Source organism: Schistocerca cancellata, chromosome 2 (assembly GCF_023864275.1).
Source record: "Schistocerca cancellata isolate TAMUIC-IGC-003103 chromosome 2, iqSchCanc2.1, whole genome shotgun sequence".
Taxonomy (NCBI): domain Eukaryota; kingdom Metazoa; phylum Arthropoda; class Insecta; order Orthoptera; family Acrididae; genus Schistocerca; species Schistocerca cancellata.
In genome coordinates, this window is record NC_064627.1 from 426,382,157 (window position 1) to 426,526,335 (window position 144,179).

The 144,179-nt window shown below is 39.2% G+C and overlaps 1 protein-coding gene across 3 annotated transcripts; it reads right to left on the minus strand.

Moving 5' to 3' along the window:
- Positions 1-17,982: 17,982 nt before the first annotated feature.
- LOC126161890 (vitamin K-dependent gamma-carboxylase) lies at positions 17,983-98,826 on the minus strand. 3 transcript variants are annotated; one of them, XM_049918030.1, is made up of 10 exons: positions 98,294-98,826; positions 98,063-98,218; positions 71,210-71,375; positions 63,374-63,559; positions 63,135-63,298; positions 44,447-44,590; positions 44,042-44,175; positions 28,693-28,824; positions 28,234-28,606; positions 17,983-21,445 (listed from the first exon to the last, which is right to left on the minus strand). In XM_049918030.1, the coding sequence occupies exons 1-10, from the start codon at positions 98,517-98,519 to the stop codon at positions 21,039-21,041; spliced, it is 2,088 nt and encodes a 695-aa protein (XP_049773987.1). In that variant the 5' UTR covers positions 98,520-98,826; the 3' UTR covers positions 17,983-21,038. The 3 variants fall into 3 exon arrangements, with proteins under 3 accessions (XP_049773987.1, XP_049773988.1, XP_049773989.1); XM_049918031.1 differs by lacking the exon at positions 98,294-98,826 and adding an exon at positions 90,386-90,449 and having other exon boundaries at positions 98,063-98,180; XM_049918032.1 differs by lacking the exon at positions 98,294-98,826 and adding an exon at positions 81,185-81,335 and having other exon boundaries at positions 98,063-98,127.
- Between the last annotated feature and the right edge of the window lie 45,353 nt (positions 98,827-144,179).

Genomic DNA, 144,179 nt, shown 5'->3' on the forward strand with positions numbered 1-144,179 from the left:
TAATGGTCACAGGGGACTGATTTGTGGCTACCAAGCTTCTTCACTACACAAACATTTCTGAAGAACTTCAACTCACCTTTCATTTGAGTTTTGTTCATCACTTAGGGTCCATACGTCAGGGAAATTGTTACGAACTGAATGTAGTTCCTCTGCTCTAAATCTGCATAACAGCAATTAGGCACCCTTGTAAACATTTGCTGACACTGACATTAGCAACTTACTTCCACTCTGGGTAGCTTCAAAATATCAAAAATTTGTTAGTTTAAATGTAACTCGGTACTTTAAATATCACTTTTGATAGGTATTAAGTTCTCCATGAATCTATATGCAGACCTCAAAATGTGCAGTGTGCTTGCATTGCTATAGAGCATCCACTGCAAAGTATTCACACAGTTAATCACATATATTTACAATATGATATTAAGCAATGACCATAAAACTCCTTACACCATAGTTACTAACTGTGGCTTGATGAAAAAAATAGAAGTTCCAGACGAAAAATTGTATGAAGACTCACTTATAAAAAGAAAAGAAACAAGTGTAAAGCAGTGTAGTGAGGTATTCTGATTGGATCACAAATTATACAATTAATTTTGAGCCATACTCATATCTTGCATTATAATGTAATACATTACTCATCACATAAAAATGGGCCATCTGCCTCCATTGTTATTGAGCATGAAATACAAATCAGAGAAATTTTTTGTGGAGCATCACTCAACAAGAATACAACAGTAAATACTCTCAAAAGAAACAAGCGCTGATGCATTCATCACAGGGTGAGGGAGAGCAGTTCTACCATGGCAGCCACTAGCCCGCAAATGGGTCCAGGAGAAGTCAGATGTACACAGCATTCAAGATAGTTTTCCAAGAAATCTGTCCCAAATATGTTATTGGATGGAACTGTTATTATCAGTGTGTCAGAATGTGCTATATTACACTCTGGACTTCAGCATTTGGACAAAAGTCATTATAAAATTTTCGGCTATGAGCCATTCGATCATGAGACATTACATTCAGATTATACAGTTTACTGCTAGACCATGGGTGTAATTGTTGCACAGGCACTCTAACAGAAGACAAAACTTACTCCAGTAACTGCTGCAGCCTACAGCATTGCCATATTGTGCAGATATCCCTACAACACGGCCACGTTATTTGCTCCATGTCACAGTCAGTGTGGACTCAAACTGTGCAGTGGTGGCAGCTGGCCAGGTTTTATATCAAAGTGTGTACATTCATAGGTGAAGAGGTAATAATATCACCTTTCTATTCCTTATCCACAATTTTCGATATCATTTTAAAGCTGCTGATATTCTGTTCATATAACTGTTTATTTTAAAGTATATGTACAGGTGCAAGATACATTCAGAATTACTATGCATTTTTTAAATTGTGGCAATGATCATAAAATTGCATGTAAAAATTATTTTAATTGTGTGTCCTAAATACTCCTTTTTTAATTTGCAGAGCAGAAATGTGACTACACTTTTCTTCAGTAAAACAAACTAGTTCCAAATAACATTTGATAGGAAAGAAATATTTCTGATAACTTATTTGACTTTGGCCACTGTTAACTTTACTTTCTCCTTGAAATATCTGTCCATTCAGTGACCATAGCTTAAAAAGTGAATATGTGAATGAATTATGAGATTATCTTATGGTTGGTAGCTGAGCATCTGCATTTGCTTTTTACCGCTTCACATCATTCACAGACACCGCTTATTTCACCAAAATTATCATATCAAGTGTGTTTTGAGAACACTGTCAAGGAGAGGGAAAAGATTTATGTTTGTAGAAAGCCTTTATTTTATTTTATTTTATTTTAATATGAGAAGTCTCCTTAAAAAGAAGCTATGAAAGAAGAGAATAATTTCTGGATTCCTAGTGTGGAATTCTTCTTACCATAAAAATTGTATAAATTGATTCCACTTAAAGTGTTCTTAGTTGCTAGTGACCTACAACAAGACTTTGCACCTTCACTTGCTTTCTTGTTCATTCTTATTAGAAGCTTATCATTCATATTTTGAATTATACTGTCAAGAATGTTTCTATTGATCACATGAAAATTTCGCTCTGCGAACTGAGAGCAATCTTTATCAGCACCGATTTAGGCACGTAAATGATTAGCATTGGCTGTATTATGTGAAAATAGTGCTTAATGCTTTTGGTATATCTAGAACAATGAGTAATATAAATTCTCTTGTTGGTTCCATGTAAATCTTCAATCTCTTCTCTCTCTCTCCCTCTCTCTCTCTCTCTCTCTCTCTCTCTCTCTCTCTCTCTCTCTCCAGAGTGTATGCTCTCCAGGACAACAGGAAAAAATAAGAAATAATTTCACCTGGGAGAAAACCAGGAAAAACCCAAGAATTTTTCTGAAATTCCAGGAATTTTTCATTGTTTTAGTTTACAGTTAAATTTTTGTAATTCTGACTAATAAGAACTGATACTCTAACAATTCTACTTTAGCCCACTACTACAGAATAATGCTGCAGCAATAAAACATAAACAAAAGAAAAACACCAAATTGAAACTTAAACTGCAAAGAAAATGCAGCATTTAAAAAAAAGCACACACAAGTATTTGCTGACAACAAAGTGCGTCAAAGGTTTTAGCACAAAAACTATGCAATACTTCATAATAACCAACTACTTCCGATGAGCAGATGACGTCACAACTGTTTACAGTAATTTCATTTGATCCATTACCAGTGGACCCACGCACATGCAGAATTACATATGAGCAGTGCCTTCTCCCACTTCAGGCTACTTGAAATGTGGCATTAGCTCTGCAAGCAGTAGCAACAAGCAGCCAGATGTTAGCGGGTAAACTTTTTCTAACACACCCACACAGCAAGATTCACACATTCACAGAGTGGTCTGAGTTGTAGTTGCGGCTAGTCTTCATATGATGTGTGTTTACATTTCATGATTTTGGTGTTTTCTCTTTGTTTACAGCTCTCATGTCGAATTAAAATAAAAGGGATTTCTGTGGCTGGGAGCTATCAGGTGAATTACAGTACATTCACATAATTATGACGACTAAAATATATTATTAGTTTCAGTTCTCTGATTTGATTTTATTTCCATGTTACTGGCAATCAGGAATTAATCTGTGAACATAGAATACATTCTCAACTGCCAAGGCCGCTAAAATCATTTAAGGCCACTAAAACAATTTATTCATATAGATAACCAGTTTCAGCAATTCTCTGTTGTCATCTTTGGATCTATGTTTACATCATAAGTGGTGCTGTACAATGCACATTGATGAGCCAAAGCACTATGACCACTGCCCACTGCGAGACTCAATGCCTCCTGGTGGTGTTGTGTGCACGTGACACAGTATGAAAAGAATGTAAGCGGAAGGCAAATGAATGGGTAGTAATTATAGTGAAGATATCTCAAAATCCAATGATATAAGCAGTTTTGATAAAGGGCACATTTTTGTGGTATGGCAGCTAGGAACAAGAATCTCTGAAGTGGCAAAGCTGGTTGCTTGTTGGCATACTGCTGTTGTGAGCACCTAGGGAAAGTGGTTGAAGGATGCTGGAATAACAAGTAGGCCACATGAACTTGGATGACCATGTCCCACCACAAAACATCTACATCTACATATATATTCTGCAAGCCACCATATTGTGCATGATGGAGGTTTCCGTGTACAATTACTTATCATTTCCTTTCCTGTTCAACTTGCAAATAGAGTGAGGGTAAAACAACTACCTTCATGCCTCCATACAAGCCCTAATCTCTTGTATCTTATGTTCGTGGTCCTTACGTGCAATATTTTTGGTGGCATTAGAATCGTTCTGCAGTCAGCTTCAAATGCCAGCTCTCTAAAGTTTCTCAATAGTGTTCCTCCAAAAGAACATTGCCTTCCCTCCAGGGATTCCCATTTGAGTTCCTGAAGCGTCTCCGTGAGAAATTACATGTTGTTTGAACCTGCCAGTAACAAATATAGCAGCCTGTCTCTGAATTGCTTCACTGTCTTCCTTAAATCTGACATGGTACGGATGCCAAGCACTCAAGCAGTACTCAAGAACAGGCTGTACCAGCATCCCATATGCGATCTCCTTTACAGGTGAACCACTCTTTCCTAATTCCCAATAAACTGCAGTTGACCATTCAACTTCCCAACCACAGTTCTCACATTTAGGAATAGCTGCCATGCATCACACCAAGTGGAAATTTTGTCTAAGTTGTCTTATTTCTTCCTACAGTCACTCAACTTCGACACCTTACCACACACCAAGGCATCGTCAGCAAACAACCGCAGATCACTACCCACCCTCTCCGCCAAAATGCAGAGGTCAGAGGATCCCCTGCTGTATAATCCAGATTAGGCAGTGATCTGTGGCAGATCTGAGGACAGAGTACAATGCTGGTGCAGGCACAGGCATTTCGGAGTGCACCGTTCAAAGGCCATTGTGGAGCATGGAGTTCCACATCACATGATCCCTACATGTTCCTATGTTGACCCAATGACATCATCAATTATAATTGCAGTGGGCACAAAATCAACCAGTTTTGACTGTGGATCAATAATAACATGTTGCCCGTTGAATGAATCGCATTTCTTGTTACACCAGGTTGATGGTTGGGTCCTTACACGATGTCATTCAGGTGAATGGCTGAATAAAACATGCATTGCATCACAGATGCAGGCTGGTGAGGGCAGAATTATGCTCTGGGGTACACTGAGTTGGGATCTGTGATGATAATCAAAGGCACCATGACAGCAGTAAACTACATGAACATTACTGCAGGCTACCTGCATCGCTTCATGCTTAAAATCTCCCCCTATAGCGATGACATCTACCAACAGGATACCTGTCCATGTTGTGATATCAGAAATATGCGACAGTGGTTTGAGGGGTATTATGGCGAACTCACATTGTTGGCTTGGCCAGCAAATGTGCCTGCTCTGTACCCATTGGAACATATATCGGGCACCAGCTGCATGCCAGTAAATCACCTTCCGGTAATTAGCAGGAATTGGTTGACTAGTGCATAAACATCTGGTGCCACGCACTTCTGGAATCCTGTCAAGGACTTGTGGAATCCATGGCATCCAGAATCTTTGTTGTACAGTGTTTGAAAAGTGGGACAACGCACTACTAAACAGATGGTCATAATGTTTTGGCTCATTGGTGTATGTCCATGTTGGTACGGTGGGCTACATTAGAAGTCAGCATGTCAATTTTAAAATATAGACATACATTGTAAGGCACCACTTACTATACTGATGGAGAAGATTATATAATTATGTCAACATAGAACCAAAGATGACAACAGAGAATTCCCAAAACCGATCATCTATATGAATAAATGATTTTAGAAGTATTGGCAGTTGAGAATTTATTTTGTGTTCATAATACTGCAGATTGCCCCCATGTTGATGATGTCAAAAGTGTACAAGCATTAATCATCTTGCAGGACAATGAAGTTATTTTTATTTGGTTTGCTTAAGAAGATTGACTTCCATTAATCTTTTCTGCAAAGGCAACCAATTTATTTGAAACAAAGTGTTTCATTCCACACTGCTGGTTAGTTTAAACTCTTCACTGAATTTCAAGTGCATGTTTTCACCTTCTGGCCCATATGGCATAATGACATAATAAAGATCCAAACATGAGATAATACAGGACTGGTACTCCAAGAAAAGCTGGTATCCCAAAAACCACACTGATACGCTTAACACTGGGTAGGTGCCTATATCAGTGTGAATCTGGGCATACGAATGTGCACTTTAAGCTGATTTGTGTATTTTAGTATGGTTTATGAAATTCCGAAGCTTGTGGAGTATTCTGATGTCATGTTTCTTTTATGACATAATGTACGATCTGTTAATTCTATATACAGGGCTATTACAAATGATTGAAGCGATTTCATAAATTCACTGTAGCTCCATTCATTGACATATGGTCACGACACACTACAGATACGTAGAAAAACTCATAAAGTTTTGTTCGGCTGAAGCCGCACTTCAGGTTTCTGCCGTCAGAGCGCTCGAGAGCGCAGTGAGACAAAATGGCGACAGGAGCCGAGAAAGCGTATGTCGTGCTTGAAATGCACTCACATCAGTCAGTCATAACAGTGCAACGACACTTCAGGACGAAGTTCAACAAAGATCCACCAACTGCTAACTCCATTCGGCGATGGTATGCGCAGTTTAAAGCTTCTGGATGCCTCTGTAAGGGGAAATCAACGGGTCGGCCAGCAGTGAGTGAAGAAACGGTTGAACGCGTGCGGGCAAGTTTCACGCGTAGCCCGCGGAAAATTGGCTCATGCCACAACTGGAGACCGACAGCGCCGACTTCATCTTTCAACAGGATGGTGCTCCACCGCACTTCCATCATGATGTTCGGCATTTCTTAAACAGGAGATTGGAAAACCGATGGATCGGTCGTGGTGGAGATCATGATCAGCAATTCATGTCATGGCCTCCACACTCTCCCGACTTAACCCCATGCGATTTCTTTCTGTGGGGTTATGTGAAAGATTCAGTGTTTAAACCTCCTCTACCAAGAAACGTGCCAGAACTGCGAGCTCGCATCAACGATGCTTTCGAACTCATTGATGGGGACATGCTGCGCCGAGTGTGGGAGGAACTTGATTATCGGCTTGATGTCTGCCGAATCACTAAAGGGACACATATCGAAAATTTGTGAATGCCTAAAAAAACTTTTTGAGTTTTTGTACTTGTGTGCAAAGCATTTTGAAAATATCTCAAATAATAAAGTTATTGTAGAGCTGTGATATCACTTCAATCATTTGTAATAACCCTGTACTTACCAATATAAGTAAATGTTCACTTGAAGATGACTAAGCAGGCAAATTTGCTAAGTAGTATTCAATAACATGTTTTGTTTCAAATATATTGACGGCTTTAACATAATTTCACAAATGTGACCTCTGTTGAAACAAAATGTTTTTTGATCACAATACATGTTTCAACACTTGTCTGGCACCTTCTCTAGGCTTGATGTTATTTCAGTTTCTGTTGTTTATGTCTTAAATTTACAGAACGCCATTCTTCAGTAAATTATAGACTGGCAGTACACTGTGTTTTATCACCATAACTCCCCAAAGACTTTACATTTACTCCTGGAGTAGAACATAAACTGCCAGTTACACAGTTTCTTGGCTTCACAGATAACCTTGTTAATTTTTTATACCATTTGGAAATGTCATGAAGAAGTTATTGTCCTTAGTTCTGACATATACCAACATTTTTTTTTTTTTTTTTTTTTTTTGCAAGAAATTTGTATTCCATCTTACTAGTTTTTGCAGTGCTGTGTGGATATAAACTTGATTGGAAATGCTAGATAATAGTACTGCAGAGTACAAATTAAAAAAAATATGTTAAGGCCATCATGTAACAAAATATTTGGGTACTTTGAGTTGTAGAGTCTAGTTTTGTATTCTTTGTTTGGATAGGATATCATAAACAATTGCCCTAAGTACAAAAACTCCTTATGTCCTCTACAAACAATGTTCTACAGTGCTGCACATGGTCACGTGATGCCTACTAAGCATGAAATTCCAAACAGAAGTGCGAGGAAAGGCATATGAGCAGACCAAGCACCAAACATGAGCTTCCTATGTCATCGTAGCTGCACATGAGCAAAACTGCCTGTTTTCTGGTGTTCTCTGGCAATTGTTCATGTCAACCTATTTCTAATAGGTCATGGGAAAACAATGTGAATGGTGGTTTAAGAAGCATTACTTTCAAAATAAATTTCCTTTTACACAAGATGAATTATATTATGTGTGAGAATGTGAGATGAATTTCTTAAATCACAGAGCATTTGACTCTCATACAAAACAAACACTTTGAAGACTACTTACTTAGAAAAATTTCGGGCCCAGAAGACTAGCCATTTATGTCGTTATTTAAAATTTTACTGGTACATTTGTGTTTCCTACATCTTAAAGGGTAACACATGTAAAAAAAGGACTGATATTATATGTCAAAGATTAGCTCTGCTTGTTAGTGTACTATATATCTATTAGTTTTCCTATTTGTGTGTTTGCACTACTTAACAGTGATTTTGCTGTGGCCTGAGTATATCACTTGTCCAATGTTCTGAAGATCTGTTGTTAGTGGCTGGCAAGATCACGTGACGTGCTATGACAGACTAACAAAAGTGCATCACTAGCTAGATTTCACTGCTTCAGAAACTAATGTGCTATATTTGGAGGAATTCGTATATATACTTTCATAATAAGAACATACACAATGTACATGTCTTAACAACGAAAATAATCAATTTTTGACAATATAATGTAATTGGATAGAAAAAAATCTACTCACTAAGCGGTAGCAGAAGAACACACGTATAAAAAAAGGTTTCATGTATACAAGCTTTTGAAGCCAGTGGCTTCTTCCCCTGGCGGAAAGTTTGAAGGGGAAGGAAGAGGGGTGAAGGAAGAGGACAGGAGAGGTTTAGGAAAAGGGGTAGAGTTCAGAAAAGTCACCCAGAATGTCAGGCCAGGGGACACTTACTGGACGAGATGAGAACTACGTAAAACCTTCTTTATGTATGTGTGTTCTCCTGCCGCCACTTGGTGAGTAGATTTTTTATCTATCCAATTACATTACAGAGTAAATGTTGCTGAGAATCAAAAATATTTCCAATACACGTCGTTTTTTTGCTGTGTTTTGTTTCCTAAAGTGCCGGGAAGTTCTACACATTTGCATAGAACCTTTACCATTCAAAGGAGTTGTAAGTTTTATAGCTCAAAAGGAAAGTACAGTGTTACTTAACATGCAAAAGTGTATTTTCACCCTGGAAAAAGTGTAGTTTTCCTCTTCACATATACAATCCCCCTCCCTTTCTCTCTCTCTCTCTCTCTCTCTCTCTCTCTCTCTCTCTCTCTCTCTCTCTCTCTCTCTAAAAAAAAAAGTTGCACAAAGCTTCTAGTAGTTCAGTAGTTTCATTTATTTTCTCTGCAAGAATTTTGTTTGCATGACTCAGTGTCTCAATGAAGTACCAGACTACATATCGAAAGGCTCAGTGTTCAATACCCAGTAGATCCCAGTTATTCTTCCTGTCACTTATCGCTTCTTTCACCTCTGGCAATTATTAGTGAAAAAATGCAAATTATGCCCTAGTTTGAAATCAGTGCTAATCTGTAGGTCCTCCTATAGCTGATTGGGTAAGTAACTTCAAAGATTGGAGGAAGGGAAAACCACATCATTCAATAGAACCATTCCTTGTAAGGCAATATGGAGTTCAACTCATTCTCATACACACAAATAATTGGGATGAAAGGAATGGAAAGGAAATGGGAAGGAAATAATGACTTATAGCCGCACAGGGCATTTTGGCAATGCAATGGTGAGAGTTGAAAATTTGTGCCAGATCAGGATTCTTGTCAGGCCCAAACTCCCACTTTCCCACTCACCACACGACAACCACCCCTGCCCATTAATCCCCTACTCGCAGATTTCTGATTCTCATAGGAGTTTGGCATTGGTTGTGCATTCACACTGAAAATTTTTCATCATACAGCGGTTGTGTCCATAGAGTTATAGACATGAGTGATGTCTGTTCTGTCGCGGTCCTGGTCTTGCACAAATTTTCAGCTCTCACTGTTGCAGTGCCTTGTGTGATTGGAATTCATTATTTCTTTCCTATCTCTTTCCCATCCTGTTTCCTTTCACCCCACTTGTTCATGCATATGTCCCAGTTGTTTCATTATGAAAGGTGTTTGCTCTCTCAGCCATGTTCGACAGAACAGACACCACTCACATCTCTAATCTCACATAACCTTAGCTCAGCATCATCTTCATTTATCACTACTTCTATGTTACAAAAACAGACACTGGCATGGACAATATGAATTTCGAAGATTATGGGGTGGTTGTTGTGGTCTTTAGTCCAAGTACTGTTTTGATGCAGCCCTCCATGCTACTCTGTCCTGAGCAACCCTCCTCGTCTTTGATAACTACTGCAACCTACATTCTTTTGAACTTAATTACCACAGTCATCTCTTGGTCTCCCAGGCAATTTTTACCTCCCACACTTGCCTCCAGTACTAAATTGGTGATCCTTTGAGGTCTCAGAACATGTTCTATCAGCTAATACCTACTTTTAGTCACGTTGTGCACCAAATCTCCTTTCTCTCCAGTTCTTTCCAGTAACTTTTCATCAGTTACATGATCCAACAATCTAATTTTCAGAACTGTTCTGTAGTACCACATTGCAAAAGCTTTTATTCTTTTCTTGTCATAATTGCTTATTGTTTACGTTCACATCCATAGAAGGCTACACTCCATATGAATAGCTTCAGAAAACACTTCCTAATTTATATTAGATGATAACAAATTCCTTTTAGTCAGACACACTTTTCTTGCTCTAGCCAGGCTGCATTTTACATCTTCTCTACTTCAGCCATTATTTGTTATTTTGCTGCCCAAACAGCCAATTTCTAGTGCCTCTCTTCCTAATCTAATTTCCTAAGCACTTGTAGTGATTCGAGAATTTCCACATAAATTCTGGAACCACTCGACCTTCTGCCGCCTCGAACACGTGATGTTTTAAAGATAAGTGTGAGAGAGAGAGAGAGCCTATTTACTGTGGAACACAAGTCTGTGTGTGCAGGATGGACGTTTATTGTGGGAAGACAAGAGTTGCGTCAGATGAGTGATGCCGACAAGTGTTTGCTGCTCACGCCGTAGAACCTGTATGGAGGATGCAAGGAGTAACTACATACTATTCCTTGGTGGTCGAATAACTGTAATTGTTATAGACCATTGAAACACGATGTGTCTAGAGACTCTTACTTAATCTTGGTCTTAGACTTGCTAGAAGCAAGACCTGTTTTTGAATTTCTAAGTGATTCTAAAACCAAACTCATTTGTAAATGTTAATTAAGAGTGTTTCTAAAGCTCAAAGTATGAGTGAAATACAACAAGATGGAGACATTTATGTCTAAGAAGAGAATTTTATGGTGTATAAATACATCGTGAATTACCTACTTATTTAACAAGGACGGCAATCTGACTTCACAAATTCTGTTGCCCAAACCGTTACGTTAGAACGTGGTGACCGACATGATCAGGACTCGAAGAAAGAGGAATTTTCAAACGAAATCAAGATAAAAAGATATTATGAGTTGCCATAGCAACCAATGGTAACAAGACAGGGAAATTGTTTCGCAGAGTTGGATTCTGCATAAACAGTAAAACGGGGTGACAATTAATAAATACCATACAAGAAAAGACGCAAGGAAAATCTCAACAGTTTAAACTAAGAAGAGTTACGATGAGATCTATTCGACAATGGAGATCCAGTGTGGAGATTAAGCAGCCCTCACATGGACCCTGTAACCAGCAATTGACACCAGTGATGCCAGCTGCTGCTCACCGGTGCTGACTACAAATCCGTTCACCGACTCCGAAGCTGAAACCAACCTTTGACGCTGCCAGTGCCCGTGCTGTTCACCAGTGCTGATTCCACACCTGCTCACTGATGCAGCCTAAAACTCTACGCTGGGTGAGTGAAAGGCAATAATTTGAGTGTGAGGTTAAGGACACTGTTCAATAATAGACTGTTAGTATAGTTATTATACTCAGAGATGAATTTTTTAATGATAACTCGATCCAAAAGTAAGGGGAATATGGATAATACTCCAAAAACTGGGGAAATATCAGAACCAGCCATATGACCATGACAGTGGGTAGGGAAATGCCAAACTGGTCTGAAGTAGTGAATTTAATCAAAGCTCAAAACGTCCAAATCACTACTTTAAGTAAAAATTTAGAAGCTCAGTGTTTACAATTAAATTCTAGATTAGATGCACAAAGAAAGAATTTACTGCTCAAAATACTTCTTTAAGAAAGGAACTAAATACAACTCTAAATGCTCAAAGTCTTAAATTAGATGCAGTGAATACTCAAGTAAATAATAAAATAGACGACCAGGGGGCTTCTTGAAGTAAGGAACTAAATGAGACTCTAAGAAATGAAATAAGTGTGGTATTTTCTAGTTTAAATAATCAAAATAAAGTCCTAAAAGAGCAAGCTACAAATATAAGTTTACTAAGGAATAAATTTGACACTTAAACCATAAAGTATAAAATTTGAAAGTAGATTTAGAGAAAGAATTAATGAGTTCTCTGAACATTCATGTAGACTAACTGTTCACGGACTTTAGTCAGACACAGAGTAACTGATTCCAGGATTTGACCAAGAAGTTAGAATTTGATATTGAAGACAAATTTAATAATTCAGAATCTGAATTTAGTGAAAAATTAGGATCTTGGATAAACAGGATAAATAAATACCTATGGTCCAATCACAAATTGCATGCATCGGCAATCAAGTAGATGACATGGAACAAAATGTTAAAAGAGAAACTAGCCACTTCAGACATAGTAAATATAAGTAATCTGGAGGAACAGGTACAGGAAATAATCAATCGAAAAGTTGCCGTGAGGATAATCTCTGGAAATGTTTCGACTGTTGCTTTTTCCAAACTTAATGATGATAGCACTGTTATAGATGACTTATGCGAAGAATTCAAACTTGTCCATGATAGAGTAGAAAATAGAATAATGTTCAACTAATGTTGTGTTACCGAGTAAAGTGGTAATTGTTTTGTTGAGGGGAGGCTTTCACGCAAAATTTAACAAGAAGTATTGGTCCGTAAGTAATCGAGTGAGGTTAATGTCAGATCCATGGGATCCTGGCAGAGCCATATCTGTTGTCCCAAGGACAGGGTTAACGTTCTGTGTTAATGGGCAGAGTGACAACTGTCGGATCCCTAGTTGTTTTCAATATGTTCTCTGTACTATTTTTCCTACACCGAATTCCCTTCAAATCTTAAAAACTATTCTGTAATCTATTCTTGAATTCTTAAACTATCCTATAATGTTAGTACCTAAATATGACTAAAGGGTAATAGACTTAAGAGAATCATGGATAAACAGTGATCTCTAAACATGAAATGCAATGAATAGTATATAGTATTAGTGAAAAACATAATATGATGGTACTATTCAAACAGAATGATATATAGGCATAAACTGAACATAATCTTTTATGTGTGTATAAAACTATAGCATAAGCTTGATGACTAAACAACTATTGTATTGTAGTGTATAATTTTCTATTTAGTATAGAACATTTTATACTTTTTATGAAAAGTGATGTAGATGGGAGGGTTTGTATTTGTTTTGGATGGGGTGGGTATTATATATTGAAGCATGATTTACACTAACAAATAAATCATGGCTAACACAGAACACACGCCACACCTTTCAAAACCCTCGTAAACAAGTGTGACTGAATCTTCACCATTTGCCATTCCATAGGGGTTGCTAAGATTTTCTTCGAGGACTTCAAAGGCGAAGATGAGAATGTCCGTTCTGTAGGAGACATTTAACACCATGCCTCCTCCGGCTTCTCACTCAAGTATCGGCAAAGTAGGAATCCTGGGGAAGGGGGGTGGGAAGGGTTTCCTGTCTTTGGGGCTATCTTCTTTCACTTCTTCAATCTTAGCAACCATTTCTACTTTTCCCTTTCTTACTTCTCTTTTGAGTACCTACCTATCTTTCCCTCTTTCCATATTCAACTACTTCTATCGCAGAAGTCCTTCTCATTTTCCATGGTTTCCAATAACCTACAACTGCTTTTATATTAGTACGCTGAAGAATCAAACTACACAAACACACTTATGCAAACACACAAAAAATACGATTACACAAACAACGATCTTACACATCAAAAGAGGAGAACCATCAAGAGTTTTAGGGGGAAAGGAATGTGTACATTGGGAAAGGATGCACACATTATCATTTACAGTGACAGTTCTACATTGCACACACATGTGTGTGTGCCTATAATCATTTCATATCATCATTTATGTGCATAAGTATAGAAGAACTATGCTAATTTTACATCGAGTATACCTAAGAAGGAAGTGTGAGTAATTAAGAAGAGCATAAGCCAGAGACGAAGGGTTTGTGATAATTGTATAATTGTTAAGAGGAGTCAGTCTGACAAATATTCTGATGAATTTGAATTGTAGGATGATAGTGGGACTCTTATAGCTTGAGTACAATATACTGAACAGAGTATATAGTCATGATTAAAAGTTGAAAAGTAGAGGAGGACTCTAGGGTACTAAATGAAGTATTAAAAAGCAAGTGCAACCAGAGGATATTTAATTATAGTGTACATAAAGATGTATACTCGCGTAATGAACCTAGAGGTCTACTCATAAAGGATAAGGAGGGCGCACCCAGCATTTATTGGATATAAAGGGCAGATAGGCAGACCTGACAAAGGCTGACTTATACTGTGTGGACAGGGGCACCAAGAAGTGGATTGACCTGTACCATAGGAGAATAGGAATTTAAAGAGGCATACCTACCGAAACGGAAGGAGGAAGGGGACTCATAGGGTCAACCCACATGTAACGTATAGATGCTGATCCGAGGGGAAAAGGACAGTATCGTGAAAGAACTCACACATTTTCTAGGAATTTTTTTGATAAATTTGAATTCTATACTTCACTAGCATTATTATGTTTTCTGGGTGTCAATAGGAACACTTTTATTTTGCCCAGAGTTACTCCAGACTACAGACTACTATAAGTAATAAGGCCATTATGTACTAAAGAGGTAGTACAGAGAATCAGAATAAAGGAAGAAATATTCAAGGGTCCATGACACCTGGAATTTATAATTGGAAAAAGAGAAAACAAAAATTTGGGTCTCCTCAATTTTTGGATATTGAAAGAGCTAACTCCAACATGGATTGAAAGGTTCACATTTTATAATTGTAATAGAATGGAAAAAAGTAATGACGAAGCAATAAGAACAAGAGTATTTATGATTATTTATAGAAAAAGATGTATTGTTAAAAATGAAGTGTTATCCTATGTGATATTAATGTACATGCTAATTATGTATAAAATATTGCATGTTTGATCTAAGGAGGGGGATATGTAGTGGTTCGAGAATTTCCACGTAAATTCTGGAACCACTTGACCTTCTGCCACCTCGAACATGCAGTGTTTTAAAGATAAGTGTGAGACAGAGAGAGAGAGCCTATTTACTGCGCAACACATGTCGGTGTGTGCAGGATGGACGTTTATCATGGGAAGACAGAGCTGCGTCAGACGAGCAACACCGGCAAGTGTCTGCCACTTGCACCATATAACCTGTATGGAGGATGCAAGGAGTAACTATGTATCATTCCTTGGTGGTCAAATAACTATAATTGTTATAGACAATCGAAACATGATGTGCCTAGAGACTCTTACTTAATCTTGGTGTTAGACTTGCTAGAAGCAAGACCTGTTTTTGAATTTCTGGTGGTTATTAAACCTGCACATTGTAATTATAATTCATAGTACCTGATAGTTATCAGCGTAATTGACTTGCAAGAGTTAGTATGCTTATATGAAAATTGTGAAAATGAAAATATATCTGAGCTTGAAAATATGCCTGGGCTGAACTGAAAGTATGAGAGTACCGAGTTATTTCAAGTGAGAGAGATAGTAATTTTTTGATTCCTGTAACCTGCATTATTTCTTCGGGGAAGAAGTTATGGAGATAGATGCAGCTGCATATCCAGAGAAGAGGATTGGCTAAACGTTTCAGGTAAGTCAACTGCAGTAAGAGAAGTGTGAGGTTCGCAATCCAGCTTTGCACTGCTTCTCTTGTCGCCAAAACTGTTAGACCCTGGCTGATTTAAATTGACTACATTCCATTGTCTTTGTTTTATTTTTGTTGATGTTCATCTTATAATCTCTTCTCAAAACATTCATTCTATTCAATCACTATTGCAAGTCCTTTGCTGTCTCTTGACGTAATTACAATATTGTTGACAAAATTCAAAGTTTTTATTTCTTCTCCCTGAACTTTAATTCTCTTTCCAAATTTCTCCTTGGTTATTTTGGTTAGGACGGTGAATTCACTATGCTGTTCATAGTAGCTTATCTGCACTCCTGTTTTCTTACTTATTATCAAACATATTCCTGCATTATTCCTATTTGAATTTGTTCTCATAACTCTGTAGTCGACTGATCAGATGTCCTCTTATCCCTGCCATTGCTCTTCACTAATTCTCACTATATCTAATGTCAGCCTATACACTTTCCCTTCTAAGTTCTCTAGCCTACTGACCTGTAGGGAATCATGGCTGTAGTTTCCCCTGCTTTCAGCTGCACAATAAGGCCATGTTGGCTAATGTCACAAGGCCAGATCAGTCAATCATCCATATTGCTAGCCCTGCAACTACTGAAATGGATGCTGACCCTCTTCAGGAAACACACATCATCTCCACAAATAACCCTCTGTTGTGGTAGCACTTGTAGTACCATTACCTGTATTGTTGAGGCATGCAAACCACCCCACCTCTGCAAAGTCTAGGATTCATGGAGGGTTTGAAGATCACATTCTACAAAATCCTTTAGGTACAATTACATATGTCATTCCTCCCTATCCTGACAAATATAAATAAATGGACAATGTATAGCCATAACCTGGCTCAGCATGTCAAAATTATTATATATGAAATAAGTTTTATATTTCTTTAAGACTGTGCAAAGAAGTGAAACCTATTCTTTGACATATCTATTCTTGAACTACATTGTCTCACATTGCATTAATCATTCTTAGATCGGGAAGGAGCATGTTACCCCAATCCCCTGTTCCACATCGTTGTCATCATGTATGAATGCAATAATTCACTTTCACTGGTGTACCTGACTCATTCCCATCCTGTGTATCTGTTGCCTGCTGCCTCCCTTCAAGGTGTCAGCCACCATTCCTGAACACTCCATCCCACTTTACACTTCCTTTCTCCTTCTCTTACTCCACCTAGCACAACCCCTCACACCAGGCAAACTGCAAAGGTAAGAGTACTGTACTGCTGACAACAAAGTATTTTGCACAGATCTCTTCAAGGACATTGAAAATCTTGTATTCTCACTTGTACCCAAATTTAAACTTTAATATTTCTAATTAAAAATAAAAAGCAGATTTAGATGTAGTGTGGCAAACAAAACCCTAATGTAACACACAAATATTATACCAAAACATTGCTTTTCTTATCACATCAGATAAAGAAATAAATGTTGTTAAGAAGTGATCATGACAGTCAGTGGAGGCAGACGATTAAAGAATAAAGAAATATTTTGTGTATTGTATAATCACAAAAATCAGCACCAAACTTACAAATTGATTTATATTAAAAAAGTGTATATTCTGCAGTAATGCCGTAACTCTGAAGACACAACAGTACAGTACATTCCAGAGTTAAAATTTTCAGAAAAATATAGTAATAAAAATAATATTTTTGTGTAAATAGTTAAAAAGATTTACAAATATAAATACCATTATTAGAAATAATTTACAAAAAATGTATTTATAAAAATAACAATGAAACATATGAACCAATATGCTAATAACACAGCTGGAACATAATTACAATGTTTAAACAATGCAGCTCACTGTCAAAGTAATAATTACCTAATACAAAATAGTAGTTATAAAAGTAAAAGTAAAATACATACACAGTATGACTTTATAAGCATCATTTGGCACATAACTAGGAAGTTTTCATTAAATTATATGAACTCTTCATTACATGGATCTGTACTGACGAGAGCCTCATGAATGTGGGACACATCACTTCATTTTAATCTAGGGCTTTACATACAGAGCTGAGCTGTCATAGATAACAGTCATTACCACCAAAGGAATGAAATGAAAATTTGACAGATGACAGATTCCATGATATGGGCATTTGTCCATAATAAAACCACATGCAGCTATGAAAGTAAAAATTGCTACACATGTATGTGACAATATGATTCCATATCCTTAAAATGAAACTTAGATTAAGCAAAGTAATATTTACCATGGTGACACATAGCAACAGCACGAGGTCACAGTGTAGTACATATTACACAATTTCAGATGCACATTAAAATTTCTATTGATTGGTTTTGGATGGTAATTTAACTGTGTATTACATACCATATTAACTTGAATCAAGTTACCATGATTTTTAATATTGGGGTACTCACATTTAACTGTGAATACAATATGTTAGCCGCATGACAGTGTGTATCAACTTTGTTTCTTTTAACTGAAAAAAGATATAAATGTATGCATAGTTAAATAGCTTTCAAAATAAAATTTAAAAAAATCCTGACTTCTTTACAAACATCAATGTTTGGATGACTCTGAGATCTAAAATAAATTATATTCACACTGTGTAACAGAGGGTTAATGCACAGTTTTTGAATAATGTAAGTCAAAAATATCTTTTGAGCGCAACAACGTGGAAATTTCATTAACCATGCTTACATTTTAAATTCAGAACATGCAAATTGATAGCATATCTTAGAAATATATAAAATAAAAACAATGAAATGCTTATGTGTTCATTTCTGAGGAAACAGCAACCAGAACAGGGCTGCCAGACACACAAAAGGGAAAAAAACAGGATGGTATTTTGAAAAGGATCGACTACTACTCAACATACAGCAGAGATGCCGATTTGTACAGGCGCACAAAAAAAAGACAGTCAAACAAATAAGCTTTTGGCCAAAAAGGCTCTCATCAGAATTAGACAACACACAACACCCACACACACTCACTCACACACATGCACGACCACAGTCTCTGGCTGCCAAGGCCAGATTGCGAGTGGCAGCATGTTATGGGGGAAGCAATCTGGGTGGTGGGGGCAAGGAGGAGGCTGGGGCGGGGAGGGGGAGGAATAGTAGAGTAGGGGTGAGAGACAGTAAAATGCTGCTTGTGAGAGCCCACAGGGATGAGGTGGAGAGAAAAAAAAAACTTCATAACTCAAAGTCTTCCAACATGATACAAATGTGGACTCTGAAAAATAGCAGTACATACATTTGAAGATGTGCCTCTTTTCATCTGCATGCCTAAGATTTAATACAAAGGCAATAGTAAATCCATAAAATTATACTTTGTGTCATGATGTGATATTAAATTAAGCACATTTGAAATTTGGTTTGAAAGCCTATCTTATATGCCATACTTCACATTTATTGTGAGACCTATCTTACACATTTTTTGTCCTCAGACTCATATTCAAAATTCTTCTTGAATGCCAATCAGCACTCCCATGTTGTGCGGTATTGTCAACCACTTTCTGAACAATAACAGCAAAACACTAAATGATTTACACAAAGTGCTATTAGAGTATGCCAGCCTTCTGTTACCAGAATTAAAGGAATATCCATAAGTGAAAACACCTGACATGTTCCTTGCTTGTCATTAATTGCACATTTTTAAAGTTTCCCTTTGTACTGTTTGCAATTCAAATATAAAATATGACAATCAGCTGGAAGATGAGCTTTAGTTTCAACATTCTTTGCTTTGTATTAAACTACAAACAAAAGATAAACAATTGAATTTTCAAAGTGATGTTAGCACCAAACAGTCCCGAACTGTAACAACACAGTATTTTTCATGTAACACATGGACAGAGATTAGGTTTCTTGTTGAAATTCTGATGCTAAGAAGTTTTTGTGTGCCTTTCATCAGTAGCCACACTTATTCTGCAAGTGTAGTTTGTCAGGAATTCCTCACAGTTTGGATTCCAAGTTACAGTGTATAAATGACTAGGTTAGCATACTTCTGTAGAAAACATCTAGACTTTGGTCATAGTACTATTAGGCCAAGCATATTTGGTGGCTAGGCCACTGTCAAGGTACTCTGTCCAGTTACAAATATTCTTTGTTTCAATAAATCATCACCAACATGCAGTTTTCAGTCACCCTTTACATGTATTTTTACACACATACACATGCATGTGGTAATTTCAGAGTGAAATTTATATACAGGGTGTAATGGTTATAGGTGCAGATATTGTATATGTGGTACTTTAATATGTACTCACATCATTGTATTGGTTGTTTTTCCCCTGCATCAAACAGTCTTCCCAAAAACACATCACAAATTTGGTGACCTGATGTTTTCTACACAATTGTAACTGCATCACTAAATGGACTACTCCTGTCCATATTGACTAACTATTTTGCATCCACACATCCGCACCTGATCTTCTGCCAAGGGGAAAATAAGCATAATGGCTTGCTCTTGCCACAGGTACTTGGAATTTCTACCCAATTTTTAGGTTTTACAAACCTAAAAAATCAAATGACTTATAGTAGCTATAAATATTGGTCTACAAGGGACATAAAAAATGATGTAATGTTCAAAACACCATATCAATCACCAATAGAAATATCTGCTCTTATACCCATTACACCTTGTGTGTGATATATATATGCTGACTAAAACTGTATGTTAGATGGGGATTCAGACCTGGAACCTTGTCTTTCATGGGCAACACACTTTATGACTGAGCTATCTAGGCATGGCACACAACCTGCCCAGCTGAGCTGTACCTTACAATACTGAATTAACACAGATATTTTCTTGCTATTTTTACAGTATGATGGATAAGAATTACATTTCTTAATTTTTGTTACACCCTTCCATTACAGATCTTACCATTTTCATCAGATGACACTGAAATGATAAATCAAATATGTAATTTATATGTCACTATCTCCCACTTATTTTCTCACATATGCCTACAATACTAACTAGACAACATTTACCACATCCTTGTTTATGAGCTCAGATTGAAAATAAACTATGATGACCAGAAACAAACTGAAAACACCATAAAAGATAAACAGGTGTGAAATTATATTAATATAGAACCAAAAATTGGGGAAGGAAAAATAGCAAACACAGAGCATACTTTTTTCTGATGCGAAAACTAGAGAATTCTGCAGAGTATGAGACGTACACTACAGTTATTGACTAACATGGAATCTCCGATAATTTCTATGGGTAAAGGATTTTTCTTTTTCTTACTTATATCTGAAGTTATCATTATTTCTAATTAGTACCTGAATCATAATTTTCTGGCACTTTTCTAGTTTCCTGTAAATAAGTCAATTCCAAAATAATGTAGTCACATATTAGGAAAAACTGAAAGATGTATCTTGTCCACAATAAATTTTATGCTACTTTAACACGTCTAGGCATTGGAACAGAGAACAGTAAACTCAGAATAGCATTAAAAATCATACCTAAGGCTGTCAAAAAAGTTTTTATCTGGGATTTTAAGTCTGAAAAGAAATCATTATTTGGGTTTGGCATCTCTACATTTTCTGATTGGTCAGCTTCTTCAAGCAATTGTTTTGTGTAATTCGTATAAGTGTACATGTAGCAAGCAGGTGTAGAAGATACCACAAGCACCTTATGGAAAACACCAACTGGAATCCGAATTGCTTCCCCCCGAGTTAGGAAGTGGCTTGTTGAGATGTTTTTCCGTTCCGTGGTGACATTCACAAAGACTTCTCCCTCTAATATTGTAAGTGTCACATTTGATAAATCCTTTGCTATAAAATTTTCAAGGTAAAGACCTGTAAAAATAAAACAGTCTGCTGTGTACTTACACCATAAAAGCATGCTTCATGAACATAAGTTCAAGACAAATGACAAAAACACTAGAACACTTTCTATAGCATAACTGAACATTTCATTACGTAACAGAACCAAAAGGTCCCCATAACTCAGGTATATAAGATGAAAAAATCATCACCATTGGGAATTAGTATTTCTTGGTTAGTAATGCTCACAGAGAAGTGACACAAATGGTAGGGAATATTATACAGTTGCCATCAGCCACATAACTGGTGTCACAGTTGTTTGCACATCATTTGGCTTTACAGCATCATATTCTGGACAATATGCATTCATCAAATTAAATTAAAATCCAAACATAATGAAAGTGGCATGCAACAAATGTCAATCTGGCATGATGGTAATACTTGCTTGGATATCCAAACAATCAGCATTTCAGCACAACCACTTAAGAGTAGGTGGGAGTAACATCTTCCATATTCTGTACAAAAGGAAAGTTTATGCAGCATTTTCTCATTTATAAATCACATTTGAATGTTGGCTGTTTGTGAGAAGATAAAGATATACCTTGAGTAGCAAGGAGAAACATCTACTAGCACATATGTGATTGTAACAGCAGCAGGACTGTGGCCTAATGAGATTGTAGTTTATTGTTCTCTGACTGCTTGCATCTGTCAGGATACCATTATAGGGACAGTGCAGCAATGTATGGATCATCTCAGACTGTCAGCATGGGCACCATTGTCACGGCTTCCACTGATGTGGCAGCAGAAAGAAGTGTGCCAACAGTAGTGTTCCCAGTGGCCACACCAGACAGAGGGTTGGCTCTGTGACATCTTTTCAGACAAATCCCAGTTCTGCATACATCATCATGATAGGTGTGTGTGTGTGTGTGTGTGTGTGTGTGTGTGTGTGTGTGTGTGTGTGTGTGTGTGTGTGTCGGCTCTGGACAAAAATGCACATTGCCACATTTGTCATCAGGACCAGCACCTGGTTCGATGGTTTGGGGTGCCAAGGGTACACAACATGAATATCTCCAGTTTGCCTTTCCATTAATTCGGAATGCAGGATTAATATTTCTGATGTATAAAGACCAGTGGCTATCTTTGAGGTCTTTCAACAAGATAATGCAAGAACACAAGATCCCTGCACTCTCCTGACCTACTATGATACAGAGGGTGTTGACTACTCTAACCAGATGACCACCATAAACATCTGAGGGAAAACATTCAACCATTTGCACACCACTATGATTTATAAATTCTCGTATCAAGCTGAAGCAGCATGGAATGACATAATCATATATCAACCCAAGCTCATTTTGATTCATTGCTCAGGTGTGTTAGAGCCATCATTGCTGCTTAAGTGGCATCTCTGTGTACTAGATTTAGCATCCTATATAATCCTAAATCACCTACAAATTTAACAATGTACTCTTCCTTCTATACTGTTTATGCACCCAAAATAAAATTACGTTATTTGCTATACTCTTATTAACTTTACTCGGTACTGTAATTTCAATGGCCATCGCTGTTATTGTGTGTGTTGTTGCAGAAACAGCCATCAGAAGTCTTGTACATATTGATACTAGCTTAGGAAACATATAATAATAATAATAATAATAATAATAATAATATGTTCTACTTGTACAATGCTGCTCTATAAACATTGTAGATGATATCAAATTTGTTCATAAAAATGTGAATTAGATGTATGACAATATTATAAAAGGATAGATTGCTACTCACTATATAGTGGACATACTTGTAACAGATACAGATGCAAGGACTGCCCCATACATCCTCCCACCACCAGCTACTCCAGTTCAGTCACAAGCATCACCTATCCCATGAAAGGCAGAGCTCCCTGTAAAAGCAGTCATGTGATCTACAAGCTAAGTTGCAACCACTATGCTGCATTCTACAGGGCATGACAACCAACAAGCTGTCTGTCCACATGAATTGTCACCTGACAACCTGTGGTCAAGAAACAGCTGGACTACCAAGTTGCTGAGTAAGATGCCCAATACAACATTCTTCACTTCAATGACTGCTTCACAGCCTGTGGCATCTGGATCTTTCCTACCAACACCAGCTTTTCGGAATTGTACAGGTGGGAACTATCCCTCCAATATATCCTACATTCCTGTAACCCCCTGGCCTCAACCTTTGTTAGTCACTGTCCTTCATCCCCTTCCCAGTTCCCATTCCAGCACTACACATCCTCCTATTCCACCTACACACCCATTGTCTTTTCACTTCTCTCCTTTTCTGCTCCCCCTCCCCCATCCCCCCCTCTGCTCTCCATCTAACCCCCCTACTGCATGTAGCTGACCTACCCTATCCCCACATCGTCCTCGTATGCTCCCACAAGCAGCACTCCCCGCCCCAGCCTACTCCTTAACACCACCATGCAGACTACTTCCCTCATCATGCATAGTAGCTCACAAACTCGCCTCAGCAGCTACAGACTGGTCATGTGTGTGTGAGTTGTGTTTGCACGAATGTGTGAGCACATTGTCTACTGCATAAGATATTTTGGCCAAAAGCTTGAGACAATGGTCGTGTTTGTGTGAGCTGTGTTTGCTTGAATATGTGTGTGAGTTGTCTACTGTAGAAGAAGAACTTTTGGCCAAAAGCTTACTTGTTTAGCAGTCTTTCTGTTGCGCCTGTCTGCGACTCAATACCTCCACCATATGGTGAGTAGCAATCCATCCTTATCGTAATATCATCAGTATTTCGTCCTGGATTTCATGTTATTTGAATTAGATGTACGGAGGACAAGAAAATCTCCAAGGACGCAACTAAATATCCACAAAAACAATGGGAAAATGATGGGGTTTTCATTCACACTTGCACTGAAATTTCATCTCACAAGAGAAGTATCACAGATAACACTGAATAATATTGATTTTAAAATATAGAGGTATTTGTTTTATCCCCCCTCCCCCACCTTCCCTTTCTACCAAGGTCATTTGTCTTTAAACTCTGCATTCATGTGCAACCATATTTACCAAAAGAGAAGTTATTGTGTTGTCAATGTTCTCTCCTTCTGAAAGTATTCATATGTTGAGTGTCAACGGACCAATTAGAACACAGCAGGATGGAACAGCCCATGTGAAAATCTTAATAATGTGATCATTGAGGCTTTGACATTAGAGTACTGCAGCAGAAATGATGTCCACTTTGTCAGCTGTGGATACAGTTCTGTTTCACTGTGTTTTAACCCTTTCAGACCCTCTGGCTACAGTTGTGTACATTAACATTTACTGTGTCTTACCTGCAAAAGAATTATTTTTCCCAACTGAAACCTGAGTATCAGCAAGTCACTGTAGCAATGCACAGCAGCTCATGACAACCAGAATACACAGATGTGGTTGCTTCACTATATTCCAAGGTGTAATTGAATATTGTTATTTTGCATGGTAAATACTCAATGATCATTTTACTGTTTATTACAATACAGAATATTTTGTAATTAGTTATTTTAGTCCTTCAAATGAAGCCAAGTGAACAAAGTATGTTTTGAAAATGGGTACATATTTTTGCATAAATCTTGCATCTAAAATCATTGTAAATCACCTAAGAGCATTATCACGTAAGGAAAAATGTTCCTTCCTCCAGAAAAAATTCAGGTCTAAAGGGTTAATCATTTCAATGAAACTCTATGTTTGTTCTTTTATGACAAGATAGAGATGAATGTATGACAACAATGGAATTGTTTTGGGAAATGTGAATCTGATAGTCATAACTGCCTACTATATGGTATTGTTTTGTAAGTGGCTTGTGCTTGTGTGTCTTTATATTCTTTAACATGATATTGTTTTGCTTATCTTTCAACAAATCTCATCTATTGCTAGCATTTCATTACCAATTCCCCTCTGACCTATATTTTGTTGTCTCCATTCATTCAGGTTCCTACACAACATTCCTAATCAAAACCTGATTCATGTCGTTCCTTCAGTTCTTTCATTTCTTTTAGCAGGTGAAGGAAATCTTTTTCTGAAAGCTAGTGTTTGTCATTTTTTGTTTGTGAGCCTGTATCTGATTTGTTAAGCAGAATTTTTTTAAATGTTTAATTTGATTGTATAACAGTTGGAAATTCTGGTCAGAATACAAATACATTCCAATTATTAATAATACCATCCCCATGCAGCTTTACTGTATGGTTAAATGATGATGGCATCCTCTTGGGTAATGTATTCCGGAGGTAAAATAGTCCCCCATTCGGATCTCTGGGCAGGGACTACTCAAGAGGACGTCGTTATCAGGAGAAAGAAAACTGGCGTTCTGCGGATCGGAGCGTGGAATGTCAGATCCCTTAATCGGGCAGGTAGGTTAGAAAGCTTAAAAAGGGAAATGGATACGTTAAAGTTAGATATAGTGGGAATTAGTGAAGTTCGGTGGCAGGAGGAACAAGACTTATGGTCAGGTGAATACAGGGTTATAAATACAAAATCAAATAGGGGTAATGCAGGAGTAGCTTTAATAATGAATAGGAAAATAGGAGTGCGGGTAAGCTACTACAAACAGCATAGTGAACGCATTATTGTGGCCAAGATAGACACGAAGCCCACACCTACTACAATAGTACAAGTTTATATGCCAACTAGCTCTGCAGATGATGAAGAAATTGATGAAATGTATGATGAGATAAAAGAAATTTTTCTGGTAGTGAAGGGAGACGAAAATTTAATAGTCATGGGTGACTGGAATTCTAGAGTAGGAAAAGGGAGAGAAGGAAACATAGTAGATGAATATGGATTGGGGGAAAGAAATGAAAGAGGAAGCCATCTGGTAGAATTTTCCACACAGCATAACTTAATCACAGCTAACACTTGGTTCAAGAATCATAAAAGAAGGTTGTACACATGGAAGAATCCTGGAAATACTAGAAGGTATCAGATAGATTATATAATGGTAAGACAGAGATTTAGGAACCAGGTATTAAATTGTAAGACATTTCCAGGGGCAGATGTGGACTCTGACCACAATCTATTGGTTATGAGCTGTAGATTAAAACTGAAGAAACTGCAAAAAGGTGGGAATTTAAGGAGATGGGATCTGGACAAACTGATTAAACCAGAGGTTGTACAGAGTTTCAGGGAGAGCATAAGGGAACAATTGTCACAAATGGGGGAAAGAAATATAGTAGAAGAAGAATGGGTAGCTCTGAGGGATGAAGTAGTGAAGGCAGCAGAGGATCAAGTTGGTAAAAAGATGAGGGTTAGTAGAAATCCTTGCATAACAGAAGAAATATTGAATTTAATTGATGAAAGGAGAAAATATAAAAATACAGTAAATGAAGCAGGCAAAAAGGAATACAGATGTATCAAAAATGAGATCGACAGGAAGTGCAAAATGGCTAAGCAGGGATGGCTGGAGGACAAATGTAAGGATGTAAAGGCTTATCTCACTAGGGGTAAGATAGATACTGCCTACAGGAAAATTAAAGAAACCTTTGGAGAAAAGAGAACCACTTGTATGAATATCAAGAGCTCAGATGGAAACCCAGTTCTAAGCAAAGAGGGAAAGCAGAAAGGTGGAAGGAGTATATAGAGGGTCTATACAAGGGCGATGTACTTGAGGACAATATTCTGGAAATGGAAGAGAATGTAGATGAAGACGAAATGGGAGATACGATACTGCGTGAAGAGTTTGACAGAGCACTGAAAGACCTGAGCCAAAACAAGGACTCGGGAGTAGACAGCATTCCATTAGAACTACTGACGGCCTTGGGAGAGCCAGTCCTCTACCATCTCTACCATCTGGTGAGCAAGATGTATGAGACAGGCGAAATACCCTCAGACTTCAAGAAGAATATAATAATTCCAATCCCAAAGAAAGCAGGTGTTGACAGATGTGAAAATTACCGAACAATCAGTTTAATAAGCCACAGCTGCAAAATACTAACGCGAATTCTTTACAGACGAATGGAAAAACTAGTAGAAGCCAACCTTGGGGAAGATGGATTCCGTAGAAATATTGGAACACGTGAGGCAATACTGACCTTACGACTTACCTTAGAAGAAAGATTAAGGAAAGGCAAATCTACATTTCTAGCATTTGTAGACTTAGCGAAAGCTTTTGACAATGTTGACTGGAATACTCTCTTTCAAATTCTAAAGGTGGCAGGGGTAAAATACAGCGAGCAAAAGGCTATTTACAATTTGTACAGAAACCAGATGGCAGTTATAAGAGTCGAGGGACATGAAAGGGAAGCAGCGGTTCGGAAGGGAGTGAGACAGGGTTGTAGCCTCTCCCCGATGTTATTCAATCTGTATATTGAGCAAGCAGTAAAAAACATGGACGATAAATAGTTTAGACAAGAAGAGAATAGAAGCTTTCGAAATGTGGTGCTGCAGAAGAATGCTGAAGATTAGATGGGTAGATCACATAACTAATGAGGAGGTATTGAATAGAATTGGGGAGAAGAGGAGTTTGTGGCACAACTTGACAAGAAGAAGGGACCGCTTGGTAGGACATGTGCTAAGGCATCAAGGGATCACAAATTTAGCATTGGAGGGCAGTGTGGAGGGTAAAAATCATAGAGGGAGACCAAGAGATGAATACACTAAGCAGATTCAGAAGGACGTAGGTTGCAGTAAGTACTGGGAGATGAAGAAGCTTGCGCAGGATAGAGTAGCATGGAGAGCTGCATCAAACCAGTCTCAGGACTGAAGACCACAACAACAACAACACCATCCCCATTACAAAAGTGGCACACAGTTATTTCCCTCAAACAGTATGATCTTTCTTAAATTCAATTCAACTAAATTTTTCTTTACCTGGGAAATCTGCAACAAACAATGCATCACTATAATCAGACCATGAATACACTTCTTTTTCCATTTCCATTATTCTTTGCCTCCATGAGCTGAATTCAGTTAGGAGAGGCATTAACCATGATGGTTTCTCAAATGGAGACCATTCCACTCTCAGTATGTCTACGTTGGGATCAAACATGCGTTGCTGGAAGCGGCCATTTAGAGAGCACCACACATCCACATATATTGATATGTTGTCTCCTGTTATATACTTGTCAATCTCAGTGCCTGGAACATGACTGTTTTTGTAGCTCAGAATATTCCGTTTAAGACAGTGAGCATACTGTACCACCATATCAGCATGTTTAGCCCAGCGGTCGGTCTGAACCCAAGCCTGCAACAATTTGATATTCAATGCAACAAAGAATAAAGCATAACTCCAGTGTTATTACGATAAAGAACAAAGCTTATGAACTGTACCTCAGGGTCTAAGAAATGCTCTTTTCCTGATGTATTGTCCACTATTCTGAGAGCTATCATGATAGTGTCCCATGAATGAACCATCATGTCCCATGAATAACCATACAGTCCATTTGTCCAGTTATTGTACCCCTAAAAACAGTAAGGTGCTTGGTCTTCACAAAAGAACTAATCTTAAAGCACAGTATTTGTACGAGGGTTGCCCAGTAAATAATGCCCCATATTTTTTTTCTCCGAAATAAAAAATATTAGAAATGTGACACTTTAGGTGCGAGTTATTTGAAGTTTCCCGCGTGTGTACGCAAAGTTTCAATTTCCTCCGACAGAGAGCGGTGGTGTAGGAATGTTCTAAAATGGCGTCTGCAGGTGACATCCGTCATAAACAACGTGCAGTGATTGAATTTCTCGTAGCAGAGGAAGAAACCGTGGGCAATATTCATAAACGCTTGTGCAAAGTCTACGGAACATCTGCAGTCGATAGGAGTACTGTTGGTCGCTGGGCACAGAGGGTGAAAGCATCAGAGGGCGGTGCTGCGGAGCTCCGAGATTTGCTGCGGTCGGGAAGGCCTCCCACGGCTGTCACGCCTGACATGTTGCAGCGGGCTGATGTTCTCATTCGACGGGATCGACGCATTACGACTCGACAATTGGCACTGGAGTTGTCAGTAAGCAAAGGAAGTGTGGATGTGATTACCAATCAGCTTGGATACTCAAAAGTGTGTGCAAGATGGGTTCCTCGGTGTCTTACTGTCGATCACAAATCCCAAAGAAAAGACATTTCTTTCGATTTGTTGCGACGCTTTCACGTTGACGGGGAGGCCTTTTTGTCACGGATTGTGACAGGTGATGAAACTTGGGTGCATCATTTTGAGCCCGAAACAAAAAGACAATCGATGGAATGGCGTCATGCTTATTCTCCACAGAAGAAAAAATTCAAAACAGTTCCTTCAGCCGGAAAAGTCATGATGACTGTGTTTTGGGATTGCGAGGGCGTAATTCTCATTGATGTGATGCCAAAAGGCAGTAACATGAATTCAGAGGCTTATGTCAAAACATTAGACAAACTTAAGCAGCGCTTCCGGCGCCTTGGGCGTCATGTTAACCCACAGGATGTTTTGATTCAGCATGATAACGCTCGTCCTCACACAAGTTTGAGGACTTGTGAACACATCGCGAAACTGGGTTGGATAGTGTTACCCCATCCACCCTACAGCCCCGATTTGGCTCCTTCAGACTTTCACTTGTTTGGGCCAATGAAGAATTTCATTCGTGGAAGACGTTTTGTCGATGACGAAGAAGTGATTCACGAAGTGACAACCTGGCTCCGTAGGCAGAGTACAGATTTTTACCGGCAGGGAATACACGCTCTTGTGTCTCGCTGGAAAAAGGCCGTCGAACTTGAAGGAGATTATGTGGAAAAATAAAGCAAGTAGACAAAACATCAGTCTTTCACATATGTAAATTTGATTGTTGTGGAATAAATACTTCTGGAGAAAAAAATATGGGGCATTATTTACTGGGCAACCCTCGTAATAAGAGATATGTTGGCAGACTGACAATTCTCAACAATATTTTCACTAAAAATACTAAAATCTGAGGAATAATAAAATCTGAGGAAATGCCAGAAAATAAAGCAGCAGTAGAGTTGAATGTCAAGTAATCTTACGTAATTACATCATGTCAGCCATAGACTGTTAGTTTTATCTATTAAGTAGTATCATTATTATAATAGAGGGAAACATTCCATGTGGAAAAAATATATCTAAAAAGAAAGATGATGAGACTTACCAAACAAAAGCGCTGGCAGGTCGATAGACACACAAACAAACACAAACATACACACAAAATTCAAGCTTTCGCAACAAACGGTTGCTTCGTCAGGAAAGAGGGAAGGAGAGGGAAAGACGAAAGGATGTGGGTTTTAAGGGAGAGGGTAAGGAGTCATTCCAATCCGTGTGTGCGAGTGTATACCTGTCCTTTTTTCCCCCTAAAGTAAGTCTTTCCGCTCCCGGGATTGGAATGACTCCTTACCCTCTCCCTTAAAACCCACATCCTTTCATCTTTCCCTCTCCTTCCCTCTTTCCTGATGAAGCAACCGTTTGTTGCGAAAGCTTGAATTTTGTGTGTATGTTTGTGTTTGTTTGTGTGTCTATCGACCTGCCAGCGCTTTTGTTTGGTAGTATCATTAATGATGCATACTAAAACGTTTATAGAAAAATTTAATTCCAGCTATGTACAAAAATTGTATATAGCATTGAAAGTAAGAAAATGACTTCCCGCAGTCTTAAATCATTTACTGCTAAAGCAAGGGTTACTACATCTTGGATTCATTGCAGCATGGGTTCAGTTGAGCAATCCTAAAAGTTATTTCATTGTGAAATCTTATTTGCTTCCCAAAAAAAAGGCATAAATGAACTAAAGTAGAAGGGGAGTCTTCTTTAGTTTTTCCAGTAGAATATTGTCATCCTATATCTTTTCAAGAGTTGAATCACACCCTTGGCAATATCTTTTACTGTTCAATTACATCTTCTAGGGAACAATGAGTATTAATAACTGAATATGGTATTTTTCAAGCCAATAAGTCATTAACTGACACATCAGTCCTGACAGGATCTTCATGAACCCACTATTATTTCTGTACATGTAAGAAAACCATAACAATAATAATAAAAAATAGTAGTTACCTTCAAATGCAAAATTCCAGTACTACTGATAGAAACATTTAAGTAGAGAAAATCTATATCTTGCTTTTGGAACTGTCAGTTCTTTCATCAGGGAGGAAAGAGGAATAGGTGTGAGAAGTTTGAAAAGGAGGGTAGTTCAGTCAGACACCAGAATGACAGGGACCCCATCTGACCTACCAAGTTGCTTTTCTTTTGTGAATGTTTGCTTTTGCTCATTTCCCCTGAAGCTGTCAAAACGTTTTCTTTATTAATGACTCATAGATTTAATGTCAGTGTACTGTGTATAATGAATAAAATATTTCTGAATTAAATATGAAAATCAGAAATAAATTGTTAAAAAAAAGTAAAAAATAACTTCAACCTACATGAATACTGTCATATTTTCTCATTAGATAAGAGAAAGAAATCTGGGAAGAGAAAATGTGTCAACAGACAATAGATTACACAGTGGAAAGAATTTTCTGCAATGTTATTGTGTGAAGGACATGAGCACAAATTAATCTGAACAGAGATAAAGGAATTAACTGACTCTCCTATACCCCACACTTCAGTCATATCAGAGTCTCTCTATCCTGAAGTTCCAAAGAATTCCTATCGCCCTTTGCATTTTCTGCTACCTTTTCTTTCCATCCTTCATGAGCTTATAACAATTAATGCTGACTCTGGTTTCCATGCATGATGCCAAGTGTTTCACAAGCAGATTATGAGGCCTTGGTGGCCAAGGTATGTCTACTGATACAGCAGATTGGTGAACTGCTATCTCAATGCAATCTGAGCAGTGACAGAAGCTGGAATCAATAGTGCTGGTGCTTGTGCAGCAGGTTCATCAATGACCTCTTCCACAACTGAACCTGGGCAGCACGGTATCTGCTGCTGTCACGAGAAATTCAGGGAGCAAGTGTGCACATGCACAACCCTTTGTATTTACCCAAAAGGCAGCAGGACGTTGGCGCCTCCTCTGATTGCCGATAAGAGTTCCATGCCTGTTTGTTAGCGATTGGCGGTCCAGCTGGAAAAATTTAATAGACACTGGATCTTATTTGTCTATTTACCCATGCGCTATGTTGCACAGGAAGTGGCCACTCACGTTATTCTGTCTGACCACTGTAAGCAATTCAGTCATAACAATGTACAGCACTCTGTGCTTGGAACAAGACCTGGTTTTATGATGAGCCTTTGCACAGGATTTTACCATTACGGATGCCGCTGAACCTATCATCAGGGAAGACTTCCTTACCCATTATAATTACTGCTGGACATGAAGTACTCATGCCTAGTTGACAACAACACAGGCTCAACAGCATCTGGTTTTCGGTGGAATGCATCCATCCATACTGCCAAAGTAATGCAGGTGGTTAGGATGGCGAATATGTGGAGCTGCTGAATGCATTTCTGGCTCACCACGTGACACCCGAGTGCCTAAGAAGGTAGGGCATGACACTGTACACTAACACAGCCGATCAACGGTCCCCCACATCCTGTAGATCATGACGTTTGGCTCCAGATCGTCTTAAAACTGCGAAAGCAGAGTTAGACAGTATGATTTGTGAAGGTGTAATGTGGCCTTCCAACAGCCCCTGGTCCTCATCATTACATTTGGTCCTGAAAAACTGTGGTGCATGGTGGCCTTGTGGTGACTACAGAGCCCTGAATGCCAGAACTATGCTGGACAGATACCCAGTGTCATTGTTACATGACTATAACTATGCGCTGAGTGGTGCAGTTATTTTTTGCATCCTGGACTGTGCAAAAGCATATATACATATCCCTGTAGCTGAACGAGACATTTCCAAGACACTGATCATCACTCCTTTAGGTCTGTTTATGACTTTGGGCTCAGGAACACGGCAACGCTTCACTGACTCAGTACTACAGGACCCAACTTCTGCTTTCGCTTACCTGGACGAAATTTTAGTTTCTTTGTCATTGGCAGAGCAACATTGGTAGCATTTAATGGAATTGTTTAAGTGGTTGGAACACTACAGCATCATCCTGAACACCGTCAAATGTGTCTTCGGGAGCCCCAAGTGGATTTCCTACGGTATAGGATAACAGCAGTAGGATTGCTACCACTGCCAGAGAAGGTGGAAGCCATCTTACAGATTTCACCCCAATTATGGCCAAGGAGTTGCATCAACTCCTTAGTATGTTAAATTTTTATTGTTGTCACTTGCCACACTCTACTGAGTTACAGGAACCATTAATTGCAGTACTCTCCAGCCCCAAGAACAAGGATAACTCACCTATAATGTGGACTGATAGCATTTGTGTGGCGTTTGAAGCAACCAGAAAGAGCATCACAGATGCCGCACTACTGGCACACTCTGAGCCCACAGCACCTTTGGCACAATTGGTTGACGCTAGCCAGAGGGTGATCAGTGCAACATCGCAACAATGATGTAGTGACACACGGCAACCACTCACGTTTTTCTTGCGCAAACTCTCGCCCTCAGAAAAGCTGTGGAGTGCCTATGACAGAGAAATTCTGGCCATTTATGAGTCCATTAAATTCCTCAGCCCTCACCTGGAAACTAGAAGCTTTATTACGTACACCGATCACATGTTGCTAACTTATGGCTTTTGCCAAAACCATACAAACTGTTCACCTTGGCAACACGTCTCACAATTCAGCACAGACATCTGGCACATTTTCAACATTGATAACATGGTGGCCAGTTGTTCGTCTTGGGTCAGAAGAATTTCTAGCACAATCAGTTATGCCACACTTGCCGTTGCTCAACAATCAGGTCAAGAACAACAAGGACTTTTATCAGCAGAAATATTAGCATTAGATCCGCAATTTATCCATTCCAGGGAGTGATGTCAAGATGTACTGTGACATGACCATGTCAAAACCATGGCCATTCCTATCAATTTCCTTCAGAAGGGATGTCTTCAATATGCTACAGAACTTGTGCCAATCTGGTATTTGATTGACAAAATGTCTAGCGACAAATCTCTACTTGCGGCTGGGTATGCAGAATGACCTCCATGAATGGGGGAGGTGTTGCCTTAAATGCCAATGTAGCAAGACACCGCCACATGCCAGTAACCAATAGGGAACTTTCTGGTCACAACAGCCCTTTTCAGTCATGTCCACATCGACATCACTGATCCGTTGCCATTGTCCGACAGCCAACATACTTAAAATGATAGATCTTTACACCCACTGGCCAGTAGCTGCACCAGTGGACACTGTGGCTTTTGCATTCATGTTGTATTGAGTGTCACACTTTGGCCACCCATTATATGTCACGACAGACAGAGGATAACAATTTGAATACAACCAGTTCAGACAACTCAAAAGTTTTGTGGCCCAACTCACCATAAAACGACGAGAAGTCTTGTGGCCCAATTCACCACAAAATGATGAGCTACCACCCAGCCAGTAACAGGATGGTTAAGAGATGGCATCGCTCACCTAAGGCAGCACTAATGTGCCACAACACTGAGTGGACCAAGGTCCTTCTCATGTTACTACTTAACCTCAGAAACACTTTCAAACCAGATCGAGATGCTTCTGTGGCAGAACTGAGTACAGTGACATGTTGAAGTTTCCAGGATAATTCATGGAAACAAACGCTCTGCCACAACCAAGGGATGATCAGCCAGAATCCCTACACCAACTGCAAGAGCATGTGGCCCAAATCCACAGACACCAGCCTCACAGACATGATACAGCAACCACCTGTGTGCATCAAGACTTGAAAACCTATTCACATGTCATGTTACACGCAGAAGGCATCAAACCGTCATTGCAGCCACCATACTTAGGATCTCACCATGCAGTTGCAAGGGGAGACAAAACAAATTACATTTCAATTAGTGGAAAGGCGACCACCGTTTCTGTAGGCGATGGTAAACCGGCTTTCAACCTCCACAAAGCAACAATACCAAAGTTTCCAGGACTATGGCCTCACCCAACAGCTGCCTCATCACTACCTTCACAGCTGCCAGTGCAGATTACAACAGCAGTGGACCTACCAACACATACTTCAAGATCTGGTTCCTGTGTCTACTTTCCAGCCCGCTATTCAGAATAATGCTCCACTTCCACCATGGAGGCTGATGTGGCAACATTGCGCTGTTACACAGTGTTGTATCACGTGTGTCATGTGCGTGTGTTTAGAAACAATAGCGCCATCAAACATTTCGTGCCACCCACCAGAGGCAATGTGTTTTGTGTGTGTGTGTGTGTGTGTGTGTGTGTGTGTGTGTGTGTGTGTTTATGTTTAGTTATTCTTTGATTATGCTTTCTATTCTTTTTGTATCCTCCATGCTGGAATGAGATTGTGCATAGTTAACTCTGATGTTTTATTCCCTGCACGTTATGTTATTTTCAATTGCAAGCTCAGAACTCCTGTGGCTGTAATCAATAAAGTTAACATTAACATTGTTCGAGGGAGATTTCATGTGGTGTGGTTTAGTCGTATTAAGTTCACTCAGGTTCCAATGGTTGATTGACTGTCTACCTAGCTTGTACCAACATCACCCGTGACATTATAGTTTACGTGGTAATGCTCCGATATAAATGGCAGCCGTTTCCCCACCTGCCACATCAACAAATTATACCTCAAAGCATGTATTTTTGAGAGTACATTTATTTTACATTCACTCCCTCCTTTAGATATATTTACATTTATTTAAATGTCAGAGGCACTGTTTCTTTACTTACAATTTTTTACAATAGTTGTCTTAAAAACTTCCACTGCAAAATCCTGCAACACCGTTAGTAAAGAAACAATGCTGTTCACACTTAAATGAATATAAATATCTGAAGATGGGATTCTCAGACATCTTGAAATGTGATAATGGACAAATAAATGCCTATAAAAGCATCTGGATGCAGCTAAATCATTATAAAATGCTTTCAGTTTCAACAGTTGCACTATTGCAATATGTCCATAGTGAATAAGAATTATGCACTTTTATGTATTAGTCCTAAAATACTTTTGATAATTGATCACATAGGCATGAGATGTTTCTGTGACACTATAAAAATTAAGAAACCATTTTTGTTCATTCAAAAAAGTTTAAAAGTCTTAATCACTTGAACTTAGCCTAGATCAGCTGAGTTATACAAAAAGCCAAATGGGAAAAATGCGAACAACAGAAATGATGAATATCCAAAAATGTGTCCTGGGCAGAACACAAAGTGAACATCTCTCTCTCTCTCTCTCTATCTATCTATCTATCTATCTATCTCTTTCCCATGAGTTTCTTCCATGTGCTGGGTTGAAACCAGTTGATGGCTGTGGTGGTTTGTAGGTGGATTCAGCATGGAATTCTGTCATTGATGAGGTGAATTTTCATCACAGTGCATAGACTTCCAGTGAAAGTGCAAGCATTCAAGCTACACATGTTCATGAACAACTGGGGACACCACAAAGGCTCTAGCAGAGTTTATGATAGTGGAGGTCAGTGTATTGTTGCCAGTATACACCTGAAGATGGCCAAGAAGACTCTGTACCAAAATATTGTGGCAGCAAGTTACTGACATGTGGCAGTTCGCCCAAAATTTTATGGAACAGTTATTAATATGTATATACATGCCATTTGCTATACGTTTGATATGAGTGGTACCATTCAAATGGGTCTATAGTCATTTGGGAGTTTTTTTATCACCTTTTTTCATACATAGGAAACACAACTGTGAGCTTAAGACAATTTCGAAAATTTCCTTTATCTAGTATTCTGTTTGACAATGAGAGGAGTGGTATTTTGATTTCCTTTGCTATACACTTTATGATGGAAAAATGGTATTCTGTTTTGGGATATTTTTGGTTTGTTTATCCATTTGTAAGTGTTATTTAAAGTGCTTAGGGTCTAAGTAAATTCTTAACTTCCTACCTGTCTTGCAAGAGTGAGTAGGGCTTTTGTATCTAAGGTAGAATCACAGAGTGGGGTGGTGCTGCTGGCACTATTTACAAAACAGTTAATAGGGATACTGTTTTCTTTATTGAAATTATTAATTTCCCTTTTAATAACATTCTAAGCTGCTTTACATTTATGTTTAAAATTTAAAATACACTTATCCATTGCACTGCACTACACAATTATGATTTGGGATCTGTAGAGTTTCTCATATTTATATACTTTTCCTTGTCCCTGTCACTTCCCTGAGATTTATCTTTCAGAATGTTTAGTACAAGGAAGGTTTGAAAAGTTCTTGGAATCACCATGAGAGGTGAGCACTACCACAATGAGTTGTTCACATCATACTCATTGGGCTGTTGCCACATCAGTGCTCTTGGAAGAGAGCTGTAGTGGTGATGTGGCTCTGTTGTTGTTCCCATGTAGTGATTTGCAAAGATGGAAAAAATCGAGATTTGAGCAGTGATTAAGTATTTCATAAAGAAAGGTATGAAAGCAAAGGACATTCATCATGCCGATTTCCAGAATACATTGGGGGACTCTATTCCTTCATATTCATTTGCCAAGTGGACAAATGAATTTAAATTTGATCGGAAGAGCTTAGATGATGACTTGTGCAGTGGTCGGCCAAGATGTGTCACTACTCCAGAAATAATTGCAAAAGTGCACAAAATGGTCAGTAAAAATCAAATCCCTGACATCACTGTGGCCAGAAAAAGATCCTGCAAGAACAGGACCAACGATAACTGAAAAGAATTCTTCAACGTGACAGAAGGGCAACCCTTCCGCAAATGGCTACAGATTTCGATGCTGAGCTATCAATAAGTGTCAGCATGCGAACCATTCAATGAAACATTATCGATATGGGCTTTTGATCCTGAAGGTCCACTTGTGTACCCTTGATGACTGCACAACACAAAGCTTTATGCCTCGCCTGGGCCTGTCAACATCTACAATGGACTGTTGATTACTGGAAACATGTTGCCTGGTCAGACGAGTCTCATTTCAAATTGTATCAAGTGGATGGACGTGTATAGGTATGGAGACAGCCTCATGAATCCATGGATCCTTCATGTGAGCAGGGGACTGTTCAAGCTGGTGGAGGCTCTGTAAAGGTATGGGGCCTGTGCTGTTGGAGTGATATGGGACCCCTGATAAGTCTAGATACGACTCTGACAGGAGCCATGTACATAAGCATCCTGTCTGATCACCTGCATCCATTCATGTTCATTGTGCATTCCGACAGGCTTGGGCAATTCCAGCAGGACAATGCGGCCTCCACATGTCCAGAATTGCCACAGAGTGGCTCCACGAACACTCTTATGAGTTTAAACACTTCCGCTGACCACCAAACTTCCCAGAATTGAACATTATTGAGCATATCCTAGATGCCTTGCAACATGCTGTTCTGAAGAGATCGCCACCCAATCGTACTCTTATGGATTTATGGACAGCCCTGCAGGATTCCTAGTGTCAATTCCCTCCAATATTACTTCAGACATTAGTCAAATCCATGTCATGCTGTGTTGCGGCACTTAAGTGTGTTCATGGGGGCCCTGCATGATATTAGACCGGTGTACCAGTTTCTTTGCACAGTTTTAATCTGCCAGGAAGTTTCATATCAGTGCACACTCCGCTGCAGAGTGAAAATCTCATTATCAAAACAAAAATAACTGGGGGACAGATAGATACCACCTAAAGGAAAATTAAAGAGATGATGGAGAATTGAAAAGCAGCTGTATGAATATCAAGAGCTCATCTGGGAAGCCAGCGCTAGGCAAAGAAGGGAAAGCTGAAAAGTGGAAGGAGTATATAGAAGGGCTATACAAGCAAAATGTACTTGAAGGCAATATTATAGAAAGAGAAGGGGATGTAGATGAAGGTGAGATAGCAGAAATGATACTACATGAAGAATTTCACAGTGCACTGAAAGACCTAAGTTGAGACAAGGCCCCTGGAGTAGATGATATTCCCTCAGAACCACTGATATCCTTGGGAGAGCCAGCTATAGCAAAACTATTCCACTGGTATCCAAGATGTATGAGACAGGTGAAATGCCCTTCAACTTCAAGAAGAATGTAATAATTCCAGTTCCAAAGAAAGCAGGAGCTGGCAGGTGTGAACAATATGGAACTATTAGTTTAATAAATCATGGTTGCAAAATACTAACATGAATAATTTAGAAAACAATGGAAAACCATTACCGTATTTACTCGAATCTAAGCCGCACTCGAATCTAAGCCGCACCTGAAAAATGAGACTCAAAATCAAGGAAAAAAAATTTTTCCCAAATCTAAGCCGCACCTGATATATGAGACTCGAAATTCAAGGGAAGAGAAAAGTTTTAGGCCACACCTCCAAATCGAAACAATGTTGATCCATTGTAATATGAGACACAATTTAGGTCGAATGAATGACGATACAGCTACAGTAGTTTGGTTCGAGTCGTAAGCTTAGCAGTTAAGCTATGCCAGGTAGCCATTGCTATGCGTCAGGCACTCCCTCCGTATTTATATGGGTACCCTTCCTTTTTCACGTGCTTCATCTGGTTTGAATTGATTGCTTATTTTTCTTTGATATGATAAGTGCCGTTCTCTTTGTTATAGGTGTTTACGTCACTCTAAGCTAAAAATGTATTACTATACTGTCATGCATTGTTTGTTGCATTCTGTGTTTGCTGCCTGTCGCCGCTCGCGGCATGGCTTGCTTTTGTGCATGCTACCGCCGCTTAAAAAAAAAAAAATTAGATAAAAAGAGAGAGAGAGAGAGAGAGAGAGAGATCGTCTCATTAGCGAAACAATGGCAAGAGACTGCTATTTGTTGTTACTTCCACTGCTGCTTTCTTTGATAACGATCAACAAGAACCAAATAATAGAATGCGGATGATAGAACATGTTCTGAACGAGAGTTTAGCGAAAAATTTTCTCCGTTTGAAAATCTTTGAAGATGCCTCTTTAGTACATTACATTCTGCACAGAAATTAGAGTCATCTTAGATTTAAAATTCTAGTCAATTGCCGTGCTTCATTTCTGACTGTATCACTATTAGGCACAAGAATAATACGAATATAAACATGACATGATATGTATATTCTTCCGCGTTTGCTGTTGTCTCACTCTAGTTTCGTAGTTTACTAGGCAGACAGGTTTTTAATGAGATAGCAGAAAACACAAAAGAATACATGGCAAAATGTTTATATTCATATTATTCTTATCGTGAAGAGAATATTGCATGTGATTCACAATTCATAAAAGTTCCTATTAGCAACCATCTCTTCTCACAGGTAAGAAAAAATTCAGAACATAGAGTTGGCCATATTGGCAAACATCCCAAACAGTCTTGCCAGTCGGATTTTTGTAGTACACTGAAATGCTGCTAAATTCAAAGATGAACAATACTTAATTTGTATTTACTTCGTTGGATGATGTATGAAAATGCAGTGGTCGAAACTCGGGGCGGAGAAAAAAAGCTCGTCTTCCACCTTTTTTTTTTTTTTTTAATTTATTTACTGACGCAGATGTTTTGGCGCCAGTATTTATCTTTGTGCCTGCAAAGCATGCCTGTGTAGCACTACATATATTCGACGGCATAAGTTAGTTGTGGCGGCACCTACCAACATTTTTCAGAACTTCCGCTTACTTGGCACTCGATTCTAAGCCACAGGCGGTTTTTTGGATTACAAAAACCAGAAAAAAAGTGCGGCTTAGATTCGAGTAAATACGGTACAAGCTGACCTCAGGGAAGAGCAGTTTGGATTCCAGAGAAATGTAGGAACATCCAAGGTAATATTGACCATATAAGTTATCTTAGATGATCTGTTATGGAAAGGTAAATCGACATTTACAGCTTTTGCAGACTTGGAGAAAGCTTCTGACTGTCAAATGGAATACATTCTTTGAAATTCTGAAGGTAGCATGGGTAAAATATAGGGAGCAAAAGGTTGTATACAACTTGTACAGAAAAAAGTGAGTAGTTATAAGAGTCAATGGGCATGAAAGGGAAGCACTGGTAGAGAAGGGATGCAGGAGAAGAAATAAAAACTCTGAGGACTGCTGATGACATTGTAATTCTGTCAGCGACAGCAAAGGACTTGGAAGAACAGTTGAACAGAATGGACAGTGTCTTGAAAGGAAGATAAAAGGTGAAGAACAACAAAAGCAAAACAATAGTGATGAAATTCAGTCCAATTAAATCAGGCAATGCTGACAGAATTACTTTAGGAAATGGGACACTGAAAGCAGTAGATGAGTTTTGCTATTTAGGCAGTAAAATAAGTGATGGTGGCTGAAGTAGAGAGGATATAAAATGTAGACTGACAATGGAAAGAAAACTGTTTCTAAAGAAAAGAAATTTGTTAATGTTCAATATAGATTTAAGTGATATGAAATCTTTTCTGAAGGTATTTGTCTGGAGTGTAGCTTTAAATGGAAGTAAAAAACACGGACAATAAACAGTTCAGACATGAAGAGAATAGAAACTGCTGTAATGTGGTGCTGCAGAAGAATGCTGAAGATTAGGTGGGTAGATCATGTAGCCAATGAGGAGGTAGTGAACATCATTGGGAAGAAAAGGAATTTTTGGCATAGCTTGACTAAAGAAGGAATCAGTTGATAGGACTCATTCTGAGACATCAAGGTATCAGCAATTTAGTACTTGAGGGAAGTGTGTGTGTGTGTGTGTGTGTGTGTGTGTGTATGTGTGTGTGTGTGTGTGGGTGGGTGGGTGGGTGGGTGGGTGGGTGTGGATGTGCATGTGTGTCACTAGCTTCGCACAGAATTCTATATATGGCTTGTTTTTTCTGTGGTATACGGAGCTGAATTTTCCATTTTAAGCCATAGTCCTGCATGATCTGATACTACTACAGTCCAATCCACAAATGATGGCGGTTCACACATGTTAAGGCACAGATAAGGATTGTATTGTTGAAAATTCCAAGTGACAGATGCAGTATGTGCATTCGCATGCTTTCCGCATGAAGAAAGCATATATCCTGCAAATTATGTCTCTCACTTGCTTCTGGAATGTATCACTTACCACTAACATCAGCCATGACAGCTCACAACAAATGGAATAAAAATTCAGCAATCAGCTCACTATGATAACGTTTAATGCTTGCATTAGCTATGGCATTCACAGCAGAGCGCTCTGAATATTACTGATCACTCACTGGCTGTCGGAGTATGCATGAAGTAGGTGCGCAAAACTAGCCTAAACTCAACCACCATTGTTCGTGACTCCAACTATAATTCTGTAGCATCACATTCAAGAGTGTCTCTGTGTACATCACTAATTATGTTATCACAACACGCATTTAGTCTAGGGGCTTTTTATTCAGACAGTAGTAGTTCACTGGCTTCAGGGAATTAACCATGTGACTCACATTTTTCCTTTGCCATTTTTGTATGTGTTAATGTCATCTACAATTATAATTTTATGCTGTTTATGTTTGGACAACTGCAGTATTAAATAATTAATTTTTTTCTATAAATACTATCTCATCAGTTAGGAGTTCAATAATGTGAGACAATAATGAATTTTTGTTTGTGCATTACACCAGCTGCTTCAAATATAGCTTCGAGACGTATTCTACTAAGGTCTATGACTGAGTAATGTAAATCAAGATTGCTTTTAATATAGACTGAGAGCATGTGAAATGCTTGTAGTAGCTGGTAACTAGAAGGTACCCAAAAGAAGAATACTAATTTGTTTCACACTGTTCTCTTAGTCCTGAAATAATTACATATGCAGATGATGTTTGATGTTTGCAAACATAAAGTTTATTATGACTTAGAGAACTACTGCAGCAGTGTTATGAATGAAATAGTGGGGTATTTTATTGAAGGCCCTCTTAGTTTATGCACCAACAAAATGTCAGTCATGGAATTTGACAGGAAGAGGCAATATGACACTATGGTAGAAGTTTAATTACACAACAAAATAGTAACAAAAGGAACTGACTAGGTACAATGACCCAAGGTAAGTTACCTTACCCAGTACCCAGTCAGTTCCTTTTCTTACTATTTTGTTGCATTACCTTGGATCATTGTACCCAATCAGTTCCCTTAATTACCATTTTGTTGCATAAGTAAAATCCTACCCCAGAGTCATTTTGCCTCTTCCTGTCACATTCAATGATTGACACTTTGTTGGTGCATAAACTAAGAGGGCTTTCATTAAAATACAAGGTACTGATGTTGCACAGCATCTGTGGCACCAGAAGTAAATGAACTTTAATCTACAGCAACATAATACAATAACCAGAAAGAAATACCATAATAACAGGACAGGACTGTGTGGATGCAGCAATCAAAGTAGGAAATTTATTGCCTTGTGCAGTTGTAATCCTTTCAGTCCCAAAGCTGAAAGTTTACCTTAGAAAGCTACTTACCAGTAACCATTTTGTTCTTTGGAAAAGTACCATTATTTGACACAGAATAAAACACTCGTGTAAGTAAAAATATGCTCTGGTGAATCTAAGTAAGATGCCTCTTTTTTGTTTGTACTATGTCCCACAGAATATTAAGTAATTACTATGTCATACTATTGGAATATATTGCACCTCTATAGAATAAATGAACAGGGAGATAATATTTATGTACACTGAAAATCAATCATAAGCTCATGATGCAATTAGAAAAATGAATTTGTAATTTTGATATGCAGCTTTTGAAAACACGCAAAATCATTTGATGTCAAACAACTTATTATTATTTTCATTATTATTATTATTATTATTATTATTATTATTAGTGTAATATGAACCATTGTATTCTGAAATTCACTTCAGTCACCTTTGTTATAAAATGAGAATAGGGTAAGAAAACCTGCAGGCCAGTGTATGAAATGAGCAATGTAGCAACAAAACTGTGTTTCCAAGTAAGTGAAAGTGTTTGTGCTGGGACAGCTGACTGCTGATGAGACTTAACTGAAAAAAGAAGAAAAACATACTTTAATAAATACCAATGACTACACAGTTTTAGGATGCATTTTCCTGTATACAGTGTAAGACTATAATAAAATTCAGAGTTTGTGTGCTCAATAGTATTCACAAATATTCATTCAAAATGTACTTTGAGTCTGTCCTCAATCTAGGTTTCCTTATGAATATATTAAAAATAAACTAATGTTATTGGCTTCAAAAGTATTAAATTATTTTTATTTCATTAGGAATTTCACAAGTTAAAATCAAAACTTACAATTCTTTAGCTTCTTCTCCTCCAATTTAGTCTTTGATAATGAGCGGCTCCACAGTAACTTTTTGATGTTCAAATTACAAGTTTTTGGCCAATCAGGATAGCAAAATATTGGCATAGTTGCCAAGCATACATATGGAAACATTCCTGGGAAAGGAAAATATATTGGATGGAAGTATTGTGATAAAAAAGGTACACTAAAGTCACATAGCATTAAAAGTCCAGTCATATACACATGCCAAATCCTACTTTGATACTGGATCAAAGATTTTGTAGTTAATGACTTAACAATTTCATGAAGCTAGAGCAATACTGGAGCCAAAAAGCAGTGCCTCAATGTGACATAACAATACATAGTATAGAGGATGTTGTTTACCCTTTTAGTAAATAAGAGATACTAGGAAAATTTTTCATCATTCTAATTTTTTTTAAACTTCATGAAATAATTTCCATTGCATTCAGCTCATTTCAGAATCTTTCAAAACAGTCACCAAAAGAATTTCCCTGACAGCTGAGCATATTCAACATCTGAAACCTGTCAGTACTTTTCATTTTGCAAAAATCCTTAAAACTTAATAATCACTTGTGGAAACAAGATAAAATCACGTAGCAGAAGATTAGAGCAGTAGAATTTTTCACTAACATGATGAAGTAGTGTGATATGAAAGAGCACTGAAACTCATAACAATAACTGGCAGAAGTCGACCTGAGTGGAATGCAGGATCACAAATGTCATTGCAGCTGAGGAAACTTGCAACACAATGGAGGAATTACAGGAGCGAATTAAATTTAGCTTACGACTCAACAACATAATACCAGAGCGTGATTAAATGTACAGAGCACTGAAACAAAATGTTTATTTAGATTTCTCATAGAGTAACCATTTTTAACTAGATTTTGCCTCAGTTTTTCCAAATTATTCCAAGCAAATGCTGCGATAGCACCTGTAAATGGGTTGTGACTGACATCTTCCCTGTTCTCTTTCCTGTTACTAACAGACATAAAATGAAGTAAATTCTAAAACTATATGTGTATGATCATCATCATCAGTGTTTTTGCTGTTGTTTTCATTTTATTTCATTTAAGAAGTTTTACACATCCCATGTAATTATCAATGGCCCCAAACTACTTACATAGTGCCAATGAATAAATTAAATAAATCCATATCCAAAAGTTTGTATTTATGTTCTCTTTATGTATGTAATCTGTTGCAATCTACCAGGTGCTGTGTAATACAGAGGAACACATTTGTGACATGTGGCTGAAAAATGGCATTCCCAATTGTATCTATTCAAACCCCACACACAGTGAGCAACTATTGAAATTAATAGATAGGTCTAAGAATAACTAGTATTTATTGTGCACAGTTATGGTCCTCAACAGTCCTTGTTTCCTTATAATGTTCAGACGAGGACTGCCCTGTCAAAATACAGTTCCAAAAACATATGAAGAAAAGTATATACCTTTGGGCTGTGAAAATTCCCTTGTGCAATATTTAACATTCACAATACACAAAATTTAGGCAGGGATCTCTCACTACATGGTGTAGCCATAAGGTTTGAATTAGCACCAGGAAAAGTCCCAACACTGCCTTGTTTACATATCCTTGAGACTATGACATTCTTAAAAAAACCACATAGTCCCAAATGAATGCAGACTAAAGAAAAACAGTAAAATTCACAAACACTGCAACGTGCATAAATTGCGGTGGCTCGCATGCCACAAATGCGCACAGCTGCAGCTGCAGCTGCGGCTATCTGAAGACATAGAAGCAGCGGAAAGGGGCCACCACACATGAAGAAGAAGAAAAGGTGGACACCCCGCCCTCCTACTCTAGTAGGGGAAGCGGGCTGCGCCACAAAGACGATGTGGACGCTTTCCGCCAAGCACTGCAGGAAGCCAACGAGGACGCAATCACCGCACTCAAATCCACCATGGCGGAGGAGAGTGCGGCCCTGAGAGCGGAACTAGACGAGACGTGTCGGGAGATGACACAACTAAGGGTTGCCCTGTACCTCGTGTCTCGCACGACATTGAATGTGCCGCCGACCCCCACCAGTACGGGGTAGACGCGGCAACACAAACGACCTCCTCTCTGGCTGACGCGGCAACGCAGGTTGCTAGCGAGGTGGTCATGGAGTTGGGGACAACCGCCGACAACAAGGAGACGGCCCCCTCGGAAGCAGCCGTCACTCCTGTCTCTGCGGAAATGCAGACGACAGAGGAGACGCCCATGAAAACCGAGAGAGAAGAAGAAGATGAGCCGTTCGAGTGCCTCCCCCTCCCCAACAAGAACTGTGTGAGGAAGTTGCTCACCAAGATCACAGATTCCCTGCGCGACAGCAGCTACTCCCATAATGGCAATCCCTATTCTGTCACGATAACCAACATCCCTCCCCTACCCCATAAACCATATCCGTTCCACTGGGGGTGTGAACCCTTAAACCAGAAGATCAATGGGAGGGAACTCGTCTGGTGTGCAGATCTGGAGCTGATAAACGGGCAGCATCCGATCTTCACCGGCGAGGACTGGCGGTACATGATGGACCAAGCTGTCCTGTACATCCGGCAACAGACACCGCCAGGGTGGACATCTCCCGCCTGAAGAAGATCGAGTGCATGCAGCCCGGAAGTAACAAGAAGAAGAAGCAGAATAAGAAGCCGCTGGAGGCATCTGGCAGATTATTCTTTCTTTTACAGAAACCATAGGCCAATTCAAAACCTGAGGAAAAACATCCCTAACAGTGAGGAGTTGAGGAGGAATAGCTTACAAGGGGAGGCCACCAATTGTGAAATTCATATTCGATTCATACTGCGCATAATAAAAGCTCTTGGCTAGAGGTGTAATGTGGCAAAGCACCAAGATGCACTTCTCAGCCGTTGTCGAGAAAATGGACAGTTAAAAGAAACCGTTGCGATGAAATACTCTCTACGCTTAATAATTTTGCACAGCGTCGTGGAGCAGCGGTAAGCGCTCGGGTTCGTAATGCGATGGTTGCCGGATCGAATCTCGCGCCATGCAACCTTTTTTTAAGTATTTGTTTTTTGTAATTCAAATATATATATATATATATATATATATATATATATATATATATATATATATATATATAAAATTCCCGGCAATCAGTTGCAACAATTATGCATATAATAAGTTGTTGAAAGTCATTTGTCGCGGAAAAACTGGCGACTTCGAACATCATTACGTTTTCCGCAAACAGAGTTGTATTTCACAAATGTTATTAATTGGCTTCATAATGTTTACCACGTATAGTTAACGGAAGACGTAGAAACGATATTCCGAAACGAATACGTGTAGTGTAAGTCAAACGTTCGAATTAGACTAGAGACCCCACCAACACAAATTTGCTGTGGCAGGTATGAAATATAAACTCCGTTACTCGCTCGTTACACTTGAAGGACAGACGTTGAATGGGCTGAAACGAGCCGCCGCATAACAGCGTAGTTGCCTGCTAACTTCGAAAGAAGGTAGATGCGGTCCCTAGCGCAACTTATAACATCGTCGAAAATCAGTGCGTACGTGAGAGCTTTGGTACACCCTGTTAAACAAACGGAAAAATGGAGGCGGTACAATTGGAGGACGATGCGGGACCTTCGCATTAAAGTGATGTGATCGAAGAGGATTCTATACACAGTGAAGTGGCGAAACAACAATTGACAGATGCTAGGTGTATCGTTTATCAGATGTGCTCGATGTCGTGCTGTTTTCTGCTTTCCATGTTCCTATGATAACTATCACTGTGGTTCGTGCGATACTCCAGCTACTTCTGGTCACTAACTGTTAATTATGTGCGAGTGTATACGAACTTTTCAATAAATTGTATCCACTTGAATATTATTTGTGATATTGTGTTTTATTTCAAGTATTATTTTTCCACAACAAACGACTTTCAACAACTTATTATATGCATAATTGTTGCAACTGATTGCCGGGAATTTTTTATATATATATATATATATATATATATATATATATATATATATATATATATATATATATATATATATATATATATATATATATAATAGAGGGAAACATTCCACGTGGGAAAAATATATTTAAAAAGAAAGATGATGAGACTTACCCAACAAAAGCGCTGGCAGGTCGATAGACACACAAATAAACACAAACATACACACAAAACTCTAGCTTTCGCAACCAACGGTTGCCTCGTCAGGAAAGAGGGAAGGAGAAGGACAGACAAAAGGATATGGGTTTTAAGGGAGAGGGTAAGGAGTCATTCCAATCCCGGGAGCGGAAAGACTTACCCTAGGGGGAAAAAAGGACAGGTATACACTCGCACACACACACATATCCATCCATACATACAAGACACAAGCAGACAATGTCTGCTTGTGTCTTGTATGTATGGATGGATATGTGTGTGTGTGCGAGTGTATACCTGTCCTTTTTTCCCCCTAGGGTAAGTCTTTCCGCTCCCGGGATTGGAATGACTCCTTACCCTCTCCCTTAAAACCCATATCCTTTTGTCTGTCCTTCTCCTTCCCTCTTTCCTGACGAGGCAACCGTTGGTTGCGAAAGCTAGAGTTTTGTGTGTATGTTTGTGTTTATTTGTGTGTCTATCGACCTGCCAGCGCTTTTGTTGGGTAAGTCTCATCATCTTTCTTTTTAAATATATATATATATGTGTGTGTGTGTGTGTGTGTGACTCTCTCTCTCTCTCTCTCTCTCTCTCTCTCTCTCTCTCTCTCTCTCTCTATATATATATATATATATATATATATATATATATATATATTTGAATTATAAAAAACAAATAATAAAAAAAAAAGTTGCATGTCGCGAGATTCGATCCGGCAACCTTTGAATTACGAACCCGAGCGCTTACTGCTGCGCCATGATGCTGGAGAGTATTTTTAATCGTAGAGAGTATTTAACGGTAATGGCTTCTGTTAACTGTCGATTTTCTCGACAATGGCTGAGAAGTGCATCTTCGTGCTTTGCCACATTACACCTCTGGCCATGAGTTTTTATTATGTGCAGTATGAATCGAACCTGAATTTCACAATTGGCGGCCTCCCCTTGTTAGTCAAGCTTAAATTCCTACACCTCGGGTCAAGGCAGCCCCATCAATATAGCGAAAGTGACAGAGTAAAGCCATGAACTGTTACATGCTGCATCACGGTTTTTGGTCTATAAAAGATGAGCTAGGATAGTAATTGTGCTGGTTATGATCAAAGGCAACATATAAGCAACTCAGAGAAACAAATCTTATACAAATCTGTTGCAATGTACTGTAGGCCATCATCTACCCAATGTAAATATAAACATTGATCACTTTGAGCATATAAATAAATAAAGCTACATAATTAATTTTTGTTTGTTTGAAGGCACTTGTCTGTTATCCTGGTTTCCACTGAAATTCCCATGCCACAGTATAACAGCATGTGTCTGGAGGTGCCAAAACAAACTGGCACAGCTCATTGATAAAGTGGAATATCTCACAGAAATTTCTTTCTTTGTATCAGTCATTTGATCACACCAGCAATGAAAATATATATTGAGGGATTGGACAATACAATACACAACAATACAAGATTAAGAATAAATTTACAATATGAGATAATAATCAGTCATGGAACCTCACGATGAACAGTGTCAGTGGCGTGGAATATTGCATGCCAGAAATGTAATGGCAGAAGCATGCCATCACTCACTACAGAGACAGGGTGCTGTTACATCTCTGGCATGCCATATTCCTTGCCACTGACACTACTCATCACGAGGTTTCACGTTACCTGCTCCACAGCAATGGCTGGCATCTCTACACTTATCTTTACTTCAACAGTGCAGTTTGAACTTTCACCCAATGTCCGTAAATGGTAGTTTGGTGTTCTTACAACTAACTTTATTGGTTGTTCATGCACATTTGTAATTAACTTTTGTAGATATCAAGTAATCCTACTATGGCCAACTTATATTAATGTAATATTTCATGCCAACAATGTAGGAAAAGATAGGTTGCTACTTACTGTAAAGACTACATGCTAAATTGCAGACAAGCACAACATCCAGCTGCAGCCTTTGAAAGAAAATGGGAAAAACAGAAACACACAAAATTCATTCACACAAGCCCGCACACCTCACACACACATGACTGTCAACTCCAGAAGCTCTGGCCAGAATGCCTGAGCTGCCAGAATTGGCAGTTATGTGTGTGTGTGAATGAATTGTGTGTGTTTCTGTTTTCCTCTTCTTCTTATGAAACCTGCAGCCAAATGCTTTAAGTGTAAGTGTCTATTAATTGTGGCTGTCCTGCAACTTAAAATGTAATCCTTATGGCAAGCAGCACTCTATCTTTTCCTACATTGTTGATATTCCTAACTGCAGTTTCCATTGTTTAATGTTTCATATTGTATTTTATTCATATCTACACTCCTGGAAATTGAAATAAGAACACCGTGAATTCATTGTCCCAGGAAGGGGAAACTTTATTGACACATTCCTGGGGTCAGATACATCACATGATCACACTGACAGAACCACAGGCACATAGACACAGGCAACAGAGCATGCACAATGTCGGCACTAGTACAATGTATATCCACCTTTCGCAGCAATGCAGGCTGCTATTCTCCCATGGAGACGTTCGTAGAGATGCTGGATGTAGTCCTGTGGAACGGCTTGCCATGCCATTTCCACCTGGCGCCTCAGTTGGACCAGCGTTCGTGCTGGACGTGCAGACCACGTGAGACGACGCTTCATCCAGTCCCAAACATGCTCAATGGGGGACAGATCCGGAGATCTTGCTGGCCAGGGTAGTTGACTTACACCTTCTAGAGCACGTTGGGTGGCACGGGATACATGCGGACGTGCATTGTCCTGTTGGAACAGCAAGTTCCCTTGCCGGTCTAGGAATGGTAGAACGATGGGTTCGATGACGGTTTGGATGTACCGTGCACTATTCAGTGTCCCCTCGACGATCACCAGTGGTGTACGGCCAGTGTAGGAGATCGCTCCCCACACCATGATGCCGGGTGTTGGCCCTGTGTGCCTCGGTCGTATGCAGTCCTGATTGTGGCGCTCACCTGCACGGCGCCAAACACGCATACGACCATCATTGGCACCAAGGCAGAAGCGACTCTCATCGCTGAAGACGACACGTCTCCATTCGTCCCTCCATTCACGCCTGTCGCGACACCACTGGAGGCGGGCTGCACGATGTTGGGGCGTGAGCGGAAGACGGCCTAACGGTGTGCGGGACCGTAGCCCAGCTTCATGGAGACGGTTGCGAATGGTCCTCGCCGATACCCCAGGAGCAACAGTGTCCCTAATTTGCTGGGAAGTGGCGGTGCGGTCCCCTACGGCACTGCGTAGGATCCTACGGTCTTGGCGTGCATCCGTGCGTCGCTGCGGTCCGGTCCCAGGTCGACAGGCACGTGCACCTTCCGCGGACCACTGGCGACAACATCGATGTACTGTGGAGACCTCACGCCCCACGTGTTGAGCAATTCGGCGGTACGTCCACCCGGCCTCCCGCATGCCCACTATACGCCCTCGCTCAAAGTCCGTCAACTGCACATACGGTTCACGTCCACGCTGTCGCGGCATGCTACCAGTGTTAAAGACTGCGATGGAGCTCCGTATGCCACGGCAAACTGGCTGACACTGACGGTGGCGGTGCACAAATGCTGCGCAGCTAGCGCCATTCGACGGCCAACACCGCGGTTCCTGGTGTGTCCGCTGTGCCGTGCGTGTGATCATTGCTTGTATAGCCCTCTCGCAGTGTCCGGAGCAAGTATGGTGGGTCTGACACACCGGTGTCAATGTGTTCTTTTTTCCATTTCCAGGAGTGTAGATTGATATTTACAGTCATCACATACATTATCATCATATGTCAAGCCCTATTGGCTCGTGATGAGGTTGTGCAGCAGGAGAGGGGCAGAGCTTTCCCTTTATAGCATTTTGACACTATTTAGCAGTTGTAAGAGATTTCTTCTGACACTTTTTAGTGCTTCGCTCATCATATCTGCTAACTGCCTAATGGTATAAACACCTTTCTACTTTATTATGATCATGTATCCATATTTTATTTACACAATAAAATGGATCGTATAATTTTGGTACCTGCTATCCTGTAAGGAGAACTTTATATATTCTTTTCTTTTTTCATTCACGCCAGAGACGTGGTCTGATGCTGGTATAGATATGACAAACTGGTTGCCACTGACAAACAATTTTTAATTTTTAGTAAAAATTTGCGATCAAGACTGATTATTATTTCAAATTATCTAATCAAATTGTTACTTTCCAGTAACATTTTCAAATTTGCAATACTCAGCAATAAACATCAGTGCTGTGGACTTCTTGTCAGTACCACAATACACATTTTAAATATATGAATAGTTTTCAATGGAATACAGTTAGAGTTGAAATTTGATATCCAATACAATACAATACAATGGAAAGTACTACCTCTTGTTGTTGTTGTGGTCTTCAGTCCAAAGACTGGTTTGATACAGCTCTCCATGCTACTCTATCCCAGTGAAGCCTCTTCATCTCTGAATAACTACTGCAACCTATACATCCTTCTGAATCTCCTTATTGCATTCAACTCTTAGTGTCCCTCTACGATTTTTACCTCCCACACTTCTCTCCAATACAAAATTGGTTATCCTTTGATGTCTCAGAATGTGTCCTACCAATTAATCCCTCCTTTGCTTCAAGTTGTGTCACAGATTTCTTGTTTCCGCAATTCTATTCAGTACCCCCTCATTAGTTATACAATCAACCCATCTAATCTTCATCATTTTGAAAGTTTCTATTCTATTTTTGTCTAAACTGTATATCACCTATGTTTCACTTCCATACAAGGGCAATACTCCATACAAATACATCTAGAAATGACTTCCTAACACTTAAATGTATATTTGCTGTTAACAAATTTCTCTTCTTCAGAGATGCTTTTCTTGTCCTGGCCAGTCTGCATTTTATATCATCCCCACTTTGGCCATCATCAGTTATTTTGCTGCCCAAACAGCAAAACTCACCTACTACTTTTAGTGTCTCCTTTCCTAATTTATTTCATTTGGCATCCTCTGATTTAATTTGCCATTAGCCTTGTCTTGCTGTTGTTTATATTCATCTGATACCCTCCTTTCAAGACACTATCCATTCCGTTCAATTGCTCTTCCAAGTCCTTTGCTCTCTCTGACAGAATTAAGCAAACCTCAAAGTTTTTATTTCTTCTCTGTGAATTTCAATTCCTACTCTCAATTTTTCTTTGGTTTCTTTTACTAGTTGTTCAATGTACAGACTGAATAATACTGGGGATGGGCTACAACCTTGCCTCACTCTCTTCTCAACCATTGCTTCCGTACCATCTCCCTCAATTCTTATAACCGCTGTCTGGCTTCGTTCCTTGTATTTTACCCCTGCTACCTTCAGAATGTCAAAGAGAATATTCCAGTCAATATTTTCAAAAGCTTTATCTAAGTCTACAAAAGCTATAAGAGTAAGTTTATCTTTCCTTAACAAATCTTATAAGTCTTAGAGTCAGTATTGCCTTACGTGTTCCTATATTTCTCCAGAATCCAAACTGATCTTCCCCAAGGCCGACTTCTACCAGTTTTTCTATTCTTCTGTAAAGAATTTGTGGTGTCACCGCCAGACACCACACTTGCTAGGTGGTAGCCTTTAAATCGGCCGCGGTCCGCTAGTATACGTCGCACCCGCGTGTCGCCACTGTCAGTGATTGCAGACCGAGCGCCGCCACACGGCAGGTCTAGAGAGACATCCTAGCGCTCGCCCCAGTTGTACAGCCGACTTTGCTAGCGAAGCTACACTGACAAATTACGCTCTCATTTGCCGAGACGATTGTTAGCATAGCCTCCAGCTACATCATTTGCTACGACCTAGCAAGGCGCCATATCCTTTGCTATTTATATTCTGAAGCATGTACAGTGAAGAGAGATGTTCACCAATTGTGGATTAAAGTTAAGTATTCTACCAGTTACCTCCTGTTGTGCTAGTCTTATTTCTCTGACCTGTTCCAGACCTCACGCCAGCCTGCGTGAGCTTAAAACGCGTGCCTTTCAGCTTCCTCCAAACTCCGTGAATTGGCTCCTGCCAATTCACAACAGAATTCAAGTTAGTATTTTGCAACCTTGACTTAGTAAGCTGATAGTTTAAAATTTCAGCAACTGCTTTCTATGGAATTGGAATTACTATCTTCTTCTTGAAGTCCTGTCACAAATCTCGCACATCAGATGGAAGAGTTTTGTCATGCTGGCTCTCCCAAAGCTATCAGTACTTCTAATGGAATATTGTCTATCCCTGGGGCCTTGTTTCAACTTAGATCTTTCAGAGCTCTGTTAAATTCTTCTCATAGTATCGTACCTTCCATCTTCTCTTCATCAACATCCACTTCCATTTCTATAATGTTGCCTTCAAGTTCATCTCCCTTGTATAGACCTTCTATATAACTCCTTCCACCTTTCAGCTTTACCTTCTTTGCTTAGGACTGGTTTTCCATCTGAGCCCTTGGTATTCATACAGCTGCATCACTTTTCCCCAAAGACCTCTTTAATTTTCCTGTAGGCAGTATCTACCTTACCCCTAGTCAAATTCACTTTTAAATCTTTACATCAGTCCTCTAGCCATTCCTCCATAGCCATTTTGCAGGTCCTGTTTTTTTGAATGTTTGTATTCCCTTTTGCATGCTTCATTTGCTGCATTTTTAAATTTTCTCCATTCATTGATTAATTTAATATGTATTGTGTTATACAAAGATTTCTACTAGGCCTTGTCTTATTACCATTTGATCCTCTGCTGCCTTCACTGTTTCATCTCTCAAAGCTACCCATTCATCTTCTACTGTATTCCCCTGTTCTAGTCAACCATTCCCTAATGCTCTCTATGAAACTCTCAACAACCTCTGATTCTTTCAAATTATCAAGATTCATCTCCTTAATTTCCTACCTTTTTCCAATTTTTTTAGTTTTAATCTACAGTTCATGGTTAGAGTCCACATCTGCCTGTGGTAATGTCTTAGAATTTAAAATCTGGTTCCTAAATCTCTGTCTAGCCATTATATAACCAATCGAAAACGTTCCAGTGTCTCCCGGTATCTTCCATGCATACAACCTTCTTGTATGATTCTAAGCCAAGGGATCTAACATTCCACACTCCAATATGCAGAATGCCAGTTTTGTTTCTCCTGATGAGCATATCCTCCTGAGTAGTCCCCACCTGGAGATCCAAATCGGGGACTATTTTACTCCTGGAATATTTTATTGAAGAGGATGCCATCATCATTTAACCATGAAGCAGAGCTGCATGCCCTTCGGAAATATAGTTTCATGTTGCTTTCAGCTGTTTGCAGTACCAGCAGAGCAAGGCCAGTTTAGTTGATGTTACAAGTCCAGGTCAGTCAATTATCCACAATGTTGCACCTGCAACTAGTGAAAAGACTGCTGCCCCTCTTCAGGAACCACATGTTTGCTTGGGCTCTTAAGAGATTCCCTCAGTTGTGGTTGCACCTACAGTACGATTATCTGTATTGCTGAGACACGCAAGCCACCCCACCAATGGTTATGTCTGTGGTTCATTGGGGGGTGGAATTACCTCTTAAGAAATAAGAATCAAAAAATAATAATCAAGCTAATGTTTTACCTCTTAATAAATAAAAATATTTATCAAGCTAAGGTACAGAAGCTGTATACTCTTTAATATAATACAATCAGTGGTGCAGCTGATACTCCATAATTGCCACCTGAAGTTATTTTCTATCATCAGTGTTTTTAGTATGTGTGGATAACTTACTAAACAGCTTCATTCCCAAGTGTATACTTCCTTTCTGGTATGGACTTAAGTTTGCGTGTACTAAAGTAGTATTGAGTTTGCATGTACTAAATGCAGGCTCTTTTGTATTCTTACATTATGAGGGTCATTTCAACAGTCTTGCACACTGCACACGCATGATGGTAGCATGAATAAGTTGAAATTCATGTCAGTTGTTAGTGAGACTTTAGGCATGATGATTGTGTTTGCTGGTTTACATGGCTTTGTTGTCAGTAATTTAGTTTTAAAATGGAAGCTGGAACTGAGTCAGCTTGGATTACACATAATGACTAGCATTCCTATATTAAAATTGAAGAATGTAACGGAAACTGATAAAGCTTTGAGATAGGTGTGTGGGAATGATGTAGTGGCTAGTAACACATTTTCACAGTGGTCTGCTTGTTTCTGTGAAGGTCGGGAAAGCACTGAAGGCAACCCAAGAAATGGAGGGCCATCAACCGCAACAGACTACAGCTCTCAGGTTATTGTTAATGACATTTTGAGACAGGATTGACAAAAAATGTGAAGAAATTGTATATGGTGCCAGAACGTTTGTCACTTCACATTACAGAATCATAACTGAAAAATTGAAGATGGGAAAATCTGCTGCCAGATGGGCTCCATGTGAGCTGAGTGAAGGGCAGAAAGCAAGTCACAAAAGAATTGTAGAAGGATTGCTTCAGCCTTATTGAATGAAAGGACAACAGTTTCTTAAAAGTACTGCTGCACTTGATGAAATCTGGGTATAAGATTCTGAGCAAGACCTGAAGTCTCCATTGCCACAATGGGAAAGTTCCGACTCTCTTCACACCCAAAAAAATTCCTCTGCCAACAGTCAAAGATGAAACTGATGATGATCTTGTTGTTCAACATGAGTGGAGTCATAGCTACAAATAGAGTGACCCAAGGAATGTCTATAATAGGCAGATGGTACAAGCTGTTTCTGCAAAATGTTTTGTGCCTGAAAATTTGTCAAAGAAGGCCTAACATGCTCGCAGATGATGTCTTCCTTTTGCATGATAATGCAAACTGCACATTGCCCTACTAGTGAGAGAAACATTTGACAAAAGGGGATGGCAAATACTTCCTCACTCACCACACAGTCCTGATATGAGACCCCAGACATTGATTTGTTTCCCAAATTGAAGGAGCAACTCCACAGATAACGTTTTGACACAACTGACGATGCTACCAGTTAGGTGGCATGAGTAATCATACAGTTCAACAACAAAGGCACGGTATCTGGAATACAGATGTTGCCAAAATGTTGAGAAGCTGTCATAAGCAAGAACGGAGATTATATTGAAAGTCTGTAAAGATATTTTGTAAAATAAAGTATTTTCTCCAATCCAATCTTACAGTGTGCAGAACTTTTGAAATGACCCCCATATGTTTGTAGATTCAGACTTTTTCCCATCACCACCTTAAATACCTCTCTTAAGAAATTTCAATGTTTCAGCTACACTGGAGCAAGGGGTAATGGTAGTATTTTTAGTTATCTAAAATAGGCATATGAGATTCTCAACTTTTTTGCCAGTTATTGTTCTTAGAGCTCTCTATCACTTCTTGAAAGTGTTTCACGATTTTGATGAGTTTCCTCAGAAACTGATTTGCTATGTAAAGTGTTTTGGCAGCAGAGGAAGTCTACTACTGTACAATACTCTACTCTTTATAAATGGGCAGCACAATTTTGTTTCAGCCCCTCTAGCAGCATGCAACAGTATTGTGGTGCAGGGATTTCAATTTTTACCAGGACTGCAGACATGTACCTGCAAAAAATCGTATTTCTTCATTTTTTAGGTGATAAACAAACATTTATGACTCACTCTCATATATCTAATAGTACTTTATAGCATCACTGCTGAAGTGAGACTAATAGGAGAAGAGAATTTATTGCCAAGTCTGCACATCACAGTCTGTACTAATGAGACCACTATAATAAAAATATCTTTGGCTTGAATCTCATAATGACACATCTTTTACAATGCTCCAATATTGTGCCAACACTTGGGAGAAATCTGCACAGTCCACTACAGCCACTGGGTGAAGTGCATCTCATTCCATCCATCCATTCCATCCATCCATTCCATCCAACTTTTTGATTCTGTAAGTGCAGAACAGGGAATCAGTGATCATAAGGCCGTTGCAGCATCCCTGAATATGGACGTTAATAGGAATATAAAAAAAAGGGAGGAAGGTTTATCTGTTTAGGAAGAGTAATAGAAGGCAGATTTCAGACTACCTAACAGATCAAAACGAAAATTTCTGTTCCGACACTGACAATGTTGAGAGTTTATGAAAAAAGTTCAAGGCAATCGTAAAATGCGTTTTAGACAGGTACGTGCCGAGTAAAACTGTGAGGGACAGGAAAAACCCACCGTGGTTCAATAACAAAGTTAGGAAACTACTGCGAAAGCAAAGAGAGCTTCACTGCAAGTTTAAACGCAGCCAAAACCTCTCAAACAAACAGAAGCTAAACGATGTCAAAGTTAGCGTAAGGAGGGCTATGCGTGAAGCGTTCAGTGAATTCTAAAGTAAAATTCTATGTACTGACTTGACAGAAAATCCTAGGAAGTTCTGGTCTTCAGTTAAATCAGTAAGTGGCTCGAAACAGCATATCCAGACACTCCGGGATGATGATGGCATTGAAACAGAGGATGACACGCTTAAAGCTGAAATACTAAACACCTTTTTCCAAAGCTGTTTCACAGAGGAAGACCGCACTGCAGTTCCTTCTCTAAATCCTCGCACAAACGAAAAAATGGCTGACATTGAAATAAGTGTCCAAGGAATAGAAAAGCAACTGGAATCACTCAACAGAAGAAAGTCCACTGGACCTGACGGGATATCAATTTGATTCTACACAGAGTGCGGGAAAGAACTTGCCCCCCTTCTAACAGCCATGTATCACAAGTCTCTAGAGGAGCAGAAGGTTCCAAATGATTGGAAAAGAGCACAGTTAGTCCCAGTCTTCAAGAAGGGTCGTCGAGCAGATGCGCAAAACTATAGACCTATATCTCTGACATCAATCTGTGTAGAATTTTGGAACATGTTTTTTGCTCGAGTATCATGTCGTTTTTGGAAACCCAGAATCTACTCTGTAGGAATCAACATGGGTTCCAGAAACAGCAATCGTGTGAGACCCAACTTGCTTTATTTGTTCACGAGACCCAGAAAATATTAGATACAGGCTCCCAGGTAGATGCTATTTTCCTTGACTTCCGGAAGGCGTTTGATACAGTTCCGCACTGTCACCTGATAAACAAAGTAAGAGCCTACAGAATATCAGACCAGCTGTGTGGCTGGATTGAAGAATTTTTAGCGAACAGAACACAGCATGTTGTTATCAATGGAGAGACGTCTACAGACGTTAAAGTAACCTCTGGCATGCCACAGGGGAGTGTTATGGGACCATTACTTTTCACAATATATATAAATGACCTAGTAGATAGTGTCGGAAGTTCCATGCGGCTTTTCGCGGATGATGCTGTAGTATACAGAGAAGTTGCAGCATTAGAAAATTATAGCGAAATGCAGGAAGATCTGCAGTGGATAGGCACTTGGTGCAGGGAGTGGCAACTGACCCTTAACATAGACAAATGTAATGTATTGCGAATACATAGAAAGTCTGTAAAATATCTGGGAGTATGCGTGCGGAACGATTTGAAGTGGAATGATCATATAAAATTAATTGTTGGTAAGGCGGATTGAGATTCATTGGGAGAGTCATTAGAAAATGTAGTCCATCAACAAAGGAGGTGGCTTGCAAAACACTCGTTCGACCTATACTTGAGTATTGCTCATCAGTGTGGGATCCGTACCAGATCGGGTTGACGGAAGAAATAGAGAAGATCCAAACAAGAGCGGCGCGTTTTGTCATAGGGTTATTTGGTAAGCGTGATAGCGTTACGGAGATGTTTAGCAAACTCAAGTAGCAGACTCTGCAAGAGAGGCACTCTGCATCGCGGTGTAGCTTGCTCGCCAGGTTTCGAGAGGGTGCGTTTCTGGATGAGGTATCGAATATATTGCTTCCCCCTACTTATACCTCCCGAGGAGATCACGAATGTAAAATTAGAGAGATTCGAGCGTGCACGGAGGCTTTCAGACAGTCGTCCTTCCCACGAACCATACGCGACTGGAACAGAAAAGGGAGGTAATGACAGTGGCACGTAAAGTGCCCTCCGCCACACACTGTTGGGTGGCTTGCAGAGTATAAATGTAGATGTATAAAATTTTGTGGCCCAGTGCAGTTCTTTCCAATATGTGCCTTCCAAACATGAATAATTGTAGTGCTATGACAGTCTAAATAGATTAGAACTTCAAGACATACAAAATAGCATTCAGCCATTTTAAACTCCTTAATTTAAACATACAATGTCGTCTGAATAGAGGAACAGTATATTGATTTCTCAGAGAATATGTATATAATGTAGTTCCTTTTGAAGAGTCATTTTTATCTGCCTTTCTTGAGGGTATTCAGCATTTTGATTTAGTACTAAGTGGAGCCAATCCAAACAAAGACTGCTCATCAGATTCATTGTCAATTTAAACTATCTGAAGTGTAATTTTACACCCCTGTTTGCTAGTATGCCCTAAAGAGGTTGGTTGATTCAGAGGAAGGAACCAAACAGTGAAGTTATCAGTCCCATTGGATTAGGAAGGGAAGTCGGCTGTGCCCTCTGAAAGGAACCATCCCAGGATTTACCTGAAGCGATTTTAGGGAAATCACGGAAAACCAAAATCAGGATGGCCAGACATGGGTTAGAGCCATCATCCTCCCAAATGTGAGTCCAGTGTTTTAACCACAGCTCCACCTCACTCAGTAAATTAAACAGGAAACACTTCCTAATGTTCTGCAAAATTAAATTCAGTTGTCACACGAAAATGCCTAAGAAGCCGAAAGTCAGTTCATGACAAAATAAATATAATTTTGCAGAACATTAGGAAGTGTTTTCTATTTAATATTGTTATGTTCTGCCAAGCACTGACAGAAAATTCAGTTAATAGTATGATTATCAGTTCAACAACATTTAATGCTAGGGAGAGCATAATGTGAAGAACAACCCATATTATGCAAACAATTTATATGAACATGCTTTTTAAGAATCTATTACACATAAGTTAATCAGGTAAAACTAGAAATAACTATATTTTCTATTGTTATTTACAATGATGAGCCAAAACATTATAACCATCTGGTTAATAGCATATTGGTCTGTCTTTGGAACACAGTACACTTGTGATTCTATGTGACCTGGATTTGACATCACCTTGGTAAGTTTCTGGAGGTATGTGAGAACATGCACAGCTCACATTAATTTCCAGAAATTATGGGCAGATGGTCTGTGAGAGTGGAGCTAGGACTTGACAGTGTCACCACTGGGTTCACATGAAGTTGCTGGCCAAGACATCAGCATTAGTTTATTATCGTGCTCCTCAAACCATTATAGAAATGATTTTGGCCTTATGTAGCTGTAAGTTTTCATTCCCATCAAGAAGACATCAAGCATGAAGGAAAGCAAGTGGTGATGCCATCAATAACTACCACAAGACCCATGGAACACCAGTTGAATGTCCCCTTATAGCATGATACTGCCCCACTGACCTGCCTTTGTGGAGTGGTGCATGTTTCAATCATTCTTTCACCTAGTTAACTAAAGGCCTGCTGTTACAAGAAACATTTCTGCTGATCAGTGGTCCAATCTCAAAGATGTGATGCCCATTGCAATCTTAACCGATGATGTCATCAGGTCAGCATGGGAACATATAGGAGTTGTCTGCTGAGGAGCCCCATGTTTAACAAAGTGTGCTGAGCAGTAACTCTGATGACTGAATGACAGCTTCTGTAAAGTTTGGAAGGTAGGAGACGAGATACTGGCAGAAGTGAAGCTGTGAGGACCGGACGCGAGTCGTGCTACGGTAGCTCAGATGGTAGAGCACTTGCCCGCGAAAGGCAAAGGTCCCGAGTTCGAGTCTCGGTCGGGCACACAGTTTTAATCTGCCAGGAAGTTTCATATCAGCGCACACTCCGCTGCAGAGTGAAAATCTCATTCTGTAAACATGCCCCAGGCTGTGGCTAAGCCATGTCTCCGCAGTATCCTTTCTTTCAGGAGTGCTAGTTCTGCAAGGTTCGCAGGAGAGCTTCTGTAAAGTTTGGAAGGTAGGAGACGAGGTACTGGCAGAAGTAAAGCTGTGAGTACCGGGCGTGAGTCGTGCTTCGGTAGCTCAGTTGGTAGAGCACTTGCCCGCGAAAGGCAAAGGTCCCGAGTTCGAGTCTCGGTCGGGCACACAGTTTTAATCTGCCAGGAAGTTTCATATCAGCGCACACTCCGCTGCAGAGTGAAAATCTCATTCTGGGAACTCTGATATTCTTGTGCCTGTCCCGGTATTTCACTTTGTTGTCAGATCTGTCACAGTTCACCACCTGTCACTTCCACAGTCGAAGATGAGGTGTGGGGTCTAACACCTTCTCTTCAACTCATAGTTTCACCTTCCTTTAAGCACCTTCCAACAGTAGCATGCAAACAGCCAATCAGTTTCACCATTTTTGAAGGCTTGATCTCAAGCACTGGACCATAACAATCTGGCCTTTGTCAAAGTCACACACATTAGTGGATTTCTCAATCTGGAAGCCCATATAATCACTAGAATGATTGCCCACTCCTATCTGCTCTGCTTGTGTACTTCCCTTACATCGCCTACAATGCCAACAGGCAGCATTCAGTCTAGAGATGGGCAATGCGTTTAACGTTTTGGCTCATCAATGTATACAAAGGACAATAAAATTTTAGATAAAATGAAATTTATTTTTTACTACATTAATTCCATAATTCCTCAAACATTATTAATATTAACTGCAATATTTACCAATACTAAAGATTGTTGAATTCATAAGGTGGAATGTTGTGCAGAAGAATATAGCATAAGGCCTTGTTTTGTCAAAGAAGAGCCAAAACCCTATTGTTAGATCAAGGAGAAAGCCACTGACATGTACTATCCAATAATCCACTTGCTCTGGTGTTAGTAACAGCCTGTAACCAATACACAGTATTAGCAAATAATGTACAGTTTCTGGCTTGATCTACCATACATAAAATTTTACTCACTTGAAAGGATCAAATACCCAATGGTTGTTCAGGTTAGTCATAGAATAACCTTCAATCCAGTCCTGGTCCATTTTCTTCAGTCCAGCAATAAAGTAGACAATAAATAACTGTACTCTGAGAATGGCATAGTTCCACAATGGGACTGGTGAATCATACTTCACTTTACAAAAAACTGCATCTAATGACCTGGAAGTGTATGCAAACATAAACAACTGACATTGTTAGTAGTTCACACGAAGCAGCAAGTGCAGAACAGTAGAGAAAATGACATTACATTACACAGGATTAGGCAGTTGGTTGAGATGCCAAAACCAAAACTGTCAATTGTAAAGTCTGAAACATAGTTACTTGTTTTTTTTCTCTCCATTTTACTAACACTACTATTGAGATCCCATATCAGAAAAATTGTTTTGTCAAACTATGGTTTATAACCTCTCACAAAACTGGTCGCCATAGCATTCTGACTAAACTGATCAAGACTTTTGTGAAGTCAAGAGGAATTCCATTATAACTATGCTTATAGTTTAAACAAATCTCTGGGTTAACAGCATAATTTTTCCTATGTATAAAATTTTATTACAAATAGTTATAAAAGCTACTCATCATATGACACTTCTATTGGCAAAAATACATATATTTCAGGCTTTTGTGCTTTGTGCTGAAAAATTTGGTTTTGAGTCTGGTGCTAGATTTGACTGTCCAACTGCACTTGGCTGTCAGCATGCAATTCCTCATCCCAATTCAAAACAAAAGTGCATCTAACAAAATCTAGTCCTACAAATAGATTTAATAGAAATGTACTTTAAAGGAGAGGCTCTAGCAACACTGTAACGGTGTGCAGCACAGCCAAGAACAGGTAGCATGAACTCTGCTCTGTGCCAGAGCTGTCCCATTAGCTCAGTGAGAAAAGGTAGCTGTGAGGAATGATATGCAGACTTGCCGATGTTCGATTCATGTTCATACCAAACATATATTCCCCACTCACTCTTCAATTAAAACCTCAATTTGTATTCAATTTACATCTCCACAGTGTGGTATCTTGTGTATTTCTTCCTGTAATTATTAAATTTATTTAAACATTAAGAAGTAACATAAACTTCTTACAGACATAAATGACCACTTTGTTTTGTCCATGACACAAGTAATGCTAATACAAAATACTAGTGGATAAAGTATCATCATATAGCCAATAAGGTACAAAAAACTCGATAGGTAGGCTACACTAGATTGCATATTCTGCTACCCACAACAACTCCATTCTGTACCATTTGATGACCAGGCTTGTCTTCACAGAGCAACGTTCGCTTTAGAGAAGATGTTCAAGATGACCACCTTGCATTTGCAAGCACTTTTCCACCCACTGGATCATACTTTGCTGGACCCTGTGTAACACACCTCCATCCATCATTGCCGAAGTGGTATGCATGTGGATATCCATGGGTAGAGTGCTATGAACCTGTTCCGTAAAATGCCCCTACAAACAACAATCTAGTGGATTAAGGTCTGGTGAATGTGGAGGCCAGAACATTTGATTTCCGTGACTAATCTGTTTCCCTGGAAACACTTCATTTAAATAGTTACGCACATTCAATCCAAAGTGTGGTGGTGCACCATCATCATGCTGAAACCATAACTGTCACTGTACACCAAGTGAAACATTTTCTAATCCATCAGGCAAAGTACTGCAAGTAAATGTATGATACAGGTGCACATTCAATTTGTCTGGAAATAGGTAAAAGTCCAGAAGGACTCCTCCCACATTTGCCGGAAAGCCATTTACATGGGTGACATGCGGGTTGTGTTCCTACCAATAATGGCTGTTGTGGAAGTTGAAGCTAGATCTGAAAGTCCATATCACTTTATTTATACAATGTTCTTTGTCTTCCATTGGTGCAAAAGCCATTTGGAAAACTGTTCATGTCAAATGTGGTCTCCTAGTCACTGGTGTTGAGTTAATGTGTAATGCTCTGGGGTCAGTTCTTCATAGTGCAACACTTCAAGAACCAATCTTTGAGAGATCTGGAAATTCCTTTGAATATCACAAATACTTTTGCAACATGGCTGGTGAATGGTTTCGAGAATCACATCCTCTGTATTTGAGGTACATCTAGTCCTTGGATGATCTCTGTCCATTACTCGTCGATGAAGATTACCCATTTCCCAAGGCGTAACTCCAGGCTATGAAAAACATTTTTATTGGGATGGTACATTCGAGGGTACCATGCAGCATACTACTGCAGCAGCAGCACCTTGGTTATTAAATGCACCCAGCACCAAACACATATCAACATATTCATCACTTGAGTACTACATCGGGAAGCCACCCTACATGAACTTGGCAGGACTAGTTATGTTTGTGCACTGCACAGTTAGTAGATACATTCATGCATGGATCCCACTGCCATGTGAGAGACTACTGTCATGTGACAAAGTGACATCCTGCTTAAACACAGTGAGAACTAAGGAACAGATGTCTAAATGTGAAAAAGAAACCTGATGAGGATTTGAGCCATAGCTCCATGGTGAATGTGGCTTTGATGTCCCAGCAGTCTACTCAGTGAGCTACACTGGCTGGCATGGTGGTGCGGCATGATACGCATTCCTCCGTACATTCCGATGCATTGCATGATGTGTCAGTGTTGCTAGCTCCCTACTTTCATACACGTGTTTTTAAAATGCACCACAATCTGATTTTGCTAGGTAAACTTTTGTCTTGAATCTGGATGAGGGATCACATGCTGACTTCCAAGCGTGGCATTTTTTCTTTAACCTGAAGACAGAATAGAACATTTATTGGCATTTCAGTACTTCCATACAAATAGCTACGTCAAAGTTTACAATAAAGGCAGGAAGCAGTTATATACAATAATCACTTAGAAGCACAATCACAGTAAGTACAATGTTTCTATAACCTTCACAGGGAGATTTTTTGTCGATGAAATCTTCTCTAGCTTCCACCCAGGTAGGTGCGTCGAAAATCCGCGATGTTTCAATGAGTGTCATTCTCATCATCTTCTGGCGAAGTGTTAATGGACCGCAGCCATCTTCTATATATAGCTGGTCAGTGGCGCACGGCAGCCATCCCTCCCCATGCCTCCTACCGTCGCTGGACCGGTGGTGGGAGGGAAGCCGCGTGGGGGCGGGCGACGCCAGCCGCCTACCGCATTAGTCTAGCTTAGAATCGCGGAGAGCTCAGCATGGTCGCGCGATTCTCAGCTAGACTAATGTGGCAGGCGGCCAGCCCCGCACGGCTTCCCCTCCTGCCCCCCACCATCAGCCCAGTGCCAGTAGGAGGGGTGGGGAGGGACGGCCACCGTGCGCTGCTGACCAGCTATATATGGAGGACAGCCGCGGTCCATCGACACTTCGCCAGAAGATGATGAGAATGACACTCATCGAAACGTCGCGGATTTTCGACGCAGCTACCCAGATGGAAGCCCTAGAAGATTTCATCAGCAGTATACACCGGGAAAGCCTACATTCAGTTTTTTGTCATTTATGGATAATACATTTCACAGCTCTCAATTCCTAAGAATTTGATAATTGAGTAGATTTCATTGTGTACAACTCTAAGAAAGCAGTGTGTCAGCATTAAGGAGGTCATCGTTTGAACTACACTCCTGGAAATGGAAAAAAGAACACATTGACACCGGTGTGTCAGACCCACCATACTTGCTCCGGACACTGCGAGAGGGCTGATCACACGCACGGCACAGCGGACACACCAGGAACCGCGGTGTTGGCCGTCGAATGGCGCTAGCTGCGCAGCATTTGTGCACCGCCGCCGTCAGTGTCAGCCAGTTTGCCGTGGCATACGGAGCTCCATCGCAGTCTTTAACACTGGTAGCATGCCGCGACAGCGTGGACGTGAACCGTATGTGCAGTTGACGGACTTTGAGCGAGGGCGTATAGTGGGCATGCGGGAGGCCGGGTGGACGTACCGCCGAATTGCTCAACACGTGGGGCGTGAGGTCTCCACAGTACATCGATGTTGTCGCCAGTGGTCGGCGGAAGGTGCACGTGCCCGTCGACCTGGGACCGGACCGCAGCAACGCACGGATGCACGCCAAGACTGTAGGATCCTACGCAGTGCCGTAGGGGACCGCACCGCCACTTCCCAGCAAATTAGGGACACTGTTGCTACTGGGGTATCGGCGAGGACCATTCGCAACCGTCTCCATGAAGCTGGGCTACGGTCCCGCACACCGTTAGGCCGTCTTCCGCTCACGCCCCAACATCGTGCAGCCCGCCTCCAGTGGTGTCGCGACAAGCGTGAATGGAGGGACGAATGGAGACGTGTCGTCTTCAGCGATGAGAGCCGCTTCTGCCTTGGTGCCAATGATGGTCGTATGCGTGTTTGGCGCCGTGCAGGTGAGCGCCACAATCAGGACTGCATACGACCGAGGCACACAGGGCCAACACCCGGCATCATGGTGTGGGGAGCGATCTCCTACACTGGCCGCACACCACTGGTGATCGTCGAGGGGACACTGAATAGTGCACGGTACATCCAAACCGTCATCAAACCCATCGTTCTACCATTCCTAGACCGGCAAGGGAACTTGCTGTTCCAACAGGACAATGCACGTCCGCATGTATCCCGTGCCACCCAACGTGCTCTAGAAGGTGTAAGTCAACTACCCTGGCCAGCAAGATCTCCGGATCTGTCCCCCATTGAGCATGTCTGGGACTGGATGAAGCGTCGTCTCACGCGGTCTGCACGTCCAGCACGAACGCTGGTCCAACTGAGGCGCCAGGTGGAAATGGCATGGCAAGCCGTTCCACAGGACTACATCCAGCATCTCTACGATCGTCTCCATGGGAGAATAGCAGCCTGCATTGCTGCGAAAGGTGGATATACACTGTACTAGTGCCGACATTGTGCATGCTCTGTTGCCTGTGTCTATGTGCCTGTGGTTCTGTCAGTGTGATCATGTGATGTATCTGACCCCAGGAATGTGTCAATAAAGTTTCCCCTTCCTGGGACAATGAATTCACGGTGTTCTTATTTCAATTTCCAGGAGTGTATGTGTCTGGCAGTCTAAGCATATGTCAAAGTGCGCAGCTGTAATATGACTGCTCATGCAAAGTACAGTTATAAATATGAATCATGTGATCAGGCAATAGCAGTTACTACATGTAGCTATTTTCCTCCTGAGGATGTAGAAGAGCTTACATGAAGGAATATTGTGGGGTAAACATCATATGCACAGACTGAGAGAACAATTTCATTTGATGTTAGATTGTCGCATTGTCAACTTTTAATTAAGACATCAGTATCTTCACAAATATCTGATTTATATTGAAGATTTTTTTATTGACAGAACTCAGTACATTATACAGTATAAGATAGGGCATACAAGATGCTAGTGTGACCAATTTTAGGGTATTACTACAATGTTTTGGATCCTTGACAAGGAAGCATGACAGAAGACACCAAAGAGATTTAGTGCTGGGCAGCCAGGATTGTATAGTTCATGCACAATACTTCAGCACGTCACCACTGGAGTCAAAATAAAATAGCACAGGTCACTGATAAAGTACAGTATTGGTGCAATACTAATTTTTCGGCATTTGAAGATCCCTCACTTAATAATCATTTCTGAAACATGAGTTAGCTGATGTCAGTCTTCAAGCACCTGCCATTCAGCTTTTTCAGAATTTCTATGACACTCTACTCTGTGTTGAACAAACCATTTGTGCTGCCCTTCTTTCTATACTGCCAATACTCATCTTAGACCAATTTGGTACAGGTTCTATGCTGTGTCTTCCCTATCAAGAAATCCTTATGACAACTGATATGCCGTATAATTGCTCTTCTGTCAATAAGCACTGGTGTGAAACTGAGTCAAATGATTTTCAGATGTCAAGAAGTATTGCATCAACCTGATTTCCTTGTTCCTTGGCTTTGGGGATTTCATGCCAGTAAAGCATGAGGTTTGTTTCGGATAACTGTTTTTTTTTCAAAATCCAAACTGGTTGGCACGAAGGTCTTCTGTTTGTAATACATCATTATGTTTGAGCTCAGAATTTGATCTAAGAGTCTACAAATAATGGGGGTCAGTGACACTGGATGGTAGCTATCTGGATCACTTCTGCTGCCTTAGTTGTAAGTGGGTGTGAATTGTGCTTTTTTCTAACCACTAAGCACAGTTTTTTGTTTGAGAAATATACGGCACATTATGGTTATGAGAGGGGCCAACTCAGCTTCAAATTCTCTACAGAATCCGATAGGGATTCAATTAGGCCCTGGGGCCTTGTTCAGTTTTAGAGACTTCAGCTGTTCCTTGAGCCCAATGACACTTAATAGCTACATCACTAAATTTTTCAGTAGTGTGAGGATTAGGCTGCAGTAGTATTTCTGGATCTTTCTTTACAAAAGGAACAGCTGAAACAAGAGTTTAGCATTTCTGCTTCTCATTTGCTAGCATCAATCTCAGTTCCTGTGTCATGCATGGGTGTCTGTACATTAACTGTGTCACTATCAGCCTTAATGTACAATCAGAATTTCTTTCGGTTTTTTGAGAGGTTGTCAAAAACATTACTCCACAGTAGTCACCGAAGGCTTCACGTATAGCTGTTTCACAGTAAAATGTTTCTCATTTAGAATTCCTCTAAATATAGCCCTCTGCTTTCTTTTACAAAGAGTGTCTGGGGAAAGTTTCTTTAGAGACTGTGTATCATGGGAGGTCTCCCCATTATAACATGTTCTATGAGGTATACATCTATTCAATGCTTGGTCAGCTATTCTTTTAAAATTCATCCACAATTCCTTTAAAGTCCCTAGGCAGAGTTGAATGTACCTGCCTGAAACACAACACTGCTTCATCTTTATCTAGTTCACTGAACATGTAAATCTTTTTATTTCTCTGACCTTTGTAATTTGATAATGATTGTTGCTACAAATGCACCATGCTTGCTGGTACCATTTTTGTTTTGGATATCATGAATGAGATCAGATCTATTTCTAGTCATTTGATGTAATATATTTGTCATGAATTTTATCTTAATTATCTCTATTTTAAGTAGCTTTCAAAAGAAATCTTTCAGCATTGTTTCTCTTGGTGTCTTATCATGAACACCACTCAAAAACTATCAATAGTTAGATGATTTAAATCTGCTCCAATGGTGACTGTATAATTGGGGAATAATGCGTACTTCTCTCAGTTTTTGGTTATGTCTGAGAGTGAGTCCGGTGGTTGATAGCAGGACTCAGTTCTGAGTTTATGCCCAACATTGATACCAAGTCCAGGTCAAATTAATGTGTAAGCACAATAAATTTAATGTCAATACAAGACTAAAAAAATGAAAAAAGTTGCAAATTGAAACACATACATTCTACAATTTGTTACTCTACGTGAAAAGACAATATAGAAGTTTTTATGGCAAGATGCCTTGAAAAAATGAAATATTTACTTGAATATCATTACCTGAAGATTTCACCATACTCAGAAGCTAAATATGTTCTGTTATTGTTCAACTGCTATTTGACTGGCAGTACACAACTTTTTATTCTGCCACTTAAGTTCAACAATACTATAATTCTGCCTCTATAATAACAACAATGAATTTAAATATAAAATTTAATAGGTTTTTTTTCCATGTTTCTGACATTTTACCAGAAACTGTATATGTTGAGCAAATTTTGAGACAAAGCTTCAGATGACTTACATGCACTGTAATATGATAGCCAAACTCATATTTCCAGTTTTGAAAACTATTTTTGTTAAAAAAAAATAATTACATACAGTTATAACGAACCTTGGCAAATAATTAAACATGTATGCACAATATATTTTTGTAATACAATGAACATGGAAATAAACTTTTCCTTACCAATAATGGTTTGCATTTGACCCTAAGAGTAATAAAGCAATGAGCCCATACAGGTATGTGTGGTTGTTCCAAGTTGCTTTGTCCAACAGAAATATGTAAAAGTATGGAAGAATAAATGCAACACAACTCTTCTTAAAATGAAATCCAAGCATAATTCCAAAGGCTCCTGAAAAAGTAAATTTGTGTTTTGCATTAGCATGAGTAAAAATGGGTTGAGAAAACAGGATATTTCTGTGGTGATATAGATGCATAAAAGTAATACAATACACTAAGGACTCTGTCTTGAAATACTACACACATTCATTATAAAAGTAGCTGCCAACAGCCTGGAGAAGGTGGTTCTACTTTTTGGACAACCAGTACGAGACTGCACGACAACTGTCATAATTAGTATCTTACCAGCTCTGAAGCACACATGTAAGTATTACAGTAAGTTCTCCTGTATTGAGTCTGACAAACCTGAAATACTACATGCAGATTACAGGCAACACTAATTAAGAGAATGCAATTGTTTAATATTTATTGTTGGTTTCTCACAACTGTGGCAACGGATTAACTTTAAACTATATGTTGCTGCAAGTTGTGGTGCTAGCAATATGGTATGGTGGTTAGTGTTACTGATTCGCATGCTGCAGGTTGTCAGTTCAAAACTGAATACCAACAATTATTTGTTATGTAGAAGTTATAATTTCTGGAATGTTCTAGAAATATCTTATGTGTATAATGTTTGTATACTCCAGAATATTTTATGTTTGTTTAATAGCTGCACTCTCCATCAGGAAGTAATTTCTGTTGCAGCTGTATGCTAGTGTTCATAATAAACATGCTTTCAGTGCTAAGTATTGTACTTCATTAATGACCCTACTTTGGAACTGAACTTGAGTCTGGTTTCAATGTTTGGTGGAGGCACTGGGCACTTTAAAACATCTACATCACAGTGACTCCAATTAAGAAATGTAAAAGCTGTCACATACATGGACAGGAACCAGAGTACAAGCAAATACACCATTCCCATGGACCATATATTCAGAAAACCAATGGATTCCAAGCCAGTAGCAAGTCAGCTGCACATTAGGCATCCATCAGTGTTGTCTGTAGGTGCTGGTCAAAATCTGATGACATGGCTGAAAAGATTTGACCAAATCACCAAGTAAAACAGATGGGATGACATGATATGTTTGGCAAATGTGTACTTTCACTTGGAGGACACAGTCCAGCAGTGGTTTGAGAATGATGAAGAGACCTGAGATAAAGTCCAGACCAAACTGAAGAAAGCATTTGGCAATAATCAATAGCAATTTCGCTTAGCAGAAAATAACTGAAGAACAGGGCTCAATGTCATGGCAAAATGACAGTCATACATACAGAATGTTTTGGCCCTTAGCAACATTATGAATCCAAATATGACAGAAGCGAACAAAACCTTACGTTTGATGAAAGGAGTTGCAACATTCATATACCAAGCTCATCTGGTAAAGAATATCACAACACAGAATAATTCATCATGTGGTGCCAGTGCATCAAGGAAATGCAATGGGAGAGAGATGGATGAAAGAATATGGTGGAAATAATAGAGAATGATGAGAAGAGGTGTTATTGATCTTTGGTATTAAACTCCACCTCCAGTCGAATGCATGATGATGAATGGACTCTGCCAAGTATGGTCAAATGACAACCCAGCTGTTGTGCGCTACTAACTAATGTTCGACAACTATTATGCTGTAAGATATCAACTATTACATAAGTTCTATTCACGCCAGTCCACTGCAGATGATTATAGTCAACCTGTGAGCCTACACTCATCACTACACCATGAATGAGGTTACTCACGTATATGCCATAGCTGTTAAGCGTACCTGCTGCTCACCTAGCCGCCAAGCTCAGGAAAACTAAGCAAGATCACATCTATGGAAGTGTAGCCCCTTGAAAATCCTCCGTGGATGACAGGAATGCTCAATGAAGGCCAAGCAGTCTGGGTGCCAGTTGACTCAGGGGCTTCTTTTTCTGTAATATCAAGCACTTATCACTGTCATCTAAAGAAGGCATTGGTCCATGATGCAAAAGGAATTGTGTAGAAGGTTGTAAATGGGAAAAGTCCAGGTGACATGAACACGCATTGCAAGAAAAACTATCAATGACACAACATGACCCTTCGAATTTGTTGTTTTAACAGAAAGTAGTTGTGGTTATTCTTGGATGCAACTTCTTGCAGGCATCACAAAGATCAGAGCTCTAGAGTGATGAAGCTATTCCAACAAACACATGTAACAACATGTGGTTGTTTGATGATGAAAACATTGATATCCTGCTACCATCATTGAGATGAGTTCCAGTTATCAATTGGAACACACTGTTAAACTGTGAACCTTTTTTTGATTGGTTGATTACAAAAGGCTACGTAGGTTCACTCAAGAAATCTGTATGTCAGTGGGTGGGCAAGCATTGTGGGTGGGCAAGTAGAACTTTGAATCATTAACTGTCAATTCACCTCTAAAAGTATCTGCAGAGGGACCGCCGAACCAATCCAGGAAAGAAAGCTTAGTGTCACTGATGAAAACTCATACTCCATTACCACAACAGGGAACACAGGTGATGAAGCTACTATCAAACTGCCAACAGAGGTGAGCAATAGCAATGACACGTCAATTTTTTGATGCGTTCATAGTCCATAGTGGAGAAAAGACAGCCCATAATAAAACACAATACCAACACTGGGGATCATCCACCAATTATCCAGTGATCATATAAAGTTTTGTCAGCTGAATGATGGGTAATACTGGAAGATGTGGAGAAGATGCTGCTAGATGACATCATTTAACCTTCACAAAGTCCTTGATCCTCTTCGGTAGTCCTTGTGAAGAAGGATGGCATATGGTATTTCTTTATCAACTACCAATCATGTGACAAAATCACAAAGAAAGATGTCCATCTATGGCCATCATGCTTTGATGTACAGGTGGAAAAATTCTCTTTCAAGCCTGCCTGCCCATCTCAATTGCAACCTTTAAAGAAACTTAAACAGCCGCCATGGAGACACAAGAGTACTGGTGTACTGAAGCACAGTGGTTAAAGCAGATCAGCTTGGGTTTCCACAAGCCTATGGAAGCTTCATGGGACCAGTTCAGCCTGCTGCACCTAACAACAGGTTGTGCTATCAATGCGACAAGACTAGCCAGGTATATGTTTGCACAGGTAGTTTCACTGCAGTTCATTTATCATAATAATGGGAGCACCAAAACAAACAAACCAAACTTAAAGGCAACTGAGGAGAAATTACGAACTAGGAAATACGTACCAGTCACGAAATGGAGCCCAAGCCCAGCAGGGGAAATGTTGTCATGTGTTTATAAAGCAACTTCAAATAAATTAGTAGGTGTCTCACATTGCAGATTGTGTAAAAAGTTACTAAACATTCATTTGGAAACCTCGAGTGTGTTACAACATTTCTGTAAATCTGACCAGTAGTTTACACACTCCAGAAAAATTTTGAAAGAGGACAAAGACTTAGTGGCTGATGATGTGTGGAAATGTGTGCTAAGGACTTGAGGCATTCTAAATTTAAGGCAAACATTAAATGAAATAGGAAAGAAATACGGCTCAGTGGATATTAAAAACCACATTGTACTGGTATGCAACATAGTACGAAGACAGCTTAGTATGAAAGAAAAGCTTCTCTTTCAGACATGCACTTCTTACATTAACATAATATGAAAAACAAACTTAATGTTTACTAAAATGCACTAGAGGAATTGAGATTGAACTATTTTAGCCACTTAGAATATATTCAGCAAACTCAAAGTACAAATCCTGGAAAAATAATTAAAAGTGGTATAACTGGGGTCATATTTGGCTTTAACATTAAGGTAACAGTAAATAGACTTCCTAAACCTTACTTTAGTTGGCTTTGCGGTATAATAGACATCTTCAGAGGTTTTCCTGGAATGAGGCACAAGAAAGATCTTTCCTTATCCTTAAGAAGGTGCTAACATCTTTTCCAGTTCTGGCATTGTATGACGAGAATGCCAATACAGAACTTATCAAAGACAATAGTGGTTTTGGAGCAGGGGCAGTTCTAGTAGGTCTGGGAAGATGCTGAAAAGGTGATAGCTTATTTATCAAGAGTACTTTTTAAGTCTGAGAATAACTGCTTTACAGCTTAGAAGAAGTGCTTTGCAGTTGTTTGGGTCACCAACAAGTTCTAGCAGAATTTATTTGGCAAACCATTCACTGTTGTGTTGGATGACCATTCCGTAAGCTGGCTGGCTAGCCTGAAAGATCTGTCGGGTCAACTGGTGAGATGGCAATGATGCTTCAGGAGTACAACATCACAATAGCATACAAAAATGAATGCAAACGCTGAGGGCACTGACTGCCTTTCAAGAAATCCTTTGGCAGAACACAGCAGCATGGATAAAATCTCAATCATCACCACATGAAATCACATTGCTGCTGAACAGAGGGAAGATCCAGCATTTCTGAAAACCACAGAATCCTGGAGAATGAGGAACTCACCAAAAGAGGATTCCAGATGATAAACGGAACATTGTGAGACTATGACTTGATGGTGTGGAAATAGCTGTTCATGACCCTAGCTCATTTTTGGCTTAGTATTTTCATGACGCTCCAACATCTAGTCACCTGGAATTTGTGAAGACTCTAGACAAAATCATATGCAGATATCACTGGCCAGGTCTCTACCAGTCCATTACATACTATATGAGCCACTGTAAGAAATGCCAATAATGAAAGCACATGCCATGATTATCTCCTACCCTGCCTGCAGCAGCATCATCCCACTGAACTGGAATTGACCTCTCAGGGATGTTTCTAAAGTTGACAAATGATAATTGATGGGTAGTGTGGTGTCACAGCCAGACACCACACTTGCTAGTTGGTAGCCTTTAAATCGGCCGCGGTCCGTTAATATACGTTGGACCCGCGTGTCGCCACTATCAGTGATTGCAGACCGAGCGCCGCCACACGGCAGGTCTAGAGACACTTCCTAGCACTCGCCCCAGTGGTACAGCCGACTTTGCTAGCGATGGTCCACTGACAAAATACGCTCTCATTTGCCGAGACGATAGTTAGCATAGCCTTCAGCTACGTCATTTGCTACGACCTAGCAAGGCGCCATTACCAGTTACTATTGATGCTGTAAAACATGTACTGTCAAGAGCGATGTTCACCATTTATGGATTAAGTATTCCAAAGCTACGTCCTTTTTTGCTAGTCTAATTTCCTTGACCTGTTCCAGACCTCACGCCAGCCTGCGTGAGCTAAAATGCGTGCCTTTCGGCTTCCTCTCGTACAGGGTTGGCTCTCTTGCCAATCCACAACAGGTAGTAGTCTGTGCTGACTGTCTCACCTCCTATGCTGTCATCAAAGCTGCGCTTACTGCTGGAGCTCTGAAAATTGAAAGTTCCTTGTAGAAGATGTCATGGCGAAGTACAGAGCACCTCATGTAATGATCAGTGATCATGAAAAAGTTTTCCAGTCAAAACTAATATCACAGGTAATTTCACATTGCAACATCATCCACAGGATGACAACTGCCTACAATTCATAGACAAATTGCCTCACACAATGCTTTACACAATGCTTTAATAAAACACTGGCAGATACGCATCCAACGCAGAAAAGCAAGACACTAACCGCTACACACCATTATTTCTGTTCTATGGTCATGATGCCATAACAACAATGGATACACTGCTCCCTTTTTAATCAGACAACAGTCCAGATGACTAACTAAACAGCTCATCACCAAGACCAAAGAAGCAAGACAGCTGGCTTGCATAGGAACGTTGCACGCCCTGGAGAAAGACTGAGAGCACTATAACACCAAGCATTGGTCAGGGAGATAGAGCCTAGGAGACTTAGTATGGATTTTTATGCTGTGGGGAAAGTGGGACTACCAAAAATGTCACTGAAGTGCTACTTTGAGCCATGTACTTCATTGCCTGTTGACCATCACATATGAAGTTGAGGATTATGACCCATCATAAAAAGACGAAAGCACAGAGACATCATCCATATACTCCATATGAAGACAGTCTAGAGGCTCAGAGCGATGATCGGAGTTTAGAAGACCCACTTGAGACTGTGAAGCTTTAATACTCATCATACTAAAAAGGATGTAATGACAGGAACAGAACACAAGGATCTGCCAACACTGCCAGAACCACTGAAAAGATCTGCATCCAGGGTGGAACAATGCCATGTGCTGTGATGCTACAGTGTGGCGTAAATGTTACCATCACTGGCTAGTGTGCTGTGGGTCACCAGTTCAAACCCAGCCACCAGCAGTTATTTGCTATTTAGAATTTTTCAAAGGTTCTTGAAATATATTTGTAATGCTTGCATTTTCTGGAATATTCAGTGTTTATACAAACAGCTGCACTCTGCATCAGGATGTCATTTCTGTCTGGCTGTACATTGGCATTCATAATAAACATACTTTCAGTTCAGCACTTGATTGATGACCCTGCTTTGGATTTGGACTTGTGTGCCATTTCTATATGAAAATATGGCTATTTCAGCTGTTAGTACACCATCTTTAGTAAAATAGGTGAATAGTACACACAAGAATAAACGTACGTGGCTGGGAAATTTAGTCATACAGCATGACTGTTGTTAAGCGTGATACTTAAAACAGTTTTTTTTTCCTTCAAAATTTTGATTAAATGTGATGTACAGTTCTTTATCGGCAGCTGTTATATATGATTGGTGCCAGTTACTTAGCAGAAAGACAGTAATTTTGCAGTGATGTGACACTTTTATTCCAAGAAAGTAGATGGCAGGCAGGTACAAACTACATTGAAGGCAGTTCATAGTTAATCTGCACTAGCATTCAAGACAGTTTATTAACAGGTAAATGTATATAAATGTTGTCATAAGAACAGGGCTAATTTAGCACATTCCTGACGACCAAATGAAGTTTCTTCTGAACAAATGAACAGATAAATTAAGCACCTTTTATCAAAAGACACACAATATCTAGAATTAAGTTCTTGGTATGAAGAAACTGTGTTTGAACAGATCTTGTGTTTCTTTTGTTTGGGCTAAAATTATTTGAGTAAGAATATTTCAAAACTGAGCTTGGCATGTCAGCCACTGAGATGACTAAATTGTTTTTGAAATAGCTCTCTGTAGACCTAATACCCAACATCTGACTCATATGATCAGTACTGTTTTCTTTCAAAGTATACCTTGGAAAGAAGAAATTTCCATTGAATAAAGATTTTTATCAGAATTCTCAATCTATCCTAGGTTAGGTTCAATACAAACTATTTCAGTAAACATTGACTTGATTTCTGTTTGAAACATTGATAAATACCTGTAGTCATGATCTTCATCAGCAGTCTTTAATTGTGTACCTCTACATATTTTTAACAGACCTGCCAACTCTGCTAGTGATTGGTTGACATGTGATGTTACTTTGTACTGTTAGCAACAATTTTGGTTTGCTACATTTCACTGGGGTGTGCCTATGTGTGGATTATGAATTTTACATTCTAGTCTTGTGATTTTTCTATATACACTGAAAGAATGTGCCCCATCACAATAGTGACACTCTGTATAATCCTAATACAGAAATAAAAATACAGGTAACTTTCCAACTTCCCTTCTTTTCATTCTTCAGTCCATTAAAAATATTTATGGTCAGTATTTTTGTACATGGCTGCACTACAGCAATGGTCAGAGACCAGGAAATGAATCCAAGGCAGCCAATCAATTGCAACAGAAGGTAGTTTTATTCTAAGGTTAAATAAAATCACCTTTCTTTGAACTGGTTTGATGCTTTGGGTTCATTTACTTATTTATGATCAGTTCATTTTTTTCTCACCTATAACTCAACCATCGGGTTCTCAGATGTGTAACATTGTTGTCACTTCCTGTGTCTCTTATCATTTACATGTTGGTCCTCCTAAAAGCCATGCGCGAAAATGCAATTTTTCATGTGCCAACATTTTCCGAGCAATGTGAATAGGAACCTTTCCCCTTAACCCAGATCTCCAGAATGGCTCTCTCACTGGGTAGGTTGGACAGTCACAAGAGGAAGCAGCATAATCACCCTTGCAGTTGATACAGTGTGGGGATGGAGATGGAAACTCACCCTCATGAGCGTCCCTGCCACAGGTTACGCATTTGTCTCCATTTTCATGAGCTTCACAGGTATGGTTGTAGTGCTGATATTTATAGCAATGTCTGGGATTCGAGATATATGATCTGACAATAATAGCTTCGAAGCCAGCCTTAGTTTTTGGTAGAAGTACCACATGGTCAAATGTGAGGAATAAAATGTGGTTTGGCACTAATTCATAACATGGTGAACTGCAGTCACTCCCTTCTCAGTGAGATGGGCTATTATTTCCACCTCCGCCAGGCCATCAATCACAGAACTCAAGAATGTGGTAGGTCTCTACTTTATCAGGATAGGTGTGGAAAAGTGTTGCATTGAGCAGTTTCTGTGTCTATAAAATGCTATCCATCTCCAAAAGCAAGGTCCCATGATGCAACTGAGAGCAGAACTTCACAGGACCAGCAATGGCATCTACACCCTTATGAATAACCAATGATTTAACTGTCATGAAACTGTGGCCATCTTCTGTGTGTAACACCATGAGGTATCCAGGTGCAGCTGCGAGAGCCAGTGGTTCTTTCATCTCAATCCATTTATGTTCTAGAGACAGGGAACTCATCACGGAGAAATCTCCCATGATTGCTAGCATCTCTGACGGCCCACTCCTTCCTGCTGGGGACCCACCTCAGGTGGGGCTCACCTGCGTTAGGTGACTGTCCACACCTCTGGTCACACCTCCCATACACCAGACAGACGGACCAATCGACATAGAGGAAGGTACCAGCTCGGTCAATCATCCCCCTCTGGGTCTGGCCTTTTACCAGTGTGTAGTGTATGTATGAGCCCTACTTGTATGGGATTTCCCAGTCACTTTTCATGCATCTAAAACACGTGAGCTGTCCTTCAGGAATGCACAGGGAGGAAGAAGAAGAAAAGGAAAAAGAGAGACCTCAAATACCAAAGGGAAGGAAGTGTAAGAAAAGGAAGGACAGACAATGAAAGATGTGTGGACAGGGCAAATCCATACACAGTTTTACCAAGAACTTTGGTTTTCTGATGAAGGCACATGACTCAATCCCAAGAGAGGGGAAATGGATAGCATGAGGACAGATATGCAGTGCAGAAAGGGAAGTAGCACTGCAAAGGCTGGGCCCCGTGGTAGCCAAGTGTACGCACGCGCACACGCGTGCACACACACACACACACACACACACACACACACACACACACACACACCAAATAGTGGTGAGCCTCCCGGCAGGTCAAAAGTAGACTGTATCCAACTCACCAAAAGTTGAAAACTGCCATCCTAGTGGAGAAAAAAACCTCTACGAGCATATTCTTTTTTTTTTCTTCTACAGCTATTCTTTCCTTCCTGAACTATTCAGACCAAGCTGCATATAGCAATTTCTGTCTTTAAAGTATTTTCATGATAAGCTGCCCTTTGAGGATCTGATTATTATCTGCATCTTGTGTCTATCTGATTGATCCAGGGAACAAAATAGACAATTGCATAATATGGGAGTCTATGGTGGTAAACAAAACATTAGTAAGACAGATACTGGCTAGAAAGCTTGAAGACTGACACATTACGATGGCCCACATTGTTACTGGGTCACTCCTGATGTGTGAAAGTTTTTAACCCCATTAATGAAGTAATTAGGGTTAGAGCTAGTGGTTCAATTTCGACACTGCTCCATGGAATCCTTCAGACTTATTGAGTCCATACAGAGCTATGAGAATAAATCGAAAAGGCTGAGATGATCCCATCTCAAGTCCAGTACCTCATCACTGCACTTCCTCATTTGGCTTCGAAGAATTTGCTGTTGTTTCTAACTTAATGCATGTTACATGTGTATTGAAACTGAGTAACTGAAATATAATCTGGTCACCTCTGTATGGTTTATGATGCTTCAGATGAACACTGTCCTTCACCATAATTCCTGTAATTCCACAGCCACATCCTCTAAACTTCCACAAGCCACTATTTTCATTGCCCTCTTGTCAGTATCAGTTGTCACTCAAGGTGGTCTTCAACACTTTCTGTAGTAACAAACAAGTCTGAAATTGTGCTATAAAGCATATCACACACACAGTCACTTCCTCATATTAACAGACTGTTTGAAATAAATCAAAGATGAGCACCTTATCAAACACTAAAATAGTAATAATTTAACTATGAGCACAACCTGTTATGTCATTCTGACATTCAATGCACTGCTGAACTCTAGAAAGTTTCCATACCTTTATTTGATGTGTAAAAATCAGCATATGTTAGCAACAAATCACACACTTTCATGCAAACCATGTCAAACAAGAAACACCAACATGCTGGAGTGATAATATATATGATGAACCATGCTACAAAATGCTCTTGCAGTGCATAATTCCAAGGAGGACTTCATAGACTATGCCCACTTCCTGCAGATATGCTTCAATAAGAAAATTTCCAAGCAGATTAAAAGTGAGAGAATGTGCTGATTGCACCAGGAAATAAGCTAAGGATACTCTCTGTAAAATTTTGTGTAACTCACCCCAAATATCCAGTCTGTGAGCCACCTTCCAATGCTTCCACCAGATATGTCTTCACAGTTCCCAGTCTTTTGTAGTATTAATAATCTTATGACCCTCTCTCCTGTCATAAATGAAGCATCAAAAACCAGTAGGATTCCTTTGTTCCACTTACCAGTTGATGAAATAATAAAAACTGGAACAGGGCTGACATAGGTACAAAATACATCATATGGTTGAACCTATACCTTTGTCATACCTTGTGGAAGTTCTTCAACAACACAAATGACAGATGGGAAATAGGAAAAAGAAAGAGGATATGTAGTTGGTGGGGAGTAGAAGTGACTCTGAATACTGGTTGAGACAGACGCAACTTTCAGAAAAGCGGCGAAAAGTAACAACAGTGGACTAAAAAGATGAGACTCAAATTTTAATTTACTAATGATAAGTTTATTTATTCAGCATATGGCATACATGGTGTTTAAAAATACAGCACAGTTAAATACATGCAGTTATTACTTCAAGTCAATTACATGCAATAAAATCAACTTTACCTACAATAACATAACACTGAGAAGCAAAGATTACATCATCATGTACACTGTCGTATGACAAGTGAAAATACCTGTCCTCTTGCACTCACATTCTTGTACTGTATGTTTGACAGTGAGACCATAGCATGCACACAATTCAGAGACAACAACTTGTTGTCATGTACATGAAGCTTAGAATACATTTTATACATGTTTCATTGTTAGCTAAAACTGGAGAGCAGATCAGGAGATAACCAGACAGATACCCCCGTACTAGCAAATAATATGCATGTAGTTCAAATGTGATTTACGAAGTGTGTTAAAGTTCTAGCACATTCTAATTTTTTTCTGACAGTTGAATGCATTTGGAAGCATGAGCTTGACTTAAAAAAATACAGGCATTCCTTATTTATGCACAAGCAGCAAGGTGACACCACTATCTCGCACACAGGGCTCTTGTTGCACCTGCCAAACTGCACTGCGTTTCTTGTACTGAAAATAGTGACATTTAGTCTACAATGACAGTGTTCACTCATTCATTTTCTTCATTTGCAAGGCATGAAACAACAACTCACATTCACCATCCATTTTGACATGTAGTGGTGGTGTATTGGATGTGCAAAATGTCCACACATGGCCCAACAACCCAAACTAGCCGAATTTGATATAACAGTGAACCAAATCCACAAACCAGCTAGACTATCAATATGATTGTGCACGTGAAGTAAATTATTACTGAGGCCTGTCAATTATGAATGAGATATATCATCTCCAAAGTGCACATTTTCATGTGATCTGTGTGGTACATCCTGTGTGATGAAAAACTTAAAATATCAAAAGTAACTTCTTAGTGGGTGCCTTGGATGCTGTCTGTAAAGACACAAGTCTACACACGTGGTGTACAGTTGTTGCAGGCCTCGGAATATGAGTGTTTAAGCCATATCCAAACAGTTTCATCTTGCATTATATTGCTCAGTTCCCCAGTTTGTATTCTGAATCCATTAACATGCTTTTGAATTCCAGGATCCTTTGTTTATGAGGATGATCTTTAAAATCTCTGTGTCTTGGTACAAAATTTATGTTGGACAGGAAAGGCTAAAGAGTCTGCCGGTAGTTTTCTTGTCAGTGCTTTATTCTGTCTATATTCGTTTCTTCTTATGATATTCCTTTTCAGAGAGGAATGTGTGCTGCCCCAACTACTGACTATGTGTTAACATATTGCTATAATTATTTATGTGAATCAACCAGAGTTTACTGGGCACATTTAATAAGCCAAAAGTGCTTTGAGAGAAGCTATCCGACAGGTACACTTGCACACATAGAAGGCAAAACTTGTATATGTGGACTGCCTCTATGGAAATACATATGCTTTTGGGAACAGCAGTTTTAGAGCTGATGAAATGAATGTTGATTGCAGGAGTTTGTATACCTTTCTGACTTCAGGACGATGTTGTATGTTTTGTCACCTTTAGCTTTGTTACATTTCTCTCCTTCGGCACACAGTGGATAACCACACCTTAACACATTGGAGCCAGCAGCATACTAGATACGTTCACTATGTTTTAATCATAAAATCTGTCGGACATATGTCATACGTTCTTCACTTCCGACTTATTTATTTGTGATTTAAACACATGTTTTATGTTTGTAAGTGGTGAGACTAATTGTTTGGCTTGTCATAAGGGCATTGTTGATGGCTAGTGTGCACCAGTCTCTCGTGAATGGTACCAGTGTTACGTGAACTGTGTGTGTGTGTGTGTGTGTGTGTGTGTGTGTGTGTGTGTGTGTGTGTGTGCGCGCGCGCAGAGTATTGTTGAACGTTGTTTTGTTCTATGCTGGCTGCCATGCTGTGCTACTGTGAGAGTCCTTCCCATGTGTAAAAACATATAAATAGTGAATGTGGCTAACAGATGTTGCTTGTCTAACTTAGAAATTGAAGAACTCTTGAACAATAGCTCAGAACTTGATGATCTTCGGACAACATTGGCGATTTTTCAGAAGACGACGATGACTCGTGAGCTGCAGAGTGAAATCTGTACTGCTGATAGAATCGATGGTAGTGAATATGAAGAAGCTAATACACAAGTTTCTATTAGTCAGGTTTGTCATTCAGTTCAACAGCCTGCCCTTCATAACGAAAGGCATCATTTTGATGCACTCCCTGAATTACCTCTGTTTGAAAAAACGAGTGGAATTTAGGTTCCTGTTGATACATTATCAACAGAACTGGACTGTTTGTTGCAATGTTTTGGTCACAGCATGTTTCTAAAAGTAAAGTCAGAGACAAATATATACTCCAGACTGCTAGTCCAGCACTATGTCAATTGTGGAGGTACTTACAGACACTGCACCCCCATCCTCTCACTATTTTAGAAGGTCAGGAATCACTAGTGACCTGCCCTGGGTTTGTGCGGGTAACACTAAGCATCTACAGTTGGACAATTTGTCTGGCATGGTGATAAGTTATATACACAAACCTTTTTCACGAATACTGGGTAGTGCCACTACACAGTATATCTATCCATGAAAACTATATCAAAATCCGTAAAGTAGTTCCTGAGAGTAGCCTTCAATCCAGACAGAAAAATGCAGTGGGGGACTTTAAATTAGTAATAAGCATAGCTATTATAGGTTTCTTTATTACTTGTTATAACATTATTAATAAAATTCCCCTTGCTGTGAAATTTCCCTGGCCTGTGCAGTCTTTTAGTTTTTTAAGGACTGTACTTGTCTGGTTTGCTAAACCCATATGGGTTAGAAGGGTTGAATTCTGAAGCTTTTTTTTCATTAATTTAATGATTTCAGTGATCTCCTCTAGTCCTCTATGCATTTAGGAATAGATATATTCTGAAGCTTTTTCATCAGTTTAATTGCTTCAGTGGTCACCTCTAAGCCCATAGAATAGGATACCTTTCCAAACGACTTCTTTTCTCACAACAATAAATATATTTTAGCCCATGTGTGTCCTACTGCTTTTTTTTGTTTTCAAGAGTTGCTTGTTTGGGAGGCTGGGAGCTTTTACTCACCAATGCACCAACCAAACCTTTGGAAGTTTTATTGTTACTTCTTCTTATTATGAATATCCATAACATCATCAAGAGTAATGGATTTATGCTGTCCACCCAGCCAGATCCCTGCAAGCCTAAACGAAGTTTGGAAGGCTGTCCACAATCAACCATTTTACTTTAATATTTCTGGGTATATAACTATCCAGAAGGTTGAGGACTCTACCAGTGTAATGATGCAGGCAGTTTAAACCAAATTACCTTAATCAGAAACTCACAATATTTTACTGAAGCTTGCTCACATCTTATAGTATCAAAAAACTGCTGGCACTAACCAGTTCCAAGCTTCAACAAATCAATACCCACTTATTTCTAAGTGAACTCTCAAAGTTGTTGACTATTTAGTACAACTCAAGGAGCACAAACAGCATAGGAATGCTACAGATATACTGTGAATTACAACCCATGGTAATATGTATGGGGTAATTTTTATGGTCTGGAGAATACTATCCCTCAAGAATTTCAAAACCTCACTGAAGTATTTAGTTCTTTCAGTGTACCATGCAGACAAAAATAAGTAAATATTCCACATAACCAACGTGGACTTCATAGATTCAAACCAAAACAAATGGAATCTTCAGAAGTTCACCTTGACTAGTTATGTGAAAAAAAACATAGTTCTTAAGCAAATCAAACAGCATACTGAATTCTTTCAAGAGTCTTGAGCAACCATGACCACACAAGAGCTGTTGAAGATTTGAAGCCACATATTAGTGCAAAGGTGGAAGAATATGAATCCTCAAGGGAACACAATAGTGCTAAAATTTATGAAGCACTTCACTGTCTGAGAACAGATCATAGACTTAACAATATACAAAATGAATAAAGAGATAGCAAAATTTTCAGAGTAACCATCATACTACAAATTAAAGTAAAGAGGACTGTGAGAGGCAACTATCTGTTGAGTCACTTTCATCCTTGACATTTGAAAGGAAGATAAGAATTCAACATTTTGTCAGTGATGATATCACTAGATACTAAGCACAAATTTGGATTGCACATGGATGAGGAAATCATTCATCTCTTTTTCCATAGAATGACTTCAGTTTTTGCCTTATGTGATTTAGACAGATCCTTAATGATGTATAGCTGGATTGCCAGGTGATGATCCGAAGCCCCCTCCATAAATGTTGGACCCTAATGATTTGGTCACTTTGCTAAGTATAGTGTTTGGAACGACTGGTGCTGCAGACAATGGGGACTATCCAAGAGTGAAATATTATTATTCTTCTCACTGCTATTACTCTCTACAACAAGTTTTTGAATGTCACTGAAGTTTTTGCATCTGAAGAAAGAGGCTGCAGACTTTAGCTATACAGAGACTTGAAACATAAGATTCAAAGTGGGTCTGTTGAGGGTAACATTAATTAAAAGTAAATTTTTCTGTAAAGGGTCAACTAAATACTGTTGGGAATTCATCACAAAATTATCACTGGAAAAAAATCTCCAACAGTTCGTTCTACAGTGAAAAGGGACAATAATTAGAATCTAGTGAGGCATTACTGAGTTATTTAAAAGTGTTTTTCTCCTCAAAGATTACAGTCAAGAGGACACTAATAAGTAAAATCACATAAAGGAGAGTTTAGTCTATTATTACAAGTATGACCTATGAGTTAAATCTTTTGCAGTGGAGAAAGTAGAATATGTTACACATTAAATATAAGTTAGCTCTCATGCTAAATGAGCTTCACAATGGTCTTAAAAGAGGCACATTGCTTAATATTTGTAAAACTGCACAGAAATCATTATATCAAGGAAAGAACCAGACTAGGACCATTCTGCTTAATTGGAATAATGGGTAAAATACCATAAAACTTCTCAGTGACAGACTCCCACATAATCACACATTGTATTTGATAAACATACAGAAGTTCAAAATGTGGAGCAGAACTGTTTGTATGCAGCCTATAAAAACATGTTTTGAATTGTGGCTGATATGATCTTCCAGGAGTCTGTGACAATCTCTGATAACCTCCACTGCCCTCACATTTACAGGCTAGTCCATGGTTGCTGTATGATGGTTATCAAGGCTATTATAACCACAGGTGTATCAGTTTTGAAAACTTCAACTTTGGGTTGTCCTTGAGGGTCAGCATGTAGGCACATATTTTAGGTATAAAATATGGAATTATTGGTGATATCCTTCCATTAAAGGAGCAGGGAGGAGGAGATTAGTATTTAACATCCTGTTGACAATGATGTCATTAGAGGCAGAGCACAAGCACGAATTAGGAAAGGATGGAGAAGGAACCATCCTGGCATTTGCCTTAAATTATAAAGGGAAATCAAAGAAAACCTAAATCAGGATGGCCAGATGCGAGTTTGAACCACTGTCCTCCCGAATGCATGTCCAGTGTGTTAATCACAATGCTACCCTGTTGGTCCTTACATAACCAGCATGATGGCTAAGATCTTGGTGCAATAGCTTAAGCTGATTATCTACTCCCACTAGCAGAAAGTATGAAATTGGAAGACAAGATCAGAACTGTTTTGGACAGGTTTACAGGTCAATGTGAATAAACAAAATTTTCATTTGCTCCACTGAAGAAAAAAAATCACTTACCTAAAAGTCAAACAATGGATCTCACATTGCAGACCAGCACAATTAAAAGACACTTACATAAAGCCTTCAGCCACAGCCTCCATCAGTAAAAGAGAGAGACACACAGTTCACACACACAAGCAAGCACATTCATGCACACATGAACACCAACTCCAGCATCTCGGCCCGAAATGTAAATGTCTTTTAATTGTGCCTGTCTGCAACCTGAGGTGTCTGCTTTACTGTAAGCAGTGATCTGTCTTTTCTTACCTAAGAGTTAATTAGAAATCAGTCCTTTGATCATAATAAAGAAATCAAATATAAGCAGAGAAAGTAATGTGAGTTATCTGGATATTCAATTAGACTGAATATGCGGTTCAAATTACTTATTGTGCAACAAGGAGGAGGGTGATATTTATATTTAGCAAACTTATTAGGGTTGAGTAAAGATTCTACGACATATAAAATTATATCATAAGAGTTTACTTGTCTTAGTAGTGTGTGGTCTCATAGAGCCAAAATTGAAAAACCTGTCATGGCTGTGGAAAAGTGCAGCCAAGTATTGCACCAGGAAGTATATGTGCCTTTGGAACATGTCCTACAGATACAGTATTCACAATAATGAGTCTATGTGCTTGGGATCTAACAATAAAACAGCAAACTCTGAATAATTACTCAAAAAAGATATATTTTGAAAATTGGTGAGATCCATACTAGGTCAGCAAACATTTTATCAATCTAGAATTTTTTTTTTAAAATGTGATTTTTTCCGATCAGTGGCAACAGCAAAAGAAAATTTCATCCACTGTATGAAGAACACTGGAGGTATTTCCCGACATCTAAGAGACATTAAATAAGATTGGTTGGTTGTTTTGGGGAAGGAGACCAGACAGCGAGGTCATCGGTCTCATCGGATTAGGGAAGGACGGAGAAAGAAGTCGGCTGTGCACTTTGAAAGGGACCATCCTGGCATTTGCCTGGAGCGATTTAGGGAAATCACAGAAAACCTAAATCAGGATGGCCGGACACAGGATTGAACCGTCGTCCTCCCGAATACAAGTCCAGTGTCTAACCACTGCGCCACCTCGCTCGGTATTTAAATAAGAAACAGTCAACCAACACTTCTCTAACAGACATACTTTTGTTGGATTGCGAGAAGTTAATGTGGGCCACCAGAAGTAATTCCCTACAGCTGAGCTGTAATGCCTAATTACAAATGTGTGAATACAACACAGTCATAATTCAGCCATCTCCTATATGGAAACAAACTTGTTGACACAAGATCCATAGCTCCGTGGGGCACACACCATACTCTCGCAAGTCCCTCAGCTCAGTATAATTGAAACCAAGATTCAGCGGGCCATATCACACACCCCACAAACACACTCCCATGATCCCGTGGCGATGTTCACAGGTCTATGCCAGTTGCCGAACTCTGTGATAAGTGTCACCAAAGAGAAAGAAGTCTGTCATCAGCTGCTGATACCCTCAAAATGCATTTTTGTCTCCATACAGTCTTAGGTGAAATAGGTTCATGGCCACATTTAAATCAGTGGTAATATGACTAACAGTACATCCAATATTGATCACCCTGTATGGCCCTGAGGAGGAGAGACTATGCCTGTTTCTCAGACATCTGAAGTTGTCCTTTGCTGTGGCTTATGCGCGTGAAAAGATTATCTCTGCCATAGCCTACTGAAAATCCATTATGTACTGTTGAGCCCAGAAACCCAAATTATTGTGTAATCCCAAATAGCCTACAGTATACTATGACCCTCCACCTTGCACCATCTTCCATCCCACATTAAAAATCAACGAATTTGTGATGGGGTGCCTACAACAGATCCCTCAGATGTGTCATGCTATAAGCTGCATCTAACCACGACATTAAGGGATCATAGAAGGCATAACTGTAAATGAGAATCTATCCATGATTTTTAGCCATTCAGTTTAATACCATGCACAGAGTTGTAGAGAAGTAGCACATCCAATTTCTGAATCTGAGTAATGAATAATTATGTATCAACAAACATGTCAATCAATCAAACTAAATAGGCACTCACTCTGGGTAAGAAGATAATAGTGACCTTGTTACTATCAAACCCAAGAGAAAAATTGATGGTGAATAGATAAATCTTATGGGTGCTTTCAAATCTCAAAACTGTTGAGAAGAACTTCTGTGCAAGCAAATACCTAAGTCTGTAGCAGCTCCATCTTAGTTAAATAACATCCCACAAAAATATTGTGTACAATACCACCCTGGACTGTAACTGGTTAAGAAACCAGGATGACAATTGGAGGACATCCTCAAATAATGGTCTGGAATGAAATCATCCCTGCCAATTGCACCCACAGCTCCCCTACCACCTTCTATTAAAACCACTGCAATATCCTTATGCCTATAACACACTTAATCATGCTCTCTTACCCCATGGTTCTTACTTGTGAAAGGCCACTCCCTTATAAAACATGCTCCACACACCCTTCCAGTATAAGGTATTCCAATCTGCAAAAAGGAAAACAAATGCTATGAAAGCAGGGGAGCTAGTGAGAACAAAAAAGAACTAGCCAAACTGTAAGTTTTATCTAAAATTTTTAATTGACTTTCACTTTTTTTGTATATTCAGGTGTTGTGAATATAAATAAATAAGCTACAATACAAAATATTTGGTAAACCTGTAATGAATGACCATTGTACATTGTGTACATCAGAAAACCATGTAACACAAAGTGCACAGATATTTACTTCAATGTGTGGGCCCCTTGAAACTTCTTCGTAGCCTCAGTGCTTCTAAACCCCAAAGACAAAGACTGAACTTTTAATATTTAATTGGCTCTTCGTACCTACTAGTGTCTCAATTTACATCAGTTACCTCCCCTTTTGCTTCCTCATTCGTTTTCAAATTATTTCTTACTCCATCTTCTATTTATATTCTGCTTTCCTCCTTTGTTTCTTTATCAACAACTTTCTACAGTATTCCTTCTTCATTTTTGTATTTGTGGGTAATAATTAATAAATCCTCCTTCCTTCTTGTTTCAAAATATTCAGGCTTCAATCTTTCCACATTTGCAATCTGAACTCCAGATTTTGTTTCTGCTTTCTGGATGCTAATAACAGGCATTCTGTATAGGATGTCAACTGAAACCCAAAACTGTCAGCAAATCTTACAGATTGCACTATCATATCACATATTCTGAAACCACAATATTTCTTTTGCATGACTGTAACTTAGTCCCTGTACAAGAGTTTGAAATAAATTTAAAAAAAAACCTATTTAATACGTTTGACACTGTACCTCTATCTCAATGTATTTCAGCTATGTCATTGTTCCAGAGAACACGTCATAATTCTGTTTAACATATACTATGATGAAGTTTTATGTGATAATTGAAATTATGTAGAAAACACAAAATTTTTTATCAACTCATCACTATATTCAGTAGAATCATATGCAAAATGACCTTGTAGCTGGACTCACAGGTATTAGATCAGTATTATGTCCCAGGTCTCTTTCACCTCGCATTTCTCCTGATCCATGGGGTGAATTTTTTTCCCATTCAAACACCTATACATAAAACATCTCCCTTTTCACACCAATTGGTCCATATTAATAAAGGTACTACTAAAAATTTATAAAATTTTGAGGTTCTGCTGTTTTGTACACTTTTCTCAGTACATTTTGGGATATTTTAGAGGCACAAAAACCTGCTTTGTGGCAACAGTTCATGGATTAAACCATTGCAGGTTGACACAGAAACATACAATGTAAGTGGCATGCCAATATCAGATCTTAGCGTGCCTGTAAAAATCCATGTGGGTAGTGGTCTTGGATATAATGATTCTGCCAATGAATTTTGCGTGTATTTGAGACACAGTAGAGAAAGTTTTAGGGTGAAGGACCCATTCAACAGCAATACAGACAATGCTGACTCTGTACTACTATCCAAAATGAGAGTTATTAATTTGCCTTAAGTGCTTGACAATGTCTAACCAGCCGATCACCTGCCCTGCAAAGACACCTTATAGAAGGTCGTGTAACGTTCAGCTTCACTTAAAAGATTATTATATACATTCCTCTCACACAAAAGTAAAGCATGACTTGGGAAATGTGGTATCTTCATCATTGTTTGTGGGGTAAAGTCAAATTCACACATGAGTTACATTTGGACCTGAAGAGTGATTTTTGCATATGTTTGTCTAGACACATCTAGAACCCATTACAATATGTCTTAAGATTGCAGAAAGGGACCAATATGGTTTTCTTGCCTGGGATAAAATTATGTCAGCATAAATGCCACTGCTTATGTTTCCTTAAAGTACTGTGATGAATAACAGGAATGAAATTCTGCAACAGAATGTGAAGCTTTCTCATGCTGTGCATCGACATGTGTTCCATTGGATGGATTACAACATCTGATTTTCTGTTCCTGCAACATGAGGACATCAGACTTAAATTCAATTACACAAGCATGAGGTACTCTAATTTGTAGGGCCAGAGCCCTAGTTCTGCCACCACAGATCACTGCTAATCTTCAGAGGACACTTGCCCAGTAATGAGAAGGATTACCACAAGCCATGCTTTCTGTCCTGATCCACAATATGGAGAGCTTTAGTGGAACTTTTACAGTGATGTATGAGCATCACACCTCATACTGATGTTCAGAATGCCAGTGGTTAAGAACCATTACATATGGCACCTCCATTCACCCTGTTTGCCTGGTACACCCTGTATTCACATCACTGTTCACACTATCACTAGGAAACCTTCTAGTTACACATAATTGCTATGCCTTGTGTTGGTTTGTGGAACGCTATCCCATAATACTGACTTGATTATAATTTGTGCACGTCAGCCTTGCTCCAACTTCACTGATCCAGTAACTTGTAAGCTGATGATCCCTTTCTGTATTGAATAATTCTTTTATCACCTGAAAGTGTTATGGATTCTGCCAATTCATGGTGGAAGATTCCGTTTTATCATCCAAATTAAGTTGTTTCTGCCTCTATGTTATATTTTACTGTTGTTTAAGTGTATGTGATGAGGGTATCTTTTAAGATATGAACAAAATTCAGAAAGAGAATGACATTTGATGTTAATGTAAAATCTAAACTTGGAGGAACTATGTTGCACAGTTGTTTGACATGTGCAGTTCACAGATGAATCAGTGTAATATAGCCTCCCTCTGCAATTATGTTCTGGGATTTAACCAATAATATTGATTAAAAAAAATCAAAGAAATTGAACCTCTACAAATCGAAGTCTATTTAAAAAAAAAAAAAAACATTCAATGGCTGGGTTGGACAAGCCAGTAACACTAGATAATGGTTGCTACAATTGTGTGCTTGACAATGAACTAACAAACAGTACTGTCACTACTAGGATGAAAACATAGTGGTCAGTTGAGTTTTGATGCAAAATCAAAATCTTTTTATTGTGCAATGACTGGAGTACACATTAAAGTGAAAATAATGTTTAAAAGTGTCATTAGAGATAGATATCTACAACCCACTCATCCCAGGTGACATCAAAATCCGTGCAAGTTATCAAGGCCAAGGAGGAGGAGGAGGAGATTAGTGATTAACGTCCCGTCGACAACGAGGTCATTAGAGATGGAGCGCAAGCTCGGGTTAGGGAAGGATGGGGAAGGAAATCGGCCGTGCCCTTTCAAAGGAACCATCCCGGCATTTACCTGAAGCGATTTAGGGAAATCACGGAAAACCTTAATCAGGATGGCCGGAGACGGGATTGAACCGTCGTCCTCCCGAATGCGAGTCCAGTGTGCTAACCACTGCGCCACCTCGCTCGGTATATCAAGGCCAAGTTTTCTTTAACCACACTGGTAGCTTCCAAATTCTTCTATACCTTCAGTAAAATACTAATAATGAAGAATACTTCACATTTTGTAATTTGTAGCAATTAACTTGGGGACAAGCAGCAGTGTTACCCCATGAGCTAACAATCACAATAAGCAACCAACAAATTAAAATGGGTCTTTCAGTTTACTAGTTTAAACCGTAAATTCACAGAACAGTTTACAGCTGAAATGAAGAATGGACACCTGCAGCATGAAACATATCAGTGAGTTTCCTCCATAAGGCAAACAAAACTTGATCTCAATAAAAAAAAATTTTGTTTAAAATCAAATTCACATTTACTCTTTATAGGAAATCTACTCTTTTACCAAGAACCAATGGAAGACTCAGTTAACATGAAAATCTACTCATCAAGTGATGGCAGAATAACACACCTATAGAAGGTATTAAAATGTGCATGCTTTCGGAGCCAGTGGCTCCTTCTTGTGGCAGACCGGTTGAAGGGGAAGGAAGAGGAGTGATGAGGTTTAGGAAAATCAGTAGAGCTTGGTTGAGAAGGAGAAACTGATTGATTATTTTTGTTTATTCATTACAGGTTAGGTTACATAACTAAGTGCAAAGTTCCTGGAGAAAGAAAACTGGATTTCCACAGAACAGGGATCTTAAAAAGCACTGGTCTTACATTTACATCTTTCACTGAAGGCTAAATATCTATGTCTCCAAGAAATGGATACGAATTACCATACTCAATAAACTATCAATTACAGCTATTGTGATGGACAGTGAAATTACAGCACAACAGATAAAATAAGCCAGTCACTAGATCAGAAGTTTGCAGATTACAATTCTTCCATCTGGATATACATCGCACATCCATGTTATTGTTATTATTATCATAGTTATCAGTGATGTGGTCATTTATTATATGGTCAACAACATATATATCCAATGTTGTCTGTACCTATTGGAATCTGAGGGTTTAGGAGCAACATTGCTAGACTCCAGAAAGTAAGGTAGGCTGAAATCTGGTAGGCAGCCCATAGCAGCATAGTTGAACCAGTGTCATTAATCAATACTGTTTCAGTGTTCTAGCACCACTCACTACAAACTGTTGTGCAAACTGTGCAGTTATTACATATGGACATCAAGCCTGTATTGTTGAAAACAGAACTCTGTACTGGCAGCAGCTGTACATTCCCAACTATACATGCACAGAGACAGAAAGCAAGCAGATTGAGAATATACTAGCAGACTTAGCTTTGTTGACACAATGAAAATGCATGCACACAGATCCATTATGCTGCAAAAGGTACTGGAAATAATAGAAAACATTTTATATTTTGTACATGTCCAAAAGCTAGAACATATATATATGATAAAAACAGTCACTCTGACTATCAAAGTTAGCATCTTACCAATTTTTACATTTGTCTTCCTCCTGTTTCCTGCGGCATTCTGCCACACACTACACTACATTGCTCATAACCCCCTTACTTTTGGCAATGACTTGTATGAGATGTCTAAATGAACTTTTGTTTTAAGCATTCAGTGCATCCTTATCCTACTTCTATATGTCCTGAAGAAATCACAATTCTTTCCTGTATATTTTATTACATTACTGAATAAGTAATAGGTCTTACTGGCTTAATCCGCCATTGTGAATTGCCCACAAAAATAACAGGATCCTAATTTAGTGACAAAAAAAGGATACAAATACACAGCTAATGACAACAGTGCTATGACATAAAAAAGCTGCCAAGGGGAGATGCTTTTAGTGCAGTACTTGAATATTGCTTGCCAGTGTAAGATTCATACCACACAGGATTGATACAGATAGATAAGATCCAAAGAAGAGCTAATTTCATTGAAGCTGGATTTAGTAGGCACAAAAGTGTCATGAAGATGCTCAATCAATTCCAGCGTGATAGAGGCATTGTGGATCATGGTATGGTTTACCGTTAAAATTCCAAGAATTTAAGTTCCCACACAAATCGACCAAAGTACAGCTACCTCCTGTGTATATCTCACAAAAAGAAAATGAAGAGAAAATCAGGGTTATCTGAGCTCACACAGAGGTTTACCAACAATCATCCTTGCCACAAATCATTTGTGAGTGGAGGAGGAGAGGCGAGGAGAAGAGATGAGAGTGGTGGTGGTGGTGCTGGGAGTGACATTGGTACACAAAGTACACTCCTCTGCACACCATAAGGTAGCTTGCAGAGTACATACATAGATGGAGAAATAGAATTTTTAAAGGCAAGGATAAAGATTTTTCTCATATATATGAAATGGAATAAAAAGAGCTAACCTCTGTCTTTTGGTTTTCATTCATTTGTGCACTTCTACACTTTTAAACATGACAGGATGTTTTCTTTCCATTTTCTTAACATTAAAAAAGAAGAATAACCACAGTTCTTTATTAGATGGAGTTGTTCTACTGTACACTACAATAACCTTCGCACATTTCACGTGGGAGAAACCACTGGACAAGGAATCCATGTTTAGAACAATATCAGGCCATTTCCAGCACCTTGTTTTTAACATACATAACTTTACAACCACGTTAACCCAGGCATCATATTAATTAGAAAACAGGCTGTACTCGAACTCCATCAAGAAACTTTTAGGGATGTGTGGGAGCTATGGTCTTCAGAGGCTTATTTCACAGTAATTGTGTTTCATCTGATTTCTTGACCCCATTTATCTTTGTATTTGTATTGAACTGAAAACATCTGTGCAACAGTGCAAATATAGACGATATTTGTGTGTTTCAATGGACAAATAATACACCAACCTTCTACACGTAATTGTTCAACACATTGACCTAGGTTTCGACACATCTAATGATGTCTTCATTAAATGATGTCTATCAGTTGTAGTTCCTTGCAAAGTATACATGCCCAAGGCTAGAACATTTTTAATTTCTGACGTGAACATTTCTGCTCTAAACTTTGCTGTTGCCTTCTCGCAATGTAACTCAATGTAACTTTACAGCTTTTAACATTTCATTTTCATGGAGACATCCTTAGAGGAGTCTAAACCTAGGTCAATGTATTAAACAATTATTTGCAACCAGTTGGCTGTGTTATTTATTCACTGAAACTTATATACAGTTGCTGAAAGACAGCCAGGTTCACAAGTGTGAGCTGTGTGTCTCACTTAGAAATAAATCTATGCCATTAAATCACGATAATGACAATAGTAATGTACACTTTACTCTTTGCCCACAAAGTTGCATTTATTACTGTCTTTCCCTGTATCTGGTTAGTTTTTTCAACAATGTTAGTTGTCCATTAACAGTGGTACATAGTAGTATGGATACATTTAATGAAAATTGAGCTAGTATGCAACTTGTTTATGGGTTCATTACATGCAATGGAGGAGTGGCACAATGCACTGTAATAAAAGTGTTTGTGTTTTATCTGAGGTTTATTGCATGAACCTCTGTTTTATGCTTTTTAACTGTTACGAGCTTTTTCACTATTTTGATGGTATTTTTGCAGAAACAATGGTGACTGAGGTAGCAACATGAATACATCATAATTACATTATTGTTGTGCAAAAAGCCACTGGAGACCATGGCTACCTTACACCGAAACGCTCAGAAAATACTCCCAAACAATCACCAATATTTTTTGGTGTAGTATGATATCTCCTGTGCAATGGAATGCCTGAAAGCTGCCATTTGTGAGGGTTCATAAACCACCTGTATGATTTTACGAACAAATATTCTGTAATGAACATCCTTACTCTCTTTTGTTTATTCTGAGATTTCATGAGACAATGTGTGCCAAAACTACAAAGTCATGAAATGAATCACAACATAATACATAAATTCAGACAAAACACGAAATAAATAAGAAAAAAATATAAAATAAAACATCACGTTACAGTGCAAGGCTCTAACCTAATGTAACTTTTTCTTTAAAAAAAATAAATAAATAAAATAAACGGCTACAGCACTGTCTTTCAATATAACGTTGAAAATCTCGAGTGTAGTTACAAATAATCCAATTCTTTTGGTAGCCGAGTGGAAATAGAAACTGCAGACTAATAAGCCTACACCAACAGGAAACCTAAGAAGCAACCTTCGAGGAGAAAAACGCTGGTTACAGACCGGTCAACTAGATATGTACCCCCACCAAAAAATGTTAATAATTAATCATTAGTTTCATTTTCCTGAGAAATCTGCTCTGTACAAAGCAAAATAATTACCTAAGCAGTTCACTTTCCTTACACGAGATTTCAGAATACTCACACACACAGCATATAAGTAGGAAAAAAACTTAATTTAATTAGATTACCAATCCACATAATGAGGTAAATGATGCACATCCACTCCAGTGGCAAAGGATGAAGGTTGCTGAATAAGGGAAAACGACACTCATCTGGATTCCCCCAACGGATGTCTGCATCTGCGAGACCTCTTTCCTCTGGTATATCTAAGACCATCAGCAGCCCTGTAAAATGATTCTGTGCGGGAGCCTGTAATGTTTAAATTATTCTAAGAACCAATTTGTAAATCGCAAATGTACCAAAGAGTGCTCGTACAACTCCAAGCGACGAAGGGTCTGTGGGTTTGAACAACAGTTTTACAAAACGTTCCCATGTTTTCAGTTCTGAAATAGAGAAACCAACGTATTTCTCGAACGACGATAAGTTATGGTTTTGCTCCCTTAATGAATCCTTTCTTAACTGTCTTATGGGTTGCACAGGCAATGGCGTCGCCTGTTTCTGCGCTTGTAATCTTCGTTTGACCATTCTACGTGCGTATGCTTATTGTACAGTCTCAATCGTTAATACTCTTCATTGTATCACTCCGGAAGACAGATGTACAACTTAATTTTTGGATATCTTTATACTGTCTGCTTGTTACAAATTACAAACAATGCCCATCTCGTCTATTAGTTCCCCGAGAATTCAAACTGCATTTCACCGCGGATTGTGTATTACTGATCCCTGTGTAAGGCTCACAATCATTATAGGTTGCTTCCTACGCACACGGCGCCAATTAATTTCCAGCCGCCTCTCTCTCTCCCTCTCCCAGATGTCAAAACAATATTCACAGCTGTTTGGTCACAGACAGTATATCTTTGCTGTTGCCATGGCAACAGCATCTTAATCAGTGGCTGCACAGTTCACTTGCAAAATCCATGGATTAATGGTCTTCCAGTAATCATGTAGTATATTATGAAACTATTTTAATTCATCGTTCAATTTAATATTCATCTATTGTTTTAATAGAAAAAACATTTTGTATGACTTTTCATAGTTTTATACGTTTTCAACAATAGATAACTTCGAAACATAAGCACCGGTACATACAGTATTTATTACAACCCCACCCTAGAGAAATGTCTGTTCTTTCAGTGAAAATCACAAGTATAAAAATAATACATACTGAGAACATCACTTAGCTTGTATATCTGTATTGACAAGTTACAAGTTCTTCTCACTGGCTGGTGTATCCATTGGGTTTCTGGAAAATTGAGCCATAAATGAGAGCAGAATATCTAAAATACTTCTTATAGAACGAGATTTCCAGCGTATATACAAGCGGTATTTTATTTCTTTACTTTCGAGTTCCACGCGTCCTTGATGCAAGTGTATCGCTAGGATATAGAACCTGTCAGATTATAACAGTAATAACCATATGTAAATGGTCATGAAGCCTACAATCCACATCATATGCAAACAGATACATGAAGTTCAAGGATTCAAATAATAATACAGATTACAGTAGCAATGATGGTTATACAAATAAACTATAAGGCTTGCATTCTAATTCATATGAAAAGCATTCTGTCAACAATTGATGTACCAGTGCTACATTGTCAGCTCCTAAAGGAATGCTTAAAGGTAAATACATTTCAATAATTTTTACACGTTTTCGAAACATTTCTGTAAAGAGTAGAAAGAACTATTAAAAAGATGAGTCTTAGCTCTTTTTTAAAATTTAGTCTTATCTCCAATAACTGATTTAACATGAACTGGGAGTCTACTGTATACTTTTATGCTTGAATAATGTACTCCTTTCTCTACCATACTGGATTTTTTTATATCTTTGTGAAGATCATATTTATTTCGTGTTTCATATCATGATATTCATACTCTTTTCCGTAAATTGTATGGTTATTCTTCACAAAGCATGTTAGTGAAATAAATGTATTGATATGGCATCCGCAGTTGTTTGAATAAATTTCTGCAAGAGCATCTAGGTTGCACTGAACTCATAATTCTGATGACTCTCTTCCATGCCATAAAGACATTATCTGCCCATGACTAATTTCCCGTGCATGATACCATATCTCATAAGTGAGTGGAAATATCCAAAGTATGCAGCTTTGATTGGTTCCAGGTCACAAACAGAGAAACTGAGCTGATGACAAATCCTGGCGAATTCAGTCTTTACATAGATAGATTATGTGAACTGTCCAGTTTATAGTGTTGTTAATGTGTAAGTCCAGGAATTTGGAGGACTCAACTCTCAACATTTATTTGTCACCACATTTTTATTTCAACAATTTTTTAGTTTTGTTTGCTGTTTCAAACTGAATGAATTGAGTCTTGTTAACACTGAGGGACCAATTATTTGAAGGGAACCAATCTAGGGCTTCTTTTAATTTAATGCTCACAGAGTTCTCTAGAATGCAGTTTGGCATCTTCTCTACCATAATGGTTGTGTTGTCTACAAATAGGGTGAAATGTGCTTTTTGTGTTGTACCACATGGAATATCATTCATAAAGAGCACAGAGCCCTGTGGTAGTTGACATTTCATTGTGCCCCAATCAGAGCAAGCAGTTGCCATTGCAGAATTATTCAGTACTACCTTCTGCCATCCAGATATGAGTCACGACACATCCCTACTTTACCATAGAAGTCATAGCGCTCAGCCTTTGTAAATATAATTTTGTGATCCACACAGTCGAATGCTTTAGACAGACCACAAAAGATTCCAACTGGTGACATTTTTTGTTTGTTGATTTGAGGAGTTGGTAGACAAATAAGAAAATGAAGTGTTCAATTGAAATACACTTCAGATATCCAAGAGATTTTCATTAAGGGTATTATGTTTATTAAGATGATCATGATTCTCTTGAACATAAATTTCTCTAGGATTTTAGAAAGACTTGTTAGCAGTGAAACTGATGAGTACTTGGAAACCTCAGCTTTATCATCCTTTTTGAACAGTGGATTAACACTTTCATTTTGAGTCCATTAGGGACAGTATCTTTATTTATTGAGTCATTAAATATGTGAGAGAGAACTTCAAGAATAACTTTTCATATCCACACCAATCGAATTCTTATTTTTCATTTGGCTTATTACCTTCTCAGTATCACCAGTTGTAATATAAGGTTTATGCATCTGAGTAATTTTGTCCTGCACTGTTTTTTGAAGAAGGTTCATAGCTTCCGTCATAGATTATTTCAACTAATATCATCCACTATTGTAAAAAAGAGTGGTTGTTTTTCCAAAAATATTAAACACTCTCACCCTACCACCAGAATAAGAGTGTAAAACTGAGAACACATCACATGTATAACGAAAATTTCTTGCTCTTTTCCTGACATTCAACTTCATTGTGTAACAATAAGGTAGCTGATGTGAAATGAAAAGTTATGCAACTTATGTCATGATGTCATTTCTGGAAAATCAAAGGTACTGTGTGGAAAAAAGTATTGAATTGAATGCTAGTAGTCTGTATAGACTTTCCAGAGAAAAATTAAGTTTCTCTACAACTATTCACATGACATTTGAACTGCAGTGGCGCTACAAACTACAGTTTTCACTTGCTGCAATGAACATTCTAGTGGCACAATTTTCAGTACAGCATCAACAGGTATGAGGGACGATCAACAAAGAGCGAGACTGATTTTTTGCTGTAGGTTCCATGACGGTTTCCTATCCATACTATGACTATTAGAAAAGAGAGGATTTTTGTGTATAATTCCCATAGGCACCGGCACTCTCATATCGGTACATTGGTTGTAATGCTCTAGTTTATGGAGGCTCATTGTACACATATCAAAAAAAGTTTTGCATCACCTCGGTTCCGAGAGTTCCGGAACCTGTACAGAAAACTGGAATAGAGATCAACATAAACATCATTTCCGCCCTTTTTATTCCTCATGATGGCCACACATTGTATGTTGTACCACCATACAGCGAGACCTTCAGAGGTAGTGGTCAGGATTGCTGTATACACCGGTACCTCTAAAACCTAATAGCACGTCCTCTTGCATTGATGCATGTCTGTATTCGTTGTGGCATACTATTCACAAGTTCATCAACGCACTGTTGATCCAGATTGTTCCGCTCCTCAATGGCGATTCGGCGTAGATCCCTCAGAGTGGTTGGTGGGTCACGTCGTTCATAAACAGACCTTTTCAATCTATCCCAGGCATTGTCGGTAGGGTTCATGTTTGGAGAACATTCTGGACACTCTATTCGAGAGAAGTCGTTATCCTGAAGGAAGTCATTCACAAGATGTGCACGATTTGGATGCGAATCGTCGTCCATGAAGACGAATGTCTCGCCAATATGCTGCCTATATGGTTGCACTATCGGTTGGAGGATGGTATTCACGTATCGTACAGCCATTACGGCGCCTTCCATGACCACCAGCGGCGTACGTCGGTCGCTCACGATGCCAGCCCTAAACAGCAGGGAACCTCCACCATGCTGCACTCGCTGGACAGTGCGTCTAAGGCGTTCAGCCTGACTGGGTTGCCTCCAAACACGTCTCCGACGGATGTCTGGTTGAAGGCGAATGCGACACTCGTCGGTGAAGAGAACATGATGCCAATCCTGTGCGGTCCATCCGGCATGTTGTTGGGCCCATCTGTACCGCTCTGCATGGTGTCGTGGTTGCAAAGATGGACCTCATCATGGACGTCGGGAGTAAAGTTGCACATCGTGCAGTCTATTGCACACAGTTTGAGTCTTAACACGACGTCCTGTGGCTGCACGAAAAGCATTATTCAACATGGTGGCGTTGCTGTCAGGATTCCTCCGAGCCATAATCCATAGGTAGCGGTCATCCACTGCAGTAGTAGGCCTTGGGCGGCCTGAGCGAGGCATGTCATCGATAGTTCCTGTCTCTCTGTATCTCCTCCATGTCCGAACAACATCACTTTGGTTTACTCTGAGACACCTGTACGCTTCTCTTGTTGAGAGCCCTTCCTGGCGCCAAGTAACAATGCGGGCGCGATTGAACTGCGGTATTGACCGTCTGGGCATGGTTGGACTCAGACAACATGAACCATATACCTCCTTCCTGGTGGAACGATTGGAACTGATCGGCAGTAGGATCCCCTCTGTGTAATAGGCGCTGCTCATGCATGGTTGTTTATATCTTTGGGTGGGTTAAGTGACATCTCTGAACAGTCAAAGTGACTGTGTGAGTGATATAATACTGACAGTCAATGTCTGTCTTCGGGTGTTCTGGGAACCTGAGTGATGCAAAACTTTTTTTGATGTGTGTATTTCACATACCAAACAATGGAGGTGACATCAGTGGTGTAGTATGGCACACTAAAATTCTGTGTGCATTTCAACCACATTGCTACGACAAGCTGCAGCAGGCATGCCGTGAGGACACACTATCTCGAGCAACAGTGTTCAGGTGAGTCAAGGACTTCAAAGAAGGCCAACTTGTCTGTGTTAATCAAGTTGGACCTGGTGTTTCGGTCTCTTCTGTGACTGAAATCAACATCAACTGCCTGTGATTGCCCCTGAGAATAGGCAGGTAATATTACGCAAAGTCATACGGCAGTGTCTTTACGATTATGGATGATCCTCTCCATGTGACCTGTGTTTATGCCCATTGGGTGCCATGTCTGTCGATTTCCGAACTAAATGCTGTGCAAATGGAGAGAGGCCATGAGGTGCTGCATTCCTTTGCTGAGGAGGGGATGTTTTTCTGGATTCGATTATCAATGGAGATGACTCATGTCTGTTTCGGTATGATTCCGAAGGAAAACGAGCCAGCACCATATGGAAATCGTCATGTTCTCTAACACAAATCAAGGCGAAAATTGTTCAGTCTGCAGGGAAAGTGATGGTGATCATATATTTTGACTGTCATGGAATGATTTACTAGCATGCAGTTCCCCATCACATTACTGTTACAGCTGCATAACACATGTCAGTACTGGTTAGACTGTGGAAGCACATTGCAAGGAAAAGACTGGAACTTTCTCGACTGTGTGCCGCCTTCACGTTGTGGCCTCACCTCGTAAATCAAGTCTGCCTCAGTTCAACACAGCCTGTGTACTGCCACAATGTTGCATCCTGTGATTTCTATCACTAAACGCAAAGCTTCAGGGTGTTCAATTTGAGAACTCCAAAGCACTGATCAAGGAAAGTGAGGTGACTCTCAAGGACCTGACAAAGAGTGGCCTGCACCAAGTGGTCAACGACTGGCAGAGACGTTATAAAAGTGCATTCAAGTAGGAGGGAAGTACTCTGAAAAATATCATGTAATTACCAAAATGAAGTAATAAACACCTACGGGAAGAAATCGGTCTCAGTTTTTGTTGGCCAGCTCTCATGTTATACAGGTAGCAATGAATCTCTTCATTCAGGGCCAACACTGAGGACTAAATAAAATTAATACACGAATGCTAGGCCTCAGTATGGATTAAACGAAAAAATAACCTGAGTTTATCGTTTACACTGAAGAATATCTGGTCAAACAAACCTGTGACAGTACATGCTGCTGGTCTTTGTGTATATTGATAGTTAATATCTTGTGTTATATGTATTTGGTATGGGACCTATGCACTTGAAAAATATTTTAGGGTGAGTTATGTGAGTGCTTTGGAAGCAATCTTTTTTATGGACCGATTACATTTTCCCAGAATCCTGCCAATAACCTACAACCAATTCCTACCAAGGACCTACAGCTGATCCTATCTGACCATTCAATTTTATATCCTTTCAGTTTGATAGACCTGGGTATTTGTACTAGTGAATTGTTTACAATTGTGACTTAATGATATTGCAATCTTAGATTTTTTTTCAACTGAGCAACTTAACATTTCTGAAAAGTTAAAGCTAATTGTCAGTCTTTGCATTGCTTTGAAAGCTGATTGAATATTTGTGCAACTTTTTCAGATATTACTGCATTATAGACAATTACATCATCTGAAAAATTTTGAAGTTACTATTAATATCTTTTTCCATATAATTACTACACAACATGAAAGCATGTGTCAAAACATAATTCCCTGGTGCTCAGCTGAAATTATTTCTATACCTGTATGTGACTATCCATCCAAGATAACATGCTGCACCCTTACTATCCACAAATCCTCTAGCCAGTCACAAAATTCGTTTGATATTGTATGCAGATGTACTTTCATTAATAAGTGTTGTGTGGTACAGAGTCAAATGTGTTTTGAATGTTAAGAAACACTGCAACAAACTGATTGTAGTTTTCACGATGTCATGCAAACAAAGTGTAAATTAGGTTTTGCAAGACTGACATTTCTGTATGGATTGGAGGCAATGGTTAGCAATGAAACTTGACGATAGATTTTTGGATGACTACACCTATCGATACCTTTTTATAGATGAGTATGATCTCTGCTTTCTTCCAACTACTGGGAAAAAGATTTTTTTCTGAGATCTAGGTATACCTCGTCCATGAACAGCTGACGGATTACCTCAAAACTCATAACATCCCCGACAAATATCAGTCAGGCTTTCGAAAGCACCATAGTACAGCAACTGCATTAATCAAAGTAACTGATGACATTAAACATGCTATGGACAGACGTGAAGCTACCATCCTAACACTGCTTGACTTTAGCAAGGCTTTTGATACAGTTGACTTTGATATATTACTAATTAAAATGAAACAGCTGAATTTCTCAAACAGCGCTATACACTGGTTCGACAGCTACCTCAAAAACAGAAGTCAACAAGTCATTTGTGGGTCTGAAAAGTCATCATGGAAAAACGTGCGCTCTGGAGTTCCCCAAGGCTCCGTCCTTGGTCCATTACTCTTCTCACTGTACATTAATGATATTTCTTCAGTGATTCACTCCTGCAACTACCATCTATATGCCGACGACATTCAACTGTACATAAGTGCAAGCCCCAAGAACATTGCTGATGCAGTAGCGAGTATGAACGCAGATCTTTGCTCTGTTTCTCGATGGGCACAGAACCTAGGTCTGAAACTAAACCCCAAGAAATCCCAGGTCATACTTATATCTCATCCAAAGTTAATCAGTCGGTACTTTCGCGAACAGTCCCTCAAATACTCCTCAGTGGTACCCAACTACCATACCAAAAAACAGTAAAAGACCTTGGAATAATCTTGGATGAACACCTAAACTGGGAAGAACAAACAGTCACAGCTTGCCGGAAATCGCTCTCCTCCCTACATGCAATTCAAAAATTTAGAAAAATATTTCCAACCCATGTTAAACAAAAATTAGTCCAAACACTAGTCTTGCCTAATCTTTACTACTGTGATGTAGTTCAACACGGCACAAATAGTGAAAATTCGAGATGCCTCGAGCTAGTGATGAATGCTTGCGTTAGATACATATGCAATATACGGTTGTATGATCATATCAGTCCTTCATACTCCCAGCTAGGTTGGATACGCCCACATAAGGCACGCGATCTCCACACGATGTGCTTACTTCATCGATTTCTTAGCCACTGGTGCCCCCAATACTTATCTTCTCACATTAAACACCTATCATCATTCCACAACCGCAATACCAGATCGGATACGTCTAGCATCTTGGCTGTACCTTTACATAACACAAAATCTTTCTCTGTGTCATTCTCCATCTCAGCCATACGACTATGGAACGCGCTCCCCTGTGATCTGCGTCTTATCCAGAACCACTTAACATTCAAGAGGGAACTCAAGACTTACATATTAGGGATGGTATAGCCACCATTGTCGTGCCCCTCTCATCTTTTTCTTTCTCCTCTCCATTATAGCTTCGAATTCTACCGTTCTATTTCTCTTCGTCTAACCTATCTACCTCTTCTATATCTCCTTCACCCCATTCTATCGTCTTATGTCTCTGCTTGATGAGAATAACTCACAAGCTGCAAGAATATAACGAGAAAATTCCCAACTAGCAATAGGACTGACATTCATAAAAGAAAAAATATGTTTACTTTCCTATACATAGTCATTACTATTATTATTATTCTTGATTATTATAATTATTTTTTGATTGTTATAATTATCATTGTACTACTTTTATAATCTCTAATTTTTTTCTGTAACATTAATACTGTATAACATGTTATATGTCCTTAATGTTCTGTAGAAACTGAAATTTGTTGAATCTGAGTATGCCTGGTTAGGTGTAAGAGAGGGCCTGAAGGCCCTATTCTTGCCAGGTAACATAAATGCATAAATAAATAAATAAAAATAAATAAATATTATGGTTAGGCTATGTAGAAGGGTAATTTATTGAATTTATATTCTGCAATACTTTATTATACAGTATTTTCAGCAATTTATTCTATAGTCTTTTCCCATTTCCCAGAGGTTCATTTTGTCTCAATGCTGTGCGAGTTTGCTGTGTGTGAGTTCCTAATTTTTCTGTTCCTATATATGAATGTATGTGCTCATACATAGTCGGAAGTTAGCCACGTCCATCTAAGCTTTCATTACTGAAGAATGTTACTTACAGAAGATACCAATGAGACAAAAGAATTTTTGGTTTTCAAAATAAAGTTTTGCTTGTTACATATTCCATAGCTCTTACAATGGCCTCTTACAATGTCCTTTTGAGCTAGGTAACACCATATCACAGCAGTGACTATGATTATGAATAGCAAACAGTTTTTTCAGCTATATGGATGTACAATTAAAAAGAATTTCGATGTATTTTAGTAGCAGATGGAACTTAATTTACTACTTATGTGTATGCATCTTCCATATTATACCACTCCAGTCGATATTCGAAGGAATAATGAGACTTAATCGTTTTCGAGGGTCTTTTCCCCTAATCACTGAGTGTATAGCTGCAGTGCATAAATCCTTGTTTATTTATTTCATGTCCCATTGATCTCAAACGAGGAACACGTCATGTGAGATGTGGAACAAGTAAAACAATTATGAAACAGTCATGTTTCACAATACCAATCTCAGTATTTTTTTTTTAAATTGAGGAACTGTAGACAAATTACATGTACCTTCAGACTTCTTTAAAGATTTACGAAAAAATATAGAAATGTTCTACCTTATAGCGTTTTATTGACATGAAATTTAAAACAGCTAGATGATGTACACATCATGGCAGATTTCTTTTATTACTTACAAAAACAGATAACAGTACTATAATTTTACGTCGTTATGTGGAAAAGAACAAAAATACATATCCACAAGGAGTTACTGGAAATCCATATGCAGAGATAAGTGTTTGAATTAGCTCATCATAAAAAAAAGATGTACATCTGCAACAGATAATTATTTGACAAGAAATAAAGTAATTCATGCACTAATTTATCACATTAATTTATAACTAGATATCCTCAGTGTAGTAAAGCAGCTTAAATCACCTAATAAAAGCAAGGCCTCCAGTCCACACTGTACTCCAGTCAGATTCCTTTCAGAATATGCTGATACAATAGTTCCATACTTGGCAATCATCCACAACTGCTCGCTGATCGAAATATCCATACTTAAAAACTGGAAAGTTGCAAAAGTCACACCAACCCCCAAGAAAGGAAATAGGAATAATCCAGTGAATTACAGATCTATGGGACTAGCGTGAATTTGCAACAGGATTTTGGAATATATAAACTGCTCAGACTCTATGAATGACCTCAAGGAGAACTGTTTACTGACAGACAGCCAAAATGGATTCAGAAAACGCCATTCTGGTGCAAGAAATCTAACTCTCTATTCTCACAAAGTAATGAGTGCAATCGACAGAGGATATCAGATTGATTCCATATTTTTAAATTTACAGAAGGCTTATAGCACCGTTCATCATAAGTGATGTCTAATAAAATTGTGTGTCTGTGCACCAGTTCGTGCCAGAAGGGTCACAGTTCATACTAACAGACGGAAAGTCATCGAGTAAAACAGAAGCAGTAAGTGGAATTCACCAGGGAAGTGTTATATGCCATCTGCTATTCCTGATCTGCATATATGATAAAGCAGACAATCTTAGCAGCCCTCTTAGATCTCTGCAGATGATGCCGTCATTTACCATCTTGTAAAGTCATCAAATGATCAAAACCAATTGCAAAACGGTTTAGACAAGATATCTGTATAGTGCAAAAAGTAGCAATTAACTCTAAATAATGGAAATTGTTAACTCATCCACATGAGTACTAAAATGAATCTGCTAAATTTCGGTTAAAGAATAAATCACGCTAATCTGAAGGCTGTAAATTCAACTAAGTACTTAGGCATCACAATTACAAATAACTTAAACTGGAACGATCTTATATAAAGCTGTGATGAAAGTAAACCAAAGATTGTGCAGTGTGTGCGAAACACTTAGAAGGTGCAACAGGCCAGCCAGAGTGGCCGTGCAGTTCTAGGCGCTAGTCTGGAGCCGAGCGACCGCTACGATCGCAGGTTCGAATCCTGCCGCGGGCATGGATGTGTGTGATGTCCTTCGGTTAGTTAGGTATAATTAGTTCTAAGTTCTAGGCGACTGATGACCTCAGAAGTTAAGTCGCATAGTGCTCAGAGCCATTTGAACCATTTTTGAAGGTGCAACAGGCCTACTGAAGAGATTCCTGATATGACACTTGTCTGCCTTCTTTCAGAGTGTTGCTATGGGATGAGGGATCTGCCTGAAATGGGACTGACAGAGGTCACTGAAAAAGTTCAAAGAAGGGCAGCTAATTTTGTATTATCACAAAGTAGGGAAGAGAGCGTCATGGATATGATATGTGAAATGGTGTGGCAATCATTTAAATAAGGCTTTTTCGTTGTAGGCAGGATCTTCTCATGAAATTTCAATCATTAGCTTTCTCCTCTGATTGCTAAAATATGCTGTTAGCGCCCACCTTTATAGGGAGAAATAATCATAATAATAAAATATCAGAAATCAGAGCTGACACAGGAAGATTTAAGTTAGCGAATGGGATGGTAGAAAAATAGCTGGAAGGTGGTTCGATCAACCATCTGCCAGGCACTTAATTCATAATTACAAAGTAATCACATAGATGTAAATAGGCATTTACTTAGCTATTTCTCAATAGAAGTTCCCGTTTTATGCTTAAAATTCTTCTAACATGTAGATAGACATATCTAACAAATGTTTCTTTAATTTATATTTAAATAGAGATTCATTGTATATTTTCTCCTGTGAAAGGACATCTGGGCTCTTTGTATGTCAGGAACGACACTTAAAGTTAATCAAAATTAGTAAATGATGTGGTCAAAACAGAAATGTACCTAACAACTTTAATAAATTGTTTCTTTGTACCACATAGTCAGCGTCATCTGGGACGATACTAGTCATCCCACAGCTGTTGCTCATGGTCCTTATATGTGTTTTAACAGTCGAAATATGAACTCATTTATTATTTGATGAACTTATTTATTATTTGATGTTCACAATTAAAAGTTGATAGGTTTCTTAAAACAAGCTACAAGATTTCTAAAAGGCTGAAATTATACAGTCATCATCACCAGTACACATGAATATCATGCAAAGGTAATGCTTGATTTAGGAATTGTAAGAACTTTTTAAGTACAAGTTTGATTTTGATACTAACATGAATCCCACATTTTTACATTAAGTTGAAAATAATGAGAATCAGGTTTCTGTATATGAATAATGTAAGTATATGTTATAAGATTTATTCACATTCTCTGGACAGAAGCCATTTCATTATGTTATGTTCCAGTTATTCTAATTATATAAATATACTGAATTTATGGTGCTACAATGCATTGACATATGAGTATTACTTCACATAAATATCGCAAGATATTGGATATTTCCATATGGTATCTGGTCAGAATCGCAATTTTGTTAAGAGTCATTCTATTCTGCTGCTTTACACACCATCCCAAAGTAATGCACATAAGAATTATGGGTGAGACTTTGTTGTAGTATGCACATATCAGAACAAGGGGTATATTATACAATAATTTTGATGTCTTCATGCATCTGTTTGTGTTGGACATTGGTGGTAATTACTATCAACTAAGCATATCACATAATAATATAAGGTAGAAACTATTTTAACAAGTATATATGCAATGTCATTACATAAATTATTAAAGGTTACTTCATTTTACAAATACCTTTTCTCCACGTCCTTTCTCTTCTCCATGCAATCATTAGTACAATGGGAACTCATATTCAACTTGTCATCAGAAGGCAATCTTCTCAAATCTTGTCTAATATTTATCTCTAAAACTACACAGTCTCTGTCACCAATTGCTCATTCAGATGACAACTACAGAATGTTTTTAGAGTATAGAGTATAGTATAGCTTACACTTCGAGCACCTTATAAATCAAAAATTAGAAGTGTCAGGTAAATTGTGCTATCAACTACTACAATTGTATGGCAAAACTACATTATATATACCCAGAGTATTTTTTTTTTGTAACAATGGGAATGCATACAGGTCATGTGGTGCCCAAACTCACAAGATAAACTGTTACCTAAATCTATTGACAATTCACTTAGATACATAGTTAGTATGTACATGATGTGGTAATACCTTCCACTCGTAAGCCATCATCTGGAAAATCGAGTATTTATAATTATAATTATCATTTTGTAATCTAAAAATGTATGAGTTGTAGATTCTCTTGACAAAATGTAATCAATTTCATTCTTACAATTATTCTTCAAAAGTGGTACTTCATATCAGATAAGTGCCAGTGAATAACTTCAAATATTTGTAAGTTCTATAGCTTATTCAGGAATTGTCTTGTACAATCTTCATTTCATAGTGTTATAACGAATTCATCAACATTTCGTGTATAAATCATTTTGCGTATACAGTTAAATGCGTGTACACGTACACTGAAGTATGAATCAAGTGCTCTTCATCTGGGTTAAACTATGTAAGTGCTGCTTTCATGAGATATTGATCAAAGAATGTAGCAATATATCTCCTCAAGTCAAATTTAAAGTGCTTCACATTTCTGTCATTTGTTCATATTGGAATTAGTGAGAATGGGTGAGAACTACTCAGGGAAATTTTCCCAGAATCTCTTTGATTCATATGGCTGTGTTAATTATTCATTTGCAGATATATGCATTTCGTTTCAACGTGGATATTTTTCGTTTCATCTAATAAGTTTGAGAATGAGTAAAGTATTTTTTAGCTTTATGACTATATAGTCACTGTGTTTTGTAAAATGTGTTGATCATTATTTTCACTGAGATGGGAACAAGTGAGGAAGGGCAAAAATAACAACACCTACCCCATTCCAAACCAAACAATCACTCAAGTTTATGTACCACAATGTATCTAAAGAAAATTCACATATATGTTTTTGTTACTCTGTTTGGTGCATAACTTTGCTATCCTTCTTTATTCAGCATAAACATCTTTTCACACAAATTTAAATCAAATGCGATAGAAGTGTATTTTCTAGCTTTACGCTTTCGTGGTATTCATAGCATAATGTTTATGATCTGTGCAGCAGCTGTAGTGGCAGCCTGAAAATCTATATCCTTCATTTCATCAAAGCATTGAATTCATGAGTAACTAGTGTAGGTGTACGATATTAAGTATCAAGGTGGTAACATTACTTATGATTTCTTATCAGATGTGGTAACAGGTAACAAATATATTGGCTAGAAAAGTGTATAGTTGATTCTTCAGGTTGTTTTGTATATACACTGCATAAATATAGTGTGTATGGAACTTTCATTACAAATAACAGCATCCTATATGTTTTCATTAATCCAGCATATATAGAAAGTAAACTATAATCTGTTGAATTTAGGCAGCTGCAAATCAAGTTTTTGTGCTATCAGGAACAAGTACTAAGATTTCAAAGTACTTCAGAATATGTACAGACCTCAAGTGTATGCATACAACTGGTGTATGGTAAACAGTAACCTTGACAACAAGATAAAATGCTAAAACCTGTACTGCTAAATTATCTTCTCAAACAAAGTTACATCACTTGCAACAACATCACAAAAAGTTTAAGTATAAACCAACAGAAGTTCCAAATTCGCATTACAGAAATATCCTTGTAGACAGCATTGATATATTGTTTTATTTCTTTTTCAGAATTGTTTGGTACACTATCAGATAACACAATCCCTCAAATCTTTTCTATATCAAAAATAGTTTACTGGTTTCACTACAGACTGAACACCTCCTCCGCCATACCCCATTCAGCAATACTCTCCTTAAATAATCCACTTGTTACAAGAACTATTCAGTTGGTGTGAAATACTAGTCAGCAACATTATTTTACCCCAGACATTTTCGGAAAATAGCTATTCTACTTCTTTCATTACTTCAAGTTTTGTTCTATTATGAACTCATTAAATGTTGTTAATATATTTATTCACATTTCTATCAGACTAACAATAAACACAGTAAAAACCTTCATCTTATTTCCAGGTATGAATGTAGACTCCATGATATAACTGATCACCACCCATCTCAACACAGAATGTTATTCCCTAACACATAGCAAGCTAATTATAATTATCATCTCCAAAATAGTGTAATATACCAGATATCTCGTCAATATGTCGTCAAATCGTGAAGAAATCCCTTCATAACGTCATGACACCATATACGTAATCCTACAATATCAAATAATCCTAACATTCATAAAAATTTCTAATGCTCATATATCACCACTCTATCTCCATATTATAAAACAATGTGACCATAGTAGATCAGCTCTTAAATGATTATCAACAGCACAGGTTCAATACTTTCAAAAATGACAAAACATCTTTAACATATTTCAAACATTAGTCCAATTTGGACATAAAGTTACTCACATAAAACACAAATCCCAGCAGTTACAGCTTTCAGATATTATGTATGCATTCTGACATTCGATCCCCTCACTCTAATCATCACTCACAGTAAAATGTAGCTTAATCAATAGGCATGTGTCAACTTATCATTCACTTGTCATCACAAATTTTTATAAATGATCTAATTGTTATAGTTCTATTGAATTGATAACAACAGATCTTTAAATTGCGTTTTACAGTATGAGTTAACCCTATGGGTTCCCCAGTGTCTTCTGTCGAAAACTCTTTATCTACATATTTCCAACTACTTCGTATTTACTTAGAGATTTTATTTCTACTTTTATTTTGGGATATTTCCAATTCATTTCAACGCTTGTACTACTAATTTTGTTAATATTTGCATAAATATTAGGCTATTGGATACAGCATCGTTACAATTTGCAATTTCTTTCATTAAATATTTAACAGTATGTTGATAAACATGTGGTGCTGCGAATCGATCTGCATCAAAATATACATTTTCGCTCTCTTTTGACAAAACTACATTTTCTCCAGTAGAAGTGCTTTTAACATTAATTATGAGATCCAATTCTGTGTTTAAAACATTATTATCTATAAAACCTAACTGTGCATCTGATCCTTTGTTTTCTGGTTCTGCTGTAAGTTCCTTTCTTAGTTCTAGGTCGAGTTATTGAGATTTGTAATTTGGAACCTCATATTTTTCGCTTCATTGTGCGTAGTGTACCCCCCCCCCCCTTGATTTTACAAGCCAAATTGTTTCTTGATTCCTCAGTTCTATTACCTAAATTCTTACTTACATCACTTCTCATTGCATAGACTTTATTATTTATTTCCTCAACTTCTCCTCCCAAAAATTTTGCTAACTACTGAAGTAAATTTTGGTGTAATAATTGTGTAAAAACTGACTAGCCTCCTCTTTCTGATTTCTCATCATGAACAATTTTGCACACGACTAAAATTGACTCACAGTTCAAATGGCTTAATACACTGGCTGTCACTACTCCACAGAGGAAGAAAAAAATTGTATGTACTTTTCGTTTTGATGTTTCCGATTTTGATGTTGTCTCACATAATTAATTTGCATTCACCTTGTTTGTTACTTCTTCGACCATTATTTTGCTTTTCACTTTTGGTTCTTATAGTTGCCAGTATTATTCATATCTTCAGTTTGCTGCCTATTTAATTTTGCATTTCCTATTTGTGATGTGTTGATACACTAAATTTAGAAATGATTAACAAGACTGTCCTGACAATTTTCAACATATCTGAGCTCAGTCCATTAAATTAAACATACCACCATTTGTGGCTATCAAAGGTATCAAACTGGTTACTTAATTTGTTGTTTCTTGAAGTTCATAATTACAGGATGTATCTCTTCACTGCAAATTGTCTCCACCTATTAAAATTCTGGGCTATTGGTATGTCAAGCTAATCAAAACTGGTAAATAATGCAGGCAAAACGGAAATATACTTAATAACTTCTTTCTTTGCACCCAGAGATGACATGACATTGACCATACACAATCTGAGACAACACTAGCCATCCCAAAGCTGTTGCCAATGGTTGTTGTATATGTTTTAATAATCGAAATCCGAAAGCATTCATTTTTATTCAGTGATTTTGAGGTTTACAACTAAAAGTTGATTGATTTTCTAAAACAAGTTACAGAATTTAGATTTATAATTTATCACAATGTTTCTAAAATGGTTAACATGCCAAAATAGTAGAGTTATCATCACCAAAATACATGGAATACCTTTCTACAATAATGTTTGACTTTGGAACCCTGATAATTTTTTGAGTACAAGTTTGATTTTGATACTAAGATGATTCCTCCATCTTCTCACTAAGCTGAGCAATAATTACAGTCAGGTTTCTGTTTATGAAACTTGTAAGTACATGTTTCAACTTTTGTTTGCATTTTCTGTACTGATTTTTGGATAGTAGCTAATTTCGCCACATTTGTATTACATTTCATCATTATTACTTTCCAGCTATTCTAATTACATCAATTTATAGAATTTATAGTGTTAGAGTGCATATCATATGTTTGTTCTACTTTGTGTAAAAATTGCGAGATAGTATTGAGTACTTCATTATAGTCAGAATTGCGGTTTTCCTTAAGAGTCGGCCCATTCTGCTACTTTACAGCACCATTGTCAGGTTCTTAAGTTGATAACACAGATTTTATTTCCGTTTTCCTATATAGCTATGATAGTTTCTATTGCTGTCACGAGTATATTGAGTACTTCATTATAGTCAGAATTGCGGTTTTCCTTAAGAGTCGGCCCATTCTGCTACTTTACAGCACCATTGTCAGGTTCTTAAGTTGATAACGCAGATATTATTTCCGTTTTCCTATATAGCTATGATAGTTTCTATTGCTGTCTTGAGTAGTTTTCTTGATTATGTAACACATATAGTAAGTGAATATATGTATTGGGATGCAGTGGTTATTATTTGAAGTTTTCTGAAAAGGTTATGGCCAGAAGTCCTAGAGGATGGGGGGTGGGGATCTACTCTAAACATAATTCCTATAGCCTTTTCTAGTCCACAAAAATTTTCTTTGCGAACGCTGAATGCTCCCAGAAGATAATTCCATAACATATAATGGGGTGAGAATATCTAAAGTAGTGGATTTCGTAGTAGTTAAGTCTCCAATGGTACAGAACATTCTGATAGCATATGTAGCTGAGCTCAGTCTTTTTAGGGTCTGTTGGATATGAGTGGACCAATTCAGATTACTATTAATATGCACTCCAAGGAATTTAGCACATTGGATCTTTCTGTCAGTTGATTTCCCAATGTCACATTTATTTCTCTCTCATTTTTACTTTTTGATGAACTGCTAAACGTTGATCTTATTTGAATTTAGTGAAAGATCATTTGCATTGAACTAATTATTCACTTCAGAGAGTGTGTTGATTATACTTTCCTCAAAACTATCTACTGACGGTCGGCTCATGGAGATGGTGGTACTGTCAGCAGATAAAGTAAATTTATAGCCGTCCACAACATGGTCGATTATTTACAAAGACCAAAAACATCAATGGCTATAGAACTGAGCATTGGGATGCACAACAACTGACAGGAGTTCTTTCAAATTGAGGAGATGTATCCCATTCCCCACTTGAACCGTTTAAAACTACTTTCTGGTTTCTGTCTTGGAGATTTGATTGTAGTCAGCTACCTAGAACATCCCTATACCTTCTAATCTGGCTTTCTGCATCGTTTGCCATTTTGAAGTTTACAAAACATTTTGGCTGATCAAAGCATGTAAGGGTTATTTAACTTTTTCAGCTTATAAATAATGTATCATGGACTATAACAATGACAGAAGGAGGGAATTATCAGATCAGTATGAGACTACAATACTTCATTAGAAGAGCTTGCTTCCTTCCTGTAACCTAAAAACATACCTACACTTTTCTGCTATTATTTCTGCAAAAGGTAACAGAAAGTAAATTGCTGCAGATATATTTTGAGCACTTTGTACTTTTATTGTGTACATCCTGCAGAAAACTGAGAAGCATTTGAAACACACATCTTAAAATCTATTATCTATTACTCTGCACACATGCCTATGCTGTTGAAATATATCACATCTAGCACACATATATGCAAATAATTTTCACAGAAACTCGATATTTAATGCTTTGTTGAAACAAATATAATGTTGCTTTTGCACTATTGTCTGCAAGGCATTAAGTGGCAACATAAATACTAGTAAACAATGCACCACTTCAGATATCAAGTATTTTTACACTGAGATGTAAGTACCCTTGCACATTTAAATGTCAGTTTATATTTAATAATACTACCTTTGTTTATGTTTCATCTTTTTCAGTAGAGAAATATCTGAGTAACCAATGTCAACTATAGTCACGAAGGTCTGCTTGTTCAAACAATTTACACATATTTAAAGTTTTTATAGTACTTAATTTTTTGCTATCTGTTGCAACTCATGTTGTTCTTTTGTATAACGGATTTATGAGTAAGGCATAGGTGACGTGCTGGTAATTCAAAACCATATTAGTAAATGTAAAAAAATGTAGTAAATGTACATAAAGTGGAAACAACACGTTTTCACTTTGGTCCTGACATCAGCTGATTGTGTGTGGATTGTTACATTATGAAAAAATAATCTATTGACTAGGTGTGCACTGTGTGCTGTGAGAAATTATTTGCAATAGAGTATTCTACACTAAGGATAAACTGAATGTGGCTGCACTGCTTTAAACAGATTGACCTTGTATTTGTGAGGGTGGAGGTTCAATCTTCACTTAGCCATCGTGATTTAGGTTTTTTAGTTCCCCTCAATTACTTCAAGCAAATGACAAGGTGGTTGTTACTTTAAGGCTGTGGCCATGACCAACTACTTGTCTCATCCCTGTCAATTTAGAACTATAATTATGTAAATGCATTTTTACATTACTAAATTTATTTTTGTTGTTTTTTTTAAATTTTAGTGTTATGACATTAACAATATCTTTATGAAAGTGATTTCTGGATCAATAAAACAACAACAACAACAACAGCAACTGCTACTACTACTACTTCTACTAATACTATTCTGATCTGCTCATGAACATCTGAATCATATGATAGTTTTGAAATTGTACAACAAAACTGTGTGTGTTGTTTGTGCTAGTCTTGGAAGAGTTCCACTTCTTCTCCAAAATTTGGTATGTGTGATGTAATAAGCTAATGTGGGTGCAGAATCATAAATTATATTCTTTTGCATTTAGTGTCATTTTATTAGATGCCTTGATGTAGTTGGTAATGTGAAGGTATTTGGTGGAGATGATTAGACAGCTGGTGTTTGACATCATGTTTAGGCAGAGATCACTGATTTTACTAAACATGTCTCTAGTTCACAATACTGGGTAGTTATTCTGTACTGTGTGCAAGTGCATTATGACAGTTCTTTGTATATTTATCACAAGATTTTTTGCAGAAAACCACTTGTCAATGTCTGAGGTGCACTTCTCAATCTTGCTAGAGAAATATTCAGTAGACCTTCCTATGATCATTACACTCATGACATCTACAGCTTTAATGTATTTAAAGTATGAGCTAACTGCATCTGAATCATTTGTAAAAAATCAAAAAGAGTTTAGGTTCTAAACTGGAGCCTTGTGGGACGCCATGTTTTTATTTTTCAACTATCAGCCAGCTCAAGGAACGTCCATGATAGTACTGGCATTGGGAATGTTTACTGTAGAGGCAACACTCTAATGCCAGTATGAGCCCTGGAATACATAAACGTTGCCATGGTGATGATCCTACGTTAAGTTGTTAACCACTGCTACAGCTCAAACTCACATGTTGTGCTATACTTTTTCAGTACCTGCCTAGTGTTTCTTCTGTGCTTATCGTTTGTAATGGACTGTGAGTTAACAATTCAGTACCTTGTTAATAGTTTCATGTAAAGTTTCATTAATTTCACATGTATGTTATATGGCCTCATTTCAAGCCACACAAAGGTAGACAGGGGCACTACCTTAAACAGCCAATCTCGTGTTCTCATATGTAACGTAAAATTCTATTTTGAGGAAGAAATGGATAACAGTGGGTCTCATATACTTTTGTCAAAAGTCGTAGAAAGAGTAGCTGGGGCTCTGAAAACTGGAACGACCTGTGTGGAAACAAAAGAGGGGAGAAGTGTACTGGAGACATACAGAAATCAACTGCTGATCTTTTCAGGCCAGGAGAAATCAGAGTGCATGTTGCTAAACGATGGAACTGCACAATTTTCAAGAGGGTACAGTTTGGCAACATGTGTATGGCTATTACATCCAGAAAGAATATCACAAATGTAAGACTCTCCCTCTCTCATAACCAGGTACAGAATAATTTTTATGAGGAAGAGCCAGCCTTTCAGTGATGCTAAAAGGAACAGTGTTTCGATGGAAAAAAGTTTTCTGGAAGAAGAGTTCTTCTTGAACAGGAGGTTATTGTTGCTCAGAGATACTGTTTTTTGACATACAAACCACACAAAATCATTTGGTTGGATGAAACATGGTTAAATGTAGGTCGTTCCATACTGACTGTGTGGACTAATGACACAATATGATGAACAATGAAAGCTTCTATTGGAAAAGACATATACATTGGGACAATTGGTGGGTTTATTCTGAATGATTTTTTGGTAGTCTACATCAAAGAAGTCTGAGGCCTACGATGAGAAAACAGCGGCAACGAATGTTAAAGAGTGGTTCATACACTCTTTGGTTCCAGACATAGACAATAAGACCTCTATAATATTCGATTATTCACCATATCACTCTGTTCAATTAGACAAAGGCCCTACATGCAGCAGCAGGAAGAGTGACATAATGGACTGGCTAGAGAAGCATGGCAAAGAGTTATTTGATAAGAAAATGAAAGAGACGAATTTGCTGAAAATCGCAAAAGAGTATAAAACATGTAATACCTTTAATGAGACTGACAAAATTACTGAAGTATATGGTCACAGAATATTGCGTCTTCCACCACATCACTGCCACTTGAATGCAATAAAACTTGTGTGGGCTTAGGTGAGATCATATGTTTGAGACTGAGATAGAGGTGTCAAATTAAAAGGCATCAGAATTTTGGTGCATGAAACATCTAGCAGTATTACTCTATCAAAATGGACAATATTGCCAAATATATGTGCCACATCTTCGAAGAGGCATGGCAAAGAAAAGCTGCACTGGAATGGAGAGTAGAAGAGTTAATAATAAGGTTCCAGAATGACAGCAGTAGTGCGTTAAAGCAGTCTGCATTGTTGCTTTATTTCAGATGGCAGATTCTCCCTCCACCCCTACCCCTACCGCCTGGTGCAGATGTGGAAATGTTGCACTGATGACCACTCTTTTGATATCAAAGTAATTGCTTAATTAATTAATATAGTCAGTTAACTATATCCCCCCCCCCAAATTCCCTCATCTGGAAACATTACTGGAAATTCAACATCAGCAGGAAATTCAAATTTTCATCGTAAATTCGAATTTTTGCAGTAAATTAAAATAATCACATTGCATTGCAGAGGACATAATAATAGTAATAATCACAATAATTAATGATAATAGTAGACTCATACAGGTATGATAAAAGAGCTGCCTTGCATTCGTTTATTTTTCAAGGTCATATAACTACCTACCACAGGTATCTGAAATGCATTTGTTTACAACATAGTAAATAGACAAATTCTTGGGATTTTATTATGTTAGCCAATAAGACAAGTAAATATTCTCATAAAAACTTTATTAATATCTACACATACATTTACACACAGAATAAAATTCTTTCTTTATGTTTGTTTGGTATAGTTTTAATAACACCAAGCCTAACTTTTATCTTATAATTTAAAATTAGATTGGAATCTTCTAATTCTTTCTCCAGCCAGTAAACTGACAGGTACAAAGAAGGTATGTTCTCAAATTCCAGTACATATCTGAGCTTTTTCCTGTGAGCAATATACATAGTAATCAGAAGGGCTGTATTACAGTATCAGAAACATATTTCTCTCAAGCGAGGACATTGTTCTCCTTATTACTGTAGGATATTGATATGGCTGAATTAGGACTGGTTCCCACAACCAATGTTACTCTGCAAGTCCTAAGAAAAGGATTAAATGTTGCATACAGACTTAGACCATTCCCTATGAAACAAACTATGGCTTTAAGTATCATTACTGTCTGTGTGTATGAAAAAGAAAATTGGAAATGGAAGAGATCGAAGCTATAAAACGAAAAGTGGTACGTATGGCAATTTCTCCCGCAAGTACTAAATTCAAAATGGTCAAATGGCTCTGAGCACTATGCGACTTAACTCCTGAGGTCATCAGTCGCCTATAACTTAGAACTAATTAAATCGAACTAACCTAAGGACATCACACACATCCATGCCCGAGGCAGGATTCTAATCTGCGACCGTAGCGGTCGCTCGATTCCAGACTGAAGCGCCAATAACCGCACGGCCACTCCAGCAGGCCGCAAGTACTAAGAAAAGCATTAAATGTTGCACACAGACTTAGATCATTCCCTATGAAACAGATTATGACTTTAAGTGTCGTTATTGTCTGTGTGTATGAAAAAGAAAATTGGAAATGGAAGAGATCGAAGTTATAAAACGAAAAATGGTGCATAAGGCAAAGATGAGTGCCATAAAGGAAGATTATAACCTGCAATCATAAAAAGAAAAAATATTGTAAATGTGCAGGCAAAGCTTACAAATTGCTTTAAACACAGTGAGTGGTGAAATACAGCTATCAATGGGGAATATAAAATATTTTCATTTACTGTTGATAGCACTGGTAAGTGGCCATATGTTGGACTCCTGGACGAAAAGGATGGATTGGATCACGTTTGTTACATTTAAGGATACACATAAAACCTCTTTATAAAGCTCCATTCTCACTTGGATCTCCTTAAAAAGGATGGTTACATTGAATCTGTGTGTGCATCTATCAACATAGCAACGGTTTACAGAGCTTAAAACCCGCACTATAACAACATTTCATGGCCATATGTTTGCGAAAGTTTTAAACATAAAGTTTTATTAGGAAATTCCACAATAACGTATGGCAGAAGAGCTAGTAATGCACACCAGTGTTATGCAAGAAATATGAGGCATGAAAAGTTATCAGATACTCTCATCTAGAACAACTGTTGGAACAAAAAGAGTTAATTGCTAAAGCCATAAAAAAGATAGATTACAAAATAAAACTCAGAATGTACTGGAATTCGGGAAAGTACTTTCTTTATACCTTCAGACTACTGGCTGGAGAAAGAAATAGAAGATTCCAACGTAGATTTAAATGATAAGATAGAAATTAAGCTGAATGTTATTAAAACTACACCAAACAAACGCAAAGAAAGGGTCGTATTCTGTGTGTAAATGTATATGTATAAATTAATAAAGTTTTTTATGTGAATATTTGCTCGCCTTATTTTCCAACATAACAAAAATCCCAAGAGTTTCCCTGTTTACAAAGATCTAAATGCATGCATTTTGGATGCGTGTAGTGAGCAGTTGGGCGACCTGCAAAAAGAGGCAAAACTATGTAACCGAAAGTATAATAACCTTCGATTCGTACCTATTGGATTGTAAACTGCTATAATTTTGGAATTTTCTACAGAATATTGCTTCTTTGTTAATATCCCTATGCAGGAAATGTATTTCCACCACCTCACATGCATTCAGCTTGCAATTTTTCTGTCGGACTCACTATGGCGAGAAACTTAGATGATAACACTACTGCCTTCTATATGAAAGGTGGAAAAAACCTAGATTCTTTGTGATATATGGCACCATGTAGCTTTCCGGAGGTGTGTAGCTCTCACCGTAATGGTTCAGAAATTATGATATGCTCGCATCAGTCATATAAAATAATGCATGAAACTATGACATATTATGACGAAATAGGCAAACGCATAGCAGCAGTGTTTAACATGTGAAATTGCACGTCATGCTGCAATAACCCCATGAAAAGAACAGGCTCTTCCACACACACACACACACACACACACACACACACACACACACACACACACACACACAATATATGTCGAGCGTATGACTGCAATACCTCACAAACCCAGGTTACTAGCTTAGAATCATTGCAGTTATGAAATTTAAGACTAGATTTATGTGCAAGATGTGGTAGGGGAGTGGAGTACTTCTTGTACATCTTCATTTCTCTAGAGGAGGGTGCCAAAATAGGTTTCCCATCGGTTTGGTGGATATGATTCACCACAAATGTGCTCGAAGTTCTCTGCTGATTGTGGTATGGAGAGGTTTGCTGTTAATGATAGCAGGTAGATAGTGCTCTAAGTCACACACAGAAGATGCAATTGTATATGAGTCGAACGCAGATTATACCAAACAAAGGACACATCCCGAGAGAACAACGGCAAAAAAATGGTTAAATCCATGATAAATGACATGCAGTAACATCTCCCTCTCTCTAGAATGCATCATCAGTCTACCATTAAATCATACCTCGTTACAAACCCCCTCAACCGATCACTACATCTATTTTCTATCGTCCTTTAACTCAGATCCACGTCAGTTTAGAGGCTGATGGTTCTCTCTTCAAGGAAAGCACCAAAGACAGCGGTCAACTTTTATGTATTCTTATTACCTCAATAGACATACAATAGAATGTTGTCAAAACCATGTAGCAACCGTTCTGTAAGGTATTTGTTAGCTGCAATGGCGGGGTTGTGATTGGTAGAGAATACAGGGAAGCACAATTTAAGTACTGTTTATTAGAGTTCAAAACATGTCAACGGTCTTCCACAGGGTCAAACATGCGATCCAGTCTGTAGTTGTATATTGCAGTCCCCAAGCTGGTAATACAGTGGTCTTTAGCTAATGACACCTCAAAGTCATGATGGAAAAACAAAATGTATGGCGATGTACAAAGCTGTAGTCATACACTGCTTCGATGTGTTACAGCAGAAAAACAATGTATCAAGCTGCTTACAAAAGAACAACACAGAAACCCTCTCTTGTGATTATTGGTATTCTGTGGGATATGGTCCTCCTACAGTAAGGGCGACAGAACTTACAGAAGTCTGTGCAAATGACTTTTATCGCTGGCCACCTGCCCCAGTGAAACAATACATGTATATTTAATAGGATCACCATATATGCTCAGTGTCAATGAGCAAACTGTATTTGTTTTCGATGTATTGGGAAAGAAGGATGCAGTAATATCTTATCGAGTTCTCTACCAGGTGAAATTAGCAAAGATTTATAGTTCGTAGTTTTACTCTGCTGGATGCTACAAAAATAACGTGGCGAGAGAGAGATAGAGAGAGAGATAGGGAGAGAGAGAGAGAGAGAGAGAGAGAGAGAGAGAGACTGCGTTGTTAATGAAATTTCTGACACCGTTACACTGTCGTATTTCTAATATACCCTGCATTATTGTGAATTTCCTCATGTACGTTTGTGTGCTATTTTTCTCATTGCAATAGCTCTCTACCTAGTCAGTGATCGGTGGAGGGCTAGATAGCCTTCTGATTAATGGAACAGTGCTATCATAACGTGACGGGATTTCGAAAGAATTACAGGGGTCTGTGATTTGGTGGGGGACATCTCTTGCTCGTGGAAACCAGATGGATTTGAATGCTATATATCGAAGACCGAAAGATTCGTGAGATTACAGCAGGTAGACAATACTCTGCCGGAATAGGAGCTGAGAGATGATCTCTATACCGCATCTTCTAAGTGTTGCAGGAAACTATATTACAACTTCTCACATACGTTTCCCAAAGCGACTGCAATGACGGAATTTGGAGCTAATATGAAGATTAGACAGTCAGCAGCAGAAGTTTCGCTTCTTGTTTTCTCGATACATAAGAGACAGTGTTTTTCCTTGAGGTTTGTGTGCCTATAAATCGATCGAGTGACATTTTAATAGGTAGACTACATTTACATTTAATTCTATATGCTTATTTTGCAAGCCATCATACGATATGTGGTGGAGGGTTCCCGTACCACTACTACTCATTCCCTTTCCTATTCCATTCGCAAATAGAGCGAGCAAAAAGACTGCCTATATGCCTCCTTATGAGCGCAACTTTATCGTATCTTATCCTCGTGGTTCTTATGAGAAATGTATGTTGGCGGCGGTAGAATCCTTCTGCAGTCAGCTTTAAATGTGTTCCTCGAAAAGAATATTTGAGATACCTGCTGAGTATAATCCACAACTGGAAAAAATTACTCGTTCAAAGTGACTCTCATGATCAATTTAATTAATTACTCTGTCAATTTGATATCAGCGACATGCCACCGGGCAGGTGGAATGGAGGGCTACACTACCACGGATATCATTTAGGAGTTTGAGTGGTAATCAATCGTTCTTTTGTTGCAAAGAGGCCTTTTAATGAAATTTCAATCTCCGACCTACACAGGGAGAGATGACCATCATAATAAAATCAACTATATTACTTAATTTATAAAGTGATAGTAGCATAAACATGATAGTTATAACTTCTCTGTGCTGTTACCTTAAGAGACTTTGTATGTGACAAAGCATTTGGTTACTTTATGAGAATATAAAAATGTGAGGAAGAATCCTGCGACAGAGGTAGAGCATGCTCTTAGCACTCTGTATTTATGAGCCAAAAACGAGTTTAATGTTCGATTCCTCTGATGCAGGACATAACAGATGTTAAGCTGGTTAGAACAGATTTTTTTCCTGGTGAGAGAATACTTAGGGGAAATATAGCCTATGTCATACTGTTACAGGGTTTTCACAAGAAGATACGATACTTTAGCGGTGAGAAAATGCACGTATCCCCCAATTTCTTCTGTGTTCGAAAATAACTCGTATAAAAGTGAGAAATCTACATTTCGAGTGAGAAATTCGATGTATATGGTCAGCAACATTCCGGGTCTCAGAATGGGTAAAGTAGATTTTTTAAATTGAAAACAGTTCTGCTAGCGAATACCTGTGTGCCTGCAAACCAGGCCAGGTTGTGTACATCAGTTTGGAGAGTGTGCGCCGATAGCATACCAAGCCAGCATGTGTGGGGACAGTTGCCTCGTGACAGTTGGCTGTGATGGATAACCGACCAACCTCTTGTGGAATATCTCGTGCTGCAACAATATACAGTGCATGTGCTTATGCTTCGGGATTTGTGTGTCTTCGCAGTATATATATGAGTGTCTGGTGGCTGATAGCTGTATGTAGGATACAGAAGTAATGATTTTGTATGGTGCAGGATACAAATTGTGTTTACTACAACGAATGGTATGGTGGCACAATCGTTTGTGGTGATATAACCCAGTAGGAGATCAGTTTCACACCGAAAAATTCAAGCTTTCCTCGACAGTAGGAGAGCAGTGTGATTGACAATGTGTCTTTGGCGATAGCTTCACTATTTCATGATTTGTAGACCACTTTGCAGGGTTTAACTGTCAGTGCAATACGACTGCTGTATGTTTTTCGGTCTGCACAAAATGATTTTCCACTGAAATTCTCGTAATTTGTTCATCTTCAGAAAGTGGAAAATAGTGCTCCCATACCACCAGCAGCAATTCGGCAGGTAAATTCAGTAAGAATCAATCAGAAGCTCCATTCACAGGTTAGTTCAACGATTCCAGAGAGTCACAAGACATCCTTTGCGGGGCGGGGGGGCGTAGGAGCCTCTACAGACTGGTTCAAACAAGACAGGGACAGACCAGCATCCTCTAGTTTGGGCAGGGGGGATCCTGGGACACTGTGGGAAGCAAATGTGTTGTCGTGATGGTCCCAGCAAAGTGCAGTAAGGGAGTTATTTTTCTAGCACTGTGCATTTCCTTGGAACTCTTAGCGAGGCAGGATTTTTTCACTGTCTTTATGGAATGTTCAGGTCTTTATCAGTGATGTTTTTTTGTGATATGTTATTCCCACTGTCAGTCTGTAGCACTGTAATCAGAGCTGCACATCGTATCTTATGTTTGAGGCAGCAGAAAGCGATTGTTTCCTACCACCTCTTACCCATTGGTACAACTGCGCAAAGGGTAGCCGTCACCTGACACTTTGTTCGGGGATTAGTGCAACATCCAGTCTGAGCGTAGCCTGAGCTGGTCCTTTGTGCGGGCCTCTGTCCTGACTTGCATGCGTGTGAGTACACGAAGCGGCCTGCATGTCTGCCATGCAGTCAGTGCAAAGACGCGACTGGAAGATTTTTTACGGTGTAATTACCTGTGGTGAGTTATGGTGATGTCGATTCCATGTTGGTATTCCTTGCACAATCGGAAAAAAGACCGATCTATTTAATTACTTTTTTTCGATGTAGGCCTTGATCTTCCAAAGCAGCAGAGAATGATGAGCTTTTCACGTCAAATAAAGAGACCCAACTCCTGCAAATTGAATTTTACAAATAAGCCGTATATCTTCCGCTATGTAATTGACACCGATTTCAATTTCTTATCATGAGATCCTTCCTCTCCAGCACAGATTGAGTTTTTCTCCCACCAATTTCCTAAAGGAGGAGAGGGGCAGGGGAGTGGCGGAGAGGAGGGAAGGCCTGAGGGGTTACTCAGGAGGGGAGACGTAATTAATTGATCAATTTAATTAATTAGTCAATTGATTTGATATCAAAAGTGAGCTTATGCAGACGAGCTGAAGGGGGACAGGTTGGGAATTTCACAGAAGGGTGGGGAGGAGGAGTGAGAGGGGGAGGGGTAGGTATTTCTCAAAAGGATTGATTATCCCCAGGGGTCATAAATCAACCTGCAGGGGTTTAACTCAATTAGCGTAACAATAGTTTAAGGGGAGGGGGTCATAAATCATTCAGATTTGCCCCTTAATGTATTCTTGCTCCTGAATGTATGCAACTCACACTAACAACGTGGCATAGAACCCCCATTACCCTACTGCCCACGTCGTATAAGTCACTACTTTAATAGGAGGGAGTCTACGCACACTTGAGATATTGTATCATATTCAGTAGTCAGGGGCATGGTGTGTATTAGGAAAAATTGGCATGGATGTAATGCGAATATATATATATATATATATATATATATATATATATATATAAAACAGTTTAAAACAGAACTGGTTGACGTTGAAATGGACCATCAGCCCGTACTATTGCATTGGCCTTTATATATGACATCTTGCTTATAGAATCAGATAATCAGAATGAATATGTGAGACTACATAACGTTTGGGAGAAGCGTTTACATATTCCCTGCTGAAAATAAGATGATTTTTAAGCTCTGATTTATAACTGTGGAGATGGATTGTTCGAGTTTGATCCTGTCTAAATGTTGGCGATATGGAAAAACATTTCAAAAATCAGTGTAGGATGCACATGGTGCAGAAGACTGTAGTTTTAGTCGAACATTTGCTAATGACGGACGTAAGTATCACATATAATATCATTGTATTAAATAGCACTGGCAGAGATTTGGAGATTAAGTCACATGCATCTCATTCCATGCACTGCTGGATTACTAGGTATTTTTTTTTCTTCCTAAACAAATTACGTTTCTATATCAGCAGTGGTTCTTTAATCAGATATATGACACTGAAGACTGCAGTTATAATGGCACATTTATTAATGGCGGGAGGGAGCACCACACACAGTATCACATATGTTTGGTAACTATGCTACAGACATCTGATTCCATTGTTTCGCTGGATGGGCTTTTTCTTCGTATAAGTACGAAACGAGGGTTGTCTTCCCATCGTCTACATAGTTTTGGCTGCTTATCAGGGTCATCCAACTACCACTACCCACATTTGAAATACATGCGTGTAGATCATTGTAAATAGGGAAATTCTTGGGACTTTCATTAGGTTAGCAAATAAAACAAGCAAATATTCACGTCAAAAACTTATATCTACATCTACATCAACATTACATCTATGTCGATACTCTGAAAGCCACCATACGGTGCGTCGCGGAGGGTACCCTGTACCACTACTAGTTATTTCCTTTCTTGTTCCACTTGCAAATAGAGCGAGGGAAAAACGACGTCTATATGCCTCCATACAAGCCCTGATTTCTCGTATCTTATCTTCGTGCTCGTTACGCGCAGTATATGTTCCCAGCAGTGGAATCGTTCAGCAGGCAGCTTCAAAAGCCAGATCTGTAAATTTTCTCAATAGTGTGTCTCGAAAAGAGCTCACCATCCGTCCAGGGATTCCCATTTGAGTTCCCGAAGCATATTCGTAACACTTACGTGTTGTTCGAATCTACCGGTAACAAATCTAGCAGCTCGCCTCTGAATTGCTTCGATGTCTTCCTTCAATCTGACCTGGTACGGATCCCAAACACTCGAGTAGTACTCAAGAACAGGTCGCACCAGCGTCCTGTATGCCGTCTCCTTTACAGGTGAACCGCTCTTTCCCAAAATTCTCCCAATAAACCGAATCGACCACCCATCTTCCAATAACATTGTTTGTGAGTACAAGTCCTAATTTGGCCACATCCATATCCGATGGTAATGTGGAGAACACTGTCCTCTGTTGAGAGAAATATGTTTCTTCTGCTTTAATATATCACTTCTGTGTAATACTTATTTTGTATTTGTTGTGGTCAGTGTTAACAACCTCCACGTGGTTTACAGGTAGATAATTAAAGGTGTAAGCAGACAGAGCATAACTTACAAGCTTTTCTAGGTCTGGAGAGTATGGCAGACTTACTTGCACACCAGTCACTTCTGGGGTATTTTTATTACCTCAGCAGACAAAGTGCAAAACGTTGTTAAACACCATACAACAACTGTTTCGTAAGTTATTAATTAGTTGACACCAAATGGATGTGATTGGCACAGGGTACAGAGGAGCACATTGTAAATATTGTTTGTTAGAGTTTGAAACACTTAAAATAGTTCTGTAGAGGGGCAAACACACGATCCATTCTGTGGTTGTATATTGCAGGCTCCAGTGTAGTAATACCATGTTCCATAGCCAAGGATGCCGTAAACGTTTCTAGAAGTCGCATATCAGGACACATTATAAAATCTATAATGTGGTTACCAATAACTTTACTAACACCTGGGCTTGCGATCTGACATGTAAATTTGTTATACATCTTTACTCTATAGTTGGAGGTCGACCACCTCAAAAGTCTATTGCAGCTGTTTTACCATTGTCCGCAATGTTTCTCTGGTAGTCTCCTTCCATCTAGAAGTCGTTATTAAAAATCCCGGCGAATTCATGCGTTTATTTTTTAAAAGAGTATACCGCCATTTGACGGTGTATTACTATAGTTATCTTCTGTACTATCTAGATTTCGGACTGAATGCCATTATCAAGAATAATGCCAAAAGTCGTTAGACCATTATTACGGCATATCTGTTAAAGCAGTCCACAGCAGGTAAACAAGACTAACACAAGTCTCTTACAAAATATTGCATGACTGTGGCTCAACGCTATCGAAAACTTTGTTGCGTTATATCCAAACCCAAAAGGTAATAGTCGTCTACACGTAGCGGCTGCAGTATTCCAGGCACTTCTTCCGCGTAAGATCCATTTTAACGTCAGCTAATTCCGCTTTATATGGTGTAGACATAGACTCTTTTATTTCTACGAAAAGTTTTCCAGTGCTCCTTTACCGATTTTATCCAATATTGCTTTTGCTGTCACACTGTTGTTCCTTATTAGGAGAAATGGTAGCTCCACTTGACACCATGTCTTGCCGTGACGAATTTGGAGAATTTTTAACGTAGATAGTACATAAATGAGCTACAAATATCCTTCTTCAAGATTATAGATCGTCCCTTCTCTAATTGATCCCGACAGGCTACTTGATCACAGATTTTAACTACCATACCATTATCGCAAAACGGTTCTGTAGTAGCAGTAAGCACAATTAAATTCTTCTTGAAAAGGCCACCTTCGGTGTAATTTACTTGCCAATGTCAGAAACAAGACTGTCTAGCTTCTTAAGTGATAACCATAAACCAAAGCGTTCGTCAGTTGGTCTCGTTATCCTCCGTAACAGCTAAGGGATGTTAAGCCCTTTGGAGGAATCCTCGTTGATACTTTCAGCTACCACAGAAGACTGAACAGTTGCACCTCTCAGGCCTCCTTTTTTTTTTTTTTTTTTTTTTTTTTTGCTCTAAAGATCCAAGATAGCGGCACTTCCAGCCACGTGATCTGTCAGACATTGCATGGGGGCTTCATTAAATAAATAGAATGCAAATAATTTTAATTTTTAGTAGCTGACTGTCCGGTTATGCAGTCTCGTAACCGGTTGGCCCTGAGTAGTATTAGTACGCAATCTGACTGCATAGAATAACAACAAAGAATGAAAGAAAACTTCCGTTAACACAATTAATTAATTAAGTCCCCAGCAACTATAAAACCTATGAAACAACAAAACACAAGTGTAACTGTTCTGTGTGTGGAAGTGTGATTCAACGTACACATCTGGCACGGTTCTTCCTCAATAAGACAAGGTATTTTAAGCACCATTTACACTGAAGTAATAAAAAAAACAGAAATACTATAATTGCACATAGAAACCAGAATTACACTCTAATACATGAACACAAGCCAGATGATTTGTTGACTGAACCTGTGACCAAGAGACATTGTTAGTTAGGACATTTGAAACAAAAAAAAATTTCTTTACCTTCATATACAGGGTGTTTCAAAAATGACCGGTATATTTGAAACGGCAATAAAAACTAAACGAGCAGCGATAGAAACACACCGTTTGTTGCAATATGCTTGGGACAACAGTACATTTTCAGGCGGACAAACTTTCGAAATTACAGTAGTTACAATTTTCAACAACAGATGGCGCTGCAAGTGATGTGAAAGATATAGAAGACAACGCAGTCTGTGGGTGCGCCATTCTGTACGTCGTCTTTCTGCTGTAAGCGTGTGCTGTTCACAACGTGCAAGTGTGCTGTAGGCAACATGGTTTATTCCTTAGAACAGAGGATTTTTCTGGTGTTGGAATTCCACCGCCTAGAACACAGTGTTGTTGCAACAAGACGAAGTTTTCAATGGAGGTTTAATGTAACCAAAGGACCGAAAAGCGATGCAATAAAGGATCTGTTTGAAAAATTTCAACGGACTTGGAACGTGATGGATGAACGTGCTGGAAAGGTAGGGCGACCGTGTACGGCAACCACAGGGGGCAACGCGCAGCTAGTGCAGCAGGTGATCCGACAGCGGCCTCGGGTTTCCGTTCGCCGTGTTGCAGCTGCGATCCAAATGACGCCAACGTCCACGTATCGTCTCATGCGCCAGAGTTTACACCTCTATCCATACAAAATTCAAACGCGGCAACCCCTCAGCGCCGCTACCATTGCTGCACGAGAGACATTCGCTAACGATATAGTGCACAGGATTGATGACGGCGATATGCATGTGGGCAGCATTTGGTTTACTGACGAAGCTTATTTTTACCTGGACGGCTTCGTCAATAAACAGAACTAGCGCATATGGGGAACCGAAAAGCCCCATGTTGCAGTCCCATCGTCCCTTCATCCTCAAAAAGTACTGGTCTGGGCCGCCATTTCTTCCAAAGGAATCATTGGCCCACTTTTCAGATCCGAAACGATTACTGCATCACGCTATCTGGACATTCTTCGTGAATTTGTGGCGGTACAAACTGCCTTAGACGACACTGCGAACACCTCGTGGTTTATGCAAGATGGTGCCCGGCCACATCGCACGGCCGACGTCTTTAATTTCCTGAATGAATATTTCGATGATCGTGTGATTGCTTTGGGCTATCCGAAACATACAGGAGGCGGCGTGGATTGGCCTCCCTATTCGCCAGACATGAACCCCTGTGACTTCTTTCTGTGGGGACACTTGAAAGACCAGGTGTACCGCCAGAATCCAGAAACAATTGAACAGCTGAAGCAGTACATCTCATCTGCATGTGAAGCCATTCCGCCAGACACGTTGTCAAAGGTTTCGGGTAATTTCATTCAGAGACTACGCCATATTATTGCTACGCGTGGTGGATATGTGGAAAATATCGTACTATAGAGTTTCCCAGACCGCAGCGCCATCTGTTGTTGAAAATTGTAACTACTGTAATTTCGAAAGTTTGTCTGCCTGAAAATGTACTGTTGTCCCAAGCATATTGCAACAAACGGTGTATTTCTATCGCTGCTCGTTTAGTTTTTATTGCCGTTTCAACTATACCGGTCATTTTTGAAACACCCTGTATATTGACGAAACATACACTCTGATCATTACAACATCCGCAATCGAACAGCATCGGCTGTCTAGCCCATCAGAACAACTGCATACAACGTGCTCACAACTAGTCACGGCTACATCAGAACTCCTACTGCCCACCTCTCAATAAGCACTCTCCACCACGACTTCTCGACAAGCACTGTCCACTACCACTTCTCAACAAACACTGCCAGTGGAGGCGGCTGAATAATACTCTTTGGCGCAATCTCTGGCGCTGTGACTCAGTGTAGCCACCTTTCAACATACATTCTAAATTTGGTTGTACTTTCAGTCCATTTGCGTTATTTTGTGCGAGATGTCTGTGGGAGGGAGAGAGACTGCCCCTCGCGAGTACCACCTAACCCGTGCCGTGCAATTCCGTTATCACAGCTATTTCGCTGTAGCATCGTGCCCAAACCCGTGTCCGACAATAGTGCTTTATTCTACTGTGCTAATATTGCGCTGCACTATCTGGTCCAAAACCGTGTCCAACCACAGCGCTGTACTATAAATCCCGGCTAATGTGCTGGATCTATCCCATATGTAATAGTGGTATTCGTGAGGGGCAGTCCACCTCCCTCCCATGGACACTTTGTATACAAAATAGTGCAACTGGATTGCACATACAACCAAATTTAGAATGTATGACAGGAAGATCCCATGACTGGAATTGCCGCTATCTTTGATCTTTAGAATATAAAAGGAGACCTGGGAGCCGCAACTGATCAGTCTCCCGTGGTAGCTGAATGTGTGAACATCAATCCCTCTAAAGTGCTTAACATTCCTCAGCTGTTAGGGAGGAGGACGAGATCAATTTATGAATGCTTCTCTTTATGGTTATTGCTGGAGAACCTGGCCAATTTTGTTTAATTACACCGAACGTGGTACGCTCCTTAGCAAGAAGAACTTAAATGTGCGTATTCCCATTACAGAACTGTTTTGTGATGACATGACGATAGTTAAAATCTGTTTATCAAGTGAACCGTCATTATCAATTAGAGAAGGGGCGATCTGTAATGTTAAAGATGGAGATATGTGGCTCATTTAACTATTATCTACGTAGTAAATTCTCTAAGTTTGTCAGAGAAACACATGGTGTCAAGACGAAGCTACCATTTCTCCTACACGGGAACGACAGTGTGACAACAAGAGGGTCATTGGACAAAATCGGCAAGGAAACACTGGAAACTATTTCGAAGGAGTGTAACAATCCTGTGGCTTGATCATATAAAGTGGAATTAGTTGACGTCAAAATGGATGTTCTAAGAGAAGAGCTGCCTGGAATACTGCAGCAGCAACGTGTAGACGACTATTACCTTTTGGATCTAGGTACAACATTTTGCTGGAATTTTTAATAAAATATAGGTACAAATCAAATTTTCATTGTCGTCATTCCATTATACAGCTGATAGCTGCCCAAATTCGCAACTGCGAATACATTTCACATATTCCAAAAAAAGTCGATGAAATTTATTTAAGCTGATGATATTGTTTTGATCCCTCGGGTTCAAAGTTTTAGAGGAGCTGAAGCAACACTAACACATCCTGAAGATGTTGGATGAATACTTCAAACACAAGACTCTCTGTATAAATAGTTCCCCTTATTTCATCCACATAAAGAGATTAAAATTACACGAGTTTCAATCAAGCACTTCTTGGCCGTTGTCAAATGGTATGACTGCCAGTGGCTGCTGCTACGTGCTCATGTATACTAGCTGCGGCTGCAACGTCACTGGTGCTCGTGGCATCGTCATATACGGCGATAAAGAATACATAAAATAATATAAAATAACAGTTGACCATGTACTGGATAGATATGCACCCAGCACAACAGTTCATAGGGGGAGGTCACTCCCTGGTATACAGCGACTGCAAAGAAACTTATAAAGAAACAGAAACTACTGCGTAATAGGTGTAAAACGAAGTATAGAGAGATGCTGAATGAAACGCGTTTGGATGTAAAGCGAGAAATCCATGAAGCCTTCCATGAGTACCATCAGAATACTGTCAAACAATCTTTCAGAAAACCCAAAGCAATTCTGGTTATGTGTAAAGGTTGTTAGTGGTGCCAAAGTTCAAGTCCGTTCACTCGAAAATGAGACAGGAGTTGACATTGAATGTGGCAAGGGAAGAACTGAAGCGTTTAATTCTGTTTTCAAATGTTCCTTTACAAAGGAAAACCCTGGAAAACTGACTTGATTAAATCCTTGTGTCACTGAAAAGATAAGTGAAGTAAGCGTTAGTGTTAATAGTGTTGAGAAACAGCTGAAGTCGTTAAAATTGAACGAAGTTCCAGGGTCCGATGGAATCCCTGTTAGATTCTACACTGAATTCGGGGCTGATTTCGCGTCTCTTCTGACTACATCGTAGATCCCTTGAACAAAAAACCGTGACCAGTAATAGAAAGAAAGAACAGGCCACATCCATTTACAAGAATGATGGTAGAAGTGATCCACAATACTACCGTCCAGTACCTTGAAATCGATTTGTTGTAGAATCTTAGAACATATTCTGAGTTTAAACATAATGAAGCATCTCGAACAGAATGACTACCTCCACGCCAACCAGGATCGATTCCCAAAACATCTGTCATGTGATACTCAACTCAGACTTTTCTAATGTGACATACCGAAAGTTTTGGATCAAGGTAGTAAGGTACATGCAGTATTTCTTGGTTTCCAAAAGCTTTTAACTCAGTACCGAGTCTACTATTATTGTCAAAAGTAAGATCGTATGGGGTATCAAGAGAAATTTGTGACTGAAGTGAGGATTTTTTTATAGGAATACCAGCATGTTATCTTTGTTGGAGAGCAGAGCCCCAGCCTGGTACCAGAGCTGAACCCAGCAGCAACAGGAACAGCCTATCTATTGTACACAGTTTGCGTACATCGTTTAGCTCAGTGGTATCCCAATTTAACTTCAGAGTAGAAGTGAACAGTATCTGATTATTTAGCTGCTTCTAGACTAGGCTGAAGTTTAAGAGGCTAGTCAGGAAGAATCAGTGTGCAAAGAAGTGGGAGACAGAGGTACTAAGGAATGAAGATACGAACATGAACTTCTCTCAGGCTATAGATACTGCGATAATGAATAGCTCAGCAGGCAGTTCAGTAGAAGAGGAATGGCCATCTCTAAAGAGGGCAATCACAGAAGATGGAAATAAAAATATACTACAAGGGAAGTAACTGCGAAGAAACTTTGGGTAACTTGGATGAAAGAAGTAAGTACAAAAATGTTCAGGAAATTCAGGAACACAGAAATACAAGTCACTTAGGAATGAAGTAAAGGGAAGCTAAGGCGAAATGGCTGCGCGAAAGACGTCGAGAAATCGAGAAAGAAATGATTGCCGAAAGGTCTGACTCGCCATATACACTGAAGAGCCAAAGAAATTGACACACCAGCCTAATATTGTGTAGGACCCCGCGAGCACGCAGAAGTACCGCAGCATGACGTGTCATGGACTCGACTAATGTCTGCGGTAATGCTGAAAGGAATTGACATCATGAATCCTGCAGGGCTCTACATAAATCCGTAAGAGTACGATGATGTGGAGATCTCTTCTGAACAGCGCGATGCAAGGCAGCCCAGACATGCTCAATGATGTTCATGTCTGCGGGAGTCTGGTGGCCAGGGAAAGTGTCCAAAGCCAGAAGAATGTTCCTGGAGCCACTCTGTAGCGGTTCTGGACGTGTGTGGTGTCGCATTGTACTCCTGGAATTGCCCAAGTCCGTCGGAATCAATGGAAGCAGGTGATCAGTAGGATGCATACGTATGTGTCACATGTCAGAGTCGTATCTAGACGTATCACTCCAACTACACACGCTCCACACCATTACAGAGCCTCCACCAGCTTGAACAGTCCCCTGCTGACATTTGGGCCGGCCGTGGTGGTCGCGCGGTTCTAGGCGCGCAGTCCGGAACCGCGCGACTGCTACGGTCGCAGGTTCGAATCCTGCCTCGGGCATGGATGTGTGTGATGTCCTTAGGTTAGTTAGGTTTAAGTAGTTCTAAGTTCTAGGGGACTGATGACCACAGCTGTTAAGTCCCATAGTGCTCAGAGCCATTTGAACCATTTTGCTGACATTTGGAGTCCATGGATTCATGACTTTGTCTCCATAACCGTACGAGTCCATCCGCGCAATACAATTAGACACGAGACTTGTCCGACCAGGCAACATGTTTCTAGTCACCAACTGTCCAATGTCAGTGTTGAAGGATCCAGGCAAGGCATAAAGCTTTGTGTCGTGCAGTCATCAAGGGTACACGAGTGGGCCTTTGGCTCCGAAAACCCATATCGATGATGTTTCGTTGAATAGTTCGCACGATGACACTTGTTGATAGCCCAGCATTGAGATCTGCAGCAATTTGCAAAAGGGTTGCACTTCTGTCGCATTGAACGATTGTCTTCAGTCGTCATTGGTCCCGTTCTTGCAGAATCCTTTTCCGGCTGCAGCGATGTCGGAGATTTAATGTTTTACTGTATTCAATATATTCATGGCACACTCGTGAAATGGTCGTAAGGGAAAGTCCGCACGTCATCGGTACCTCGGAGCTGCTTTGTCCCATCGCTCTTGTGCCGACTATAACACCACGTTGAAACTCACTTAAATCTTGATAACCTGCCATTGTAGCAGCAGTAACCGAGCTAACAGCTGATCCAGACACTGTCTTATATAGGCGTTGCCGACCGCAGCGTCGTATTCTGCCTGTTTGCAAATCTCTGTATTAGAATACACATGCCTATACCAGTTTCTTTGGCGCTTTAGTGTAGAAGAATCAAAACAACGTTCGGCGAAATAAAACGCAAGGGTGGTAACATTAAGAGTGCGAGGAGAATACCACTGTTAAATGCAGAAGAGAGAGAGGATAGGCAGAACGAGTACATTGAAGGGCTCTATGACGTGATGGAAGAAGAAACAGAAGTCGTCAGGGAAGAGACAGGGGATCCAGTAACAGAATCAGAATTTAAAAGAGCTCTGAACGACTTGAGATCAAATAAGGCAGAAGGGAGAGATAACATTACATCGAAATTTATCAAATCAATGGGGTAAGTGGCAACAAAACGACTATTCTCGTTGGTGTGTAGAGACTGGCGACGTACCATAAGATTTTCAGAATAATATCATGCACACAAATTCGTAGATAGCAAGGACAGGTAAGTGTGAGACTTATCACACAATCTGCTTGACAGCTCAGGCATCCACGTTGCTGAAAAGAATAATATAGGGTGTCCCACTCAAACCTCCCTGATTTCATGGACCCAGGAGAGAAAAACCACAGGAGATACGACAATGAAAAATGCACCTAATTGTAGAGCATCTCAAAGAATTTATATGCCCGCGTCAGAAGTGTCAAGCATCTTCGCCGGAGTGCAGCATGGTCGCATAAAGTGAAAATGGCGAATCCGCAGCAGCGCGCGCAAGTAGTAGTAAGAAACAAAATCGCCGATTACTGTGCAAACAAATTATCGTCGTGTGTATGAATGTGATCCACCTGATGTGGAAACAATTAAGGAATTGTATAGGAAGTTTCTGGCAACAGGAAGTGTTCTGAAACGTTCTGGCGTTGCACGTTTCGCAGTTTCAGAAGAGATAGTGGAGGACATCAGACGAACGTTTCTCAGAAGCCCACGTAAGTCAATTCGTCAATCATCTAGACAACTTGATGTACCTCGATCAACACTGCATCGTGTAGTTCAGCAGCGTCTTCGTATGTGTGCTTACAAAGTGCAAATTCTGCAACACCTGACGCTGAACGACAAACCACGCCAACATCAATTAGCTGCAGATATGCCGCAGCATATTGATATGGATGCCAGCTTCCTGGGAAGATGTTTATTCTCAGATGAAGCAATCTTTCATCTATCAGGAAGGGTTAATAAGCATAATGTTAAGATTTGGGGTTCGCAAAAGGCGATTGCAACAATAACAGGGGAAATGTTACAAAGAACTTGGCAAGAAATTGGATATAGATTCGATATTCTTCGTGCTACAAATGGTTCACATGCAGAGCTGTATTGAAGATAAATAAATAAATTCTTTTAGATGCTCTACAATGTGGTGCATTTTTCGTTGTATCTACTGCGGTTTTTTTCCCTGGGTCTTTGAAATCAGGGAGATTTGAGTGGGACACCCGGTATACGAGGTTTGTCCGGAAATTACGTATAACAGTTGAATAAAGTCTTTATGTTACAAGTTGCAGTCACCGCCAGGTGGGACTACTGCTGTAATCAATCCCATCAACGCTCAGTTCGAGTCAGAGCACTTTGCGTCAAGGTGGGAGTGTGCGGCAGCTTGTTGACAGTTGCCTTTTTTCACCTGCCGTCGGCATGGAGCTCTCTGATTGAGGAACAGCGCGTTAACATCAAGTTTCTAGCAAAGCTAGGCAAGAATGGCCGTGAGATTTTTGAGTGTTTGAAACAAATTTACGGAGACAATTCTCTGAAGGAACCAACCATGAACAAGTGGTTAAAAAGGTTCCGGGATGGCCGAGAAGAAGTGAACAATGACCTTCGCCCAGGACGCCCGTCGACATCGAGTTCCAATGCAAATGTTGGACGAATTCGGGCTTGTGTTCTTAAAGACCGTAGATTGACAGTCAGAATGATTGCTGACGAGCTGTCAATCCCCAAAACAATCGTTCACGAAATCCAACCGTCACATGTGGGGTGTAAGCTAAGCTGTCTATTTGTAGCATCTTATCCAAGGTTGATCGCGGTTCTCTGGCCTGGAGGAGAGTGCAGGGTCTAAACCAGAGGCTCAGACGATTCTATGACGGTATCTTATGCAACTTTCTCGCCCTTTGCTATCGGGTACAGAACTGTACTCTTCTCCTCAATAGGTCATGAGTGCACCACACACAGGAACCGGATACTAGGGTAGCGGAGTCCGTGTGGCGTGCACATGAGGCGTTTTTAGAAGAGGTAAACCCTCCCTTGCGATCGAAGACAATTTGCCTGATGAATTAGTCACGATGTTCTCAGAGAACGTTCGTCGTTCCAGATCAGAGATAGAAAAGTTTGATATGATTTTACTAAACTGCAAGAGAATACAAGGAAAGGTCCCAAAATTACTATCGATTACTGAACATAATGCACAGATGATATTAGGAACAGAAAGTTGGTTGACACTAGACGTTAATGACAACGAAATCCTAAGTTAGGATTGGACTATTTATGGTAAGGATAGATTGTCGCCAGTGCTGCAGTAAAGAATTCGATAATACCTAGCGTGGTTATCACGGATTCCAAATGTGAATTAATATGGGCGAAGTTAAGTATCAAAAGTGCGTCAAAAATCATAATCACATGATTTAATATACCGCCTGTGTCAGGAGCTGTAGTGGCAGAGCGTTTCAGAATAGTGGTAGAGCGCTTCAGAGAGAACTTGGAGAACATCGTTTATAATTTTCCTTATCATGCCGTTGTAATAGGGGGTGACTTCAACTTGCCAGTTATAGACTGATAGAGTCATACTATCAAAACTGGTGCCAGAGACAGTGATTTGTGTCACATTACTCTGAATGTATTGTTCAAAAATTGCACCGAGCAGATAATTAGGGCCCCAACTCGAGAAAGAAACGTCTTAGATCTCTTAGTAACAAACAGACCCACATTTATTGATGCAGTTCACATAGATGAAGGTATCAGCGATCATAAGGCTGTTATAGCAACTATGCCTACGGATATTACAAGGAATGTTAAGAAAGGTAGGAAAATATTTTTGGTTTGCAAGTGCGTCAGGATACAAATTGCAGAGTATCTGAATAGCCAGCAACAAATATTTAGTGCTGAGGACGAAGATGTGGAGCACAAATGGAAAAAAATTCAAAAGCGACGTACAACATGTCAGACAAGTTTGTTCCGATCAAAGTGTTAAGGGAGGGGAAAGACATACCATAGTTAAAGAGCCCCGCTGGAAAACTGCTATGTAAGCTGAGAGGGTTTCATCACAGATTCAAGAGACGTCAAAAACTAGTAGACAAGCTGAAAGAAGCGAAAATGAGCGTAAGGATATAATGAGAGAATCATTCAATGACTTTGAAAGTAAAAGTTTGTCAACCGATCTGACTAAAAATCCTGAGGTTTTGTCTTATGTAAAATCAGTACGCAGTTCGAAATCATATATTCAGTCACTCAGCGACCATACAGGCACAGGACGGAGAAAACAGAAATAATCAATTCGGTCAACCGAAACTTTTCCACCGCGGAAAATAGTAATATGGTCTCTCAAACATCGTACGAATGTCGAAATGGCAGATATTGAAATAACGGCTCACGGAATAGTAAAGCAACTACAATCGGTTGGTAGTGGAAAGTCATCAGTAGCGCCAGCCGGAGTGGCCAAGCGGTTCTAGGCGCTACAGTCTGGAACCGCGAGACCGCTACGGTCGCAGGTTCGAATCCTGCCTCGGGCATGGATGTGTGTGATGTCCTTAGGTTAGTTAGGTTTAAGTAGTTCTAAGTTCTAGGGGACTGATGACCACAGCAGTTAAGTCCCATAGTGCTCAGAGCCATTTGAACCGTTTTTTCATCAGTAGCATATGAGATACCTGGAAGATTCTACAAAGATAACTTGAAAGAACTTGTTCCCCTTCTAGCAGCGATTTATCACAGTGCGCTGGACCAACGAAGGCTACCTTGCGACAGGGAAAAAAGTTCAGGTCATTCCTGTTTTCAAGAAGGGTCTAGGGTAGATGCACATAATTTCAAAAAATGGTTCAATTGGCTCTGAGCACTATGGGACTTAACATCTGTGGTCATCAGTCCCCTAGAACTTAGAACTACTTAAACCCAACTAACCTAAGGACATCACACACATCCATGCCCGAGGCAGGATTCGAACCTGCGACGTAGCGGTCACGCGGTTCCAGACTGAAGCGCCTAGAACCGCACGGCCACACCTGCCGGCGCACAAAATTACAGACCTATATTGTTGACGTCAGTTTGTTGCAGAATTATGAAACGTGTTTTATGCTCAGGAATTACGACGTTTTTGAAGAATGAAAATCTCTTCTATAAAAATGCGAAACTGCTCGGTCTGTTCCTCCATTAGATCCATAATCTTGTAGACAAAGGCGCTCAGGTTGACGCCTTGTTCCTAGACTTCAGGCAGGCATCTGAGATCGCCCCGCACTGCCGTCTAGGAAACAATACGACCTCACCGAGTATCGGACCAGATTTGGGACCAGATTCAGGACTCATTTACAGGTAGAACCCAACAAGTCGGTCTTAACGAAACAAAATAGACGTACCGCGTTTTACCGGCTATAAGGAGTTCTTTTTTCTTCGAAAAATTGCCTGCAAAATTCGGGTACGTCTTATACTTGAAGTTAATATAAAAATGTCCAGTGCTTGATTTAAAATTCCCGCCTGTCTTAAAAATGGCCATGTATTCGATGCCGCGGGAAACCTATCTCTATCTGGAAACACTGGATTCAACTGGCAGCAACGATGCAACGAACATGAGTTGCGAGGATTCAGAAGCTTGCTAACACTATCTTCCTCCCTCCCCGCCATCACAAATTCAGAACACTGTCTAGCCTATGATGCGTCATTGCAGCCTACGGTGCCAGTGAACTGGAACTGAAAGTGATTTGTGTTACAGGTAACAGTGCAATATTTTTGTTAGTAGCTAGTTTCGTATTGGAAAAAGGTGTTCATATGACGCGGGCTATACATTGAAAGTAATACCATATGCAAAAGAACATGGAAACAGAGCAGCTGAGCGGCATTTCTGCCCTCCACCAACAGAAAAAACCATTCGCGGTTGGCGGGCTTGTAAAGAAGAACTGAAAAAAATGAGAAAGACTAGATGTGGAAATACAGGACTGAATGCAAAATGGCCAAAACTAGAAGTTGACATACTGAAGTGGATTGAAAGACACCGTCTAAATGGCACTGGAATTAATACAAAAATGATTCACATACATGCTCGTAAGCTAGCGCTACCGTGGAACTTAGACTTTGAGGGTGGAATTCATCGGTGCTACAGATTTATGAAACATCATGGACTTGGCATGCGAACCAAACCGAAATATTTCAGAAAATGTCACAAGAGTATGAAGAGAAAATATTATCTTTCCTTCGCTTTGTCTCAACATCGAAAGAAAACCAGTGTGGAAATAAGCCAAATAGCGGTTATGGACGAAATTCCTCTGACATTGCCGAGTAACAGAACTGTTGTCCTTTCTTGTTGGCTATCGGTACTAGACTTAATCCAATGATCATTTTCAAGCACCATACAATGCCAAAATCTTCTGAAGCACCGCCAGGTATTGTTGTTCACGTACATGACAAGGTTTGGATGGACGAGGCTGGTGTGAAATTATGAATTAACAGATTGTCGGAGAGAAAGAAAGGTTGAATTTTCTCTTTTTGCGAATATGGAAAGGCGATCTGTTTTAATTGTAAAAAACCATTCAGCAGCCAATATCGCATAAAAAATTTCATCACATCTTAAAATATTTTACTGTAAAACATGTTCATTTACGCTGAGTTCTCGCACAAGATGTCAACTGGATAAAAATCAGCACTTATAAAAGGTTTGTAATCGCTAAAATGTTTAAAAGCATACGCCACCTTATGCAAAAGGCCATGTCCATACAGGGTGTTACAAAAAGGTACGGCCAAACTATCAGGAAACATTCCTCACACACGAATAACGAAAAGATGTTATGTGGACAGGTGTCCGGAAACGCTTAATTTCAATGTTAGAGCTCATTTTAGTTTCGTCCACCTACGCTCAATGGAGCACGTTATCATGATTTCATACGGGATACTCTCCCTGTGCTGCTAGAACATGTGCCTTTACAAGTACGA

Coding starts and splice junctions, on each gene's coding strand:
- LOC126161890 (XM_049918030.1), bottom strand. CDS start 98,519: ATGGTCAAACGAAGATTACAAGCGCAGAAACAGGCGACGCCATTGCCT. Junction 63,299..63,373: donor TGGGTATTTGATCCTTTCAA/GTGAGTAAAATT, acceptor TATTGGTTACAG/GCTGTTACTAACACCAGAGC. Junction 44,176..44,446: donor GGAGAAGAAGCTAAAGAATT/GTAAGTTTTGAT, acceptor TTCTTTTTTCAG/TTAAGTCTCATCAGCAGTCA.